Raw genomic sequence first — 144,179 nt, 5'->3', positions numbered from 1 at the left:
ATATCTCTACTAAGGGCTTGATCATGATTTGCCTTTAACTTTGACTCACAATGAAAATCATGTATTACTTTTGTTCTTCACAGTTTGGCAGATTCAAAAACCACAGAATTATATTTTTATTGGATAAGCAATACTTGCATTATCCAATAAAAGTTAAGGACAAATGTTGATTTGGGTCTGAATCCAGACTCAAGGATGGAAAGGAACCAAGCTATTTCTATTCAGACAGAAGAATTCCAACAACAAATAACCTGTGCAACTACCGTGACACTTTAAGTGTGACACGGAGTGTCAAGTAAGTGGGGCAGTGAACAGAGAGGCTTATACTCTTCCAGGAAATCACTTCAGGAAATGAAATTCTAGTCCACTTCCTGTGTACACGTAGTCACTTTGGACTCCACTGTGACCTCCCAATGCCTGCTACGTGGAAACAACATGGGAGGAGAGCAACTTGATGTGAAAATATAATTGCGTCACAAATATGATGTCATTCTGCCTACAAGTTCCCATCAAAAAAGTTTTATGTGTTAAAATATTAATAGTGTAACATGTTGTATGGATATTGTTCAGTGCCTCTTCATTTTATAGTGGCATCATGCTGTCACCTCATGGCCAAACAGCTCCATTGCATATTTGTTTGTTGTCCTCGAAACACTTCTTTCATGAGTTAATGTGCAGGGGTCTAAATTTATTCAGCATATTCTCTTTGTTATGAATGGATGTGGTACATAGATAAAGGTCAAATTTCAGAAAGTGTAACAAGATGCTTCTCCATGATGATTTTGGTACCACCCTTAGCCATACAAATGACCATTGATACTCACTAGCAATTAGCACAGCTACATATGAGTAAATATATGAATTCTTATGTGACTGCGATGAAAGTGTTTAAATTCTTATCCTGTCTAAATGTTCCTTTTTGTTCTGAGCAGACTCAACTGATTTCCCTGGAGAGATCTTTGAAGAACTCTTCATAAACACTGTCCATGTTTGTTTTACTTTAATGTCAGAGCAAAGAAGGGTGTAGCTATTGCGAACAACCACTGTCTCTGGTCTGCCACACACACTGTTTTAAACATTTATAAAGGGGAAAGAGAAGCTGTCACATTTTATTGTGTAAATTACAAGTCTGGTTCCTCACTAAAATGAATGTCATTTCTTTTTGTTTTTTGTTTTTTTTTATTCTGAATAACTCCCAGCAAAGTAAGATGCTTCTAAATTTGATTAGTGAGTCTGACCTGCCCAATTTTTAGAAAGTTTTTTAATGGTTTAAAGTCACGGTAATATGAAGGACAGGTTTATTGAAGTGATCACAGAAGTATTTATTATCACATGGAAGGCTCAATTGTTCAAATATAAAAGATAAGTCCATATCACAGAAGTAAAGATATGAATTAAAGATAATAATAACATTTCCTTTCTTAGGAAAAGCCAGTTTCTGAAGAGTGGGGGGACCGATCTTGTACTGACTGAAATTTTCATGCCTTTTCTTTCTTCCTCTGAATTGCAATAAATAGGAAATAATCCTTCAATGAAACAAATATTGTGCCATCTATACACTGTAAAAAGGCATCAGAACTGCTTACTAACTTATTTTCATGTATCTCCCATAACTTGTGCCAATCTGCACTTCTTTAGAGTATATGCATTACAAATATCGTTGTCCATGTTCTGTTTGTGTTACAAACATGCTTGGTGCATTATGTTATGTTACACGATTTGCTTATCTTATCTACGGTAGCTTATATAGCTTACATACATAGCTTAGCTTACATAGTTGGATTTCATGTATTGTCCATTTTATACAGTTGGGTTATACAGTTACTCAAGCAGTGCACCATTGGGGAATCAGCCACCTTTGAGTTACAGGCCCTGCTCCTTACCACTGTACCATACTGCTGCCCGTTGTGCCTATAGAATGCAAACACAACCTTTAGTTTACAAGCCTTGCTCTTTACCACTGTACCAGAGTGTGGCCCACTGTAGCTATAGAATGTGAATATAAAACATTCTCCATCACTGCTGGCTATATGCTTGGTACATACATTTCACTGTGATTCCCTAATTCTCAAACATTTAAGATGAGATTCAATCAAAACCACCAAGCCATCCAAAGGGAAAATGAATTCAATAAAACGTGTCAACAATAAAAAGTTGACCTGTGTTCAGTCAAATCAATCTTGTGGTTGGCTTTTTAGAAAACAGGAAAAGGCGTGGACTGAAAAAAGTGGACAGCTTTTTTACAAGGCAAGGACCATCCTCTCTCTCCACTTTGTCAATCTGCACAGTAACTCGTACAGTGTCAGTAACACATGTACATGTACATGTACAGTGTCATATATTCAAAAACACTGAAAGGGCAATGAATGAAATTCACTGAATAATGTCTTGCCATGACTTGCTGATGTAGTAATATAGGAATAAAGTGCTTCGCAAAAGAAGCTGTTTCCTTCTTTTGTCTTCAATATTTTGCAAGTATTTCATCAATAGTAACAAGAGTAATTTGTCAGTAGGAACAATAGTAGTTCCCATTAAACAGAATATTTAATGACACTGAAGACAGATGCATTTTAATTCATAGTCCAGGCATTTGGGGCAATTCTGTGTTATGTATTTGTTTGTTTCACTTTTTAGATTATTAAAATGTAGTTCAGCATGTGAATGAAAAGGTAATTTAATTTAAGGTTACATAATAATAATATTGCAGCAATAGAATATCAACAGAAGGGATAGAGATGTTTACCAGTGCTTTTCCAAAAGGACATAATCAATGGTGTCAATCACTCAGAGAAAAGTTGTTATCATTGGCTGCAAGACCTAGCTTCTTGCATCACAGTTCCCTACAGCTCATAAAAGTCACTCTAGTCTGCGGAAATGTGGTGCCAGATTAATCTAGGACAGTTTGTTTTTCTTTTGTTTTTGAATTGCACATTTTCTTAAGATAACATAGCAATTTTGATTGAGTCCTGGCCTTATTGTTTGACAGCGGTTTAAGATGCAACCCCATGGTATACTTTAAAGTCTTGCTCCAGTCCTCAAGGGAGAATTTTTTTAAATTATTTCTTAGGCCACCTCTGAAGTCAATTACATCAGAGACTTCTGCATAATGACTTTAAATAAGCTCTAAAATATGTCACTTCTTTAATGTAACATTTGAATGTAGGCTATCCTTAAGCATGACCATATTCTGCATGTTACTGTGATATCCTGCCCCCAAGTGGTCATTTGTATATCTACAGGGATTTTGCATGCAGCGATTCACAGCTACAGCAGCAGATGGCACTTTCATCATCATGTTGGAATAGAAGATCCAAACATTCATTTAACAAAAAGCATGTATTGATGAGTCTCCCACTGAGGTATGTATCATGTCAGGTATGTACTACTGGCAAAAATAATTGGGAATCTGAATGCACTTCAAGGGTGTGTCTAATCAAATAATTAGACCAAATAAGTGGGGTATTGGTAGGGATCAACTACATAGCAGCCCATCAGCACCTCTCTGATAATCTTGTAATGCCCCAGTTTCCTTGACAGAGTATAATAATGTTTCAGAAAATGGTGGGCCAAACAGCCTCACAATGCAAACCATACAAGAGGCCTACATCAGAAGTACATAATAATAGCAGGGTGCAGTGGCAGTAGTACAGGCCGCGCCATTTCCTTTTTGCTTTTTTATTGCTTGCATTATATTTTATTTATTGATTTATTATTGCATTGAGTCTCATCAGTTAATCATCCTGAACCACTAAAGGTTGCCACAGTGCTCTCAGATTGTAGCATTTCCCGCACTGGGTATGGGTGAGTGTGGCCAGAGACCTTCAGTAGAGCCATGACTAGCTAAACATCAGCAGTCTATGCCTGATAAGCATACCAAATGAGAGATTAATATATTGATTGTTGTCAAGATTTGTTAATCACCACTGTTCAGTGACATACTGGGCACTTGTTTGGACTTACCCTGCTGCAATAAAAAGCATTCCTCAAAGGTATAAATGTTAAAAAACAGGTGTGCTAGTTCTAGATGTCTAATATGCAGAGGTCTTGAGACCATACATGGTAAGTGTGCAAAACCTGAGATGCATAAGTGAATGCTGTCAAATGTATTTCCTAGTAATGATGGCTGTGTCATACAACAAAAAAATGCCTTCATCCCCACACCATAAAAAATAAAAGTGCTACATTTGAGCCCCATCAACCAATGCTGTGGAAAGTTATGTAAAAAATGGTTGTTCAAGACCACACTAGGTGTAGCTGGGCATGACCAGGAACCAAGCAAAACAAATGTACCAGAGTTGAGATGAAGGAAGGAATGCTGTGGAAAAAGTTGACATGTAAAATGGTAGATATACTGGGCACATACCTTGACCAAGGAAGAGTGGTTTACACATATCCATGGGCAGTGGCTAATATATGTCAAATCTGAGAGAAAGCAGGCAATGACTGTCAAGAGTTTTCAAGAGACAAAAAAGCAAAAAAAAGGGGACAGAAAGAAAAAGGAACTTCTAACCTGGAAGCCTAATTGATTTTTTTTTCCTTAAAGTTTGCTTTTCCCTTTGATCTTCTTGCCACCACTGGAGCAAATTATGTTCCCACACATAAGTGCTCTTTGTTTATAAATATATTATATGGTGATGCATTTACCTCCAGTCAAAAGGTCAGATATCCAACAGTGGGAAATTTGCAGTGAATCTAGGTCATTTTCAGCTTTCTATAGGGCTTCTGCAGCATTGCCTCTTTGGCAGGATTCACAGCCATTACAGACATTCAAACACACAAGGGATTAAAATAAAGCTACACATATAAGGCAAGAACAGTCTTAAAAATGATACAATCATTTTAAGATCATTTTAGATCAGATTTTAAGTAATGAGGCATGTGACAAGAAATAAATGCTACTTGTAACATTGTAGCCCTAACAATTGGTATTGATCACATTGTTAATTATTTCAATGATATCAATGACATATATTTTGCTGTATGCAAGAAATTAAATTGACCACAGATGTATTTTGGATATATTTTACACTTACCCTGTTCAGTACAGCTTACAGAGCTGGAAATTAGCAAGAGTAATGACAACTGCTTCAACATAAACGTGACCTCATTTAAAAATCATATTGAAAGGGGCATATGCAGTTGAAAAATAGCAGACATTTGGTGCAAATGTGCAACAATTCTGTGTTAAATAGAACATCCATATTACCTCAATGCACATAATCATACATGTGAACATTGTAGAAATGTGAACGTTAAAATTTTATCTTTCTTATTCTTATGAGATTTTGTAATGATTCATATTCTCTCGTTGAGATACATCTGATATGACAAACCTTCTGGTTTCACTGTTGCTTGAGAGTTGCTTGGTTCCTCTGTCAAGGCTGTATTGGTCTTGACATTTCTCTCCTAGTCCCCTAATATCTGAAACACACTTGACAGCACATTTCAAGTGATTTTTTATGATATATACTAAAGTCATTACAGAGAGAAATTTGTCTTTGAATTTGATAAAATGGCTCTGTGAAACCATTACGTATTTGTTTGCCAATGGTTGTGTTGAACTTGGTGATTTGTTATTTGTATGCTGCGTTGTGTTGCTCTGTAAGTTGTCCTGGACAAGGGCATCTTCCCTGTAAATACATATTAATAAGACAGCAAAGTACGGATCGATTATAAACTTTTTATCATCCTGTTGGTAATGTGTATTGTCTTTAAGTAGAAAATAGGAACATTGATTTGTCCTTATACCTCAGGCACCACTGAGGAAATATAGATTTTTCCATAAACGGAAATGCTTCATGAGAAGGAATCATCAACTTTGTTTTGTCTCTTTGCTTCAGATAGATTTATTTAACCAGTGAGCCAGGCCTACTGAAAGTGGATATCATCTGTGTTGTTTTGGTAGCCGGATAGCTACAAAACTAACATGGCTTTTACATTGGCGTTTCTGTATTGCAAATTTGCAATACTAGTATATGAACTTAGTTCTTGTTTTACACCACTATGTTAACATGAATTTATTAAGCCATTTACTGACCAGTTGGGTAAAACCGAGAAAACACTTAAATTGCTTGGATTGCAGAGCTTGAGGGTGACAGGTTTTATGACTGATATTATTATTATTACTGATATTAAAATCAAATTATTCACCCTTCTGTCATGGCTTATTATCACAGAGTAAAAGTCCACAATTTATATATGTTGTTGTTTATTCTGAAAAAAATAAATCTGTGTTGTAATCAGTTAGCCCACAAAGGAAGTGAATTATTATCTATACAGAGTATTGTTTCACACAGTTCATGAAAGGAACTAGGTCACCTGCATATTGCGTATATAGGTATCATTAAGTAAACTGGTTCAGTCATTACACCCTGAAGCCTGTTAAGACAAAATGTTATTGAATATATTTTATACAAAAAACTAATTTAGGTAGACTGTGCAATTTTTAAATGACAGAGGCCAATTAAAACTGAACTGGAGTCTGCACAAATCTGGGGAGATACAGTACTTGTAGCCTTTTTCGGAAGCTCCAATTAACAATCAAGCAGAGAGAGCTGGTCATGCCCTTGGGGAGAACTCAAACAGTCTTCAGATTTGGATTGCACATATTTATTTTAAGGATCAAAAACGAGAGTCTTAACATCAACACGTTCAACGATGCTTCTGAAAGCTGTCAAAGAGGATTCTCTGTGAGAGACCAAGTGGACCACACACTAAGATGATAATCCCTGGCTGCCAGCTGGCAGGGTTTTTTAGGTTGATTACAGCAAAACCTTGTATATAAATTGCAAATGATGTAAAGACCCACAGGAATCCAGACTTAACGGTTGTTTGTTTCCTGGTTTTCATGCTGAAACCATCTGGCTTTTTAGATATAGCCGATGAATATTTAATGGGATGTCAACAAGTGATTAATTAATAGGTAATACATAAATATATTTTGTTGAGTAACTTAAAATAAAACTTATGCATATTCTTTTAGTACGAGTAAGAGATTATTCACTTATTCAATTTGACTGTTTCAGACCCATCACTGGATGTTTAAAATTTTGATCATTTGATGTTAATTCATAATGTATTCATACCTAGCTGGATCACATTTACAGCAAATTAATTACTGCCTTAGATATATGTATTAACCAGGGTAGTACAGACACACTCTACATTTCAACAGATTATGTAATGCAGTTTGTAGGATGTGTCGATTATGTACGGGGCCCTGCAGTGAATTAAGCGCTGACTGGAGAATAAGTGCATCTTAACTGACATCCCAGTGACTCACAGCGACCTTCTGAGTCACACGGTGCCTGAGAGTGGAGAGATGAGAAAACCCTGCTGTGCACCCCACAAACCCTCAGAATGAAGACAGTTTTTTCTGCTGCTGGGGGCTCCTGGTCATTTTATCTTATGACAATGCTGGGATCAAACCCGCTCAGGAGGAGTGCCTTGCCATCTAAGCTACTTGGGAGTAAATCTGAACTCCGTTGACACAAAATGCAAAGGAACTATGTCTGCTTGTGTCGGTTGACTTCACTCAGCCTTGTCAATATTCAACAGCAGCGGGTCATGCGAGTCTCCTCCCTTTGATTATAGGCTTGATAGCTCATCAGGTAATTAAAGCTGTAAATGAATCATTCTTCGGCAAAGTACATCTGACATATAGAATAGCGTTCTCTGCGGTATCAAGACTGTTTCTTAGCCCAAGGGTCACTCAAATGCAAGACATTTTGCTGACGTCACAGGCTTACATATCTGAAGGTCAAAACCCCTGAACATGTGAGACAGAAGCTAGTGTGTCCTACAGAGTATCCATGCCACATTCAGGCGGTGTCATTGCGCTATTGACATGTAATATGCATATAGGTGCATTGACAATTTCTTAATCAGAGAGTCCTGCTGTTATGTTTCCCTCTAAAAGGGAAACTTTTCTTAAATCTCTGGAAAAGCATGTTTTTTTAACTTGCATTCATTATACCTGTTAATATTAAGATTATGAATCAAATGTAACACTTCTATATTGGTCATGACTAAAATACAATGCCAGTGACCTACCATTCTGTACTATTTGTTTATCTGGCAAACTGTCTTGTCCCAAATGACTCTCAAGGCCTATATTACATGATAGATTAAATACATTCAATAGACATGAAGGCGAACAACAGCGCTAAAATAAAAACACAACCACACAAGCATAGTGCTTCAAGATTATCCTCAAGAGAAACATCATTTCTGTGCATTATACTAAAATGAATGTACAAGCATGGGAGCAATATTAACATAAGGCATTGTGTTTTTATGGTACCAAGGAATGATTCTTAAAAGCAGTGTTGATGTGTACCCTACTATCCTACAGTACATGCTATGTGACCTTAGAGCTGAAGAGCTTATAAAAGAACTAACTATAAAAGAATTCATTCAAGTTAGGGCCGATGAGATTTGAGGTGTTATCTGTCAAACTGATCTAAATTTTCTGAATCAAGCTGGAGTCTGTACAGGTGTGTTTATTACAGTGTAATTTTTTTTCTTTGTAAACTTAAATGATCATCTTCCTCTAGGAAGGTGTACATGAAGGCTCAGAAGTGCATTTAAAATGTACAAAATCTGTCATTTTTTACTGTCCTGTTCCTTACTATGAGTCATTTATCGCTATAGATGACATCTGCATAGCTAGCTGTAAAATAAAAGAAGAAAAAATGTCGCAAATGTCTGAATGTTGAATGAACATGTAATGCTTTCCTCCTAATATAATTTTTCATTTGTTTTTTGCATCCCAACCAGCATGACACATCTCCTCTGAAAGTTTGACAACAGCCGACAGCACAGAGGTTTTATAACCACGGCAAATGCAGTGTGGCAGTGCAGCAGGGAAAAGAGTGTCGTAAGCACCGAGTGACTGACAAGAGACTGCACAAACAGCGGGGCCACCTGGACTCTGGATGCCTCTCAGTGACAACATAATCAATTATGAGGACAGGCACATGGCTTGGGAGAGCTGCAACCTCCTTCCGATGTCAGTTTGCCACACAAACTGTAGCAAAGAATTGCCTAGCTATCTTGTAATATCTCACTGTTTTGTTTCCTCCAGTATAAATTATCTCAGAATTATTAGCAGAAATGTATATGACCCAGTGTTCCTTGCGTTGTGGGTGGCAGTGTAGCATAGTGGTAAGGAGCAGGGCTTGTAAGCAAAAATTTGACAGTTTGATTCTGCTGCTGTAGGCCTACTCTTGGGCAAGGTATTTAACCCAGAGTTGCCTCGGTAAATATCCAGTCGATAACATGTAAAAAAAAAATGTAACCTGTGTAGGTTGCTCTGCCAAAATGTAATAATGTATTGTAATATAATGTTCTGTCTGGTATAAACAACACCATAGATGAGGTAAACCCAAAGAACCCTTAAAGAAGATGTTTTTGTTTTTTCTCCATCCCATAGTGACTACAGCTGATACCTGTTAATTTAGTGTTGAGTGGCTGGGCAAGAAGAAATCAACCTGTCATCAGATACGACCTGCACTGATGAATTACGCCTGCTGGAGGAGGAATGATAACGGGGCCACTTGCGTTCGTGGGAAGTGTAGCTATGCACAGCGTACGTTGAGTGCCGATTAAATGTAAAGATGCCGTTACAGTAAGACGCTGGTGACATTTTAGCCCGTTTGCCTCTCCTCAGAGATGTCCCTGATAGTTGTGAATTGTTAGACAGCGGGAGAACTGAGGACTTGTAAATTTGTGTAAGGCTACTGAAAGACAATACTGCAACACACCTTTTCAATGTTCTGAAACCGAACTGGTAACTGGAGAAATTTATGGCTATGTTTCAAAAAACTACTTTTGTATCAGTGAACTCAGTTTGCCATGTAATAAATTGGTAGTGGCAACTGCTTAGGTAATGCTATTGTCATTACATTACCAATGGAGCATCCTTTCAGTGCCATAATGAAAGTGGCAGATACTAATACACTAACATGTAACCTTATTCTATTGCCTTTATTTTCTGTTTGAACTTAAACTCAACGTTAACTTTAGTTAACATCGTAGTTGCAATGTCAAGAGATTATGAATAGGCTTACTGCTAACCCAGAATTGCACTGTTGCATATATCTGCTAGAATTATATGCAAAGTCATAGCCAAGCATGCTCTCCGGATGTGAAATCCAGGAAATCTGACTATGTAAACAAGTGCAAGCGTATAAGAATGCGTATGCTAATACTGACAAAAACTGATTATAGCTTTTTACGCAAAAGCTGACTTTCCAATACATTGTGATCGCTATTAATTAACCTCTTCAAAACAGGCGTTTCAGTTCCTTCCCTAAATTGTTGGAAGTTCAGTTGTTACAAACTGTATGGCTTCTCGGTACTTTTTTACTGTTTTAATTATTAATATTATAAGTTATTTCCCTTCAGATGTATCAGGCTACTAAATAAATTGTACGCATGCGAACATTCTTTGTTACAAAAAGGATTTCTGAAAGATTTAAATTGCAGCGCGGATTGTATAGCTGTATTATAGCTGTGTAGATTATTAGCTCATTTGCTAATTGAAGAGGGTCACTCGTGCAAACGGAACGGAAGCAATCGCTTACTGCCAACGCGGCGTGTGCCGGAGGATATCGAATTCGCGCAATCAGGCGTAAAGCTCAGTAGCGCTGCAAGTTGATCAACTGTATCACGCAATCTGCCCCCAGCACAAAAGTTGTCCTCGGTAAATGGATTTACTTAACACGATCGCTATAGCAACTGGTTGAACCGGTTGCTATAGGCGACGAGACACCGCTAGGTCCTCCTGTAACAGAGAAAAGAGACATGGGAGGCTAGAGACAAGAGTAAGGAGGATGGGGAGAGAGGGAGTATATATATGACATTAAGAGGATGAAGATCGACAAAAGTTGGACTAATTATTATAAAGCGTTTTTAGGCTGCATACGCCGATACTTTTCCTGAATTAATTTCCTCCATCCATTATCAGCATCATTCGGGCGTATTCTTCCGACTTCTCAACACTGACACAACAGGTAAGCGAATGGTGGTATGGGTGGGAAATGCGCAGGAAAAGATTTTATTTGCAGTGGAAACCATTGCATTTTGTTTGAAATTAGAAAACTTAATTGAATACAGCAAAACTAGCAGTACTCTTACACTGTGCTGGCATGTTGGGTAGCTCGACATATCACGTCTGTCCGTCCCTTTGAATGTGTTCCCCCATAAAGAAGAGACTTAATTTGAATTGACACTTATATGGAATACGATTTATGTGCGGAAAAGGACACTTGGGGAATCCATGCACATTACTTACGTGTTGCATGCACCTTAAAGACAAAAGTTATTTGCTTCTTTGTTGTTCATATTCTTGTCTTGATATTGTGAGTTAGTTGAAGGAATTAATAAAATATATCTGAGCAAAACATGAATTATTTCACAGTACACTGAGTCTAGATAGATCTGTATTACCTTTTCAAGCGCATATTCGTGTGCATGGAAGCTATACCTTTCCACGTGTAAGTCTAAGAATAAAGCTTGATATGACAAATGTAGGAAATATAATGTTTGTTAGCTTGAAGGGATAGAGCGTATTCCACCCGCATGGGTTTTGTACGCTTTCTTAAGATACGCTTGTTTTTCATTGCAAAAGGGCATTTCTCTTTAGAAGTACTTAACTGCATTCCTGTACGTCATATGATGGAATAGAGGTTGGTGGCTATGTTTGCGACCATATGCAGACATGCTGTTCATGTCTGCTTACACAGGACAATGCTCGACATTTCGTCGGCAAAGTAGATGTGGAGCAGGCTAGAATATGAAAACAACGACGCATACACTCCGTCTATCTCGGTCTGTCTCTGTCTCTGTCTCTGTCTCTCTCGCTCGCTCAGAAACACACACACACACACCAAATGAGCATGATATTCTGTTATTTAAAAACTTCTATTTCGCTGTGATTGGTATATGGTGTGGTTTTGGGCCATTAATGCACCACACAGCTGTTACACAAAACCTTGTAAGCAGGAATCTCTTTTCTTCGTTTGTTATGCAGTCACGGCTATGAATTCTGATGGTGTATTCTGATTCTATAGTGCGTCGTTGAAGGAGAAGATATTTAGTGTGTGCCAGATTGTAGCTGTAGATGCTCATATATGACCTGGTAGGGTAGGGGAAAAGTGCAGGGGAACCTGCAACATGTGCCTGTTGTGCTCACAGTATTTGTGTTGGCAAAAGAAGGTGGTGTTTGTGTATGTAAGCAGCCCAGTTGTTCAGCACAGATTTATTGACCATTATTGCAACTGCTGTTACATAAGACTGCACTAAAATAATTATAGGCCTTTTATTAAATAATTCCCACACTGATTGAATTTAATGAATTTAAATTCCTGAAGGTGAATAACTTTTACACCTCCCAAATCCACCAAGCAGAAATTAAATAGCTGCAAGACATTAGCTGTGACATTGCGGTGTGATGTTAGAGCTTTGCCAAAGTATTGCAGATGTGATGACAAAAGTGATTGCCACCTCAGTGCATCAACAATATTTCCCAGCAAAGACTGCATGCACCAGTGGCCAAGCCTATACAAGAGGTAGTCAGCAATGGCAACAGGGATGAACTTTTTAATGACACATACAGAAAAATACTTTTTATTAAACTGTGGTTGAATAATGCTGTAATTCAAGATATGTCCAACATAGGAATATTATGTAAGTTCAGGTGAAGTAGTGGTCTCTCCTTGTTCTATTTCTCTTTTATAAAGTGAAGTCTGAATGAATAAGATGATAAAATAAATGTGGGAACATCATTTACCTCAATGACTTTTGGTCTGTAAAATTCAATCCATGTCTGTTTTGATGAGACTGAAAAGGGGTGTGGTCATGGAATGGTCTCTGTCACTTGTATGTAACAACTCCAGGATTTGAGAACTGATTCTGCTGTTTCTCTGTGTGTGTGTCTTTCATGTTACCTCATATTTTCACTACATTTCTCCACAGGCAAATTTGTTTAAAAGGTCAACCTAATTTACCCACTTGGTTGCAATGGCCTTAAGCATAATAATAATAATAATCATAATAATAATAATATTAATGAAATACACAAAGATATAACCTTCTGCTCTGCCTATCTCAGACTAGGCACTGAATAACATGAACTGGTGGATTACGTATGGTATCACCTTTATTGACTGAATAAAGTGCAGCAGGAATTGAAAAAGTCAAGTGCAAGTATTATACAGGAAATGTAGAGAAAACATAGGGGTGTGAGTGGAGGGAGTGATAGAAGATATGCTTTCAGGTCTGAGCAAAGTACTAAGATGATGCATTTGGTTTAGTGATAAAGGGCAAAGGTTACCCGGAAGCATCACGTGAAAAGGGGGTGATATATAATTTATACCAGTATACAGGTACTATTTTAGGAACAATAAATACATAATGCATTTGGATGTCATCTCTTTTTGTGCCTTTACAAAAATGATTCAAGCTAGAGTGAAGTGAAAAAATAAAATCACTAAAAACTCTGCTGTACGCATACGTATGTTCACTAAGTGGACATCTAAAGCCATTCAGAGCACTGTCTGTATACAGTAAAGTTGGTCTACTTTTAGCACAAAACACACACTAGCCCAGACAAGTCACATGGGGCATCTGGACTAAACAGAAGCCAGTCCTCATTACATGCAAAGAAAAAAGCCAGGAAGTTTCGCTGTGAGACTAAGAAAAATATGGATCGCTGTAGAATAACCAGAATCTCCAGGAAAAAAAAACAGAAGCTGAGGCTCCTTGTCAAGTAAATGCTGAAAAATCTGAAATATTCCTTTTGTGTGTATTTATTAATTTAGAATTGAAACAGAAGGATTCCACTTAGGCATCAAAGACCCTTAGAGTGTGGCTGTGCTTTCCATATATTGACAAATTATAATGTAAATTCCCAGCTGCTCGATTAGCATTCATGTAGAATTGAGGTATTTGGTATTATGTTGAGAAAGCATGTGACAGTTTACTTGATGTTTAAACCTAATTCTAGAACCTCTGCATGTCCACTTTTGAGAAGGTGAAGGGTAGCTTCTGTTTTTCAGTTGGCTGATGAAGCTTGGTTAATGGAACCATAGTGTATGTTGTAGATTAAGGTTAATGCTGGGGCATAAGTGTTTTCTAGAAATAAGAGGTGGAATGTGAAAAGGTCTAGATCAATATAACAACGGAAGCCTTGGACTGATCCATATTCATAAGTGAAAATTTCAAAGATTCATTTTCATGTTAAAACTTTGCATGGCAAAAGGCAAAAAGGCATTCCAAGCAGATGAGGCTCACACAGCATTGAGGGACGCCATGATTTTTAAAAAATTTTATTGAGGAGGAGTTAATTGAAAGGGCAAATGGGTCCAAATCTAACAGTCTAAAAGACTAAAATCAGTTCAAATGGACACTGAACATCAGATACAGAATGTATACAGAGAAGGACATGAACAAGTTTCTCATTATATTATATTACTATATTATTATATTACTATTTTACTATATACTATTACTATACTATATTTATATTATATAAAATCCATTAATGAGATTTATATTATATAAATCTCATTAATGGATGTCTTGTTAACAGAATTACAACTGACAGTGCTTGGTTGTCAGTAATCAATCAAGTGGTCAATTAATGTGTGCTTAAATACCTTGTGTGATGGATACAAATGATGAAATATTCATATGGCAGTTCATGGGGCAGCAGTGTAGCATAGTGGTTAAGAAGCATGACTTGTAACCAAAAGGCTGCCGGTTTGATTCTCGGCGCTGCTGTTGTACCTTTGGGCATGGTACTTAACCCCCAACTGCCTCTGTAAATATCCAGCTGTATAAATGGATGACATTGTAACTGATGTAAATTGCTCTGGGCAAGAGCGTCTGCTAAATGCCAATAATGTGATGTAATGTAATTCATACAGCCAATGCTGCACAAGTGGTACAGAACATACCTATGCCAGTATGTTGTTTTTGACATGACTGTGATGTAACATTTGTAGGTTGTTAATTTTACTATTCTGTAATACATACTTATCATGCCATGTACATAAAAGGTATTTGCAATGCTTGAAATACCTTTTTGCTTCTAAATACTTTGGCACTGTAACTGTTAACAAACTAACATGGAATGCCACCACCAAGATACAGTACATCAAAGCAAAACAGAGGTTGTACTTCATGCACCAGTTGACGAGTTTTGAAATTGACATGGCAGCACCTTCAGAAAACCTTCAGACAGAGTTTATTGACCTTCAACGTTCAATGCTGAGGAGAGGCTCTCTCTGTTCAACGCAGAAACATGCTCAGTAGAAATGTTGGTTGCAAAATTTCAGGCCTTTTGTTGAATATTGCATCTTTATCTGCATAGCACATTCTGTGCTTTGCTTCTGTGCCCTTTATATCATGAGCCCTACCTTCTGATCACAACCAAAAAAGTGATCTCTTCTTTTGTCCCAAAATGTGTACAGTTCTTGAAAAAATACAAGTTATGCTTGTGTAGCTAACTTGCCTCTTGCCAACCCATTTTTAACTGTGACTAATATTGTATAGTGTTGTCAATGACAGTATCATTTTGCATTTGCGACTGCCACAAATACTATCACCCTCTGCCTGTCCTGTTTATTTTATTGTGCCAAGTGATGTGTCTTGTTTTCATGCCTATTTTTCCTTGTAGGAGCAAGACAAATTCCCTGTTAAGGGTGAATAACAGATCTTGTCTAGGTTTGGCCAAATGAAGTCTTAATGTAGCAACTGTTGATAACTGATGTTCTCTTTCCACAGAGGCTTCCAGCAGCTCAGTCCCTTGCCACACCCAAGATGGCTGCCTAACCCATACCCGAGTGCAGCAAAGGCAGTTGAGGTGAAATACCCAAGATGGTAGATGTGCTCCTGAGCAGCACAGTGTCAGCCTCAGGGGCAGCCCTGCCTGTGCCTTCCTCCCTAACTCTGGAGCAGAAGGCAGCTTTTGTCTTTGTCTTCCTGCTCTTTATCTTTCTCGGCCTGCTGATTGTACGTTGCTTTCGCATCCTGCTGGACCCCTACCGCAGTATGCCCTCCTCCACATGGGCTGACTACATGGAGAAGGACACCTTCTTCGACTACCGCATCGTTTGAGTATACTCAACTGCAGTGCCTCGACAACATTCACATTGCCTAAAGGGTAGACCTGGTTGGTTGGAAAGAAGAAAAGGATCTGATACAACCGTGCTTTCCCCTGCAGTTGGACCTATCCAAACTGCTTGCTATCTGTCTCACTTGTCCCTTGGTAATTTTTGGATGATAGTTGGATCTTCTGAAGAAGGATTGCTGTTTTAGAACCTTCAAAAATACATAGCATCCCCCCTACATGTATCCCCCCCAAAAGGGGGGATTCCTATTTCCCTGCACTTTGTACTAAATGGAAACCCAATGATCCTTGGGTTGAAATGGGTCTGGTCACATTTTAGAGATGTGATTACCTTCAGTTTGAAGAAAGGGTGAGCGAACTCATCTGCAAAACTCCCTTCTCCAGCAGCACAAAGAAGGACATCACCAATATGCAAAGTCTTATTGTTTTCCCCATTATCAAATGCAAGGGAAAAAACTTGAAAGAGAGGATTTGAGTCCCTTTTTCTGTACTGTCTTCAAAGATTTGTTATTTTATGACTCTCTGACTCTTGAGCAGTAGCAAGTTGAAGAAAAACTGCACACCAAATCATTGTATTGCTGGAACACATAGTACAGGGGATGTAGCATAAATGTCTGTATTCTGGATATGGTTGTCTCATGCTACATGCCTTTTCTGGGCAAGTCTGTTCAGTTATAGTCGTTATGAATCAACAGATACAGATGCAACACTGCTGGGACGGGCGCTTTTCTGTGATGAATGGTAACTGTGTTACTTGGAAGCCCAGGGAATTCAAATGGACAATCAAATATCTTCAGTTTTCCTTGAAAAAGAAACATATCTTAAAGATGAAGCCTGCAATGAATAAGCAGTAAGGTATTCCATGGCAAGTCCCATTTAGCGAAAATCTAAGTGGCCTTTCAATGATGGTACAAGCGACAGAGTCATGACATAGTTCACTACCTGTGGAGATTTGTATACAAGGTGATAGGAAACTCTATTCAAGAGTTTTAAGGTTTACACCTTTTTTATTACTTTCCTTAAAACAATCGTTATGCAGTGTTCTTGTAGTAGAGTTTGTGGGAGCTCTATCATTCATTTTTACACTTCTGAGGCTTTGAATTCTGTGTTTCAGATGCATAAGAGAAAAATACCTAACAAGTCAGTGGAGTTGTCTCCACAATGCAGTAATCTGATTCAAACAGTGTTGTCATGCAGAATGTCAAAATGACCCAGGCAGGAGTGATGATATCAATAAGATATAATCAATAAGAGTCAATCTGCACATTGTTGGGAATGCACTCCACCCAGTCAGGGGAGTGGAATTTCTCCACAGCCTTACAAAATCAGTTTATGAAATTCTGTTTATAAATTCAGTTGTAAGTAGATTTGAAGATCCCATCTTGATTGCACAACTGCAATAACCCTAGTAACAGACTGACACTGCCCAAACCATGTTACTTTTATTCCCAAAAGAAAATTGTTAAATAAATAAAAAAGGCTTTTATTAAATTTGTTCTTATGACATAATTGCATTTCTGGAACTGAACCTTAATAACTGAGCCCTTTGTCCATCAAGTTATGGCAGAATGTAGTTGGAAAGAGGTCAAAACTGAGACTCTGGGATTCATGTCAGCGTAAGAGGTTTTTCGCCAGGTAGGACTATACTAGGAAATCTCATTTGGGGTACTGTTGCAGACATGGCTACTTCTTTGTTCTCATGTTTCAGTGCTCACAGTTTTATGGGGTATTCAGTTTTATGGGGCTTATACATGCTGAGAGGTATGAATGGTGGATCAATAGCTGGGTCTCAATGTCTGGTACATGCCACACTGCCTTGGATAAACCAAATGCAGGTTGATAAGATTAGCACAGATGTTGATAAACAAATTTTTATGTACTTCTTTCCCTTTATTGACAAAGTCTGTAGCTCTTTGTTTGGGCTGCTACACACTGCTCCTTAGCTCTATGCCTTACCAAGTAGCTTGTTTACAGTCAGTAGCTGGCAAAGAAACAGCCAAGCTCAACCTCTCTGAGGGTTTTGAGATGTACATCCACTATGCTGGTGGTACACTTTGACCTGTGCTTTCTTCTATGGTACACTGTGGTTTTTAAGGTAGAAACTCAATCCACGCAAACCTTTTGTGCACTGTCTGTTTGCACGTTGTTGTTGCACTGTATCTCTGAAGCATGTCAGTGACACCAGGTGACAAGCAGGAGACTCTTGCTCACTGTACTTTCTGGTGTTTAAAGTAAACTTGTTTTTAGAATTTACTTTGCTATTGACTTACTATAATCCAGCCTACTTTTCAATCTGTAATATTTTTTTCAGGTGTTTTTTTTTTTCTCTTTTTGTAATAAAAGGCTATCAAATTAGGTTGAGTCGTCTTCTTTGTGATCATATCCATCAGGATACAATTCAGCAAGCATAACTGCAGAAATGCCAAGAGGTAAAAAAAAACAAAAAAAAAACTCAGATTATGCAATGTGCCCTTTTCAACTACTATCAAACATGAACTTCAGAAAAAAAAAATAAACTGACCTTTTCAGCATTTAGCTGCAGCAATTCCCGACATTCCAGTCAAACCCACCGTCTGGCTTTGCAAAACAATCATATGCTGACAAATCTGCCAGGGAGAAGGGAATATGGGTTAGTCATGTCCACACATTGCAGTCTGCCTGCCTGCAACTTCCCTGCAAATGCTCTCCCTTCCAAACAGCATTCTGCATTAGTACAGTTTGCACAGCAGCTGGTGTGGAGCAGCACATTTGTAAGATGAGCGTATCCAGACCCAGGGAGTTTTGATATGTGTTTAACTACACCTGTCAGAAAGCTGGCCAGGCTGCAGCAGAGAACCCAGCTGTGATTGCCTGTGCTTCACTGTTTCAAAAGAACTGTTAGATCTGTGATCACAAGCAGGGGAGTTTCCAGTTTCATTAGTTTGTATCTTTGCTATTTGTGCTAGTTTCACAGCCTTGAAACAACATCAGATCTGTTGCAAGATTAGTGTAAACAGTTGGTGTTGAACCTAGTGTTCCATGTTAAAAGAAAGTACGCAGCCACTAGTCATATGTTCACACTTGGTGATCCATCCAATTACCTTGAGTATCCTGGTTCTTTTAAATCTCACTGACTGTGTGGTTTTCATGGATGTCTGTAATTACACTAAGAGGCCCTTCATTAGTGGGGTAGTGGTGTAATTATACTGATACAATATTGCTTTCCCAGCACCTCCAGAGACAACTAAGCCTCAACGAAGATGTTTCAGCAACACACAGGTCATTAACTCCAGGTTTAATTTCATAATGGCAGGCCTCTTTTGTGAAAAGTAATCAGATGCTTCCCAAACTCACCAGCTAGTGAGTGGAACAATTAGCTGTCCCCAAATGCTCCCCAAATGGAAACAGGACACTGCAAACATGTAGGGCACAGGTCATTAAATTGATTGTGAGCTGTTGGTACAAGAAAAAAACCTTGCCATGATTGCTTAGTATGAAAGTTACCACTGTATACTTATTAATTATTTATAGCTGAAACTGAAAACGCAGTGTTTGTGATTTCTTTGCAGCTGTAGCCTTCCAAGCCAATGAGCATATCCCTCCCTACAAGGTGGCAGGGCATACATCGTATTTGTACAGCACTGAGAGGTAAGCCTGAAGTACCCACTACTGCCCTGAAATCTAATTTTGTACATTTACTTTTGTATCATCTAACCTCCCTTGAGCCCACAAAACTCCTATGGAATCTCCAACACCATGGGTATGATAGCAAGGCCACAATATTCAACCAATGATGTGCTAACCTCACCAATTAATCTCTTTGATCTGTTTTTGTTGTTTAAATTCACAGATTTTACATCTGATTCGACTGTTTTTGTCAGCTATGTGTTGTATATAATATCCTCCCTTTAATGTCAAATGATTAAAACAAAAAAAGATTAATAAAGAAGAGGGAAACAGCATACATTTTTGCAATAGTAGTTGATAATTGAAATGGTACACTCAGAAGTTAGCCATGACTGTGAGACGACAACCCTCCAAATCTTATATCTCACATGAATCATCATGGAAGGCCATGAAGTAAGTAACTTTCATTTCATAGATGTTTTTTTATTATTGTTATTATTATTATGCTAGATTTGTTTGAAATGAAAAGCCAAACAAAAAGAATGCACAGTGAACAATAAGAGGATACAAAAAACTTGAAATGGATAGAAAGACAGGAAGAGAGCCTGAAATGACACAAAAGAAAGATAATCCAGTGTCCCCTGCCTTGCCCTTATCAAGCTGTTGATAAAAGCAATATGAGTGGCTGCCAGCGCACATGCTAAGAGGGCATTTATGTCTTTGGCCCACTTATCGGGTGTTGCCACTCATGTGCGCTACCACTTTGTCTTGCTGCCAGAATGACAGCTGCACCTGCGTTTATCTGCGCAGACTTAAGGACAGAAGATTTTGCCCTTTGAAGGCAGAGAGGTTAAACACAATGGTGAACAATAGTGTCTCAGGAGTGTACGTTCTGAGCAGGAACAGCTTGTTGGCATTAAGAACATTGGCATGACCTAACTTCATGACCTAACAATCAGAAGTGGCCTGTGTTTTTGTTCATTGATTTAATGTATTAAAATCAACAGGAAATAAACTTTCACATTGATTGTACGTATTATGTATTATGTATTATGCATGTGCTACTGGCAATTCTTGTGTGGATGGGACTTTCTGGTTTGTGCTGATAAAATGTGCTAACTGAGCCATCACAGTCATTGGCTACTTCAAATGCAGCTGAAGTGGGGGTTACCAAGGCAACACACAATTCTTAAAATATCTTTCATTTAGGCATTGAGACCTGCTGCCTCTTATAGCTGTATAGTAGTAACAATACTATCCTTAGCCAGCTGTATTTAACTTCCATCTTAGCCTTATTTAATTCTGAGAGATATTTTCTTTGTCTCATTTGACTTGAAATGTTTGTACAGTGTGTTGCATGTCATGTATTGAGTGTGTTTTCTGTTGACATGCAGGGTAGAAAGGAACAGTGAGTACCTGTCTGATGATAGAACAGGTAAAAACAGCAGAGAAGAGAAAGTCATAGTTCACAGTGTATGTTCTGTAGTTGTAAAGGTATTCTGTTAATCACATGTTAAACACATGTCTGCATATGTTATCATGTTTTTATGTACATCACTGTATATTTTTTTATTATTTATATATTATTATATTATATTATATTATTTATACAACCAGCAAGCTTTTATTGGCTGGACGTTTGTGGTGACTCATTACGAAACTCATCTAGCCACCATTGGTCTGAAGTGAGGAATGTTTTAATTTAACACAGAGATTGTAACTATTTGCTCTTTTAGAGGACACCCCTATCAACAGTGACTGGTAAGGCAAGATACATAAGGAATATCAAGTAACTTTGCACTGATAAAGTATCAAGACAAAAACAAGGGCCAGAAAAGCATACAACCAATCCGGCACAAGCATGCACATAGTGCAAAAAACAATTGCTTAAATCAAAGCTATAGTCATGTACTCTTATAACATACATAGCTTCTACTTTCAATATAACTTGCTAACATAAGGATTAGCTTCCTTTATTTTCAACTTCTCCTTAAATAAGTCTGGCAGTTTTACAAATGCTTTCAAATTCCTTTTTCAATAATCCTGCCAGAAATGAACAAGGCATATTTCTGTGTTAAGAAAATTAACCTCATCAACACAATGTTCTGCTTTAAATTCTCCATCCCATTCATTTAAAAGCTAAGCCCTCCCCTCCAATTCTCCAGGAAGAACAAGTGTCCAGGAGCAGACCCTGGAGATTGCTCCTTATCAGCCTGTTGCTCCTGAGTTTCCATCCCGCTTCACAGGGGATGCTGAGGCTAATTATGTTGGCGCTCTCTCTGAATAAATGAGTTCTTGGCTTTGGTCAGTATGACCCATGCACTTTACCCACTGTCTTAAATGCATTTGCAATTTAAAAATTGTATTATTTATTATCATAATTTATTCATTAATTATAAAGTTAATTAACTAGTTCTGCAAATGCTTAACACCTTGAAACTGAAATTGCATCAGCAGCTTTCAGCAACAACCCCTGACACATATTTATAAGACAACCTGTCACTCTTCCCCCCACCTCTTTACAGCCCTAATTATGTATGCACTGCACTTTCTGGATATTTTATTAGCTCTGCATTGGAGATCTTCTTTGTATCAGTCACTCAGTTCTGTTTTTCACCTTTTTATCATTATTCGTCCATTTTATTTATTTTTTTCCACCAATTTGTCTTATTAACGAGGTTCTAGGGAGATTTTTTACTGAATTGTTTAGTTGACATTATTCACATAATTGGAAATAGCAATTAAATGTTAGTATCACAGCCTGGAGTGTAATGTAAATCTGAAATGCAGCCCCTCATTTGTATAAGTGATTGTGTTAGTGCGCGGTATTTCAAGGTGATGTAAACACGCAGAGGGGCAAGTGAAGGTGGGGATGGCTAGCTTAACGGACGGAATGCCTTGAATAAAAACTAAGCTCCGTTCATCCATCTTTATCACCTGTTGTCAGCATGCTAAAAACTGCCCTCGCTCTTACTAAGGTGGGTTGACAGCTCGATTTCCATTCCTTGGCGGTGCACCCTGGGGATTGTACGATGGCTCGAGGTAGCGGTGGCTCGTGAGCTGACGCAGATCAGAATCCATCATTGCAAGTGGATAAGGAGCCTCTGGGGAGAATCCTAATTAAATTATTTTCATTCAAGCACATGCAGTCCAGACACAATAGGGTCCCTATCAATTTTTTTTTAACTGTTGGATTCCACCTTCGTCTATTCTGTTCTTATCTGATCAGCGTGAAAGCAGCCAGACAGTGTTATAGGGATTTGATTTATTGCTCACCTAGAACAAGTTTAGCTGAAAATAAAAACAATGAAAAATAGAGTCCAGTAAAGAACTGTCAGATTGGTACAATGACGTTAAAGTTAAAGTCAGCCTTTCCAAAGCCATTGTATGCAGAATTCTGATTTCAAGCTGAGTATGATGTCACGGCATTATTCATTTTTCAGTCAAGTAAACAAACACTGAGATCTTTCATTCACAAAGGTTTGTGTTGTTTTCTCCATATCCTCGGTATTAACGTAACAATCAACATACATCATGACAACTGCCTGAATAAAAGTCATCCTCTCATATTTTTGTCTAACAAACTGTAATAAAAATTCTCTTTATAGGTAGTCCACAATGACTTACAATGCACAGGATATTTACAAGAAGTGGCTACATCATCAAGAGGAACGAAAACAGTCATAGTATAATCAAGAATATAATACATGTATGAAACTTGAATCATAATGTGTGATGTAAAACATAATGTGCAACTCTGCTGGCAATTTAATTAGTCTAGGTTAAAGCAAGGAAGTGAACAATATGTCCCAAAGGGGGAAATCACAGGTGGTTAGAAAATAATGGGTTATTAGACTGATAAAAGGGCACAGTAAATTTAAGGAATTAAATAGAGTGGGACTAGAAGGGAAAGCAAGATAGCATGGAAATGTTGAGGTAATGTTTCAGTGTCTTCAGGGATCCCTGAAGTTAATAAAGACTGCAGTGTTCTAAAGTGCTATGATAAATAGCTCACTAAGCAGATAAGTATTACATAAGTAACACATAAATGTAAGAAATGAAAGTGCGGAAGCTTGGAAATGAATGCAAATTCTAAGTCAGGCTTATCTTAGCTAAGCAGGGCTATAGATTTTATGAACCCAATGACGAATGTATTAATAACAACATACAATAATGGTTATGTAATAACAATAATAAGCTCAGCCATGTTGTTCAAAAAAACTAGACCACTGAGGTTTGGGTAAATTGGAGAGCAATAAGAGCACATTTTGCCTCTCTGTATTCCTTTCCTTTTTCATATATCTCACTTTTTCTCTTTCACTTCCTAACAGAAAGGTATGCTTCACTGTAATACAGTAGTGCCGTGTTTTAGGCAAGGGCCAGTGTGACACCAGGAGCCCTGCTTCCTCACAGCCTCCGGTAAGCTCACCACAGTGGAGCTGAAGGTAGGTGTGCCCTCTTACCAATCTACCAGCCTATGTCACACTGACGTCACTCCAGCTTCAGCTCCTTAGCACGTGTGATAACACAGCGTTACAAATGTGCTGTCCCTGGTTTGAAAACAAAACAATGCTCTATGGCTGTAAGGGGTAACCTAATGTTGTGTATGACAAAAACAAACAAACCCAAAACCTGGCACAAGGCAGACATGCTAATCCAAGATAGCAAAGGTGAACTCACCAGCTCTTGGGATGTCCTCTCCAGGAGATATTAGTGACATTATTTTTACCTGATCTTGGTTTTGCTGCTATCAGCTAGAAGGAGAACTGTGGGTATGTTCTTGGTTAAATTTTTATACATCCTTAACTGGCATAATATACACCAATGCCAATTCCATTTTGCATATCACCCATATATACTGGGTAATGGGTTTTACTGAAGCAGCTCCTATGCCTTACTCAGGTGGCAGTGCCTAGAGGGAACTCAAGACCATGTTACACAGGTTTAGTCTACTGTACGCTGCAAGATTCTGAGTTGAACGATATGGTAATTAGTGGCTAAATTATTAATTGGCTGGATACACATGCAAAAACATCTAAATCAAATGGATTAAATGCCTGAATTGGCAGGTCTGTGAACCATTCCCCTGTAGTGTCTTTCTTGTCCACAGATGGACTCTGTAAAAAAATAAGTGCTGCTTTCTTCTTGACATTATTACTCAATTAGCTCTTCCATCTGTTTTCTATTGTCTTTGCTGCTTCCTGGCAGCATAGCAATTCTCTCTGCTTCTGTTAGAGCAGATTGACATGAAGCTATGCGTGCCAGTGGGTTCCTGATCAAATTCCTCAATTTAAATTCCCATAATGACATTAATAATGTCATTACAATATAGCACAACCACCGAAATGTTATAACAATGTTCGGTGGTACACAAATTTGTGTATTTGTGTTATTATAGACATATAATGGATTTAGATTATAGACTTAGGGATGATATCTTTTACATTGATATAGACAAATAGCTAAACTCAGGATGTCACAAATTTAGCATAAGCAATACACGCAGAAATACAACTACTGTATTTTTAAACCTTCTCTTTTTTACATAAAGGATTATTCAGTGGTGTTACAGATAAAGGTAAGGTTATCGCGTCTTCCTTGGGGTTTAGATTGCAGGATAAATTATTTTAATAGGTGCAAAGCCACAGCCAGTTCTCTAATCAATTGCTTCAGAATTCATTGAAATAACAGCACACTGATCATATTAAACTTTAAAATCCATAATCATCCCTAACAATCTTTACTAATCAAATGGAAATAATTTCACATGGTGCGCAGTTTAGTATGACTCAATTTTTACTTCTATAAGCAAAATGTCATGTTAAAATGATTGAATCTAGCGGGGGGCAGGAGATGAAAGTTGGACGCACCACTCTTGAATTTGATCCCTTTCCAGATATGGTCTCTTATTATTCATGGACTGTTTCTCCCTCATCTTTCAGTCCTCCCATACTAAGGATATATGCATGCAGGCTACATAATCAAAAGCTAAATAATGATTTAAGTATATTATACAGCTATTTTTTGTTGGATATAATCACAAAATGATGATAATAATGCACTACATTGACTCCAGGCATTATTTCAACTAAGGGGAAATATATATGCATACTTTGTCACACAGAGAGCTTTAGACAACAATAAAAAACACGCATTGTGTAGTTACTGCTAATGGCACTCACTTCAGGACTGCAAAGGCAAAAACTGGTGCAAGCAATTTCAATGTCATACATTTCATATAATGCAAATTTACTCAAAACCAGTTGAGAAAGTCTCCTTTGACCTATTGTCCACATCAGCTGTTACTGATAAAAGCTGCCCCTTGCTGTCAGATATTGCAAGGTAATTTGAGGTTTGTGAAGGAGATTGCTGGGTAGGTATGATGAATGCTGCAGAGCTGTTGGCAAACCAAGGATACACTGCAACTTGGTCATTTTCTTTAGAACATTCAGCTGTGTGGCAACTCCCATCACTGCTACCACCTTGGAGGCCTGGATATCAAATAAAATAAATTCTCCTTCACCCTTCTTATATAAAACACACAACATAAATATGAGGTAGCAAGAAATAATTGGGAACTATACAAAGGTTTCAGCACAGTACACCATAACCTTCTAGAAAACATTCTAGAGGGACATTAGGCTAGTGTAAACATCAAAGCTTGATAGGAAGACAAACTGAGATGTACCAATACTAAACAAACTCACACCGCCTTTCTGATAGGTCAGTTTGACAAAAGAATTGAGCAGGTTCTGTTTGCCTTGTGAACACAAGTATTGGAATCTTTGGGAAATTATAGGAGCACAATGTGAAAATGAAAAATTAAATTCTAAATGCATTTTGGATACTTTACTTATTAAACAAATATTAGACACAAACAAATCGAATACATGCTATGCAATTAAAATGAACAGTGACCATTTAAAACTATTTAAAAGGCCCATAATGTGAGATCAAACTCAACGCTGTAACACTGCAGGAACAACAAGACTCAAACATGCATCTTTTTCTTGTGAATGAGTGCATATTTATTGGATTTAAAAAAAACACATTTCTCTTACAAAACTATTTAACATGTTTGTATGCATTTCTCCCAAAAATAACTTCATGTTGTAATGTGTTTGTTGCTTCTTGATTCATACAAATGTCTTGCAGACAAGCCCTGATAGTTTTTTTTCTCCATACAAAAGAGCACACCTCAGTCCCTTATTTATGATTTTGTTGTACTGAACAATAGTCCTAATATTCCTGAACACACACTGAAAATTAATGCTAAAATTTGATGCCTCTCCTCATTAAATGAGTTAGAGAAATAACTTCAAATGCGTTTTTGTTACCCTCCCAGAGTAAACTGTAATTTGACTACCCCTATAATCAAACTATTACCAAATTATTACCAGAGAGTACAGGTTTCAGCATGCATCAGACTGTGCTTTTCCTAACATGTGCTTCAGGTGTCTCCTAAGCCCGTTAGGGAACTCACCAAACCTCACAGATATTGCATTTAAAATTACGATGGGTAATATGATGGTAGTATGACTGAAAAATATGATTAAATGTGCTTTAAATGAACTTCAACAAGGTTATTGCACATTTGTTAAAAACTGTGCTGCCTTTTGGAGAAAAGACTGAGGACAGAGCTCAAAATGTCAGGTAAAGCAAATGAGTTTGTAATGTGTAAAGGACTGTTACAAGTTTGCTTGTCGAACTAAATGCCTCTCCTTACATGTAGTGCCACCTGCTGGTTCAGTTCATAAAGAACACCACACAGCATATGGAAACTGCATTTTGTGGTGACTATTACCATAATATTCTGTAACATGTGTAGGATGACATGTAATTTTCTCTACAGCCAGTTGTCAATGAACATGAAAAAACATGAAAAAAGCAGACAAATATGACAAAAACAAATATGGGGAAAAAACAAGTTTCTGAAAAAAATTAGTCTTGGTAACTCCTGCCCCAATAATACCTCTTAAACAAGTCTGACCATACTATACGTCCACCAGCACTTACTCTGTGATTCACAGACACCATTCAGTCATTGGAAGTATGCCACTTTTCTAGACAGCCAGTCCGATTCACAAATATACAAACTGTTAACAGTACATGGAAAAAAAATAAGGTCTGCAGTTTACACAAGAAACTGTCTTTGTGTACAACACTCAGTTGAAGACAGTGTTACAATGTCAACTGATACAAGCACTGATCCAATTACCTACTATACTGATTTATCAACGGCAGCCAATATGCCACCATGACTGGAGACTGAAGCAGCCAGCGCATAGACGACTAAGCAACTGTTGATTGATAAACGAAGCATCAGTATGCTTTGTTATCCACGGTGACCGCTAAAGAACACATGCCCAGTCACACCAGCTCCCTGAACTATGATCAGACTCAGTGTGATGTGCTCCAGTATTAATGTAGTTCATCAGTCACTCTCATGACTCCCCAGGCACAACCATGGCTCAGAGTGCACTAAATTGCAGCACAGGACTGACTTGCAAAAGTTTTACATAGTTTATGTGTAAGCACCAGCACCTCCTGAAAATATTGCGTCAAAGAAGAAAAGAAGGAAAACCACTGCAGGTGACAACTAGAAAGCGGAGCAAATGTGAGAAGGGCACTTATGGATGAGAAAAAACCTGATGATTACCATTTACCATTTCTGGTGTAACTGCTACAGTTTCAGGAAGACATTTTTAAGGTAACAGACACAGTAGCTGCAAGCACAGAAAGTTCACAGAGAGAAAGAAAGGTATTTTCATTCCAGAGGCAGCAGGTTACACAAAGGGTACCTGACTGTTTCTCCTTGCCAGCTTAGCAGAAAAACCTTATTATTTAAGGTTTGTGAATCTAGAAATTATCACTGTTCTTTTTGCACAGCAGGGTTGGTTAACGAAATGTGCTGCACCACAGAGTAAGTGCTGATGTTACTAAATGAAATACAACACAAACTGATTAGTGATTTACAGATTCTGTCAGCAGAATAAAGTGAGCATCAGAAGAACAGAAAATATTTTCCAGCAATATGAGGTGACACACAGCTCAAAGCAGAGCAATGAACGGTGGGATATTGTGTCTCACCTCTGAAACCCCGACAAAGCAACTCACTTCTAAGCAGACATATAATGTGTCCCTGAAAGCATTTTTCCACAATATCCCTGGCTGATTTTCGCAGATAACGGATTTTGTGTTATTTCACAAAGGAAAAAGGGAATACAAGTCATCTCCCCAAATCCCTACTGTAAAGCTCCTTTTTGAAAGTCCTGTTTGAAGCCATTGTTGAAAGACAAATCCAAACCCCCTTTTGAAAGGGAAAGATAGTAGACAAAAGGTTGTAACGGTTTTAGAAACCTTCATAAGGCATTTGGAAGGGTTGGAGGCAGGGGCAAAGAGCAGCAGGAAAGAATGAGACCTGAACAGCAATGACATCTCATAGCACAGTGCATCACTGATTCCTCCCAGGCAAAATCTGAATGTCCATTCTTGATGTCCTGCCCATGTCCTTCCTATAAACACATCCTGGGCTTTAGAGTCATGTGACCAGTCCATTTTCCTACATGGGGCCCCTGGCTGCTCTCCCATGGCTTCTCCAGATGTACATAAAAAATTGTAAAAATAATATTTATACAAAAACAAAGGTAAAAAAAAACAGAATGGAACACAATACTAGGGCAGCTGAAAATGGCTGCATGTCTTGTCACTTTGCATGTCTGTTATTACAAGATGACCTTGGTGTGAGTGGAAGTGGTCTCCACCGTCTCCACCAGCGTCACCTCCTCCTCCCCTGTCGGGTCCAGCTCGTCCGCCTTGATAATGATGGCACCTTCCGAAAGTACCACCTCCTCTCCTCCCAGCCCCTCCTGCTCAGCAGTTTCCTCCTCCTGCACCACCTCCTCCTCCTGGCTCTCCTCCCCGGCGCTGGTGCCGTTGGTCTGGCCGTGAGCGATGGCTTCCAGCCTGAGCCGGTACTGCTCGGCCTCCTGCTCCTTTTTCAGCAGCTGCTGCCTGTACTCCTGAGCCTTGCGGTTGGCCTCCTGGAGCTGCTTCTGCAGCAGCTCGCGGCAGTCCTTCTCCACCGGCTCCTGGAAGAGAAATGCACAAGGCATAGGAGTTACACTACAGAGCAAGCTCAGAATGAAGTGTCACACAGGCATACTTCTGAACTCTTACTGCAAGCTGCAATGACCATATTCCGTGATTTTCCCATAGACTAATGGTTAGATTATACAGAATCCTGAGTTCAGACTGAGTGACATGTTTCAGTGATTGCGCCCGCTTAACAGGTGGCAGCTGCAGGTATGCACTCCTGCTAAGGCAATACATGTACCATATGAACCCCTCAAGCTACACTTGCCTTGTCTTTGGGATCTTTGTGGTTGACTGCAGACTCCAGTCTCCTCTTGCGGGCTGGTGGAGGCTGGAGCTCTTCTTCCACCACCTCCTCTGTGATCTGGCTGGCTGGCACTGCCACCACTGCAGACAAAGCACAGCACACAAGGGCTCACTACATACCCTGACAACTCATCCTTGTCCGCTTTCCCCTGAATGTGCAGTCAGCTGATATAAATGACAGCCATTTTGCAACTGTCTGACACTCACTTTGCTGCCCATGCTGCATAGTGACAAAGAACTGCTGTCCAAGCCCGGCTGGCTGCAGGTTGCCATGTTGGTCTGTCACTATGGTGATGACCCTCTGACCTCCTTCAGCAACCATGTGCTGGATGGCCGAGTCCACCGAATCAGAGGCAGTAATGTCCTCAGAGTCCCCTGGAAGAGAAAGCCAGCACTGTCACTCACAGAAGCCTCCATCCATAATGAACTGACCTACACACAGAGGAAATAATCCCTTTATACAATGTAGCATTACATTAGTGCCACCTGCTCATTTCACTGATGACATCTGAATGAGAGCAGCAGTGGTCATTATGAACATATACACATTCAGTGGATGTGGACGACTGGATGACTGATCAACTGACCCTTGGTTGCTTTCCAAGCTTGGAGAGACTCAGCTGTTCCTCAGCCTGTCTCTCTCGGCTCAATACTATAACGCAGTTACTCTGAGCTGATACAGCAGGCCCTACAACCTTGCAAGGTAATGCCACTCTGCTCCTTTACCATGAGCGTTCTCTGTTGCCTAATCAGTGTGTAAAGTAACAAAATTCAAAGCTCAATGAAGTTAAAGACATTCACACAGGTTTAATGCTCTCAGGTGACCAGCTACATGAATGTTATCCTATATTATGTTTGAAGGATATTATGAATGTTGAATATGAAAGATGTTAAATTTTATTTTGGCTGTCTTTACGTGTATGAGGCTAAAAGGTAGTCAAAAGTCTATCACACCTGGAGCAGGGGAGTGAACAGCAGAGGTGGGTATTTAGGAGAATACTGCAGGTGGATGACCAGACATGAGAATAAGAAGTAAGAATTTTTCCCCCATGAAATTAAGACAGTTCCTATTTATTCCCTCAGCGTCAGATTATGAGGAGGAGGGACTTTTCCAGATGCCGTTCACACCAAGCAATGCACTCACAAGAAGGAAAAGAGCACTAGGGAAAGTATATCTCAGTAAACAGTATATGTTAACCATGCAAACGATGTTTTGGAATATACACTTTCATGATGCACAATAGATCCCGGTAACTTTATTAAAACTTTTTGTGGCAACCCAAATTTCTTTTCAGGCAACTAAAGCTAGTGCTAAAACCCTGAAATTTATGCACGAAAGACAGCATTAATTCATTTTAGCTGATGTAAGTAAAAATACACATTATTATATCTCAATCACTGGAAGAAACAAGCTGATCCCTTTGATCCCTTTGAAGCTGATTGCTAGTGGATAGTGGTACATGCAATGAATAATAAAAATTCAAGGTATCCAATAAAGATTATTATCAATTTCTTTACCTGCCCTATTTGAATTGGCCATGGGGCCTGAGGCTTCCGCCAGTGCTGCTAGAGTTGCCAGTACAGAAGTGGTGGAGACAGATTCCCCTAGAAGAGTCAGAATGTAAGAGGGAAGAGTGACTAATTGCTCAAGATGGATTCAGTCAGTTAATGACACTCCTTCCTTCTTTGAGATTGCATTCATTCTCTTGTGGATTGCAGAAACAACAGTTTGGAAGCAAGACTCAAGTAGCCTGTACCTGAGGTAGTTTTGGCTGTGGTGGAGACGAGGTCAGAAAGGTTGACCACCCCGGCAGTGGAGAAAATGAACTGGGGGGAGGTGATGGCTGCCACAGCGTTGCCCGGCAGGTTGGTGTCCGGGTTCACATTCACCTGGTTTTGCATCCCTTCCTAAGGAAAATTACACACACTAACATCAGATTGGTGGTCCCACCAACTACCACCATTAAAAACATCTTCCTGACCAAGGTGTACAGATGCTCATTACATCATCACCTTCCACATTTTATTCTCATACACTCTTCCATAAGCGTAGTGGCAAGTGCACTGGAGTGTCACTGTGAATGGGTTCATCTTTACTAAGTGGCACTTGCAACATTTGTAAATACCTGTATTTTATGACTAATCATATTATGGAAAACGGCAGTGATAGGGACCCTGCTTATAGTTGTCACATCCACCCCACCTGTAGCAAGACCATGAGGTCAGCGTGGTGCCTGTCCATGGCAATGTCAAAAGGCGTCTTGTCGAACTTGCTGAGGGCGTGGACGTCGGCACCATACTTGACCAGCAGCTCCGCCACCTCACGGTGGCCATGCTCCGCTGCCCAATGCAATGCAGTCATCTTCAGCATGTCTTTGGCGTTGATGTCGGCTCCACTCTGCTAGGGGGCATGCCCACAAATAAGGGAGGGGAGCAGCAGCTGAGCAGATCGAAACTGACAGTGTTTAAACTTTGATTTTTGGAAATTCACTTCCAAGAGTTACAGTAATTTTTTTGTCTGTAAACCCGCAAGAACAGGAAGAGACACTGCATTTAAGGCTTCTGGCAAGAGGTCGCCACGCTGTGGCATTTCTATGGGTGCCGCTAATTCAAGGGGGAGGACCTACCCTGATCAACAGCTCCACAATGGAGGAGTGTCCCTCGGATGCGGCCATGTGCAGGGGAGTCCTGTCCACCTTGGTGCGGGCGTCCCGGCTGACGCCTGCCCTGAGCAGCACCTCGGCGGTGGAATACCGCCCGTGCTGAGCTGCGAGGTGCAAGGGTGACGTCCCCAGCTGCGAGGGAGCGCCACAGGAGAAGGGGTGTAATAAACAGCAGCACCTAACCGCTGCTATTGAAATGTGCTGAGGTGTGGACCTATACTCTTCTGATCTTAATTCATAATTCCATACACAGTTTTGTTTTTTGTTTTTTGTTTTTTTACTGTTCAGCACTTCAGAACCCCAGTGAAACTACACAACTGTTCTGGCTGAATGCATGGAGAAACCTAGCATCTTTAAGCTGGCAATATGGCCTCTCTACATTTCCTCAGTGCTAAAATAGAATGTTTGTTTTTATATAATGAGTTCAAGATGGCTACAAAGCATGACAAACTGCTAGCTTTGATGACATCCAAATGCTTGATGAGCAGACTATATATAATTGCTGGTTAGTCATTAGAGGCCTATCAACTTGTTTAACCAAGGTGATAAACTGTGTATCAAAAGTTAGGTGATTCAGCTAGTGATACTTCCTTCCCTTAGCAACAGATCCTGGATCTAGTTAAAAATAGCAGGACCAAGGATTGCAGCTGGGGAAGTTGATCCTAGATCTGTTCTCAAGGGCAGAAAGTGTAAGAGCAGCAGTAACGGTGGGGTGACTGATTACCCAGTCTGTGGTGAAGGGAGCTCCATTGGCCATGAGCGATCTGACGTCATCATCCTGCCCTTTTCGTGCAGCTTCCAGCAAACGCTTCCCAAGATCCACTAATGACATCTGAATTGATACAGTAAAGTAAAACAAGACATGTGAAGATGCTGTCGGGATGCAAAGGTACCGTTACCCTCCTGTCATGCGAAAGCAGCTTAGGTGAAGTTACACCATCCTCATTCAACGTACGTCAGATGCCCTCAATGAAATCAGTAATAATTCTTAACGTATTATTAATTATTATAACATCTGTATTCTCATTTGGATGACATAACTTATGAAGGCTACAGTACTCGTTAGCATGAAACAAATAAGTGACAATGCTGTAGTTAACGCTACAGTAGGAGTTACCGTTTTCATACGGACAAATCGATTTTAGCTAGAACAATATTGTGTTCTAGGCGGACTGGGTTTTTACACATACCACTGGCTCGCGTTTGCTGGCTTATGATCATAAGGCTTAAACTGACCAGCTAGCCAGCGTTACCTGTCATTGTGGCACTGCATTTAACACATTTCAAACTGCTGTCCAACACTTTATCTAACGGTCAAATTTAACAGAACGTAATACATCTAAAGACGATGTTATTTATTCTCGTCTCTCCTTAACATTCAAAGCACTGTCTTAAATAGGTTATGCTGAATGGCAACATATTGCATGGCATATGTCATATAACTAGATAAAAGCTGCATGTGTGGGGAAAGACACTGAATGAGAGACGAAATTATTTTCAGACTCTATTGTGTCAGAACACTTTAAACACACTTCGTCGAGTGCATTACCAGGATCGGTAGGTTGCAAGTCTTGCTAGCCGAGCCCTCATCTGAGCGTTTAACGTTATTTTAGCCAATTTTGTTGCTAATTTAGCTGCCAGACTTTTACAATGCATTTAACCACGCGCTTCGCTAACTATGTGATTAAGCCTAGGGCAGGGAATCCGCCTTTAAGTCGGCTACCTTTAGCTAGGTAAGTTAATGTAGCTGACTACTTAACAGATGGATGTTGATGTTCCGGGTGAAAATGCATCTGTAATTTGGAGTCGGCTAGCTAGTTTGCTGGCCAACTCAGGTTACCTAACGTTACCTTTATTAGCCGAAAAAAATACACGCCAACTTCCCTATCCGGTCTACAGCAAGCTAGCTAGCGAGCACTTCAACTACACACCTCGCGTTGCAACGCTTTTGTCTAGTTAACGTCAGGCTACACACATGTTTTGGTGGCTAGGTTAGCTCTAACGTAGCATTTTGAGGCTGTCTATCCAAAGACGCTAACTACCGAACAACAAAAAAAACCTTTAAAGACAATCTTGACATTTCATCAGCGTGACACTGCGTGACGGTTTGAATTATCTAATGAATACGAATAGCTGTAATTGTTAGGGAAGTAGTTTCAAAAGTGTATTTTCAGACCGCTAACGTTAGTTAGCTACCACTTGTTGGTAACGGTAGCTATCCAGCAAAAAACTACTTGTGTTGAATGAGAACATTGTTGTACGTTTACGATGATTGATAAGTTACCTAGCTTGCTATTCGATGAATACGATAACTTCAGGTAACAGTAGCTAACTAGCCAACAAATACAAATTACGTTGGTTAATGGTTTAGTTTGCTAGCTCGTTGCCTTATTGGTGAAGAAACTTTCTAAATGCTTGTGATAGTTTTTGCTGTCTTTAGTTCGTTAGCTAGCTAGCCAGCCAGCAAGATACGTTGCTTCTGTGGTGGCTGGCAAGTACTTACCTTGGCGCCAGTGGAGAAAAGCCCGTTAAACTTTCAACATATATGGGAACAACAGTTTGCTTTTAACCCCCCCACCGCAACTTTTGAAAAAAGTACATTTATTTATTTCATTTTTCTTTAGCCGTACAAAGATGGCGGTCGTGCGACACCGGAAGTGGAAACGGAGACGGGTGTCGTTGCTGTCAGGCGTAGGGATACTGCATCTGTAATTTAACATGTTTGTCTTGTCATTTGGAATGACAAATGCGTTTTACTTACTGTATTAAAGCACGGTTTACCCAACTACGCTATCCCTATCTGTTCAACTATGACTCCTACTATACGACTGCCTGGATTCAAGTAGTTACTAAAGCACTATATAATGTGTCGGTTTAAAATAGGCGGGTCTTCCGTGATGCTTGAAGGAGTGCAGGCATGTTTTTGTTTTGTTTTGGCGGCTAGAAAGGTGGTAGCGTCGGCACGTGTATGCATGGTAACAGTATCACTGTGCAGCCATGTTATTGACAAACTTGATATTTTTAATAATGAATGAACGAACCTGAAGACGCTCGCTTTTGCATTATTATATGCTGTTTTCTTAGAACGTTTTCAAAACAGCTTAGTGTGAAGAATCGCAGCATAGATGGCACTCACATCCCCATTGGCTCCTGCTAATACGTAAGGACTCTGGGAATGTTATGGTCCCCTAATGTATCCCCCAGAAGGATACTGGATGAGCAATGCTAGTAATGTTCCCATTGTAAAAAAATGCCTCAGTTAAGATCCCTTGAAAATATATGTGTATGAATAAATATCTTTTACTGTTAATGGCTGCTACTGCACCTCTTGTTGTAGGTCCACTTGTATACTTTGCTTTTACCGTCATTGAAGCAAGCTTAGCTTTAACTGTAGGCGATGGTTCCTAAGTGCAGCTGTGTTTTTGTTTCTTTAAGCTATTTTTTTTTGTAGTTGGCATGTTCAGTACTCAAAACATCTGCAAGTGAACTCATTGTTGCCAACATATAGATATTCTGTTAATAAAGTGTGCTTTCATGACAAAACCATTTTATTGAAGGAGAACGCTGCTTAAACAGTCTTTTGATTTGAAGTTTGACATGAATTGCACTGCTTCTATATGAAATGAATTTTATTCAGATTTCCTACTGCTCTGAGTCTGCTCATAATATAATGCTGGCGTTCCTGGAAATCACCTCCATTGCTCTCTGTAAAGCGCAAAATCTTAAAACCTTAATCAAAATCAAAGTCTTTGTAAATGGGTGTGTAAGGTTTAATCAGAACCGGTTAGTACAACAGCCCAAGTACTTGAAGAGCCTTAAAAGTAGCCTATGCATCAATATAAAGTGTTGTGTATTTACATTTAACATCAACGCAAAACACATCAACAGAAAGTAATAGGCTATTATATCTATGTACGTGATTGAACTTAAGGTCACTGACCAGCTCATATAGGAACAAATATTGTATATAATAATATTGTAAATAATGAGAATTTCACTTAAGCTGAGTTTAACTATGCCCATCAAGAAAAAATATATGGAAGTTTCGAAATTTGGAATCAAAACCGAAATCAGCTTTATTCAATAGGTACGTTCATCAGTTGGCTACAATGAAATATTTATTCCTAGTAAATCATTATTATATAATATTATATAATATTTTTATTATAATTATTATTCTTAAGGTATTCTCTGTAAAGAAGCTATTTGATACTTTATCTTAGGTTTCGAATGCTGATAATTAGGCCTAAATGCCCTCTATACGGTTATCCAAATATATATATATAACAATGCTGCGTTCATTAAACCTACATTTGATCACTTTGTGAATTGCCTATGCATTAATCTTAAGGTAAGGCTATCTATACCTGTTTCATGGAAATATCTATCCATGCATAGATTGAGGAATACCCAAATAACGAAACTCACACAAGGCTCTTTAAAAGACCGCAGCGAAGAGAACAGCTCTCTTTTTGTGGTGATACTTGGCACTTCTGTGAAAAGACGCCTTTGTTACGCTGCCGATTAGCCTTGCCAGTGTCACAGTACGTCCTGCGAGAGCACAGCAATAAACCAAGCTGAAAAGCAGCACGGCCACATCTACCACAAGTCATACATATTTGTTGCATTTCTGTTTTAACAGTTATAACAACTATATGGTGTATTGGGTTCGAATATCAAGATTACGTAGGTAGAATAGCCTAATTTTCATATTTTATTACTGTATTTGTCTCATTTTTTTCAGGTCCCACTATAAACTGGATGTTTGGTACTGAACTGTTGAATTTTGCATAAACAGGCCTAACAGGTGACTTGGATAACTTCTCCACTAATATTACCATAGCAATTCCCTATGTACTAAATTTATATTTAGACTACTGACCAAGGGAAGAGCTCATCAGAAGCATGAGCTTTGCACAAGCAACCTCGCTCATTAAATGGACCTCTGGTCAGTGGCGAGAAATATCTTCATTGCGTTGGAATGGTCTGAAATTAAACTATATTCAGAGCTGAGGTACTATGTTTTACGGTAAAAATGTCTAAGACAAGTGAACGGCTTTGACTGATTGCCGCAACAATTCCACATCAAAGCACTTTGAATCATTTATGAGGCCCCATTCCATTTTCATCCATTGGAGGCGCTACTTAGCTATAGCAGAGAAAATTGAGCTGGGAAAAAAAACCGGACCAGTTTCAAAACGGAGAATTTCCTGATAGAGAACTTGGAACCACACCTCAGCTTGTTAGTAACTTTGAACAAGAGTGTAGCGAGCGAGGGACACATAGCGCTGGAGACGCCGCTCTATCGAGGATATGCTTCTTGACCTGTGCCGGCCGGTTTGACACAAGCACCCAAGGTAAGTTAACGACACAATTTGTTTCATTCTTATGCAAACATTCTACTGCATATGAAAGGGTTCTAACCAATCTTGTAGGTTTCACTCTTTTTTTTTTTTTACATTTTAAGAAGGAGCCCTCTAACGTCTGGCTCAACTACGCGAACTTTTTACTGGTTAAATATTTACTAGGGGTCTTTTAAATAATATCGATAACGAATTATCCGCTGTAGCATGTTGAATGTTTGTCATAGAAGTTTAGTGTTGGTCAGCCATAAGTAGCAGTGGGAGATACAGTTCTTGCTAACTCTAAACTCCCAACCCATCCGCTCTGTCCGTTTAAAATTCAAATTTATTTGCATTGAAAAAGATATTGGATAAACACCCTTTTTGACCATTCTTCCGAGCAGAACTACAGATTAGGTCCCAAAATAAAGTAATTGGAAATGAGTCTAAACCTCTTAATTAACTCATTGAAATAGATGAGAACTTTTTGCTGTAAGTATATCAAGTTCTGTGTGATTTTATTACCTATTTGTGTTAAATTCAGAAATGTTTTGTTCTTCCTCTGTAAGTCTTAAACCATTTTGACTTGGTTGCATTTTCAGTTAAATCAGCCGCCGTTTTCCTATATTTCGCCTTTAAGAAAGGAATATATGTTGAAAACAAACGCAGTTTGTCGGTGTATCATTCAGTTGCAGTAGCGAGGTATTGCTTTTTACAGCAAGTAAATAAGCTGTCTTGTAATCGCCAAGGTAAGTGCTCGCTTACTGAGCATTTTAGCCGACATTTCAGCGTTTCAAGTGATATGCAATGTGACAATGCCCATATTAGGCAATTCCATTAACAGAAATATCTCAATATAATGATTTCTTCACGACGACTCGCACGAAACACGCGAACTCAAGACTCATTACTTCATTGTGCCTAGGCAGGCTAAAGGTGTGTTTTCGCTTTTTGGCAAACGCTCAAAACAGAAATACAAGATAAATATAGGAAGCAGCCCTTTCTAAATTTGCGTCAGTTGCACGAGGAGAGTTTTCCTGGCCCTTTTTTAACCGAGGTGCAGGAGGAGAGGGTGGGACTGGCCACGAAGTAGTTTCACAAAGTGAAATCCAAGCATTGATTTGTATCAGGATTTACATCTGCTGTCCCAGGATGTAAACACTCCACAATTTAGCTACACTGAAAAGCCGGGAGGCCAGAGCTGTGCTTTTCTGTCGTTGCACATTTTGTTTATTTCTACACCATAGCTTAATGTGCCATGCGCTCCCTCGACTTCTGCCTGCCAGACAGTCCTTTGGCTAATAGTATTTTCCTCTCACACATATTTCAATCTATATGCAGTCAATCTCATTTTTCATAAACAGTTCAGTCTTTCTGCTTATTTGAATGTATGTGTGCTAGCAGCCGGTTTTTTTATTTGATAAGATCTGATTTTTATCTAATACTTTTCACTTAAGTAAACGTAGCATACTCTCACTCAGCCCTTGTCCTTTGCTCTTTCTCCTGTGCTTTTCAGTTATGTCATGGGGATTGGTGTTTATATGGTCTTGGCAAAATCCATTATGACATCTGACATATCAAATTTGTGATATGTAGCTGCATAATCTAATGTTCCATAGCAGTTATGTTTTACTATAAATATTATACCTTTGTTAGACACCCTGATGATGCTGAAATAAGCTTATTTTTAATGCATACCATTGTAACTGTTGAATAAATGGTATGCATCTGCACCAGTCCCCCTATCCCACATACAAAGAAGTTAAGGAAGTTTACTGTGTGGCAAGCCTCAGTCCTTATGTAATGTATGGAACTGCTGTCTTACTTTGCTTAGCTGATACTGGATATGTTTCAGTGCTCACATGCTTCAGCAGTCAGGTCTGGGTGCTGTCATGAGAATATGAGTGTGTGCGCCTTAAACCTGATGAAAATTATTGCCACTTCTGCTTAACACTCAGCTTCCACCCATGGGCTCCTTTAAAACAAAATGTGTGAATTAGTGAGAGGACAAGGTCCAGCTTATGTCTTTACACTGTATTCACAGCACTGGAATGAAGAGCTTCTCTTTGTAGAACCAAGGAATGAAATATGCTTTATCCCTTCTCCCTTGTATATAGTGTGTGATTACGTAATGTTAGAAATGAACAGGGAGGAATTGGTTTGACTTGGGGAGCCATGTACCTAACTCAGGGAATGTTACTTGCAATATTACAACAATAATATTACTCCTGCCTGTGCTGAGAAATCCTGTTCCACCAGGAGAATTCAAACATTGAGTGAAAGAGCTGGTCTGTGTTCAGACTGTTACATTGCATGCAGCCTTAAAGCACAGTTAAACAGTTGGATAGGGATGAAGCCTATTGAAAAGCCCTTATTGCAGTTCCTTCCTCAGTCACCCCCTGACCCCCGCTGCTCTTTGCCTTGAATCACCAGTCCAATGCTGAGCACACTTTGTGTAGGAACAGGTTATATGTAGTCTCATTTTATACCTTAGGCTAGAGTTACATTAATGTCACCCCATAATGACAAGGCAGGTTGTAGCATATTGGTCTATACTAGACTGCAGTTTTGGAATTGATTTGAGAATCCAAATTAGCCAGGGAGATCAGTTCAGAACTCTGCTGTGTTTATAATCCAGCATAACTGCTACAAGTTCACTTATTACACAATGTGGTCCTATTGAGTAATTAATGACTTTGATTGTTCAAAATCCAGCTGCAGTTATCCAGGAAAGAGGGTTCATGTCACATTTTGTAGTTTCAGCTACATTTATATTATATTTGACCATAAAGCATCTCAAGACACATATTGCAAGATTTCATCACAAGATGCACAGAGCAGGAGCTGCATTACAGTAGAATCAGCAAATTTAGCATTTTATAAGTTCTCCCAAAGATGCCCACAATTACACAATAATTCAGCTATGTCCGTTGCAACAAGGTCTGTGATTCCCAGGAGTCGAGTATGCATGTGGAGCTGTCAAGTGGACCTCTCTTATATTTACACTACAGACTTCACTGTCTCATTTATGCATATTTTTATATAGCCACTCATGTAGAAATGAATGTATTTAAAATTAATATAGTTCAGTAGCTAACATTTGCTATTCTGCAAGACTGTTGAATTTTTTTCTACCAACTGTTGTCAAGCTAAACAACAGAGGTGAAAGAGCAGTAACACATAATTTGCTTTATGATTACATCACAATGAGTGTCTTTTATTCCATACAATTGAAATATATACACATATACGCTTAACACTTTAAAGTTATAATTGGCTACACAAGTTTCATTTTTTGCCTATGCCAGTCATACAATTTGAGCCATACATGTAGCTTCGCTTTTGGAGTTACATAGTAGAAGCCATTTTGAAAGATTTTCACGTTCTTAAAGTTCTATAACCTGGTCAGAATCCCAGCAAACCTGTAAAATTGCTGGGGCGATTGCATTTTTGCATGCGTTTGCTTTCAGAAATACCAACGCTTCCCTTTTATTACAGGTCAGTGAATTTTCCAGTTTGGTGGCCCAGTGGGATAGCACAAAACCTTCCTTGTTGTTTACCCATACATTGTCTGTTCAAATTGTGAATATGAATATTAGAAATCTATAGAAGTAGACACATTGCGTCATTTGCCACCCTTTGTGTTAGTACATGCAATTGGAAGCAGTTGTCTATAGCTTGAATATCTCAGTCTCATGAGAACTACATTTATTGATTTTCTGCTTCTTCAGGTGTGCAGATTATACTTGAGCCTGTTGTCAAATGTACTTTGGATGCCGTGAAATCATGCAGAACATGCGGCTTTTCAGTTGGAATTTCAGACTGGAATGTCAATCCAGAAGGAAAATTCAGATGTCTGTGTAAGGATGGTGTTGAATTCTTATGCTAGTTTAATCCATCTGAGTGATGTACTTCTGCTATACAGAGTAACCAAAACAAAAATGAAAAATATTGTGTTTTTATATTATAAAAAAAAAGTGCTTGAACTCAATCGTTTTCATGGGTTAGAACCGAACTGTACTGTTTCAGAACATATCAATATGAATATAGGATATTACAAATGAAGAAACATCTTACCAAACAGATTCTTGATTTTCCTTAAAGGACATTAGAATACCAAAGAATCTGATGTTCTTATGTGCAGGCCATTCTTGTTTAGTGGGAAAGCAACTTCACAATGCTTCCAGGAAGCTGAGAGATAAGACACGTTGTACAAACCATCATTGAAGATACACAGCAAAAGTTCTACTTTGTTTCGCTAGGAGATCTTTCAGTATGGTGGTGGCTTAAAAAGAAATTCTGCTGGGCTGTGATGCATTCTGTAGAATGAGATTATGGTCATTATTCTAAGTTATTTGTGGAAATTAAATTAAGCAATACCTTTTCTGTGTGTTTCCTAGACTGATCATGAGGGGGTTCAGACTGAAGACTGAAGTTCAGGGGGGAATATTGATACACAGTGCAGGGGTATACAGATGCCAGAAAAAGGACTTGATACTAGACCAGTATTATCCCCTACTTATATTTCTGTTTACTGCATCCTTGTTATAGATTCAAAGTTGTTCAGATGAACATGGATTATTATTTAAAAGCAGAGGTGGACACCCCGGCTTCAGAAAATAAGTCCTACCATGTATTTGTTCTAGCCATTCACTAAACTAGTTGATTTCACTAATTAGCTCCTCTACCTGGCTGAAGAGCTGTGCTAATTAAATTCAGCTGGTGTAGCACATGGGTGGAAGAAATACATGGCAGGACTTTTACTTTCTGAAGCCGGGCTGTCCACCTCTGTTTAAAAGTGACAGCTTATAAAGCTTGTAGTATCTAATTCATAATAAATCATGTCAGTTTTCAAACTTATTTAACCTTTTTTGCATGCCTTTAGGCAAATCAAAAAGTAATTTGGAAGGACAGCATCAATGACAAGCAGCTATATAATTGGAAATGACATTTTTTGATGTAGGCACCTTTGAGACCAGTGAGTATATTAGAATTGGCAATGTGTGCAACATATAATTAGGGCTACAACAGTCAAATATGTCACTCTTTAAGTATTCTTTTGAATATTAACTTCAATAAGTAGCTATATAGAACAGTCATCAAAAATTTAACTGAATAAAACTGGTAAATGTTAAAATACCTTCCATAGTATAGTGGTATTTTCTGTTCTTTAACACAGCGGACAAGTGTCTTTAAAACTGAAAAGCTTCAAATTGGCCCATTCCTTTTTAGTGATAGGACCCTTTGTCATGATGGAACTCTCCTGTAAATTCTGACCACAGTGTATCCTAAAGTTCACCCTGAAAAATGGAATCTGTTCAGTATGTACCACACCCTGGCTTTACTCTGACAGCTTTTGGTGTATCATTCTCACCATAACTTACATAATTCTCAACCACCTTTTCTGCCTGATCGCGCCTCGGCAGTGGAGCACAGGCATGCCTTGAAAGTTGGCGATGGCAAAGAAGATCTGTGTAGAAGAAAGACATTTCAGAACAGGGAGGGTTCAATCCTCAGCTGGCAGTACAAACTGGTTGAGAGGCTTGCTCAGCAAATGGTTGCTTTTGCTAAAAATGGAGATCCCTTGAGGCTTTGGTAGTTTCTGAATAGTCCCATTTTTGAGAAAAAATGGAATATGTGAGAAGTGGCATTTAAAGGAAGGGAAGAGGAAAATGGAGCTTATCAGTTTAGTCCTTCCTGTTCTTACCAGTTAGCCTACTAGTTAATGTGTCAAAAAGTTTTCTTTATAGGTGTGTTTTCCCCAAGATAATCGTCATAATTGATTTTTAGTCCATACAACTATTAATGTTAAAATCTGGTAATGATCTTGCATGCAGTATATTGATACAAGAAAGGGTGTTAGGTCAGGAGAAGTTATGTCTCACTGTTTTCTCTGGTGCAGAAATGAAGAGACTCTTGGTGGTATGTGCTCTCTGCACACACTCCTTTGGGGACATTATGGGGACTGTAGGGGCCCATATGGGGCTAACAGTGATATAATTGCCATGGCACTTCCCATTTCTTCTGCCGGCTCTCAGTCTTTCTGCATTAACAACACAAAGTAAATATCCTGATCTGTTCACAGCAAAGGGAGCAGGTGAACCCTCTTTGTTCACCTTACTGCAATGTAAACTGCTGTAGTCCAGGTTTTTAGCATATAGAATGTAGGTTTAGCATTATTTTATATTGTTGTCATGCTCACATAAATATGCAACTTCACTTTAAAACAGATAGGCATTTGTCATATTTATTTTTTGTACTATTTTCCTGTTGTCCTGTTTATACAATTGTGTGTTTAGTGTATACATGTACAAACATCTTTAACATTTGGAGTACTACCAATTATTGGAGCATGAGGTTATTAAAAAGCTCACTGATACAATGGTAGCACTTTATTAGTGAGACCATGTTAATGCAGTTTCATTGAAATGTTGGAAATATCCCGTAACAGTGGATATGAGGAAATGATCTTTAAAATTCTCTCAAAGGGAAGTGGTGTATCCAGCACCTTGGGAAACTCCCCCAGGGGCCCAGTGCCTCTGTAAACTCTGTATCTGGTGCCTTGAGAGAAGTCCTCCAGGGACCCAGAGCTTCTGTTAACTGTGTATCCAGCACTTTGAGGGAAATCCTCCACTCGCTTAGAGCCTGTGTAAATCTGGGTTTTTCCTGTGACTCTTCCTACCATGGAGCACAGTAACAATTTAATGGAGGAGCTTTCAGTTAAAAAAAAGCTAAATCAAGTGATCATTTCTTTGCTGAAAATAAACTGCAGGATGTGCCAAGTGCTGAGAAGTTGCCCTGTAGGAGTTTGACTGTCTGGATAAAGGACAAAGCAAGTCTTTATACAAGGGGAGACAAAGATCTGTTGACTCTGTATCACATTCAAACTGTGAAACTGAAAGTAGTGACCTGTGGGGAAAGTTGAAGGAAATCCCGAAAGCCATTTTTTCCATAATGGATGTGTAAAATTTATAATATATAAAGGGAATGTTTAGGTAATGTTTAGACTTTTCTATAAAGTTAAACCGCAACATCATTAACAGTAGAGCTGCAACTAGCCCTGTTTTGATAGTCAAATAATCTATCAGTTCTATCTATCTATCAATCGACTATTTGGATTATGAATCACACAATTACTCAATGGCTCTTATTTATCTATTGGATCTTAAATTTAACTTGAGGTTGTTTTAGGCATATACTAACTAACAATGAAGACAATAAAGATGAGAACTTCATTCAAGATGAGAATTTGCTGAGGAGTACAAGTCTGCTTCCTTTGAAGAAAGCCATCCTTGGTAGAATTACGAGATCCAACAAACCCATAACTCATTCAAATTAATTCGAATGCAGCCCACATTGGGCACGCACGCATAGACACGAGTTGTAGAAATCTTTCGCGATTTAGAAAGTATCAAATTCTTTGGTGTTCTCTAAACTTGTGCACTTGGCAGCAACACTATCTCTAGCCATAAACGTCCCCATGACAATGATGCAACGTTTAAGCAGAGAATTGTAAAGCAGAGAACATTGTAAAGTTAGGGCACATTTGGAATGTGAACAGGATCGTTGTGAATAATAGGTTATTATTTGCTACACTGTATGTTCAACGTCATTAACCCTTTCACACGTAATTTATTTTTATACTATGTAGCGCACATGTTATGTTACAGGGTTTGTTATGTTTTCATTAGCATTATTAAGCTTCTCATAGTTTTCAGTTAGCATTTGCTATATTTTTTAACATTAAATTGCTGTTTCCTCAAAGCTAAAATTAGCTAGAATTTTTACAATCTAGTGTTCTAATCGCACTGGTTTTAGCATACACGCTAAACGGCAAATCACACCGGTGTGACCATCCGCGCGAAAGGGGTAATGATTTATTGATCAAGAGAAAGTGTATTTCAAAATAGAAAATGTTACATCTCAAAACGTGAAGTAACATGGCTTTTAACATTAGCTATGCTAGCTAGCTAACTAACTTAAGGATACCAGTCTTCATCATCCAGAGAGCCAATGTGCCACCTCTTCAGATGCTGGAGCATAACTGATGCCAGGCAAGGTCAGGTTTTCAAATGTTTCAGTTCATAACCACCTTGGCAGAGTTAAGAGTGAAATGCTGCCACACTTTTGAGGTCTTTGGTCGTGAAGGTGTTGCCATCTCTGTTGATCACTCCAGTAAAGCAATGTGGCTTAGGCTACATGTCTGAGCACTCCGGTACTGTATGATATACTGTGTGTAACATGTTGCATTTAATAGTGTTAATTCTGCATACAGTACTTTGCTCACTCCCACAGCTGCTGAATATGATGTCAGAAAACATGTGCTGTGGTCAGTATAGTTAATGCAGGTGAATACAACAGAAATACTGTTCTTTTTTTACCACTACCTCAGCCTCATAATACAGCTAGTACATGAGTTGCTTGCATATCACTGTTTATTATGATATACATTTAAATTCATTAAAGTCCTTTTTTTTATTATCACAATTATGAATGTCGTACCAACATTCATACCGTACCAAGTGTCATAATATCCAGTGCTATCAGTTATCTGTCCAAATTTATCCAATACTGACGGGGACCAAAAAAAAATTTGTTAGCAGTACTTAATGAAGGTTTTTGTGACAAAGATGAGTCTAGGAAATGCTGAAAGGTCATGATGCTTTCAAGTGTACATAATTTTCTTCAAAAGGTGCTGGAATGTGAAGGCAGAGCAGGATCCTGTACACGATTCCTCTTTCCCCTTAAGCCTTCAGCCCGACAAAGTCTGTCTGTGTTCTGACAGGTCCAAACAGAGGCGGCGAAACTCCAGACCAGACAGAGCAGCATCAGCGGGGAATTCAGCCGGAGGGAAGAGAGCAGGGAGCCATCTCAACAGTGCAAGGAGGATTAGTCGGGTTTTGGGGGGGACGGAACATTTTCTGCCCAGGCCTGGAGGTTTTAGGACTTCAAGCGATTGAAGGCCACAGAGCAGGTCCACTTTCCACCGTGTCTTCAGCTGCCTGCAGGGCGGCGCGAGAGAGCCAAGGGATCGTTTGGAGGACGCCAGGGATGAGCGAGTTCTGGCACAAGATGAGCTGCTGCGTTGTGGCCAAACCCCCGCCGGTGAGTTTGCTTTCATAGTCATCATATTGACTTCCTCTAAACCTCTGAAGCTTAATTTGGAAATGCTCACCTTACAAGATTCAGGTGAAATTTTGGATTGTCCTTATGGCTATCTCCACTTCTCCAACTTTGTTGATTAAAAATTGGATTATAATGTGGTATTTTATTTGAAATATTCAAGTGATTTGGGATTCTTACACATTCTAGTCTTTGCTAGCTGTACACCCTCTATCTCAGCCTGCACCAGATGCTGAATATGTCAAGCTAGTAAGCTCCCTTCCCTGTGATTTTAAGAGACTTTCTCTGAGTTGCATACAGTCTAAAGTAGGTTAAACTGCCACAAATGAGTAGCTGGATGAGTAGGATCGTTTTTAATAATCCACTAATGTGAAGTCACAAGAGTCTCTGGCAAGTGTATGCACGTGCATGTGAGAGGAGTGCTAAACTCAAAACTCAAAAAGACAAAGACTTCTCTGTCATAGTAGGCTAATGCATCTGCTGAGGGATGCATAGTATAGAAACATGAAGTGAAAATAGTGCTTTGGGCACAAACTGTATTCAAATGTATGTAATGTAGTTTCCTTAAATACATTTGATCAAAGTGTTTTTTTCTGATTTGCTTGTGTGAAATGTATTTCCTGTGTACATCCCACAGTGGTTATCTGTTCAAGAAGCCTTTGAGCTTAGCCAGAAATGCCAAAGGACAGCAGTACTGTACTGTTTTTTTGTTCGAGATTTTTCATTTGCTGTTTCATTGTTAAAGACTTAATTTGATTAGAGTAGCCTTGTCCACACTGCTCATTTAGTTTACATAAGTTAATTTACTTAACCCAGTTGGTTAATATTTTTGTATGACTCACATTTCCATTTGTTCATGGTGCACAGCACAGTAAGTGTAAACCTGCCACATTACAGCTCTCTAGGAACAGCGTTATCCAACATGGGTTGGATTGCATCAGGAGTGCTGCGTGTATGCTGTGTTTGTCCAGCTCCATGTAGAGACTTCCTCTGCCATCCGGTGCCAGGGACTGATGTGGATAACAGGGAAAGAACTGCCCTCCTCTGACCCCTACACTCCCATGCTGGCAGGCAGACTAGCAGGCTCTACATTCTGCCTCTAGCTCTCTTTTTCCCTGGCCCATAGTAGCCTGGTGCCTGATTGACAGGTGACCTTTGACCCTGGCCTGATTGGCGCGAGGGGTTGTGTAACGGTGTCTGTTCCCCTTTGGTGGAACTGCCTTCAACAATGAGCAAGGGCTCAGGAGAGAGGAAGTTGGCTGGTCCGGTCTGCTGGGAGCAAGCTGCCTTCCTCCCCCCTCCTTCCTCCTTTTTTTTTTTTTATTTTTAGGCTGGTGTTTGTTCTATTGTTGGGAAGAAAGCGGGCTTAGACTGGAGCAGGCGCTTTTATTAAACATACACATATATGTCATTTCCCAGCAGACAGGGCTTGTTTCAGGCTGTTGTTTTCGAAGGTGGAGATGGTTTTCCCTCCTGGGCTCCTTTATGAGAAGTTTAAATTTTAGGACGTGACTATTGTTGTATCACAGCCTATTCAGAGAACACATAAATACCAGTAAGAACCTCTTCTCAAAGCGCCCTGATTGCATAGCTGCTGCTAATTGCCTACACAAAAATCTTTATTGTATGGTAGCTTTTTTAGTACAGTTAGAAAAAGGCTAAGAAGCAAGCAACGGCCAATACAGTTCCTGGGATGCATTATTTAGAGGACCTCAGTGATTTTTCTGCATTACAGATGTCTGAAAATGTAATAATGGATACCACAAGCTAGGTGTAATAGGACTGTAGTGTAGCAGGTGTTGTTGACGGAGGGAACAGTAGTTTGTGCAATCGGTTTGGCCTGTGTTGCATGTAGCAGCAGGTGGGAGCTGCTTTGAGTCTCTGTGCTGACAGACGAGTGACAACAAGTCTTCGTAAGAACAGAACATGGTCCAATGGGGGGAAAAAACGCTACGTGGGGAAGATGATGTGACTTTCCATGAGGTCTGAGAAATTGAGCAAGAGAGGTTACAAAGAATAGACTTTATAGAGACCACAGAAATGTAACACTAAAGGGAGATGATACAAACACTAAGACTTAATTAAATGGTGTATTGCAGAAGTACTGTGGGGATTCCCAGTCTTGGCACCATTAGTTGGTGAAGTAAACAGTAATAATTGACTGTAGCCTTGAATGGCTAGGGTTGGGGAATCAATTTAAAGGATCACTTAATTTAAAATGTGTTTTTCTTACTTGAACATCTGCAGTGAATGGTTGGGAGATATGCGCCTTATAGCCAGTAGTCCTAGAAGTTACGAAGTGAACTTTGCGGTATAAATTGTGATGTATGGATATAGCACTTCAAGTGTATGTGTATTCTTTGATTTTAAGCAGTGATTATGCCCCATGCAGGGCAAGACAAATAAGAAGGTTGCTCTTACTATAATCAATGGAAACTCTTGCTTTGGGAAAAAATGTGATCCCTAATGAAGGGTTTCTCATAATCATTACATTACATTGTTGCTGTTGGTATTTTAGTCAGGTCTCAGTGCTTTGCATCAGGGGTAGTCTACCAGTTTGCAATGAGTAGATTGAAAAATAACATGGCACCCACTAAAGGTATCATTGTCGAGTGATCCTATTCATTATGCTTTTAGGTACTGTAACCTGCAGTTTGACCCTCAGCTAAAAACTGAACATGCTTTAGTATGTTACTGCTGCTGAATGTATCAAAGCATTGTTTTTTTTTTTTTTTTCAAATGTCCTGATGCAGTGTGTGTCCCATAAGGAGAGTTTTTTTTCCACCATTAATTTGGATGATGTACATTTGCCCTCTTGAGTTACAAGAGAGACTTGATTTGTTTTTGTTTCAGAAGAAGAAGAGGAGGAAGATTGACCGTAGCATGATCGGGGAGCCCATGAACTTTGTTCACCTGACACACATTGGCTCTGGAGAGATGACAGAAGGTCTACCTCCGGTAAGACATGGAGACCAATGAATATGGTGACACTCATATGGCAGGGAGGGAGGTTTTCAAGTTAGCATATGTCAGAATTTCTCAGACACATTCAATACCCCAAGCATCAAGATTTTCATTGTTATTTATAGCTATAATATCCCAGATATGTGTGATCAAAACATTAATATTAAGTGAATAAAATGTGTTACACACATTTGCTTCCTTATTTTATGATAATCTATGCATTACCTTGAGCAAGGGTGAGCCATAATCTTATGTCTGACCATTTTACTGCAAGCGTCCTGACAGTGCTGTCTCTATCACTGCCAAAATCAGAGCATCGAAACACCTACAGTCCAGATGGGCACCATCTGGCACTTTATTTGGTTGAAATGAACCTCATCTCCTAACCCATGCAAAATGGCCTTAGCCTCAACAAACCAAGTGCCACATTATCTAATTGCTGTGTCACAGACAGGGGCCCTGTAGGCCTCTGATTTGAAACCTGAGTTAATGGAGGAGATTGGGTGGTAATTGCCTCACACTGTAGGGCCACAGACAGTAACTCAGGAAGGCAGTTAGTGGAGCATCTGGTTTTGGCAGCTACATTCCTTCCATGCGGAGAAAGAGGAAGGGGAGAACATTAGGGAGGGTGAGAGATGGGGCCCTGTTCTGCTAGGCTGTCAGCAGAAGGGATTTAAAAGGTAGTCATGATCAGGACTGGATCACTTTGTGCTCCAGAATGCAGTCAGAGAAAAGGTCTGCAAAGGTCTGCTTGGACCTGAAACTGAAAGCTGAGCCTCACTTGACCTGCACACTTTAATACTCAAACCGAACCCAGCCCAAAGATGATAATGTTATGTGTTATTAAATCAAATCGAATCAAATTCACCTTCAGCGTCTTACATATCAAAATTAACCAGAATCATCCTACCAAAGCTTCTTTTCAGTAAAATGCATTGCATTCAGTTACTAAACATCCATACAAAAGAATGGATAAATCCCTCAGTATGCAACATTCAGCCTCTTAACAAATTAGCACAACAGTCAGTCCTTCTTGTCTAAGTAAGTAAACAAATTAATCTTTCATTCAAGCTCAATATGTTCAGTAGCCTTAAAAAGTTAATTCCTTTTAGTGTAAATGTCACTCATTCAAAATGTTCTTATATCCCAGATTTTAGACAGCGGTGCATTCAAAATATGACGTCCAGAAATACTGAGCCTGAACTGACCCAAAACTCAGCATGTTTCATTGGGTAGTGTGAGGCTTGAGTCAGGTTGCATGGCTTTAGCCTTCTTAAATTGACAAGGGTCTTATTAATCCAGTTTGGCAAGTGATTTTCATAGTTTGTCTTCACTGCACTCTTCTTAGGGTGTTGGTCACAGAATGACTACAATTATCTGATGAACCCCCTACTTTTCTCACCATTGGGTGTTGTTTTTTCTAAATGATCTATTTTCACAACTCCTGCTGTCAGACTGTTCTCCTGCTCAATTGCATGCCTAACACCTCTAATCTCATCTGTAGCTGATGTCTACTTGTGTGAAAAAAACACTGGGCTGCTCAGAACACTTCCTTTATCTGATTCATCTGTGCAGTCATTGTCAGGTCTGATTAAAAAATTGTGAAATGCCATTAGCTGTTGCTGCATAGATGGACTCTCTGTGATCCCCAGTGTTGCGTAATATGTAAAGAGAATGCAGGTAGGCTGGGGGTTTTGGAGGAGGGGGAGTGGCAGCGGAGTTTCTCTCAGGATTCTTGGCGTCGGCCCAGCTTGTTGTCATGGCGTAGTTATTTAATCCTACCCCTTCTCCACTGAGTGCACTCAGTACCTGGGCAGTGCTGTGTGACTGGAAACTTTTGAAGAGGGATATTAGCCAGGAATCTCAAAGAAAAGAGGCATGGGGAGGGAAATGTTTTATAATGTATCATTGGATCCAGTGAGGGTAGCTGCCAGGACTAATGGCCTTGCATAAATGTGAATATATGTAGGCTGGAGATCCATCCACTTTTATCTTTTATATATATATATATGTATGTATATATATATATGTATATGTGTATATATATATATATGTGTGTGTGTATGTGTATGTGTATGTGTATGTGTATGTGTATGTGTATGTGTATGTGTGTGTGTGTGTGTGTGTGTGTGTGTGTGTGTGTGTGTGTGTGTGTGTGTGTGTGTGTGTGTGTGTGTGTGTGTGTGTATGTGTGTGTATGTGTGTATGTACATACACACACACACACTTTAAGTGGTCTTTTTTCCCCTTACTGTTTAACTTAAATGTACTATCTAAACTATGTGTCTAAATTCAAAGGTGGAAACTTTGAATCCCTGTCATCGCCACTGCCTCTTCTCTCTCTTTCTGTTTCTCTTTTTTTACACTAGCTTCTTTCTTTTAATTGGCTTGCCTTTTTCAGACATTCCGTTACCTGGCAGCAGTGTGTGTATTGTGCTGTGCAGCGTTGTGCAATGCCACAGGAGTGAGGTTGCCATGTTAGAAATGGATGGGATAGTTCAGTGCTGGAATACACCTGCTTCCTGACAAACTCTCCACAGAACAGCCTTCTGTCTGCATAGAGGATAGAAACTAACCAGATACAGCAGTTGGAAATGCAAAATTCAGGCTGTGTCGTAACCCGCACTGCTTTAGAGTTCAGCACATTATCTTTAATCTTCTGTATTGGCCTTGGTACGAGGTGTCTACTGTTTGTGTGGGTGGGTGTGTGTGTGTGTGTGTGTGTGTGTGTGTGTGTGGGTGTGTGTGTGTGGGGGGGGGGGGGGGGGGGTAGGTCTGGATGTGAATATGTGACGTTCTCACAGGATGGTGCTTGTTCTCATAGCCTCTTTTTAAACAGGACGCGTGACATCAGTTAAGAGACAATGCATGCAAAGCTCCCCCCATCCCCCCGTCCCCCTGTCTTAGCATGAATAGGGATCTGTTTAACCCACTGAGAAATAGGACCTGTGTCACTGTCCCTAAACACCCCCTGCCACTCCACCCCAACCTGAACCCTGCTTTAGAAAAGCTAATGAGGGGACAGGGGAGGGAAGTGTGCCTGTGAATAAACCTTTAAATAGACCGACTTCCTGAAAGCTGGGTCAGGATGTGGGTAGACAGAGAGCGAGGGGCAACAAATGGATGGTGAAGGTATCTGAAATGAAAGATCACTGTGGCCTTCATTATAAGGACAGTTTTCCATCAATAGGCTTCTGCCCAAATCCTCTTGATACACCCAAACTCCTCCTTGGGGTCCTTTATGTACTATGCAGGTTCATAGACTGGTAGATTGTTTTGCTATGTAAACACATAAACTTCAAGGACTTCAATGTGAATTTTTGTTGTGAGGAGGCAACACTGACTGAGACCTCTGCTCTACAAGAGCTTTTTTGAGTGAACCATGTTGTTTTGTCTATGTTCCTGAAACAGTGTACAGAATACAGTGCATTTTCCCCTAATTAGTATTAATTGATTAACTTGATTTAATTTTATTTGCTGCAGTGTCAGCTAGGTACTTACTGCAATATGTATCTTTTCTGTTAGAAGTGGGCTGTTGTTTTGCTGTTATTTATAGTCATTTTCACATCTCTGATAAAGTCAGTTGTGCCCAGAGCAGGCTATTACAATGTGTCAATTTCAAATAAGTGTTTGGATGTAACTATATTTTCACCTTTGTTGATATCTTAATACTAAACTGAAGCCTGCTGGTGATATTGACTAACACAAAATAATCCCTTCACTGTTCCTAAAACTACACTAGTTGGCACATTGGCTTACCTTTCCACTCCGTCTATTATATACTCTAATTACAAACAGTAAATCTGTTACTACAACAGTATTGCATAATCTAGGTCCATTCATTCAGTTTCTCATTACAGACCCTCACTTTTTAATTGCAATGACAGTGATATTCCGATAAAGGTTGTGTGTGTGTGCGCGTGCGTGTGTGTATGTGCGCGTGTGTGTGTGTGTGGTCTTCTAAGTAGAGGATGTGCAATGCCTGGCATTCATGTGGCATTGTCTGGCTGCCAGCAGCCGAGGGCTCCGGCAGTTTTGAGTATGTGTAGGTTGGCCTCTTCCCATGCAGTCAGTCCCTGTAAATGCAGACTCTCCCATTCTCCCATTGTGTCTCAGTCTCACAGGCCAATTTCAGATCAGGCCCATCTACTCTTTGTAAACTCGCCGTTGTAGAGCAAACCAAGAGCCTCATCAATCGAGGGCCTCATCACCTCTAATTAATTTGGAAATAAGGAAAAGCAAATTATTTTAAATCTAGCTGGGTACCGGATGAATCTTTGGTGAGTTGTTGTAGAAGTGGTCTGATCGGCGTAGATATGGGAGGTGAGAATAGTATCCTGAATAAAATGTCTTGCCCTGGCCTTCTTAATTCAATATGAAAAGTTTTGGAAGATTATTCATCCTAAATACCTCTGTTGAGGGGAAACTCAGTCAGTCCTTTATCCTATAATGACATGAGAACTGCTTTTGCAAAACAAACAGAATCACCTCAAGTTATCTGTTCTTTTGTTTCCTGCTCTGTGACTCCACTGAAGTGCTCTATCCATTTCTGTCAGTGACATCTGACACATTGTTTCCTTCAGGCCATATGCCACAGTGAGCGTTGTCTAGAGATGTATGCGCTTGGAGCTTTGCGTCGAGATACATGCTTTTTCAAGACTTTTTATTTTTGTTACATAAAATTGTGTAAGAGTTTTGTGTACCTGAAGATATTTACCACTGTTTACTTTTTTATGCCAGTTCATTTTTCTTGTATTACTCTCAAGGTTAATGCATGGTCCTTAAACATAGAATACCTGTGATGTAATAGCAGGTGTCAGATAAGGGTGTGTCGCTGCGCTGTGTATGTGCAAGGCAAGCCTGTGCACGATCACGTCAGTGGCAGGTTCTACAGCATGAGCCTGAATGCCTGTTCTTGAGTGCCATGGTCTTATTGCAGAATATCTTAAGCACCATGTGGGTATGAACTTGTTTAAATAAGTGGCTGACAGAAAGCAGAGGACATTGTGGTAGGTCAGTTCTAGTCTTCCTCCGGTGCCTCTGTCCAGGTGGTGCTGCATTCTACACATTAAGGGACACAACCATTACCTGAAGCTGCCCTTCAAACAAACCGAACAGAACCAGACACCATCTGTCTCAGCTCTGCCACAGTTGTAAACAAACAGTGTTGCCCACAGGCTGACAATCTGTAAAAGAGAGGGCTGTGGCCTGTTTTGCTCAGGGTTGCAGATAAATAGCTCAGAAATTGCATCCCGCTGCAGAACCAGCTGCAAATGATATGACATGAAAAGTTGGAGATGACTCAGACTGGGGAAGTGAGTTGACTGATCTTTATCGAATCAGAAAGAGAAAGTGGCAGGCGGGCAGCATGTTTACTTCACAGAGCAGTAGTACTTTTCGAATTCTCCAGTACTGTAATGCTGTATTCAACAAATGTCTATATAAATGCACAACTACAAAGTGTGTGAATTGTGTGAAACCTCCTAGAACTGATACACCATTAAAAAATATCCTAATATACACTAGTGTTTGAGAGTTGTTCGTTTCAATGTCAGTATGATCCTTTCCAAATGGTTATAATGTTCACAGTGACACAGGGGTTTTGTGTAAGCGAACTCTTGTCATGTAAATCAACTGTGGCCTCACTGTTGTTGTAGATTGTGTTGTACCTTAAATCATTTATTTTATTAAATACCATTTTAAGTATCTGGTATATGTAAAGGTGGCGGTGCTCCAAACTTCTCTTGCATAGCCTAAGGCCACATCTAAGTCCAAGGTCAACAGACTAGCAGGAAGGAAATGTACGGTGCCAGGAAATTACCATAGATGTGTAATGTGTGTATCTTTCTTCTGCAGTCAGGGCAGGTCCAGGAACAGATGCGGTCAAAAGGACCCAGCGCTAATGGCCGAAACAGCTTGTTATAGCTGTCAAGTGGGTGAGTGCCCTAGCAGTGTCTGGTAGTGCTTCAAAATGGCGTAGACCTGCAAATCACAGTTCTTTTACAAATGTTACACCTTGGCTGTCTCCAGCACCTCACACTTTCTTAATTGTAATTATCAGTACTACAATGGCACTGACGGTTTAAATCTTCTTTTATATGATATAGCAAAGCTTGTTCTGGAAGATGCAAATGGAGGCTCCAAATGAGGGGAGGATTAGAAATCTTGCAACAGTCTGAATTTTATTCAGACGAGTATAACCTAACATTGAGAATGTCACATAGGCCAGGTGCCTCCGTTGTGTTGACCTTGGAGTTTACACTCCATAGCTGAGCACAGTATTTGTAGAATTGGTGAAGCATAGCAGTTGTGACTGTCATGGTTAACAGAGGGAGTTAACTCATGTGCTGTCCCACAATGACATCACTGACAGTGAGCAGCTGATGCATTGGAAATTTAATTCAGTAGTCTCAAAAAACCCCATTATATTAGTGAATTTGTGTTAATCTGCACTCAGTATCCTCTTGGTTCTGCTTTTCATATAATATATGTATTGTATATACTACATTTAACTCATTTCTATTTATATATTAAGTCCTTTTTTAAGTATTTCATGTTGAGTTTTTGCCTCTGTTTCAGAATAAAGGACCAGTCTGGGGATCCTCTCTGACTCTTCTACCATCTCTGCCAAAGCAGCAATCACAGTGGGACCTGACCCCCACATAGCACTTAGCAACCCTGGAAAATTCATGATAATCCCAGACATGCATTGTAGCCCTGTTCTGGCTCCCGCAACACTTGCTGCAAAGCCGTTTGCTATACATCCCAACCAGGAATGTATCACTTTCTTGAAACGTACTCAACCTCTTTGGTTCAATTTCTATTTCCAATGGAAAAAATTTCTTTTTTTTAAATGGAAAGTATTCAGTTGTTTGCCGAACCATAGACTGTTGAATTGCATTTTATTCATACCTGGATTGTATGGGAGGTTTGATGAGGAAGAGAGCAAAATGCGGGAGAGTGGAGTGCGTGACACATCCATACACTGGACATTCTCTCTTGAAAAACCAGCGGTGGAGAGTTCTGGATCTCTGTCCTCATCTCAGGGCCCAGAAACACTCGTCATGGCAAGGCATAATTTGAATGCTCCAAAGCCCACCTACTACTGCCATCCAGCCTGGATATTGTTCACGCTCTGCAACCTGCCAAACAAACAAGGATGCTCCCTTGCTTTGTGATTCTGAGAGGTGTCAGCACCCAAGGTGCTAGACAAGTGATGTGTGATTGTGTGAGTGTTTTACGACTTATAAGTTCTACAGAATGAGCAATATTTCTTTTTAAAGACTATTAGCAGATATCCTTTTAAAGCTTGCACAAATGATCCGCCTATCAGATCATTTTACCAATGTCTATTACTGTTGCCTTCATTATTAGTATTGTGGCTGTCATGATGAGGGTGTGTCTTTATTCATACTGGTTCTGCAAACTGGAGGTTAATCCAAGCAGCAGACATCTAATCTTTTTTTCCCTACTCTTATGCATCAGCAGTCCTCTGATCAAGTGTAATCATAGATTCATTTAAATGCCCACAAATTGCAGTGGATTCATTCCTATTCACCCATGTATTAAATCCTGAAATAAGTGTGATGTAACTATGGTATCATCACTTTTTCAGATGTCCTCCAAAGAGTTGTTCTTTTCTGTTTAGTGAAATTCATTTATATTGATGTTATTTCATTCACCTTAGCTTTACAGCACAGATCATCAATATGAGCACTGGATATCACTGCTTCTTAGCCATTTCCTGACATTATCTTTCCATCTGAGGTTCCAACACAACTGCCCCACAGCTATTTCCCTTAAATCCTCTTACCTCAGAATTGCCAAAGGTAGTGGCTTTGCCTGTTTGTGTCAAAATCACAGGGTGTGAATCATCACTTTTTCACTGATTTCTTTAAGCCCCATCCACTCCCCAAATGTTCAGTTTGTGCACCAAGCTTGAAGTCTGCACCTACTTCATCCCTTCAGCTATTGGTGAGCAAATGGCACCGATTTCCCTGTTAAGTCAAAACCAGATATGACCTGTTTTCCCAGCGCAGATAAGTTCATAAAATTGATTTTAAAAAACATAAGATTTATGAACATTTTTATTAGCTTTAATCAAGTTTGCTGTGACCCTACTTGAAGCCAAGCCAGAGCAGATGTTTGCAGTTAGGAATCTGGCAACCCACAAGGATGGTCCCAAAATCTAAGTGTATTTCCTGTCATTGGTTCCAAATCCAATGTGAATACAAATTTAATTAGAATCTCATTTTTAGATGTATGCATAATTTAAGATCTTGGGGGCTTACGTTTTAATCAAAGTCTGATAGGCAGTAGCTTTTTCCAGAACCTGAAAATCAGGAACAAATTGTGAAATGACTTGTTTCATTAAAGAGTCATGAAACAGGGGCCTTATTTGGAAGAATAATGTCTTGAGGAATAGATCTCCAGAGTGTGTGCCAAGGACTTTAGTTTTAAAGTTGTCTTTGGAAGAATTCCTTTTATTAAGTTATAGCTACTCATCTACTGTATCTGAGGATCATTCCATGAAAACCTTGTGCATATGGGGAGTCCATGTCCTTTGCTGTAATCAAGTACCCAAACCCATCCCTGAGGTCAGAGCACAAGGTAGGATTGTTGGAATGGACATGGATCTGGAACACTGTGACTCTTTGTTCTGTTGTAACCTTTTTGCTCCTTTTTAGGATGCCTTAAAAACTGTAGAAAAAGTGCCTCGAGTCTGCTCTTCCTAGAGGGAGGGGTTTTTGTTTTGCTCAAGTTGTGATGTGCACTCAAGTCATTTGGAGTAAAGTAGTCTGGTGTAAAATTGCAGAGGGAAGGTGCAAACTCAAGTTGTTCAGTGACTGATTTTGCATGCAGTTACCTATAGCTGTTCTGGCTTTCCCAAATATTGTCACAATTTATCAGCAGGTGTGTCAGTGATTAGCCTGCAGTCCAGTGGGTTTTTGATTGGCTTCTAATGTAATTGTATAGTTTAAATCCACAACACATGAACCTTCCACTCAGCGGTAATGGATATAACATTAATAAAGGAATGGCGTATCCACTGGATAATCAATGATTTGAATTACTGTAGAACCATTTTTTAAGGATTTTAAAACTTTTTTTTCTTGATAGTATTTATGCCTGCAGACTGGTTAGTTTAGAATTGTTTCAACTGTGCCTTGTGCCTTGCTTTTTTTTTTTTTTTTTTTTTGAATGGGGGGATAGGGGTCTCTCTGTTCCTGTCAAAGGGACAAGCAGACCTTTGCTTCCTTTGTACTTAATATGACTGAATCAGTGACAATCCAATTTGCAAAATGCATAGAGATTCTGTAAATTGTATGATGTATAGATTATCTATATATTTTGCTCTTGCTTCACCACCATGCATGGTGTGCCAGCATGGTTCACTTCTCTTTAAGAGATGTGCATTGTCACATATTCCAAAGTAACGCTGCAGATTTCCTGGTAAACCAAACAGACACGTTTTATTTGCCTGTAGCTGTGTACCCTCCAGGTTTTTTAATGACAAATACAACCAATATTTTAAGTACCATTTGTGTGTTCTGTGTGTTTTTTAAAAAAGGTTAGTATGGTGATTCTTTGCCTAAAATACTTGAAATTGACTTTGACGACAGTCCGCTTGTGGAGTCTAATACATACTTCACACACACATACCCCACCATCCATCCATAGTTGGTGACTCCCAGTTTTCTTCATCAATCATTCTGTATGGCCTTTGTTAATATGTCACTGTGGTGTACACTTGGATGTAAAATAAAGTTTTTAGATCAAAATTATACAAAAGAGAGACATAGCATTCTCTTATTGAAATTTACAGAACTGCATGAGCAACTCACTTCAATTTATTCTGATTGTGTGTTCAAATATCTAGTGTCAACAGTTTTCGCCCTCCACATGTAAATGGTCACTTTTATTGCACCAGCATGACCATAGCTTGCATACCAGATCTGCTGTGGGTCTCTCTGCCAGCATCAGCCCTGCCAGCAAGTCTCCCCAGCAGACAGGTGCTGAGGCCTGGTTCCAGAGCTCTCAGTCTAGGCTAGGCCCAGTCTACACCATGCAAATGAAGTAATTCATGTGTTGCATGATGTGATATGAACTCTCGAGGACAACAGTAAAAGGATATTTCAGGCTTTTCCAGTCCTGATCTTGGTTGCATTCCATGCGTTTTTGTACCCTTCCTCATGCAGCTGGCTGTGGCCTGCAATAGGACCAGCTATACATCTCATTTCCATGACTTACTGGGTAAACTAGTAGGAAGAACTGGAATCAAGACCACTCTTTTAAACTTACATGACATGATGTGCTGTGCTGTCTGGTACTTTCAGACAAAATTACAATTTAACAATCATTAAAGAAAAAATTTGTTTATACTACAGAATTTGTTATAATGTAGGAATTTACAATTATTTATTCTGAAGCACAAGATACATTTTTCAATGTCAGTGTCTGTAAATCATTTTTCAGCCACACTGTCAGTTGCAGTTCAAAATTTGCTTCTGTTGCTTATATATAACCATTTTTCATTTGAGAGCAGCCCTCAGTGACCACAGAAATCTCAACCCATAATGTTTTATTTACATGAACAACTGAAAACCAAACCATACAAAAGAAACATTGATGGTACTTCCCAAACATTCCAGCAGTTTACATAAAGAAGTACAATGTGATGTCCCAGTGTACAATGTCCCAGTGATGAGTTCATTTTAGTAGGGAATGGGACACCGACCACGTTCTGTTTCCTTTCTCCAATAATGTACTTTACTACTGTGAGTCCACAGCTCAGGACCCACTCACAGGGCATACACCCACACTGGGAAAAGCATAAAGTACAGTACAGTGCTTGAGCAAAATCTACGGCCTATTGTGCTCATTGATTGCATTTAAGTGATGCAATTATGTCTGGAATGAGATAAGAATGCATTTCCTTCTTCCAAATGGGAGAAGTGAGAGGGCTGTGCTTAATGCATGGATAATTTCAATTATTAGGCACCCTATACTTCCCAGCAGAGATTTGCAAGTAATAACTCAAGCGTGTGCTTGGTATTAAATAAAAAATAAGAGCATCATATATTTTCCAAATTTCCTGATTGAATGGAGTGCTTGGTTGTTTATATTAATGGGACTCCAGAAAGACATTCAATTGGATGTGTCAAACACACATCAAGTCAGTGGCCCTCAAAAGGATCATTTATAACAGCTTGGTACTGTACTGTATGTCCACCAAAATGCTTTACTTGAAATGTATTTACTCATAGAATCCCCAAGGTGCCGTTTAAGCCATCCTGGAAAGCACAACACTATCGGTGACACCATCTGTCCCACTTCACAGAGGAACAAAAACAAATGCAAGTTTGCATAAATCAGTAGCTTTTCCTCCACAAACTCAACTCCCAGCACAGCCAAACCACAAGTCTTGTGGATTGCTGTCTGCCTTGGGCGCTTCTCAGTCAAACCCATTAAAATTAAATAGATTTTATCAGCTCTAAAACCAAAAAGCCAACTCTAGCAGCAATGATGAGATTTGCTGTATGTCAGGCATATTGAAAAATGATTAGCCATTCCATGGATGCACATTCGATCTGAATGACTAGATTATTTCAAAGTGCGTCCCTGAGACTCAAGATTTGTGAGTGTGACTCTCCAAAATCAACTTCATTTAACTAGCCCCGGACTGTCAACAAAAAAAGAAATCACCCCTAAATTAACAAATGGGTACGTGTTAAGATTGAAAACATAGGTATGGGCAGTGCAATGTGGAATTACAATAAACACTATGTAGGACTAGTAAGAAAAGGATGTGGGTTGTAATGCTCATTCCTGGGAACTGGAGGGATGAATGAACACAACCTGTCAATCTTTATAGACTGTACTTGATGCATGTTTAAACCAAACCTTGAAAGTTTTATGGTACAGTAACATTATAATTTATGAAACTACACTTGAGTGAGTTCCTAGATAATAACAGACAATTAAGGTTTTACCTCATGAAATGTGTGATTAGAATAAATTCTGAAAATACAGAAACACAGTAAAGTGTTCATACACAAAAATGTCATTTTCCCATCATGTGCTGTTTCCTGTATGAATCTTAAAGCTATGAAAAGGTTAAAAGGTAGCGAAAAAATTGCATAAGCTCCTTGATAAACATTTCTCCTTTCCTGTTTATGGGTAAAAGCCAAACAGTAATAACTCTTCCCCGTTTCCCCAATAATGCAACCTCATTTCCCTTCCCTGTCAAAGTCCATTTCCTGAGAGTTCACTGGGTTTACACTGCAAGTTTTGGAGACCAAAAACCTGCCTCCCCAATATGTACAATCAGCGAAGTTGAAACAGGTATGTGCTAAATACTGTAATCTTTGTACCAACAGTGCTCTTCGAAACAAAACAATACCACACATAGTTCGAAAAAATGCCCCAAGGTTTTTATGTCCATTATAGCTCTGAATGAACAGGTTGTCCAACTGTTAACCTTATGTAAATATTTGCACTGAGAAGGAGCAATGAAATGGCGTGTGCTTACAGAACTAAAAAGAACAGAACATGGGGAGATTTTTCTGCATTAGTTGCTAAGTTTACATTGGCATTTCACAGTACAAGTTTCTCTAAACAGTTCCCTAAAAGAGCACATAGATTAACAGCATATTAATAAGCACTAACAAATTGCAATGCAGTAGGTGTTCTTGTTTTAAGTTCTTAATGGCATGGTAGAGTCAAAACATGGCACCAAGCAAATTCTGGGTAATAAAATACAATTTAAATAAATTCATTCAGTCTAAACTGCATCCTCATTTCACATTAATAATTTATTGTTTAAACATAAGACATCAGAATTGTTGTGACTTGCTTAATTCAAAGAAAAGTGGCCAAGATAATTGCCATTTGGCAATGGAATAAAGTTTTCATAGTAAAAGAGAGTGCCTTGGTTATCATTTGCCCAAAGATAGCTCACAATGCTCAACCAGAAGTTACATATCTGCATTGACAAAGGTATTATGCCTATTAACCTTACTGTTATGCGACAGTGCTGATGTCACATACTTCCTGCGCAAAGAGAGGGAGGGGGGTCTGTTGTGTTTGCAAAGCGTTCAATATGAGAGATGAGAGGTGTTCTGTAAGAATGAGCTCACTCTGAGACATCAGTCAAGTCACCGTGACAGACTGGATAGAAGCGGTGTTATTACTGCCTGTTCTGACAATGCTTCACTTTCCCAACATTTTAAACTTTCCACTCAGACAAACCTAGGCTCCATTCCGGTCTGCTTAGATTTCAGAGGATTAAGAGGAACATTGTCCATTGCTTTACACAGGGGGGTAAAAGACATCTTAAAGTCGTCAAGTGCTGTGCTTAGTTTTATCCCATGAGGCATTTCTACAAGGAGATCCTTGAGCGACATAGTCATACAGATTGATAACCATGATCATCACCAATGAACAGGGCTTGGAAAGTTTACCTTTTTTACCATGTGGTACTTAGCATCATTGAGCATTAAGCAAGATGCCCAAACAGTCCTCCCTTCCACCAAATAATTGGGATATATTGTATGTGTAATCACACACTCTCCAGTGCACCACTGTTCCTATTTAACAACCCTTTACTGTACACATAAAGCCTTCTCTATTTTGGTGCTGTGGCACTGTGTGACCACCTGACCTTTGCCCTCACACTGTCAGTCCAGGTGCTTGTGCTTGATTGTCCAGCCTTGTCAAATCTTCCACCCAACAGTTCAGTCCTTATGTACAAAATATTACAGGGTGACAATGTGGGCAATTCACCTGTTCATCGTCTTGTCAAACCTGCAAACCAAAACAAAAGCAATGCATTCACTCCAAATCACTCTCCTAAGAGGCAAATGCTTTCCTGACATAGAAGTGTAGAACATAGAGGACATTGCAAAAGGAACAAGGACCTGGGGTTTTTTCTCTGAAAAAGGGAAAACCACGGAAATGACAGGTTGAGCATGCCAAATCTGAAAGGCAACCTACTGTGTGCATTTCTACTCACTCTCGTATGCATTCAGGGATCTGCACATGTTCCATGGGGATGTACTCCTGGAGCTCCTGCAGGCTATGGATGAATCGCAACTTCCGACTGAACTTCACACTGTAGGACATGGGAGAGGTTACTGTTACCAGTCAGAGGAGTACAGAACAATTTCCACAGAAAACAAGAGCTGCATGGAACCATGCCTGGGTACCCTGACAGGAAAGGGTCATTGGGTCTAATCCCTCATTGGACTCTGCTGAAGCAAAAAGCCTAATAATTTTGAATGGAAAACCGTGTTTGCCTTGGTTATGACATCTACAGTTTGCACATTTTCATTGCATTTGGTTCCATTTTTTGTTGCAGATTTTTTTTGTAACATAATGATTTAAAATCCTATTGTGACTTGTAAATTCTGTTTGTTTTGACATTAATGATAATGCATATTTAAACTTCACTAAAACATTAAATGTCAGTAAAGTAAGTGTAATCCATAATAATTTAACATTACAGGCAACTATGACTTTGTGCAATGAGTCCAGGACAATTCATTACAGGCAATAACCTGGAAAACATTGACTTCACATGCATGCGTTTATTAATCAATGGCTGTCTTCTTGATCTTCTAAAAACCCAAATTCCAATTCCAAGTAAATACGGCTTGTTTGTATATTTACCAAAGGCAACAGCAAAGCATGCTTCTAACTGGCCCAGATGCATGGTACCGGAGTGCTGTACATGCTGGGTGGAAGATGTCACAAGCTGCGGCTTGCAGCTTTTGTGCCAACCATGTAATTTAGAAGTCCTTTACACGCAGGATTTAGTTACCCATAACCACATCTCAAAGATGTCTCTTATTGGTTAAATGTTCTCCTCACATTTCCTTAATCCACGCCATTGGTTGACATGTCACATTTGAGTTCTGTCACCGGACAACAAGGGTCCTCACCTGATGAAAGGCTTGACAATGGTGACCAGTGCTTTGATGTACCAGGTCGGGTGAACAATGAACAGGCCTTTCAGATCTTTCCTCAACCTGGACAGAGAGACAGATGGAGAACACAATCACCACATTCCTCATGAATGGAAATATACGACCACTCTCCCACACCATCTCAGCAAAAACCCCAGCTGAATGAGTTCCAAATGTGTAAGTCACTTTCCGCAAAGACAGATGATTAATGAATTGCACTAATGAAACCACTCTGGGTGGTAGTAACATTAATCGGAAGCATTTTTACTGGATTACATGGTGCCCCTTGGGGCATGTCAAAGATTAAGTCCCCAGGAATAGGCCGAATAAATTTTTGCTTGAGAAAGCAATACTATGCAGACACAATGAGTGCTGGAGACCAAATCAAGAGAGAGGAGAGTGTGGATTATGTTAATTACACAAAGGAGGCGCCTGTCTCCGCTGAGGTCCTTGGTGGAGGTAGTGCGCTGAGCATACCTCTCTGTGGGAGAACACAGCAACCAGAGCGAGTGATTCAACTCTGTGGGGAATGACACATCACAGGCATCACTGTCTGGCCTTCACCCACGCCCTGAACTGCACCATGGGAGTGGTGTGACGAGGCATTACCGCTGGTCCCCCGTCATTATTTACACAAACAGTCCCTGGGGCCTGGGACAGGCAAAACCTGGGGATGAGTCTGGCTTGAGCTTCCCCCACATCAAAGGCAAACATCTTGCAGGGGCTTGAGAGGTAATGACGTGAGCCCCACCTGGTGCCTCTTCCACAACACCAAGTTAGCTGATCCTATGCCAGCTCTTTTCACCTGAAGTGACCCATCTCACGACACCTTTGTCTATTGAGCTGGGGTTTATATCTTCAGTATGGCGCTGAGGTCATCTCAAAGTCAAAATGACCCCACCATTGTGTTTTTATGCCACTCCCTGTCACATCCTACAAACACGGAGACTAGCATATAATTCATCTCTCAAAGCCTATAGTTCACCTGTCAGTGTCATTTACGCAGGTATTTTGAGGGGCTTGGATTTCTAACAGTTGCTGAGTGTCACACCCGCTTTACATTTTATTTCCAGGCCAAACTGACTCCAGCTCTTCTCTAAGCTCATGAGGTAATGTCTGAGGATGGTGTTGTCACTGTCACTCTAAACAACAAATACCTCCAGTGTGTCATGTGAATTTTTTTTGTTAAAACCAAAAGAGTGGACAATTCACTGACACATTCATACATCATACTGATGCTTGCTCTTAACCACTGAGAATACTTTGCATGTCATGACTATTTGGATCTAGTTGTATCTGCACTGTGTAGTAATATCACTAACTTAATATTGCAAATATTCATTGTGTGAGCAGATATTTCTCTCCTTTAGTACGACAAAATTATGTGCAAAAGCGGCAGGACACAGAAAAAGCTACTTTGTCAGTTTTTATTAATGTTGGATCAGGTGCTAAATGTCCAGTCAAGTACATAAAGGGCTGTAGTGTTTTAACAGGGAAATGTGATATGGTGGGTAAGCACTGGAAAGCATGTACAGTAAGCTGGGACTGAACTGCCTTTATAAGGAATATGCAAACACCCAGTGAGATAGATAAGAGATGCTGACGGCACTGCGTTAGCATTACAGTGCTAAAGCCCACAGACTACTTTTTTTCAACCTTGGTTTGACCATCAGTTATCCACGGAAGCTATTATGCCTGGAGTATTACCTGCAATGAAGCCTGTTCAGAGTTGGCACCCTTTTTCATGCAAGTTATGGCTGGTCCTTATGATAAAACAGAGCTCTGCATAGGTCTAAATATGTATAGAGTAAGCACATACACCATGACTACAGCACTGGAGTCTACAATCCTGGGTCAGGGGGTTATCTGAGGAATGCTGAAAGGGAACAGTTCCTCTCCAATATCAGGACTAACAACTTTGAATCATTGCAGCATTCCTGCCATATTTGATACAGGGGGCTGAGAGGGAGAAACTGTTGAGCACAGGTCACTCATTTTCAGTGCCTCTCCCACTCAAACCAAACACCCATCAAAGCAGAATGGGGAAAGTGGCAGTATGTTGTCAGATGCTCCCTCTTCTGGTCTATTGTGCAAACTGCATCTGTCAAGCACTATGAAAGACAAGTCATCAAACATTTCAAATTAAATATGTGGTTCTATGCCTGTTTCACAGTGGTACAGTTATTTTCTTATAAATGAATACCACACTCTCACATCAACATGTGACACCCCCCTTTTTTCATCCATGAGTCTTGAATTGACCCTAGATTACATTTGAAGTGATTCAAAGGCCAAAAAAGCATAAGCGCACTGCCACTCACCTCCTGTCGATGGTCATGTAGCACTGACGCAGCCACTTTATGGCGGGCATCTTGTTTCGAGGGGCCATCCCACACAGATACACCATGATATAGTTCTCAGACACCATCAGGTCCAGTGTCCCCACGATATACCTGTAACAACCACCCCCAAAGTAAATGCTCACACCACACTTGTGAGGACATCGTACATACCATAAATGTTATATATAGAATAGAATGTGTTATGTACACTCTGCACATTAGTAAGCCAATGGAAACAGCACAAACAGATGTAAAATATAAAGCAATATATATTATGATCATATTAAAGGATCAGAGTTAGATGCCATTGTAATTGATATGGCATAAGGTAACTTTTGATGATTTAACATTTGATGATTAAAACTCCCAATTCTTTCTAAAACACTGTTTAGACATGGCTTGATCATAATGATTATGTTGCTGCTTTACCAGCTTCCGTCAGTATTTATTTTGTGGTTGGGACTGAATGCCGATGGCGCATGCACTACCTGAAGAGGTTGTCCATGACATACTCGTAGTTATCAATTGTGTTCTCTGGGAGATAACAGGAGGAGAAGACGATGATGGCATTCATTCCGTCACCATAGTAACCTGAAACACAGAAGATGCCATGGTGTAAATCCTCCACTGTCTCAGTAAACCATACCCTGAACTAAAACTCCTAACAAAAACTATGGAGATATCCTCGACTGACCACTCAATTGATGCATTTGTCTCCAAGGCACTTGCATTTCCTTCTGTATTATTACATTATAGGTAACTTTCCTTACTTTTTATGTACATTATTCATTTACAGAGCTGTACCTTTTGCTTAATATTCATTACTTGGGGCAACATTCAAGTAAATTTGTTCAGGGCTCCACAGCATCCCTCATATCCCTCATCCCTCACCTCATCCCTCAAGATGGTGCCCATCTTAAACTCACCCCCGTGGGAGAGAACCTGGAGGTAGGGCTCCAGCACGCTCATGTTGACCTTGGAGTCCTGCCCGGCGATGCGGAACCGGCGCCACCTGCGGCCCTTGCTGTCCACCTGGTCCATCTCCATCTCTGTCTGCTCCACAGGTGTGCTGACCGCCCCACCCTCCTCCCTGCCCATCCGCGGCAGGTCATCTGCCAAAGGAAGGCACCATTACTGGTGTCATAATCACAGCCCTGGGCACACAGTAAGTGCCTATCCAGTATTTAAACTGATGAGTATCTACAATAATCATATCACACAGAATAAAAAACACTGGGCAGAGGCATACACTGTAGCAAGTCATAGTGGGGAAAAAAGGAATGAAATAAGAATGAAAATGCACAAGAATGAGAGAGGTGAAAATAATAAATCAATACAATACGAATGGGAGATTAAAATTCAGGTTTTCTCCTGATCCTTTATTACCCTCCCACTCCAGGTCGTGCATACTGTCGGGAAAGTTGCAGGACTCGCTGTCGGATGGCGTCTCGAGGGCCTCGAGGTTGATGTCCAGCTCGGTGTCATCGTCAGGGGAAGGGGAGAGGGCGGCACCGGCAAAATCATCAGAGATTACCGAGTCACTTTGGTCGAGCGTCAAGCTGAGGGTGGGTGCCACCAGGCGTTTCTTTGTGGGCTGGCCTCCAGACAGTGCAAGGCTGCTGGGTGGCACTGCCAAGACAACACATCAGACTGCTGTTACAAACCCTCTCCTTACAACTGATTTGCGGAACTGAACTCCCTTTCAATTGATATGTGGTTTTCCTTTGAATAACTCCAGTAATAAACTTCACTTCAGTCAGTATATCATTTTTAAAAATACATCTTTCACTCCATTGCAACTGAAGGAAAAAGTGATTTGAGTACCTGGTCTGTCACCATTTGTAACAGGACTCTCCAGCTCATCTTCTGGATCCTGTGTTTCTTCTGGAAGTGGCCTAAAATGACATTTACAAGTAATTTACTATGACTCCTCACAGATTTTTTTCCACTGTGTAACATTAAAATCAGATTAAAAAATCATTTGGCTTTTAAAGGTGTGCAGTTTTCAATATGCGGGTTCAAAAGTGTTCCATCTTTAGCAAAGTAAAAAAAGTCAAAAAGTGCATCTAGAATTCTGGGATGCAACCACTGGCATGTGTTGGCCTCTGTCCTTATGAAATGAAATTATGCCAATATGCACTTAATATGTAGATTATCAGATGGGTACACAATTTGTTATGGGGCTGTAAACTGGAGGAGCACATTTATGCAAGTGGTAATAAACAATGAGAAAAACATTGTTTCCTCCCAGTAAATTTGTTAAATTTGTTATTACGGGTTACAGCTTGAAATATACTCTCTGTAAATTTAATGTATGCCATTGACTGATGAACAAATATTTAAAAAGATTTGTTCTTGGCATGGTTTGCTGGCTGGTTTTGAGAGACACAAGACACCATAATTCATCCACCTGTTCACAAAGCTCTAAGTGGGTGAGTAAATGCTTACAAAATCAAGGGAAGAGACTCCAAATCATTTAATTTTTGTTTTGTTTTGGTTTTTTTGTTTTTATTTTTTTTTGGGGGGGGGGGGGGTATTTTTCTATTGATAATTTTCATCATACTGATGATAACCCTCGATCACTTGCATTGAAGTTCTGCTGTGGTGTTACACACTAACTGGAAAACAGGCTGACGGCCTACTCTGAAGGATCCATTTATAAGTGACTTCTGACCTGGGAAACTCTTCATCCTGCCACTCCTCCCTCAGTTCCATGTCCTGGAAGTTGGGCAGCGTCTTTCCGCCCTCTAGACTCCTGGGAAAAACATGACATTGTTACTTCAGACCTCACAAGGGGGAAAGTACCCTGCTAGGATCTGAGAAAATTAGAATATCATCTGAATATAGACATGGCTGTGGTCCAGCCAGACCATTACATGACCCAGTCACTTTTTCCACAGCATGGGAAACATTGTTTAGAAATCACCGCGGCTACTATGCCAACAAAGTAAGATACTGTAACAAGGGTTACTCAGTCATGGGGGTGGAGTAACACACTCATTAGTCACGACAGAATGCCATCATACAAACAGTGTATAAACAATACTCCAGCAATTTACACATTGAACACTACAATCTTGTTGGTCATTGACACAGCTTTGAGCTGTGAAACAAGAGCTACTTGTTTACAGTGAACAAAATAAACATATCACACCTGTACCTGTATGTTACACTTAGTTGGCTCAGCAGAAAATGTTTCACTGTGGTTCCCCCACCAGCCTCTTTAAGGTCCCTTTATTTCAAGTCCCATATTTAATACAGCCCTCTGTGAAAGTTTGTGCGTCCTCTATCACTGCTTAGTTGCGCTGTTTCTGCAGAGCGCATACACTCAGAACAGAGCAGAGGGAGCAACCGAGGGTGAGCTGTTCCTGCGCCGAGTCTGTCCTCTGTCTGTCATTGCTTTCCCTAATGTTTCTGCGAGTTGGTCAGACCCAACGGTCTTTGGACAATGAGGAGAGGTATGTGGCCATTGTGTTTACAAAGAGCCATACTGCATCAACGAGGGAAGGTGAAGCAGAACACCCGAATAGATCCAGCTGTGACTCAGCTGTGAGGACATGAAATGCGCACCAAAGCCCCTTCTAGTAGGCACTGATAACACCTGAAGCAGTCATGCAGCATGCAAAGCTTGGGTGACCACTGAACAGATATGCTGTTGAAAGGTGTCCCTGTTGACTACAGTTGGGTTCAGAAAGCCAGGATTCAAACCACAGGCTGATATGTAGGGAAGTCACAGTTCTTTTTTGATTTTAATTTTTTTCCCTTAGACTGTGATTAAAAACAGGTAATTTTGGTGAAACACTTTCAGTGTCTGTGTAGTGCACAATCAGAATGAGAGAAATTTTTGCCAAATGAACTCCTTTTAAATAATGCAATTGATGCTTACAAGTGTTACCTGATCAAGAGTGTATACTCATAAAAATCTTCTGTAAAGGCTGGCTAACCGAACGAATCGTTCAAAATAGCTTTTTACACTAGACACTTAGAACCCCATCAATACTTTAAGAAGATTTTACAGGGGTTACCTTCTTAGTTTAACATCTGCGCTCTTAATGAGTAGTAATTTCAGACAATCGGTGCAGTATCAGTTGCAATTGTCCTGAAGACCACGAAACCACTTTCCGATGACAGACACCTGATACATCTGAGCTCTTAGTGAAATCCCGATGTTCTTCAGCATGTAAATTACGTTTCCGTTTGTATGCAACCTTATGGATTCATTGTTTGTTATATGCACTGAAGAACAAACAAAGCACCATATCGTGTCTTTCCGTTAAAGTTGAAAACGACTATGCACAGAAAAAAATGATTTGGTTACATTACCTCTGTAGTTTTTGGTGCAATATTTTAGGACAGAATTGCGCTTGTTCCCTTTTGTTTTAAGTTTTAAAGTTAAATCGGCTCCACAGACGTAAGCCCTCCTGGGAGAGGGAGAGCTGTGGAGTCAGGCACTGAAGGTGCGTAGCCAATGGGAGGGCTCCATCCCCTGTGACATATTCAGTACACCTGAGAGGTGAGGTGGACTTTCTGCAACGCCCAAATGTCCCCAGCGAAACCGCGGAAACGGGCTGCACGGACTCGCCTGTATTTATACAACTTGGTGAGAGTAACCTGCGTATGCATCCGTATTATAGGCCTACGATGCAACATCGCAGTAATATGCAGACATACCATTCGCGTCGGTAGCGAATAAGGCGAATCATGAATGTGTAACGTTTGTCTCACAGTCTATGAAACATACGAAGTGAAAGAACTGAAAACGTAACAATCTAGGCTTCATTTTGAAGTTTTATTTCAAGATTTAAACGTCCCCAGATACAATACCATCAATTTATACCAACTGAAGTGAGCATTAAAATGAAAGTATGGTTGAAGTGCAAACGTAGAAATTACATACATGACTCTTGGACAAAAATGTCAATCACATCTTTTGTGTTTTATTACATATTGTGAAATAGTGTTTTTTGTTTTACACATCCCTAATGTATACAAAAGCAAATATGCCCTGTTCAAGCGTAAAAGTGCAGAGAAAAAAAGTTCCTCTTGAAAGGGGGTCCGTCTGTACAGCCGAGTGATTCTCAGTTTGTGTTGTGTAATGAAGCGGGTGTGTTGCACATAGCCCCGAGACAGGGTTTATACCAGCTCATGCATTAACCGCACGGTGAGGAAACAACCGGAGCTCTTTTATTTCAACAACCTGAAGTCGTAACAGATTGTGCCAAACACAGAGAAAAGCCATAGCCACGCAGGGGACGCCAAACTATTAAATTCAGACAATATCCTAAAGTAGCGCAGTTCACTTAGGAAAAAATAAATCCCCCTGAAAGTCAAAACAATTCCCGTAAAATGACGAGGTCATTGGCAAAACATTTAGAAATACACCTACTTAATTACGTCATTCCACAGAGAAGTTTTTGGTTGACCTCCTCCTTTGCTTTACCAGTTAAGTACTGGAATGGCTGCATTGCATCTAAATAAAAGGATAAGTTCAACTTCTGTACAGTACCCAGAACGAATGACGCAAAGGAGTTTCTTTTTGTGGCAATTTGTTTTGTCAGTCCACTGTTCTGGCTTCACAAACTCCAGCTAAAATTTGCTGCTAGTAATAAGCAGTAGTAATGTTTAGTAAGGGTATTTCTTATTACAGTTTATCATGGCAACTGTTAATCAGAACACATATTTAGCACATTATACTCTGTCCTCTAAGAGAAAAACAGCAGTCTTCCTCAGACAGGATGGCTTGTAAGTCAGAAACACAAGACGTAACACAAGGGAATCTCTTGAGCGCATTGTGGGAGCAGTGTTCTTTACACAATGTGACTGGGTGTGGAAGCCAGGTGGACAGAGAGCAGCAGGAAGTTCCATGTGATGATCGAGTGAGGAGATTCTTTTCACTGTCCTATTTTCTCTTGAAAACCTCACACCTTTTGGGCTCTGTTTGTTTCTTGCTGTCTGCTTACGTGGGTACTACACTCATTTCACAGTATCATTTTCTTGCTTTCGTTTGGGCTTGTTACATTCCAAGGATGTGAAGAAAAATGTCTTTGTCATCCTCAAAATCATTACATCGTTATCTGTGAACTGTACGTGGCAGTCAACACCTGAAAATCTAGTTTGGTTTTGTTCGACAAGTCATTTCCCTGACACTCCCATATGTATGATGCTGACACACTGTTCTCGTATTAGTATTACATCTAAAAACAGGTCTGAAGTCAGGTCACAGAAGTATGTATAGAGTACCTTTACTGGACCATGTCAGAACACACCCAGTCTATTAGTCTGAAAATATCTTCCCCTAAATGGAAAGCTTTGCCAGCTTCTGCACTTTACAGTGTTCCTGATGAAATTTCAGGCATATTATTCTGCCCAATATTGTTTATAAAAAGGGAAAAGGACCTGTCCAAACAATTATATTTTCTGCATTCGTTTAGACAATATTACATTTACATTTATTCATTTTTTCATTTGGCAGATGCTTTTATCCAAAGCGACTTACAAGTGAGGCAGAGTACAACACTAGCAAAATCCATACAAGGAGTCACAATAATATAAGTGCTGAATGACCAAGTTTCAATAGTTGGCCAGACAAGGTACTATACATCTTCTACAAGGTACAATATCTTCACATACAGTGCTAAAAATTTCCTGGACAAAGAACAGGCCGGGTTAAATATCTCTTTGCTAACTCTTAGAACAGAACAATATGTGAGAGAGTAGTGAGTATAACATTTCAAGGAATCCTTGACTGAGTCACACCCTGTTCTAGAGATGAAATCAAAGGCCTAACCAGAGGCACAAGAGCACATACCACAATACAGACAAAAATCTCACTGACCTTATACAGTTTGGGCTTACCTTGCTGTATTTAGCAGACAGAGCAAATGCATGCATTCACTTTAAACCAAAGACCCAATAAAATACACCTGTTATGGGCTATTGTGGCACACGAGACCCTGTGCAGATGCTCCTCTGAAAAGCTGACATTTGCTCTAGTGGGAAAAGGGACAATACCTCTATTGTTGTGATGCTTTTCATTCAGCTCTACAAGGAATGTATACTGTACGTTGTCCTCTACCCAGCTGTAACAAGATCTTGCAATAGCAGCTGTCTGCTGAAAAGTCTTTCACTGCCCCCACCTATGTCATACATTGGCAAAGGGGGGGGGTGCGGTGTGCATAGAGGCTGGCTAATAAGCATCCAGTCAGACAGCCCATTAGTCAGACAGCACTGGTCATGGGTGCCTGTGGAATGTTAAGTGAAAACCCCATCTTGTTGAGACAAGACCTGGGACCAAGATGAGCACAAAGGCTGTGTTTGCAGTAGGAGAAAGGAGTCGAGGACATAAAAAACATAGTGACTCAAGGAGAACTGACAGGTACCAGTCATAAAGAACATATTGTGCGATGGGCTTGACTATGGTGGTGGAGTGCCACTGTTGTGATGTTTTGTGACCCAATATGGAGATGCTTTGCTTAGTTGGGAACCGGTTTTGTGTACAATAATTACATCTAGATCAAAATGAGCAAAATTTTAGTTTAGTAGATTTATTGCCTTATGAAACAATCTTGTTGCCCACACTATGACAGAACACACTGAAACAGATTCTTTGTATCACAGCAAACAGAAAGATAGGCAATGACCGAGCTTTCCCTGTTCCTTGATGCTGATCACCATAAGAAATTTTGGTATAATGCTTATTTTTGGTTACAGCATTCAGGAGATAGCCATGACTGTAATAGTAACTAGCTTACTGTTCCATTTTACTGGGCTGAAATGTTGAAGATGTCACTGTCTTTAATACATTGTCACTGACAAAGAAATACTATTGATATCATTTGATCCAAATTAGAATATTAGTGTTGCATGGTGGGCAATGAGCTCATCATTAGCAACATTCTGTTCATTTTCCAGTATAAGACTGGGTACTAATGCAGAAATAACAAATGAAAACAGTAGTTGACTTGATCGATTCTGACTTCGAGTGTTTGTGACGTTCTAATGAAATCCAGGAAGCCTGTTGAGCTGACACTTCCTGTAATGATCAAATCCCCCCTCTGTGCTGATCCAGTTACACAACAGCAGGTTGTGATTTCTCACTTCTCCATTCAGCAGCCTCTCAAGAAAAAAAGCGTGTGACTTGGCCACAGGAGGCAACATAGTTTGTAATGACACCTAAGTTCTAAGATGTCTAAGGACAGAACAAAATTGATGGTTGTATTACATTAGCATTTTTGATCCATGTTCTCCCAATACCAGAGCAGTGACTGGATTGCTTACGATGTCACTTCCTCTTTTTAAACCAATAGCTAAATCCACACACTGCTACAAGTAATGTGGAAACAATGGCTCAATAGAGAAAATTGTCTAAAAAAAACTTTGAAACTTTCACCATAGCTCAACAACAGACACTTGCCATATCATTGTTTGATGGACTTACCCATTGAGCATATACTGGTCCCTCTGGTCTGCGTATGTTCCCATTGCCTTGACCCTGTGATTAAGTCTGAACGTGTCCCAGAATAAGGAAACACATAAAGGAACTTTTTCTTGTTTTCCTTCACAGTGGACGCACTGTTGCTGTAGTGGCCACTCAGTGACTCTGTGAATACGTGTGTGTATCTATATCTGTCAGTATGCTTGTCCTCTCTCCCTACAGGTTTTTCTGCATTTCACAGAGACCTGCCGGTGCTGTTCCCCATTGGCTGGGTTCACCTGGGCAGCCCTGTTCTCCCACAGCCACAACAACACACTCAGCAGGGAGGAAGGAGGCAGACACCACACCAGTAGATGCCCCCAGGGTCCTAAAGTGTGAGTGAGGATGTTAATAGTGTTGGAATTAGATGTATACTCTTCAGAACTACCTGACTACAGAACCATATTCAGATCTTTAGAACACACTGTAGAACTACTGTATATTACTTCTGCATTTTTTGCAGATAACATAAATACTGTAACAAGTATTATACATTTATACATCTTTACTACTTTCATCACAGCACTTATCTTTACACTGTGTAACTCCTGAATCTGAATCGTGTTTATTCTCATATTAGACTTTAACTTGAATAAATTCACCAAGAGTAGCAGGATGACAGAAAGTCACTGTTAATGGTTTGTTCAATAATTGTCTTTTAAGATGGCAGTTTATGGCAAAAATGGAGTAACCTGATTATGGGTGTTGGATATACTTATACTATGATTCTGTTTCCTTAGCTGGATTCATTTCCTACATAAATGAATTAATGCTGTTCCATGTCAATCCCAATACTCAGAATGAATGGATCCATTCCAAGTAAGAGAACACAAGACCTTTATAGAATCTGTATTGGATGACACTATATACGCATACAGGACAGGCACTAAAATTTGTCAGTGACTTAGTCACATACTGCAGAATTTTCTTTTGGGGAGACCCCACTTTATTGAGTCAACCGGCTTTTGTAGTTTCTTTTGAAGAGACCCCTCTCTTTATTCAGCCTGCTTGCCTAGGCTGCCACCCAGTGGAACTGTTAACGATCAGCACAGGGAATGAAGTTTTATCTCTTTGTTTAGTACAACATGTCTGCTTCGATTTATTCTATACTTGGTCCCCAAACTTAACCTACCCAAGAGCCTGCCCTCTTCCTAGAATGGCTCAAATAATTTCTCTACACCATTTGTTAAAATCATAAAATGTCCAACAGTATAGCCATCTCAATTATATCATGCCATACAGCAATTACAGTAAGGTGTATGTATATTTTGGCAAATAAATTGTTTTATTTTTGTTATGTAAAACTACTACACATTCAGCATGCAAATAATGTGCTTAACACTAGATATATGCAACAGTATGTGCTTGCTATATGCAAATGAATGAAAGGCCCTTTGAGTAACAACTTGTGAATGGTCTACTCTTGGGAAGAATGACTCCAACCGTTTAGGATAGGAGGGTAATTCCCACATCACTCTCAGCTGGCAAAGTATAGGAACTGCATGATATAACATACCAACATGAAGCAGGGTCACCCCATTATCTCCCAACAGACTGCATACATTTTGTGTGTACAATCATCTGTCTGAGGGTTCATAGAACTCGTAAAATAATAAATTTTTCTGCTTCTGCTCAGAAATAGGTTTTTATTTATGAGTATTATTGTGCAAAATGCTGAGACTGGAAATCATACTGCCACATGCTAAGCAATGTTACAGTAGCTTCACAGTAGCTTCTAATAGAGCATCACCCTTTATAGGAGTTTCTGATACAAAATAAGAAAGAATTTCCTATTTACAATTTATAGGGAAAGCACAATGACCATTGCAAGATACCGTTTACCTAGGGGTGACTCCATATTGAGGCTGAACAACCTTTTCCCATGGGTTCTTTGCATACTCAGAGACAGATCAGTATAAGGTACTGCACTGGTTGTTTGAATGCAATGGGGATACTCCTGAAGAGAGCCACACCTAGATAAGAGATCAGCTTTCTTATGTCTTCAGAAAGACAAACAGTATAAATCTAGGGTATTCCAACTGCTATGCAAATCTTGAGGGTAACACTTTCAGGGTACTGGTTAATTACCTCTAGGGTCATCGTCTACTGTATAATATTAGTATAGTTTATTAATTATTAATTTTCATTTGAAGTCGATATAAGGTTCACAAAAACAAGGTCTTAAAAACTAACCCCTTTGTGCACAGAAGTGCTCATTCTCAATGGGAATTTGTTCTTTTTAATTATCATGCCATGAGTAAGGGGTAGTCTAGAGTTAGGGGGTAAAAGATAATATTTGCTGCGTTTACACTTATTTTTTGGTAATACAACAAGAAGCATACCAAATACTTAGGTGACATATAAAACACAAGTTAATCAGGGTGTTAATAATTTTGCATCAATATAATTTTGGTTGGCAAAATTATATAGTAACTTACAAAGGAGGACAGACCTTTTCTCAAAACAAGCAGGACATTCCCCATTAAACTCCCAAAAAAAGCAAGGTAATTCATATTATATTGAAGCATTGTTTAATATAATATACACAGTGATTAAAACAACTCAGAATTACAAACTTGAAAAAAATAAATACTTTGATGCATCTTGGAAAATAATTACAATTTATCAAGAGGTTTCATTGTTTTTATAAACGCCGTTTTCACAAATTCACAGAATATCAATGTTCCTGTGAAAACACACAAATAATTAGTGCCTGAGAATTATTACAGATTAAATGTTAGTAAACTGTGATGAACAGAACAGGGTCTTACAAATCCTGCTGAGATTTCAAGCCTCCTGCTGGGGGCTCTATCCATTATTCATCTCTCAACATCCACTAAACTCCTAAAGGCACCTACACATACATCTAATGTACCACTGACAGCTCCTAGTGACTACACTAAGTTCTGAAATACATATTATCAGATATTAAGATCACTATTAGTCATACAGTTACTGATGCCATGAAGTCTTCCTACTTGTAAAGCTGTGAACAAACGGAAAGTAAGTGAGTTGAGCTTCACATCAGTCAGCTACTGCATTGTAGAGTGGCTCAACATGTGGCAGCACGGACTGTTTGTGATATGGACAGAAAGTTTTATTGCCGTACACATGTGAGTTCTAAGTGTTTGCACTACAGCTTGTGAATCTAACTACTCTGCAACTGGACTCATATTGGGGTTTCTGCTGTTTTATCGGAGACTGGGCTGTTTTAGTGTGAGGGAGTAACAAGGGGGGAACTGCCATCACTATCCCAAAACTACATTGTGGAAAGATTTCTCCCAAAGCCTGTCACCAAGTCCTCAGACATGGTTCTGTGGCATCTTCAGTTTATGGGAAAGCCTCACATGGTAGCTTTGAGTTGTGATGCTGCACTGTATCCCTTTCCTATCCCTTGCAGGCTTCTGCATTACTACAACACAGATGATGGCTGCTGGTAGCCATGCTAGTTCCAAGTTGTGGCAGTCACCCTCTTGCCCTCAGTAAATATTTCGAAGTCAAAGTCCCTGTGGTAACAACAGACTGAATGTTAACAAGGGAAAGAAATACCTTCAGGACGAATGCAATTCATGGGCCTGGAACCAAAATTATTGCCTGAACTTACACTCCATTTTTTTTTATACTATAATAATCTATTTTGGAATACTGGCCCTTTGAAATCAGCTTGTAGAACAGCCCTATTTAAATGCTCTTAACTCCAACAGATATAGGGGACATTTGGAGTTTTGGTAGGAGATGCAATGGGGGTAGTAAAGAGTGTGAGAGGTTACCACCCCATCATTTCCCCCCTGGCACCTTGTTTTCTGTCATATCCTTGTCAGATACTTCTCTGAACCTCTCCAGGACAGCCTCTGCGCTGACCCTGGGCAGGCCACTGTCTAGAGGGCAGCCCTCCACTAGGCTGTTCATTGGAGTAGGAGGAACATTGGAGTCTTCCTCCATCCCAGGACCCCCTGCTAGAGGCCGGCGGTGACGGTGCTGGGGCCCAGCATCATCATCTGTGACAGGACCACAGGATGGATTGAACTGGTCCTCCAGCACTAACAGGTCCTCCAGGTTACCACAATGCACTGCCCTCCTCTCCCGATCTTTCAGGAAATCCTTGATGATGGGAATAACTTTCTTACGGGAGGCCAGCGTGTTTCCCTGAAGGTAGGCCTTGATTTTGTCATATGGGCTGCTCATTGGAGACAGGTTCAAGCAGGGGTTGTGGGCATTTTCCAAGGCTTGACTCAACTACAGGACCCAGAAAAAAGCCAAACATGGTCACTCGAGTGTGTCTCTTTAAAAACCACTTAGGTCATGGGTTTTAAAGATTCACAGTAATCATCTTTCCATTGCTTTAAATTGACATCAACAGATGTATAATTAAACCCAATTGACAATGAATTTCTACAACTTCAGAATGAACGATCAATAGAAAATAGTACTCTCTGAACTGGCAAGATCTACTTTAACAATATATCAAATTAATGACAATAAATGAGTATACCAATATATTTTATCAGTTCTACAATATCTCCAGAGCAACCTCATTTACAATACACCACAGGATACATCTCCCCTACAGTAAAGAGTCATTCTTATCTAGTGTGCCAATTATGAAAATAAGATAAGCGAGCAATGGTGACATGTGTTCTGTGATATCATACTATAAATGACCCATACAGATTACAAGGGACTGTAATTGTGTTTTGAATTACACAGGAACTACTGAGGCAGTTGATTTGTGCACCCAACCCAAAGTCTGCAGTATTTACCTCCTCCCTGTAGAGGGTGCTAGAGCTGTAGACGGCCATTTGGCGGAATGCTTCTTTTTTATCTTTGAAGGAGATTGTCATGATGACCACTAGGCTGTAATGGTGTTTGTGACAAAACTCACAGAGCTCCTGCTGTAAGCACTGCCGCTGGAGAAAGGCCTGTGCAACAGTATTAAGCATGTAAGTCACTATACAGTCACGTTTACAGAACTGAGAAGTCTGAGGACTATTGTGTGAAATATCTGTAGAACTGCAGTTTGAAATAAACCTATATCTAATTAATATAATTTATTGGAAAATATCATACAAACCAATCCATACAATCTGACATTCTGATAGTCTGAAACCACAGCTATGTGAGTTAGGAGTTAGAATTAGAATACACACACCATTTGACTGCAAAGGACTTACTATGTAAGTATTATCAACATACTGATCAAGCTTCAGAGACAGCTTGAATTATTTCATAAGCTCAAATACAGAGTGAAATCAAATAATTCTAAAAACATAAATATTTACAGCTGAACTGTAAACTCACCTCAAGTGTCATGTATATAACACTGACTGCCAACTTCAAATCCGCCCCTGACACCACCTTCAAGTCTTTCAGTAGCATCTGTTCTGTAGTGAGACCTGAGACACAGAGATTGGAAATAAAGCAAAGTCCATGTGGTCCTTCTTCAGGTTAGACTTGTCTTAGCTGGAATACCCTATCAGTTTCTGCAATCTTCTTATCAACACCTCCATGAACTACGGAACATAACAAGTTCATTCAAAGAGCTATGCCAAAAACCCTTTCCACAGTTCTTTCAACTCTTACCTGACATATCAAACTTGGCACTCTGTAGAGACTGGAAAAGGGCACTCCTTGGTGGCAGATCTGGAAAGCGCTGTTCTAGCAAGACTGCGTACTTGCTGTCCTTAGGTGTGACCCTCCCTGCCTCCGGTGCCATGTTCACACAGTCCAATACAATGGTGCCTGTGATCACACAAAAGCCACTAAGAAGTGAAAAAACCAGCAGTAAACAGATTCTAGACTACAGCTGATTGGTAAGTTTTCTATCGACTCAATGTAAAACCAACTGTTGTGTTCTGAATACAAGAGTAGAAGACCAACTTAACACTCAATTAAAGTGATTATAAAAGTACTCACGATATCTGTATGTGCACTATTGCATTGGTTATTACCATATAAGAGCTGTGCCACCTGTCGGTCTAGCACTTCAGGGCTCTTCTGTACAATGCGCTCAGTCACCAAGGTAGCACATGATCCCACAGTCTCCACGGTCACTGAGCAGGAGGGAGAAGGCACCCTTTCCAGCAGGTGATGGTCGATCACCTCCACCACTGACCTCTCTAGCTCACTATCAGCACTGTGGAGAAAAAAAATCACAGCGTAATGAGCATTTAGAATTATTGTTTACTGTAATATTACTGGTCTTTACTCCTCTATGTAAAGTGGTAAGCTACTTTCACTAACATCAAAATGAAGTGCTAACTCAAAGTAAAAGTGGAATTCTCAATTTAATGCCATGAACATTCAAATTGATGATGCTCCCTGAATGAACAAGCATATTCCATTGACACATAAGCACAGGAGGTGACGATTAATTGCTAATTAATTTAATTTTTCAATAAAGGGAACAGTGACCAAGATCAAAAAAATATAAGCAACGTTCTTGCAGACAGCATGATGAAAAAACAGAGAGATGTTGGCATGACCTCTAACCTGGGCAGCACATTATGATCCACTAGTGTGAGGGCCAGCTTTCCAGCATGTTGAAGCCCAAGTAGGTTGACCTCATCACGGAACACCAGGACATCTTGGGGAAGACCACTCTCTCGCAAAAGGAAGGCACTGTCTGTGCGCAAAGGGAATTCAGCCCTTGGGATGTTCATAACTGGGACTGGAGTCCTCTCAGAGCCTGATGTCTGGAGTATGAGCGGGGAGGGTGAGAACAATGTCAGTATGGAGATCCAAAAGCTACTGCTATCCTTCAGGGAGAGGTGCCTAATTGGAGAGACTCTCAGTGAGCAAATTCCATAACTCTGTGAAAACTGACCTGATTGGTTGGATAGTTACCTGTTAATGAATGTACAGGTAAGGTCAATGTTTGTATCCTAATATCTAGTCTTTAATTCTATTCCATTGTAATGGGTTGAAGAGCAAAGTACTGGCCAAACTTCATGAAGCCTTTCCCTGTTTATCCTAGGCACCCTGGTCTGCTTTGAGTAAAGGCTCTAAGCCATTACACTGGACAAACATGAAGAGCAAATGAATATGCTTTGCGAGCTATGGGCTGATGCACATTTACATTCAGGTGTTGTAAAAGGTCAATCATTCAAATGAATTTATTTCAATGGTAAGGAATGAACAGCAAAAAAATCACCTTTGACAGGAAGTAGGCAAAGGTGAGGGCAGACACCATGGAGTCCAGATCACAGGCCTCATTCCCCAGGACAACGTGAACCCCAGGACTCTCTTCTGCGGTACCCTGAAAAAGAGGGATAGTGTAGTGGTGGTGAGGTGCAGCAAATCATGGCGAAAGTATGTGTATACAAGAATTACTGTGTAATTGTGACATTGCAAGAAAATGCTCAGTTAAAGATCAAACAAATATGGAACACTGGTGATGTCAATGCCAGTGCTGTATGGGCAAACTAACCCATTTATAGTTATACAATAACCTTGTAAATATGAATACACAGTAATAAAATTTTGTAGAAAACATATTCAAAAGAGCTGGATCCTGGAATCTGCAATAAGAGTTCATACTTTACACACTTTACCCATTACAGCTGGCTGAATATGACCAGTCAGCCGTAAATTAATTTGGCAGAAATGGACAATCATGAATATTTTAAGTAAGACAAATGAGACTCTTTAGAAACTTTAGTCTTAGGTTATTTCCAAATTGGGCAAATTGAAAATCTCTTTCAGATTATTCAATTGCTCTGATGAGTCAAGAAATTAGGTGCTTATACTGTTTTACTGAGTACAGACCTCAATGTCATGGATTACATGACAATAGAAAAAGGTGGGTCACTAAAACCTAGAGGAATGTAGATGAAGGGGGATGGGGCTGTGAGATCTCTGTTCAATAAGGCAGGTCTACTGAACACCACCGAAGATCCTAGCGGTCAGCAGTACTGTATGTGAAGACACTGTGACAGGAGATGCTAATGGGCAACAATGAGACAATCATGATCCTCCACCCCCTCAAAGATCCCAGTCAGTTAAGATCAGCAGTGGGTGCTAACAGGGCCTGGCAGCCTGGAACACCAACTAGGGAAACCACTGCTATATTTTCACTTCCCACATTCTAACTGTATACTTGACCATGTATACAATACCATGTTGAAGCCATTCAAAATTGTTTTTGTATTTTTATGGAATTTCCACAAGTAGCTCTGACCCTGGATCCCTTCTATCTGTGAAAAATGTCAACTGGCCCTCAGTCCTCCCCTATCTGTATTAGTCTGTGTAAATGGTGGCTTGAAAGTGAATGAAACATGGAGACCTAAACAGACTAGATGATGTTATCCATTTATACAGCTGGGTATTTACTGAAGCAATTGTGGGTTAAGTACCTTGCCCAAGGGTACAATGGCAGTGCCCCAGTGTGGAATAGAGTCAGCAACCTTTCGATTACAGGCCCTGCTCCTTACCACTATGCTACACTGCCACCCCCCGCCCTACAGATTTTTTTTTGCTCACATGGACTCTACTGAGTTAAACTGGCATTGATGAAATCACATATAATTGCCATTCAAATGTAGATCGCCAACAATGAGATCATTTTAACAACAGGGTGGCTGTACTGGCACAACATCCCCAGTCATATTAGAAATCCATGTCAACTGATGGTGTCACATAAGGAATAAATACACCCTTATAGAGCTTCAATATGTGTTGGAGTCAGTCTGAAAATATACAGGTTTATTAGCTATTAGTAGTGTGATGGAATGAAGGTATGAAAATTGTAAGATGATTAGCTGTGGTTTGCTAATTTAATAATTAATCATTGACACACTTATCAAATGGTACTCCCTGACACTGTAGATTGACTCTACATTTTTATTACTCTGTAATACTCCATAACATATCTCAGTAACTACCACAACTGAATTTCATGGGAAAACACAAACACACTTCAGTGGCTCTAATGTGATATGTCAATAATTAGTCTGCTCTTCTGTATGTATCCAGTCAAAAGCTGCTACCTTTCATAAATATATTGTAAAGGTTTTGGTGGGTTTTTGCTCAATAACTGTTTCATTGCCAATTGCTATTATTATCAGTGCCAAGCACTGTTTATTGGTACAGTTTATGAACTAAGAGTTGACATAAAAATGAACTATTTCACAGAAATGTTCAGATAGGGCATTTAAATTACTGGTAATAATGTTCCAGACAATGACTACATGATACTATCAATCAGTAAATTAGAAAGCAGCTCACTGAGCACATATGCACAAAGGAACACCCCATATTGCTTTTAAATAGGCAGTGGTCTAAATCATCCTAGGACTGTGTTTGTAGACCTCTGTGGAAAGAGGATCCTGATTGTAGACCCAGTCCTATTTCAGTGCCTTGTTCTATTGTCTCAGACTTGGGCTAGCAATAAGTGATTCCAGTGTGAGCCACTGTAGAGAAGCTGATTTCATCCTTCTGAATGAAAGCTTGGACCATTGTTCACAGACTCATTGCGTGTTCCATCCCTACACTGGGGCTCTCAGTCACTTATGACTAAAATTATTTAGGCCGGAGAATAGGATAGTAATATTCACTTAATCTGTGTGTGTTTTAGACTGGTGGTGCAAGACATTATTCTTCATATTTGTAACAGCTTTTTTTTAACAGAGATTGCTTGCATTTTTAACAGAGATTGCTTGCATTCTCACTGGAAATGCCAGACACTAAATAAACAGTCAAATGGACTTTGATACCATGAGTGGCAGCAGCTGGGTTAAATAAAGCCCATGAGATAAATGTCACATTAAGCAAAGTAGAGACAGGGGAGATGCTCTTATTTTACCCATCCCTACAGAACCTATTTTATCGCTGCTTAGCGTAGTTCGGAAGTGAGCCACACTTGATCTGGAGTACGAAAAAGGAAAAGGGTAAACAGAGGAAGAATCAGAAGCCCTGTGCAGAAAAGTGGCCTAATAGCAACTGCACTCAGCCTCTCTCCATGGAGACGATGGAGGTTTTAAGTAGCCTTAAAAGCCGAGGGTACTGATGCATTGATTACAGCTCTCTTTGCTCTGTCTCACTGCTGGTCACCTCACCCTCGCTAACCAGCCGTGTAGCAAACCTGTCTTGTTCAGCCAGCCTGACACACAGCCGGTAAGCAAGGCTGCGCATAACCTAGTGTTGCCGACTCCCACTACGAAAGGAGAGGAGTAACCAAGTTGTCCTGCTATGCATACAGCTGTGAGCCTGGTAAATCTAGAGCACATACAATAAACACTTAAGGCCCAGTGCTTTCAGTATTTATTCTTATAAACATCTGGGCATCTATCTGTGTTTATATTAATTTTTTAAAAAAAAGAAGAAAATTGATTTATTTTAACCATGCAACAATCCAGGTGAAAAATCTGAGTTTTCTTTAATGTAATGTTAAACGTTGTATGAAAACAGCATGCACAAAACTCAAAAGGATCAACTCAAGACTGTGTCCAATACATCTAAATTTAACTGCTGTGTAACAATAACAGAAAAAAGCATATTTTAATTACAAAAACAAATCGAATTAAATTGACAAGGCTAATGTTAACTTCAAAGCATATTGTTTTAATAAATAAAACAAGTTTATCTGTGATGAAGAAATGCATTCAAAGGGCTATAAAGCTAAAAGACTCGTGTCAACACATGTGGTAATGTATCCTACCTTTTTAGGTTTGCTACTTAACTGTAAATGCCAAAAATGTGACCCAGAAATGCAAAAAAGGCATTTTCCAGTGAAAACTGACTTAAGATGTAACTTGTAGTTTTAGTGACAAGCTAGAACAGTACAGGGACTAGCTAAATAACTCACAACTTCATTACCCACCATTCATTCATTCACTCACAAAAAGGGTCATACCGTGAAAAGAAAAAACATTTCATGTCAAGTACATTCCTTGTACAAGAATTACTTTTTTGCTTACAACAAAAAGCAGTGTAGACCTAAAATGTAAGTGTAAAAATGTGAAGTTGGACAAAGATCGTCATCCCATGATAAACAAAGAACTCTTGCATGTCCACCATTAACAACCTAACATGAGCACATACTCTTCTGTTTTTTGTTGACGTGTGTGCTATTTAGTGGTCATATACCTAAGGTATACAGTTGGTAGCTGTCAAGCTAATGTTATGGGACTTGCAAACGACCTCAACCAATGCTGTCTTCATCGTGTGTGGATCAAAGGTTGCAAATTCGCCTAGGCAGGCAAAAATGGCAAAACACATGTGAATAAACAACGTCAAAACTTTAACTGAGTTTCTAGCTACTTTCAGATAAATGCCCCGAGCGGAACATACGCAACTACTCAGTCTCCGATCGCTGAAATTAAGACCTGTAAATTCATATAATCAAATCATGCCGATCCTAAGGCACACTATGTGCAATTAGCCAGCTAGCTATCATGGTAACCAATTATCTAGTTAGCTATATTTTAATTTTGTCTTCTAGACATGCACTAGCAAGCTGATTCCTGGCGTGGACAGCGTGTGGAAGTTATGAAAGACGAACCATTAATAGAAAGCATGATAACTAGCCAGATGAAATCTTGCATCCAATCATGATTCTCATGAAGATGCAATCCTTTAATGTTACCTTAAGCACAGCCCGACAGCTCCTGATAAAACACTCCATATTCACCAAAGCACGGTAATTCCTCTGAGCCAGAATGACAACAAATTACTGGCTTCTTCCGCTGACCTGAAGCAACCGAAGATATAATGATGACATGTCTTTCCAGTTTGCTTTTACTATCGCTTCTGTCAAAATGTATGCTGGTGACAAACCACGCGTCGACTCTGGCTGACGAGACACGGGTCTATGGGTACTGTAGGCCTACGTCAGAGGTAACACAGTGCCAGCGCGCAGTGCAGTTTTAGGAAGCCTAGTCTCATTATTCAGAAATGCTATTCCCCTAGTTCTCTTGAAAACATGTACTCATATTGAATTATTAATTTACAAAAACACTGCCGATGTTGGAAAATACATTTTGAGAAACATTTCATTTTACAGTTTCAGAGATGCTCCATTGTTATGATGTTCTGCAAAGATAAATTCACAAGTCCATAATGGTGCATTAAAGCCTGGTTACAAGGTGAAACAGGTAGAAGTGACTACTTTCACTTGATAATCACCCACAGCCTTGGTAGGCCATTTTCTTTTGCCAAGTATGTCCTTCAGAGCCTGTGTTGATCTATATTCTGCCACTAAATTAAAGTGCAGTAGTGAATTTGGTATGAAATGCACTGCTGGAACACTGAATTAACACTAAATAACCCCTGCTATTGCTCATGTTCCTGGGATGAGATTACTATCTTACAATAGCATTCTAAATAGCACTTCTTTGCAATGAGGGTTACACACTCCATCAAGCTAACGCTTATCCAGCCATATCTGCCAAACCAGTGTTAGTCTAAGCAATTCAATCTTCAGTTTGGAACAGCACATATGACTAATTAGAAACTAGTATGTTGTGTATTTTATGTAGATCTTGTAGACTACACCAGAAGTAAGGCCCTAATACAAATCTTGAATTTATATTACACCATGAATGCTGTTAACCAAACATGCAGTCAATTTATATAGCTAGATTACCCAGTCAATATAGCTTTGGTACCTCACCCCATTAATTATTGAATTGGTAATTACTGTTCATTTAATCTCAGTAAATAAGAAAGGAAAGAATATTGTTGTAAAAGTCTTTATTTCATGTTTACTTTGATCACAATATTAAACCATGGTAAAATGTTACAGGCATCTGTAGAACCTGGATTTTGAATTAGCTGTAGACTTTATCAATCTTGAAACTTTGCAGGATAGTCAGTTTGCAGATCTCCTAGCGTGGTCCATTTGTATAAATACTGTATATTATATAAAATTCTACAGGTGAGTGTAATCTGCTTTACCTGGGATGTGTTGAGCCTATATTTTATTAGTTACTAAAAGGGGTTTGTCATCCTAGAACTAGTAAAGTCAGTCCTATGAAACAAGTTCATGATTAAGGGCTGGTCTGTGTTTTAATAACCATCTCTTCCTGATATTTTTTACTGCACAACATACAGTAATATGTTCATGTATTCATAACTATATCTGCCTTATACCTCTTTGGTTTTCAAAATGAATGCTGCAAAGTCCTTAGTTTAGGAGATATGCATGTCAAGGCAGAGAGAGAGAGATTTGATTAAGATTCCCTACCAATATTCATATGAGCTAGGCTTATATCTTGTCTCATGTGTGATGGTGGAGCTAGGGGGAAATTATACAGTCTCAATGCCAAGAATGAGTACTATAGAACAGGTTGCCCTGGGACGCTAACTTAAACATAGGAATCTGAATGGTGTTAAGTGTTTTTAAAATTGATTTAGCTGTCAGCTATGTTTCAGGCTTCGGGGAGCAGCTTCTTGATCTGAAAAAGCATCCTTTTTCTCTAATACCTGAAAGGTGGCCTATCTACAGGTAAATAATACATTTCTTTCTTTGTTCATTTGATACAGCAAGAATTATATAAAAGATTGAAAATTCATATAGCTATTTAAAATACTTTTTAAAAAATCGTTGGAGAAAAAAAATCCTCTTAAAATCCCTGCAATTCTTCACTTTTCTGCTCATCAGTCTCTATCAGAAATCTTTCTGTAGTTTGTTTCCCTCAAATTGTCATGTAAAACTGGCAATCAATCTAACTACTTTACACATGTGTAGAAGCAGCTGTACTTGTTCAACCTATATTATACTATAACAATATTAATACATGTCAAAGTCATTGGGAGGAGTATGGGATGAGTACTGTCTAATGCTGTGCTCATTGCTGAAGTCGTCACTGTAGGACAGCAGAATGTTTTTAGACTCCATTTCTCTCAGAACTCTGGCAGTGGTGTGTCAGGTCTACATCTTTTCCACATAGTTCCCAGGAAACATGCCTTCTCTCCCCCTTAGACGGCCATACCACCAGCCAGACGCATCTGGAAGGGACACACAGATAAATCAAAATGTTGATGAAGTACATTATAAATATTGTAACTGCATGCACAGGACACACATATCTGCAACACTGGGGTGTTAGTATTGGCTGTGTACAGCAACAATTTAGTAGGTATCATGGAATACCTGTATATTACTGCCTTTGCCCTGTCAGACCAATGACATCCCTTGAGATCAGATGGGTTCATTTACAACCGAAGTTCACAAACACATTCTCACTTTGCAACCACTGTGAGATCTCACAAAGTTCTACAAATATAGCTTGCTTTTCTGCCAGACTAAAATTTTCTCATATCCATTGTCACTGTTGAATTGGCTACCTTCAGTCAGTATATCGATGATGTCGTCTGCGTTGAAGCTAAGCTCATCGGTGTCCTGAGCATCATAAGCATACAGCGCTCGGCACTGAGGGGAGCGAGGTTTCGGTTTGGGGGCAGGCTTTGGTCGGCCTGCTCCTGGGGGGGGCTTGTATTCTTTGGAGCGCCTGCGGTGGAGCCTATGAAACAGAGAAAAGGGTCAGGGAAGCAGAACAGTGAGGAGAGAGGGAGGAGCAGTGAGGGGAAAAAAAACAGAAAGAAATCCAGTGGATTACAATCTAACTCTGATGCAAACAATAACAACTGATACTGCTTTCAAACTTTCAACACAAAGTTGCTTACTATCCAGTGTGTGTGAAATCATGCATCTGACTGTATTTAATTAATTGGCATCAAATGACAATTTTGATTTGTGAGACTGGTCATGCCACTAGTTAGTTGTTCAGCAGCATCACTTTTAGAACAGGGTTACTTGAACAGGGAGTGCACATGTGTTTGGTAAACAGGGGGAGAATAAAGGTAATATAGCAAAAAAAAGTCAAAGTTAGCTACCTCTATGCTAATCATATGATTGTTCTGTGGTGAGTAATGGCACTGGCAAGTTAACAGGAACAGAAGTTTCTAGATAGGGAAATTTAAATGCTTAACCAAGCAAAAAAGCTACATTTCTGTTCTCTTCCATATTTTCATTCCTCTGGTAAGCATGCAATACAACACTATTTTTATTTTCGTGCTGCTGATAAAAATGAACTATGGCTATTATTTGCAATGACTAGATGGGATGACATGTTTTAAGAGAACTAGGTTTGATGTTGTGAGTTCAACTTTAACCTGTTACTGAGAAACTGAAAACTCACTAACATTGTTGAAACTATATTATTGAAATGGATTAAATGAATACTTCACTAACCATTATTTACAGCTGCTATTTTTTTTTGCACAAGTGAACAGAAGGTGTGCACGATGGTTATTTATTAGATATCTGAACAAGTGAGTGCAAGCATAATTTTTCCTTGCATGAAAAAAGTAGATTTCAGTTAGACTTAGGTTTTCAAAACCTCAAATAATTTGCTGTACTGTTTCTATCCATCTTTCTGCTCTTTCCGAATTGATTCTCTGTGGAATGGACAACAATGGAAGTCTGGAATTGTAAAGCATAATCAAAGCCAGTGAGGATGAAACTTATCAGAGCAAGAAAGAAACACACAGCCAGTCTGACTGGAAAGAAGTTAGTGTATGACAGCACACTGCAGAGCCCATTCATAATCTCTGTTTACTACCACAAAGCTGTCATTTGCATTGCTACTTCGGATATGTTGATCCTGTGGATTACATTTTAAGACTTCCCTTGCAGAATTCGTAAGAAAAACCCAAGTATATCTGTGGCATACCATGAAATCATTTAATAGTCTTTTCGCAGTTATTTTCAAGTTTGGTCATTTCCAAGAAATTATGAGTTGTCAATGGGAAGATCTGTTTGCCATGGAAACAAATGTTGCAAACACTATAAATGGAAGACTGGAAAACAGTGACATTCACTCTGTCTGCCTAACAGTCCCATGCAGTGGAGGGAATTGATAGAACAGATAATGCTTATGTCTTTTTTACTGTACCCTTTTTTAATGTGAATCTGTAACATCAGCCATTCCTCTGTCCTCATTCCCATCACACTTTACTCTTCTCACACTCACTCTACCCTATCTATTTGCTTCTTCCTCCTCTTCCTTTTGCTAAATTCCACACTATTCTCTCTATACTATCAATGTCTTTCCTCCCTTCTCTCCCTATCCTTCACTCACAGTCTTTGAACTGCTGGAAAAAAGATCGCATTGCAGCATTTTTCACACTTGGTTCCTACAGGCTTCTTCATGGTCTCAAAGGTAGCAATACCATTTATTCATCCTTGACCTCAAAACTGACAGGAGCTAATCAGACATGAACAAGCCCCGGGCAAAATGTCCAGTCACATGACAAGGTGCTTTTGTGCATACGCATAAGTGAGCGTCCAATATACAAACAGGCCCCGCTTTAAAACCTCAAACTTCATCTGATCCATGCACCATTTTATTGTTGTGGTTAGAAACGTGTAATATAGGATGGAGTGGTGCAGTTACGCCCCTGCCCACAACCCAGTTAAAGGGTTAGTACAGCGGCCGTAGTCCCACCAAAGCCGTTAAGCCTCAGCACTGTCTTCTGTGGGATTAACAACGCTACTGCCCTTCTCCCACACTGTCTGTCTATGATCCAGCTCCTTCATATTTTTCTTCCCTTCAGATTTCAACAACACATTCCTTACCTCCTCACACCTTATCCATCCGCAAGACCCATTCATGGAGCCCAGCTCACAGACTCACCCAGCGACGCCCTGATCAGGCACATTCATGAAGCCCATATCCATCTGGGGCTGGTTCCGGTTCTGAACTGGCCGAGGCCCATGGTGCCGGGGAAGGCTGGGCTGCTCCATGCTGCTCTGCTGACGGAGCAGGGATGCCCTGGATGAGGGCTGACTCCCGCGCTGACGGTCACCTCCTCCTCGGCCACCACCCCTGGGATTTCCTGAAAATATGTGTGTGTGTTTGGGGGAGGGGGTACGGGGGGAGGGAGTCAGGTTAAGACCAGAAGCACTAAAGTTTGTATACTTATTCAATCTCAATTGTAAAGAACCTTTGAGTGAGTATGCTCATAAATTAATCATTCTCATTTTGAAGCATCTCTCTGAAAGCGCTTTGGTTCATATTATGTGTTTGCACTCAGTTACCACATTATTTAATAATTTCTGCATTATTTTTGCATGAAATACTATCACAATGGATTCTTCTCCACAGAACACCTCACCACTAGTATTTACCATAGAGCTGCAAAGGAGCAGAAGGTGTTTCATTTTCATGTCACACATAATGAGCTCACTGCACCCAGTACTTGAGTTATACCCCTATCCTTGCTCTTCAGAGTTACAACTGCTGGCTTTGGGCTTTCAAAGGCCCCAGTGAGATGCATGTTCCTGCCTGTCCAGTGTCTTCTCTTTGAGGAGGTCCAGGCCTCACAGAACAAGGCAAACTGAGCCTTATATGAATTTTCTATTTCATTCTGACTTTTCTGGATCATGTTGAATTGCATGATCATATGGAACTCTCCTGTGTGATGCGTCTTCTTACCTTGAGAATGGTATCCTGAGTTGGGTGTCTGGTTCCCAAAGTACTTGCTCTTTCGGTTGTCACGGCGGGTAGGTCCTGCAGATTACAGCATGGGTGAGTTGATAGAGAATGCATTACGGGTAAGCAGGTACAGCAGTCACACATTTAAAGGACAACTGTTCAACAAAACATCCATACAGCTGCCTCAATAGGCATGTCAAAGGGCATGCTTCAAATGTTGGTTACAGATATGTGACACCAAAATCTCCAACCATAATGTTCATTTCCTGTGAACATGAGGGAATTCTGGCTGCAATGCATAACGCTAAGGGTGAGGAGTTGGTGTAAGAGAACCTGAAACTCACTGGAGTTCTTTGGGAGTCCTGGTCCAATGCTGACTATCAGGACTTTGCCACTGGGTTTCAGAAGCACCTCATCCCCTTGGCCAGCCTGGAACTGGATTTGCCTAGAGCCAGCTGCCCCAAAAGGACCCCAGCCCCCCTTCTTCACCTTGAACTCCAGCCTGGGGGTGAGAGAGCACACAAGGATTCAGAAAGGTTCTCTCTACTCAAAGCCGGCAGTGATGTCATTATCACTGATGTCATCAGGTATTTGTCTGCAGTGTGACAAGTTGTCTAAATGTGTTAAAGTGGGAAATAACAGAATTCAGACTATGAATGACTATGAATGAATACTACATTAGAATAATGAAAAAAGAAAACTTTCCTTTAACACTTTGCTTTTATACTTTGCTTTTTCCATCGCTGCTGAAGTAGCTTATGAATACCGTGTTAAAGAAGATCAAAATGTCACCATCAACTAAAATGGGATTGTACTGGTAAGTAAAGTTTCCTGTCTCTCTCACATGCCTCTTCACAGAACAAGAACAGCATGTTGTTATATCAATGATCTGTAATAAATACGGAGGAAGCAGATATATGCATCCATTGTCTCTCATCCTTGCAAAACATGTCAGACAGTGTGCCCAAAAATGGCAGTGTGTACAGAAAATAGAAACAGCTGGAATGGGGATACTTGTGCACCACAGTTACTTAGTTATGAAGGCTTAAACAGAGAGGCTGGATGTAAGAGACAGAGGTGGGAGAAAGAAAGCATGATGAGGCTTTTACTTAGAGCTGGACAACAAGGCGAAGGAGACAAAGACAAGAAGTTTCACTGCCGGGCATCAATAACAGAATGCAATACTACAGGACACAAGAAAGACAGACAGAGGGAGACAGACGGAGAGGGTGCTTTTCCTCACAGGTTGTTGAACTTGAGTGGCAGCTTCTTCTGAGTTTTCTCTTCGTAACGCTTGTATAGCAGGCTGAGAAACTCAGTTTTGAAAATGCACTGCAGCACACTGTCATAATGCTCCTCGTGTATGATGAAGAAATCATCCTGGAGAGTGCTGGAGAGAGAGGAAAAATTCTACAAATGACCCAAACAAAATCTCTTAATAGTTTAGTACATCACTTTTAAAGCAACACAAAATATATCTGTGACATCCAGCTTTTGATGGACAATGAAATAAATGTATCAGCTCAGATAAAACATTTGTGACAGTACTCATGTAACACTGTTCATTAGACATTCAATTTCAATATACCATCACAGTGGGCACTGCTACTGCACAGTACCTCAGAGAGACAGACTGGACCTTCTCCAGCTGAATCTGCCTCTTCAGAACCTCCTGGATCTGACCCTTGTCTGGGCCCTGCTTAACCTTTTCACGCCCAATCAGATACAGGAACTTGGGAGTAAGTATAAGGTCACGCTTCACTGACTGTAGTTGAGGGGAAAGTAGACAAGAGGTCACATACATGTCCCAAACTACATCAACACAGAAATACTACTCATATGCACCATGGAGGCTCTATGTACCTTCCTACAGCTCTTCAGCAGTTTCCCTGATTCAAATATCATCACCATGTATGTATATGATTGCACGTGTGAGAAGTCAAAATAAATATGTAATGAAACATATAAATAAATACTACTCCTAAAATCAGTACACAAGTAGCTGCTGAAGCAACCTGCTAGTATGGAATATGCTGCCAGTCCCTCACCTTGAACCTGCGGTCATATTTGACCACCACATCAGCAAAGTCAATCCTCTCCCTTCGACCCACAAATTGCCGGATCTCCGGGTGGTTGTCGGTGCCAATGTAGTCGCCCACGAAGTTGCGGTTGATACTGTTCTTTCTCCGCTCTTTCTTGTTCAGCAGGATATCTGAGGCTGCAGGATAAGAGACCACCATAATGAGGCCCTGGACTAAAAAACTATTCTCCCACCCATGGGTACCAGCAGGGCCACTCACTGTAGGTATACTACTGTAAAATACACTGGGAACACAGCAATTATTACACTATTTTTAAAAGAATAATAACAGTAACAGACCATTTTACCTCTCACCTGGGTAACAGTCACCCTGTCATTAAATTTTCATTTACATTCTTTGAATGGATTCCAACCCCCCCCCCCCCCCCCCCTCCCCTTAAGACAAAATTCCAGCAAGGACCATATAAGCAAAAGAGGCAAGGACCTGAAAGCTTTTATTAAATAGGAACAATTCTTTCACAAATTGATAATTTACCTTCCTCCCTCATGCGGACATACTTTCGGACAGCAATGTGCTTGCGCCAGGCCTTCTGAATGACTCGGGCATAGCCATTGAACTTCCTCTCTCTCATCTCCTCCAGAAGAAACAACTGTGAAAGCATATTGAGACATATTGAGACTGCACATTTGTAAGCAGGCTAGGGAAATATGTTTATGTCAGAGGACGAGAAGTTTTAAATTAAAGTTAGCACCCATTACTCCTCAACTGGAAATGATCTTAGCCTAAGACATTCTAGGTGTTTAAGTAGGAGTGTTTGCAATAGCATGATACTAAGATATGACAGTTCAAACAGACCAATTCAGTGTGATTCCATTCTGAATGTATTAAACAGTAGAATAACAGAATGGTCCATCCACTCCACAAATTAAAATGGAACCTGTGCACACATCCCTGCATATGATACACACACTATCAAATAGCTTCCATGATGCCACTACAGCCAGGACTACAGCCCTGGCCCTGGCAAAATAATGAGAGGAAGGGAAGAAGAGGAAGGGAAGGAACAGGACTCACAGACTCTGGGGCCTTGATGAAGATCTTGCACTTGCCCAGCTGGTACTGATCTTGGTCCATGTTGACAGAGCGCAGCAGGTGCAGCACCCCCTGCCTCTCATCCCCACGCCACTGTGGCCAGGTCTCCTTTGTCAAGATGGCGTACCTACACACAACCACAATATGCAAAAATGATGGGTCTCAATTACACACACTGGTTACTGGCTGCATTCCAAAAGAAAGAAATAATCCATATTCTCCCCTTTCATTTAATGTTGATCTCCAGGTTAAGCTTATTACATTCTGGGCTCTTGTATCACTCACAAGGACAAGCTGTACCAAATCCTTTGATCTTCTCTCATGCAGTACAAAGTCAACATTAGATCCCAGTACCTCACAATGATCTGACTGGTGTTTTCAGAAAAGCCAACAACAGATAGTGCATTGGGTTCCAAAAGGCACCACTTTCCAATCACACAACATGAAGAAATTAAACCAGTGGAGGTAATTTGATGTTTCCATGGCTACTTTATTCAAATGGTCACAGTGCAGTAGTCCCCACCCTGATTTTTTTTCCAGGACAGGTGAAGGATCTACACCATGAAGAGACAAAGCCATGGAACAGTGCTTCTCCTCCCATATCACAATGAGGACACTGTACTGTGCCACTACTATGGCTCCCTGTGCTGTACCTACTAATTTGAATGTATTATTTGAATCTGCAAAAGATGAGTCAGCCATTGCATCATGACAAATAAATGCAACAAGAGCAATATAGATATTCTGAATATGGTCTTCTTGAAAAGGAACTTGTATTTGGATAGTGTGGGTTAGAGGTTAAACCTTATGTTGCTCCCCTCATTGGCCACGGCAATCTAACATTCTAGTCTTGTTTGGAGTACCTATGCAGGAACTTGCTGAAGACTCGGCGGAAGGCATAACCAGCGCGGCGGACCCGGATGTTCTCTCGCAGGCCCAGGTACTCCACCTGGTGCTTGACACGGCTCTCCTCCCAGTCACGGGGCTTCTTGGTCTCATTGGGCTTGATGCAGCGGATATAATGAGGGGTGCATTTCATAAGCGTCTGGACCAGGTTGTTGGCCTGTTTCTGCAGGGTAGAACGCCCACAGTGGCGACGTCAATGAGGATGATGATTGTAATGATAATGACAACGGCATGGCATTAATGAAAAGCATGATTCTGAAGACTGTCCTTTCCCCCACGGGAAAACAAGCCAGCACAAACATTCCCACTGTCACCATCCCTGTCATGCACACTCAGCCTATGGTGATCTGCTTGTTATAGCAGTCTCCCATAGAGCATGATGGCATCATACTGTTGTCAGCTTTTCACAGAGGAGCTTCAATCATCTGTGCTCTTACCTTGATTTTGCTGCTTGCAGTGGTGGGGCGACCCCTTTTCTCAGCCTCCAGATTTTCTGGGAAAAGGTCTTTGATAAAATTGCTGAGCACAAAGACAGAGACAAGTAACTCAATGGGCAAAATGTTACAAAGAAAAGCAGACATTCATCCACACTGTTAAATTCAGCCCTTGACTGTTCGCACTCACAATTCACTGCTCTGCATTAGCTCTATGATGTCATTAAAGAGTACGTCTCTGTTCCTCTCACAGAAGCCAGTCACGTCATATGACACCTGGGGGGTGGAGAAAGAGAAAGAGAGAGAGGGGCATCTTATTTTACTGCTTGACTGGATAATGCATCCATAAACCTCACTAAGCAAAATATAGTACCACTGGTTTTCTGATTTTGAGGACGACAATTAACTATGTGGCTAGAAGTGGCCCCAGGGGATCTCATACTACTACCCCATAATGCCACATTCTAACCTCATTTTCCCTTGTAATGAACATCAATTGCATGTCTAACTCAAATCAAACTTTGGCTAAAAACACACCCACAAGCTGAGTGGATATTATGAGGCCACCCTTGTGGCATTCATATATACATAACATGAAACATATCCCTTGTTTTGCTGTGGTGTTTCCCTAACGTGTCATTCCAGTGCTGCAACCCAAAATGAAGAAAAATATATCCATCGAGCTCTCGTGTCTAAAATTCAACAAGCGTCACTATAATGTCAAAAAGCAGGATTCAGTCTCATGATTCAGTCTAGCATGTAGTTTTACATTTAAAGAAGAAAGACATTCCAAATGTCTAACTTAATTAACATTTACACATATTGGTACAAAATTCTACTCTAAAAGCATTCAGCCAGCACAACATTAACAACATTAAGGTCATGGTTCATTAGGATGACAAAGCTATCTGTCTTTGTCTCAAAGCAGAATCATTCAAAACAAGTATTTCAAAGCTTGTGATGAGCAGAACATGGATGACCACCAATGATGTACTGAATAGACACTCAGGCCCTTTGTATAGGGGAGTAAAAGGAGCGTCCCCTGCCTTTCCAGCATAGTGGTGCACCACAAAGCCCTTGTTCCAGCTGTTGAAGTGTTCATGGGTGCCAATCTGCATCTGCAGTTTCTGGATCAGCGTCTGGTCTGCACCCTCGCCCTTGGCATGCATGGTGGCACACACGTCATCCAGGATGCTCATGATTCCTGGTGGATTCTGGGTTTAAAAAAAAAAAATCAATATCAGGTGTGATTTGTTGTAATAGCTGCACAGTTATACAATCACATACACAATTCATGCAACTGTAATGAAACCTGAGTGTCACTCAGTGTTACTCAAGATTGATACTCCTCCACCACACAGTCCTGGCCCATAATGCCATTTTACCATGAGGCATTACACATAACCATTCATTTTCAACATACAGAATCATTTCACAGACTGCCGTTCTGAGGGGTCATAGTTAAATGTGACATTAGTGAATCATTCACACAGAGTTATGCATTCTCTTTCTGTTTTTTTTTTTTTGTCAATGCAAAAAAGGCTGAAGTCAGTAAATCCAACATGGATTTCCTGGAGTACAAGGGTCACTACTCACCAATTTAGACTCAATGAGGTCACACACTACTTTGTTGTTGAAATACTCAATAGGTGTCCATTTGATCCCTTCCTGAACATACTCCTCCTGTAATACAGAGAGAAAGTAGAGAGTAGATACAGCAGAGAGGAAGCTCTGTACAGTCTGTTGACAGCCAACATCAATCTTTAAGAGAATCACTGGGTGTGAATGCCAGGAGACTCCAGCAAGGGTCTTCACTGCCCCACAGATTGCCAAAGTGCCCCACCCATCTGCTGCTTACTGTGCCCATTTACCTGCTCTGCCTTCAGCGTCAGCTCAATGAAAATCTGCTGTAGTTTCTCATTCACAAAGTTGATGCAGAACTGCTCAAAACCATTTTTCTATTAGGGAAAAGAGAGAACAAAAGGACTTCAAAGGTACTGGAAACTCAAATCAATGTGGATTACTGTTTCACTTTGTAATGTTTTGTGAGTAGACAAAACCGTCTTTCACCCATACATTAACCCAAGACAAGTTATAAACCTTAACAGGTTTGAAGTCAGTAGTTAGTATAGTTAATGGTTGGGTATTTTTTTTACACAGTTCTAGTTCACATCTTAACAAAGTGGATAAACTCCCCCTAAATGAAATGGAACAAACCACTACTAATTGTATGATGTACTATAGAGCACAGAATCACCTACCTGGAAGATCTCAAAGCCATAGATGTCCAACACTCCAATATTAAACTCTTCATGGTCTTTCTGCATGGCTTTGTTAATGGCCTAAAAGGTGGTGTGATACAGAATGACAGCTGTTCAATTTAGCCAAAATAATTCAACTGGATTCCTTGCACATGAGCAGTTGCCTGTAGGCTTACATTCAGTGTGTCAAAACATCCACTCATTCCTTATATTTGACTTGCAGTTTCCTCTACCAAATAGCATCAGCAGCTACGAAGGGAGACAAATTATACATGAAGCAGGACCCTACACGCATAAATCCTGAGCATTCTACATTTGACGTGCGATTGTGAAACATGCTTCAACTTGAGTGCAACACAAAAGCAGCTGCAGTTGAACAACTTCCATAGTACGGCGCAGTAAGTGCACACCAATTTAAGTAGAGTATGTAAATTCTGTATGCATGGATATTCATCACTGTACCGATATATTTTCATTTGGACAGTGAAATGAGTTGAGCCTGTAGTCACATCCACAATAATATAAGTGCAACTGAAGTAGCAAAACTAACTGCAATGTAATATTAAGCACATCAGGTAAAACAACTGGCCAAGGCCTACCAGACAACACTTTTACAAATTTTTATAGAAAGGACGCAGCTGGTATATGTGGGGACATTTACCCCTATCATGCTCTAACACTAAGAGCTAAGCTGGAACACTTGCAACACAAGCACTCAATTTTTCTGTATCACAGCTGAGATGATGAAGCAAAGATATGTTAGACAATGAAAAAGCTGTAGTAAAATAGTCATTGTCGAACTCACATCCACAAGGTAGTCGAAGAGGCGGGAGTAGAGGGCTTTGGAGAGGGCGTCCCGGGAGAACGAGGCCTGCTCTGTGTTGAGAGTGACGGAGATGCTCTCAGACTTCCCCCCCCACTTGCTGTCCATGATGCGGCTGGTAAGTTTCTCCTTCAGCCCGTTCTGGGAGATGCCCAGGAGGTAAGCTGGGAATGCCAGGACTGAGGGGGGTAGAGGGGGTGCGTGACAGAGAAACAGAGAATCAGAGAGAGAGAGTTGCATACACAGTCCAAAGAAATAAAACTAATTGATGTCATGTCATGGTACACAAATATAACTGAGACAAAACTGTCATAACAGATTATTCTTGTTGTGTAAGTGTGAAATTCAGTTTTGCCACCAAGCTGCGTAAATGTGTTCAAAACTAGATGCCTTAATGCATTGTAATATGCATGTAATTTGCGCTTGCTACATATGTGGCAGTAGGGCGGCAGTGTAGCATAGTGGTAAGGAGCAGGACTCATAACCAAAAGGTTGCTGGTTCAGTTCCCTGCTGGGGCAATGCTGCTGTACCCTCGGGCAAGGTACTTAACCTAGAACTGCCTCAGTAAATATCTAGCTGCATAAATGGATAAAACTGTAAGCTGTGTAAGTCGCTCTGGATAAGAGCGTCTGCTAAATGACAATATAACTCATTTATACAGCTGGACAGTTATCGGAGCAGTTTGAGTTTAGCACCTATGTCAATGTTATAACTGCCACCCCCTGGACACCAAACGAGCAATCTACGGGTTAAAGGCCCACACCTTAACTAGTGATGTTACAGATATAAGAGGCCATTGTCTAAGATCTCATTTTTTGCTGTAGAGTATAAGGACATAAAGCAGAAGTCAATCACATTCCCATGTAACTGGCAGTGTTTCATGTTTCGAGCTTGTTTGACTCACAGTCCTCACTCTCCACGACGGCGTAGTTGCCCTCCTCTCTGAATGCGATGTTGCCCAGGTGAAGAATACCTGCCACTATCTGCAGCACTGTGGCCTGCTCATCTGCAGTGAGGCCCACTACTGACATGGCATCCTAAGGACAACACGCCACAACATGCCAACATGCAGTAATACCACAAAACACCATGCCATCCTGATGTACTGCAAAACAATGCATAACGCATTGCAATAATGGAAAAATCCACAGGGAAATACACACAGCAATACACAAACACAAAGTAGTTCTGCAAAAACACAAAACAGCATGTCAATATATAAGACAGATCTTGAAACTCACAGTACATGCACAGTAGCATGTCAACACACACACAAATACTACAAATTACAACTGCAATGGCATCCTGAAGAGTACACACAGACCAACACACTCTCTCACCACAAAACTGTTGCAACATTCTGAACAACACACCTAGCAACATGTCAACAAAAAACAGTCATCAACAGGTACAGATACAATCCTAGATAAAATACAGTCCTATAGCCATCTAAGGGGACCAGACACACACTAAACAAGACAGCATCTCAGCTACATCATGTCTCCAGAGAAACTCACTCACTCTAAACAGACCAATTCCTCTGAGGGATTGTGCTGCTGACAGGCTTCAACTCACCATGGTGTCAGAGAACTCCTTCTTGTCATTGACGTCCTCCACAGTGTAGGTCCCAGACTGGTTGAGGTAGAAGTAGTAGTCGGGGGTGGTGACGCCAAGGTTCTCTCTCTGTTCTTTGGTAGCGCCCTCAAGGAGCTGGAGGACAAGTGTCATAGATCAGTAAGGTAGGTACCTGTGAAGGTCACGGGGGGGCTCAACGTAACGACAAAGACTGATGGTACAGTAGATGAGATCTGAAATCTGCTACACCAGGTCGATAGAATAGATTTATAACAAAGCATTTTCTAGAGAGGATCATCTTTCTAAAGCATAAAACATCCCCTGACAACCAACACTGAAAGTTTGCAGCCAATTTTAATCTCTGTGAAGACATACTGTGTTAATTCACACTGCTGATGCCACAAAATATTAATTATTGAATGAGATACACTGTTGCAAGAGGATGCCAGTTTCTTGACTTGAGTATGGGAATGTATTGGTAAGTGCACACTACAATAGCTTGCCTGGTAGTAGATGTGAAAGTTCCTCTCTCCTTGGTTCTGGGATACCACTCTGGACTTTTCCAGAAGGAAGTTGGATATTTTCCCTCCATCGGGCTCACCTCCACGGCTGAACTGAATCTCAAAGTACTTACCCTGTTGCAGACAGACAGACATACAATAGATACTGGCTTAGGTATTAGGGCCTAGGTTCAATCAGTTAAATCACCCACAAACACAAGTGACACATATACTTCAAGCAAGTCCAGCAAATCTATTTTCATTTTGTTTCTTACTTTATACCTTATTTGGCATGCAAATAAAATGTACTGCCATCATCTAAAGAGTAGAGAGCTCCTCCATTGGTTTCTCCATGTGTACTTGCAAACCATCAGCACTCTTTATTTCTCTGTCCCAGCAAGTGAGAACTGAGTGCATACTCAAGTTCTCACTCCCTCTAACAAGAAAGTTCTTTTAAGGGTCATTTTTGAGACCGTAAAAACATGTTTAAGCGGCTGTCTTGAACCAATGAAACCATTTATATTTTAATGGGGAAGTTACAATTTTTAGCTGGAATTGAGAGTAATGGCATTTATTGAATATTCATATTCAAACTTTTACTGTCAGCTTAAAAGGGGTTTAATCTCTTGGCGGGCATCATACACCTTAAGAACAAATGTTTTGGATCATGATACGGAGATGAGGGCTCATCTGCCTGCCTGCATGTCTACACCTGCTAAGCTCTCCTGTGGGCTCAGGTTTAGGAGTGACTTTAAATGATTTACTTTAAATTATGCCGTTGAATTAATGGACCAGTTAACTGGGTTAACTGGGTTTTCACAGTTCTGCATCTTTTCACTCAGGTGTAACTCACAAAGCGACTGGAGTTGTTGTTACGGACAGTCTTGGCGTTCCCAAAGGCCTCCAGCAAAGGATTGGATTGAAGGATGATTTCTTTCACATGCTGTGAATAAAAGAGAGAGAGTGAATGTGAGAGGAGAGTAACAGAAGAGCAGATTTACTGTATGGTGACACACAGGAGAGGTTCGGACACGGTTCTGCACTTCCTCTTGTATTGTACAAACCACAAAATTCAGGCAGTACATATTTTCAAAAATATGAAACCCAAATTCCCCAGCTGATCCTCCTCCCTGAATATCTGAAAATCTCCCTCCTACAGAGAGGGCAGCAGTGGACTGCAAACCTTGTGCCCAGATATGTATCAGTCTGCCACAGCCTGAGGGACAGTGGGTGACCTGTCTCACTGTGGGTGAGGAAAGGAGGGGAATGAAAAAGGGTACTTGTACTATTCAAATAGAAATGGAATTCTACCTTTTACTTAGAGTTACTTGAAGAACAAAACAAGAGGTCCCTAAGGGAGGGTTTACTGAACTTTACTAGACACTATCAGTCTCCCTTTTTCTGTATTTGACTGTGCTGCAATACTTTGGAAACAATTTTCTTATTCAATCCAGCTGATTTGAACACACACATTGGTTACACTGGGAAAAAGAGGAAGACCATAACTGAATACAAAAAGGAAGGACAAAGGGAGAGGCTGAAGAAGGCTGAGGGGGGGTCTAACCTGAACTTTGGGCCCACCACCTGATACTTTGGAGATGTAGCTCATGATGTACTTGGCTGCTACGGTCTTCCCAGCTCCACTCTCCCCGCTGAAAAGGTAAAGGTGCAGTCATTGCACCCATTACAGTTACCAGAAATATTAGTATCAACTGTTCTTCTTCAGCCTGCGCATACATAGAGACATGATTCTTTTTTTCATGGCTTGACTTTAAGGTTCAGACCTGATTATGACACACTGGTTCTCCTGGTCGATCATCATGTTACGGTACATGTTGTCTGCCAGGGCATAAATGTGTGGTGGGTTCTCATACTGGGCCTGTGGACAAGTACGTCATCGTCATTGTCATCATCATCATAAGCAGTGAGGATGGGAGAGGGTGAAATTTTTATGGAATGATGCCAACAAATAAACCTGTTTTCACATTCTGTCCCTTAGACATGGCAAAAGCTAGAACCTACAGTAGATGGCACTAAACTTCAACTAGTTCTCTCTTTTTCTCTCTCATTCCAGAGATAAAGTCAAATCAATTCATAATTAATAAAGGCTGTAGGAGGCAGAATGAATAGACAGAAAATCCCACTGCAGCACAGAAGGAAGTTCAGGGGAGTGAGAAAAGCCAGAGACCCTGCAGACATTCAGGTTATTCACTGACTACTTGGCATGAAAGAGGGACTCTGATTGGCTGAGGCTTCCAGGAATTAAATCACACTAAGAAGACAGGAATTGAGAAGCAGGAAGTATATTGCCTGAATGTAAAAAACATACAAAGTTCTATTTGTACACAAATGGACAGGTGGGCACAGATGCTCTGTAGACACTAAGACAGTTGAACAGGTTAATGAATAAATGTCTTTACAGAGGTATGTGTACGCCTACACTTACATACACACAAACTTATCTTAGTCCTAGCATGTCTGCACCTGCTGAGGCCCTGCCCAGTACAAATCAACTCTCCCGAGGGCTCAGGTTTAGCAATGACTCATCAAGCAATTCTAAGCACTCTGGCTCTCTTAAACACCTGCTGACTGAGTTGGAGATTACAGTACAGAACCCTGTATGGACCTATCAAGTATCCCGTATTAATACCAAGAGGTCAATAAGTGGCTAGCGGAAGTAAGCACCTTTCATTTTTGCACTACATACTAAACATTATAAAACACACTAAGTTTGAGCCGTGATGCAACAGAAGACAAACAGACACTGATGACACATTCAGCGGTATGAAGTCGTACAGATCTTATCAAAGAAACACACAAGATTAAAGAAAAACTGTTTCCTTACATTACCGCATGGTTTTTCCGTGATGCACACATTAGTAGACGATGATCCCCTAAAAATCACTGACTACACCGGAGTAACCAGTTGCGCATATCTCCGCTACCTGTGTAGTTTCTATTGTGCATGTTATCCTATGGAGAAAAACACATAATTTCCACTCACTGCCCCCTGGTACAACTCCACCTCTCGGTCTGTGAAGTATGGCAGCTGTTTGAAGGGATTGACAGAGATCAGCACAGGGCCAATGTAGGTCTGAGTGGACAGGGTTAAGCAGTAACCGTCATCCATTTGTGTACTAGTCCCCTGTATCCATCATGAAATCAACAGGGTTATTTTATACTGACATTCCTATCATACATAAAAGTAAAATCATATTCATACACAAATGTAACAGGGTATGTATGTTAAGCAGCTGGACAGGGTTACTGGACATTCAGCTGTAAACTTGTTGCATGCTTAACCATGTTACAAATGATTTCAAAAAACAAACTACATGAGTCAGCACCAGAACTCTCACTGTCATCTCTTCTGAGCTCAAATGTGGTGTTTAAAATGCATTATTGTTGTAATTCATAATGTACAGAATGACAAATAGACAGAATTAACATGCACACTTAGCAGTGTGGGTCAAAAGTATACATATACTTCTTACATCGTAAGCTTTTCGACTCTCATCATTTTCTATGCAATAATCATCACTGCTTAACAGGCTAATCTAGAGCAAAAAACAGGATGTCTGTTCCAGCTCAGGGATGTAAAGAGACCACACAGTAAGTTACACTTAGTAAATATAGTTGCACAGTCACTACAGGTGGTTCACAGGACAGCCACCCTATCACTGCTACTGTATGTGAGCGTGGTTGTGCATGACAAAGAAAGGATACAAAGATGTAATCGTCCATGTATCTCTTCTTGAGGTTGTCCGTGATGGCGTCCTCATTAATCTTGGACAGCAGTACCATGTCGTCCACGCCGCTCACCTTCACATTCTGGGTCTGCCAGTGATAGCGCTCCTTACTCCCCTAGGAGACAGAGTGACACACAGAGCCCGAGGCAGAGAGGGAAAGGTGAAAGACAGAAGAGAGGAAAAAGACACGAGAGCCAGGGAGAAATCAGAAGTTGTCAAAAGCAATTTGTTAAAAAAAAAAAAAAAAAACAGCAGATCATTTTGGTCTATCCACAAGAGCGCAGACCAATTAGAATATGCTGCAGTACGACCAGTAATGCAGCATTGACAGCTGCAACATTGGCAAATGTCATAAAAATATTTACACACACACACACACACACACACACAACTTCTAATATTCAAAGAACAATGAAGTGGTCCACGATCCAGAGTCTACCTCACACAAGGCAAACCGCAGATAGAGGAAGGCAAACAGTTTTGACAGCCAAACTCCAAGCTCACACTAGCACTCTCATTCACTGTGGGAGTTTCACCACCGACATTTTCTTGCTCAGCAGTAAAGATGACAACTGGACCAGTTGCCCAGTGACAGCGGTTTATTACGGGTTTTTACAAGCTACTATCAAAAGAAGTGGCCAACCAATATTTTGAGGTATTTAGATGCAATAAATTCCTATTGATATTCAATATTTTATTCTTTACATTTCACTTATTATATTTATGCTTAACATACAGAACTGAAAAGGACTGGGTATGTTGTGTGTCTGTGACTTTGCTTTATAGCAATAATAGATAAGATGCTTGCAGGCCATTATTTGAGTATGCATTTATTTGTGGTAGGGGCATTCACTGCTGCACATGCCTTTGAAAATAGTTCACTAACACTAACTGTGGACCTCATCTCCAACAGTGATTAGGACAGTGCAGGTTCACAACAGATAATCTTTCTCCTGTATGCTCCAAATGGTCTGCCTACCATATAAGCCTAGAATGACTGGTACCAGACAATGAATAAAAGGTATCTATGAGGATTCTATATGAAAATAAAACACAGGGAAAGTGTCTGGTCACACATGGCATGTGTTTATGTGTATGTATCACAATTATTGGTGTATTTGATAGATGATTATGTATTTGATAGCTGTGTCCTTCTAAATGCTTTCCCTGAGGTTCATGACTCAATGACAATTTCTGGAAAACTAACAGTTCCCATCAAATGCATGCTTAATTATATTAACGACTCTTTCCGGAGAATAGCCTTTACATGCCCTAGGCTTTCAACCAACAAAAGTTCTTTCGCTTGAGGCAAAAAGGTGTCTAGCTGTAAGATCCCTGAACTCTTTTTGGGTTTAAATCCCAGGTGTGACACTGCCTGCTGTGCCCTTCAGGAAGGCATTTTACCTAAACAGCTCCAGTAAAATCCAAGCTGTACAAATGGAACAGACACTGTAACACGTTATACTTAGCAAAGTTGCCCAAAGCAAGTGTGTTTATAAATAAAAGTAGCATTGTCATTTTTTTCCATTGATACACCTCCAAAAGGTATGAAAAAAGGGAAGAAAGCGAAACATTAAGTTTGTCTGCACAACAACTGTTTGAGCGTTACTGTTTCACCAAGCAAAATGAAACTCTCCAATCTGGTCCTTCCAGTATCCAAATCTCTGGAGTATTATAAATCCCCGCCCCTTTCAGGGCAGTGTATATTCCAGGGAGAAAGGAGATGAGGATATGTTCAATATTTTCTGTGCCAAACACCAGCTCCTGCAATGCCAAAATATCTAAGATGCCATGTCATTACTTCAAAATAAAGGACTGTGCGCTTGCTCTCAACTCTGAGTGACGTGATGGCCTCACTTTAGTATGGCTGTCGTAGTCACATTCTGGGGGTTTGTCAACTTCCTGTTGTTCAAGCTCCTGCAATGACTAAAATGTATTATCAGAAAGGGTATGAGTGTATTCACAGCTCCCAGACAAACACCCCACAGGGGTAAGAAATGACAGGACAGTCCACTGCATATTGTGTCTGAAGATGGTAATGATAACAGGGAAAGAAGAACCTCTTTGCTAAACTATCCATGTTGAAACCAGACAAAGGCAGATTTTCGGTGGCTGAATCCAAGCACACTGAATTCCCCCACCCAGAAACCAAGCAGTTCTGCCTTGCATCTCTGAGTGCTCAAAACTGTCAGCCCAGCTCAAGTTACAGTAGGCAAGAATGCTTAGGGCAAATACCTTTTACTGCCATAAACAAACACTCAACAACCTTATCAATTACAATAACAGTGCAAAGGCCTAACAGTGCACTTCCTGTATTTACTATGTATGTTTAGCTACACAGAAAAAAAAAATGGACACGTAATGACCATACACTTACACTTCTTATGTAAAGACAGCGGACTTGGCCTTGTGGGTGGACACTGAAAATAGCACCTGAAGTTGGGAGTTCAAACACCTCTCAGGTAAGTGCTACGGTATCCTTGGGCAAAATAATCATTCAGATACCTCCAGATCTTATCAAGTGGCACCCTAATAATGGGCTTTGCCCAAAATGGACCTGTTAAAAAAGTATTTAGGGTAGATCAAGAGACACCAAAAATAAAAATATGGGACATGTGCACCCAATATCTCCTAGACCACACTGAAGCTTTGGCTTTGCATAAAATATGGTGCATAGAATGCTGTCTGAAGAAAAATACAGTAGAAATGAATTGCACGCACCTGAGTGCAGGTACATGCCATCTCACCATGTTCTGTGCATTCTTTTTTGGTGAACATTCCATAAACAATCATTGACATTTTCATGAGCAAATTTAAAGTCGATTAATCTTAGCTCTTTGCTCCTTTGCAAAAGGTTGCTCCTTTATTTTTTGAAAATTATTTTGCCTTTTTTTACCACTACCCTGCACATTCTGATACTGTTTGCAAAAATGACAGGAAGTGATAACATTGCTTCAGCCACATGCCTCTAGGGACAAATGTCAAAATGCCTTCACTGCTCCAAAAGAGGAACGACCCTAATGCCAAAGCAGACTACAAGCAAAGCTGCTGACCAACAGAGAACAATGACCTGTCTGAAGTGAACAGAGGACAAAAAAGAACTTATGCCATCTTAATGCTCTGATGTCTTGCAGAAGCAGCTCTGAGCTCAGAACCAATCACATTTAGGATGGGTCAATTGAGACAGGGCCTTTTCTATTGACCCGATGCCCTAAACATCAGTGTAGAAAGTTTTTTTTACTTGGTAAGTTTTTCTAACATGGCAAAAAAAAACTTATTTTATAATTAAATAATGTTGATAAAAATCTAATACTAAAGATAACACCGCAAAACATCAACACAGATGTTGTGTGATGACCAAGCTGGCCTGCATAGACATGCAGTTTGTAGAATAGCATGATCCAAGACCTGTGCATGCTAGTTTTCTTTCAAATTAAATTGCATTTTCCTAGGTGTAATAAGGTATTAAGTGACCTTCAGTCCCAGTGGCATCAGGTATTTAACACTGGGATTGAAAATGAAGGATTAAACAAATTTAGACCATGTTCCAACCCAAATCTAATTTAACCATTAATTCACTAAACTTGCTAAAAGGATTGCAGACAGTAGCCAGTATTTCTTCAGCCTGATTTCTGACATATTTCTGTGTTTTGAGGTGTACGTTATAATTACACCACAAGGAAGTGGTTAAGCAACATCACAGAATCACATGCTGAGCCGTAATGTACCACTTTGAAACAAGTCCATTTCAGCTCAGTTTGAGCTTTCGAAATCCAGATGGCTTTGATTCTCTGCTTAGGTGAATTTCAACATGTTCACAGACAGAAGAGCTTCTTTGAGATGATGACTGCAACTATACCTGTCCACCATGCATCTTATTATAAAGAGTTTAAGAGCACTTTAAATCTTGTCTAATCTTGTTTGGGCCCAACGATCAACAAGCATGGCTCAAACATTTCTCAACAGTTTGTTTCACCAGATTTTAGAGGAGATGTCCTATATATCCTAAACTAATACTGAATAACAACGTTAAATTAATTTGCAGATAATATGTCACATCTCGCCATTTAAGTTTCTGCTCCATTTCCCCTCTACCTTCCCCTCTCGCTCTTCCATCAGAAAATGTAAATTCTCCACATACTTCCCTTCTCATCCGGGAGCTTGTTTGAGGTGTTCGGCCCTGTCCAGACACGTTGGCCCTTTTTGGCGTGAACCAAATGAAAGAACTTAACAGTTTATTCACGACTGACACGACAGTCCGACTCGACCATGGACTGCAATACATATTTTCATTTAAGTCGTTACAGGGCACTGCTGCAGCACTCTGTACTTAAATGTGACTATGAAGGATACTAGTTTAAATCTTGAGGAATTTATGCATGTAGAAGACATTTGGATAATCTTACAGGAACGAACGTTGGTTCCTTTGGAAAATAAAGGGACAACAACCAATGTCGATGAAAAGTCTTGACAAACAATAAGCAACAGGTTGTTTTGCACTCAATCGACTATTAGTTTGTGGCTACATAATGTGTGTTTGTGCATGAATGCCACCTGTCTGAACCTCCCCATTGAGCGTAGTTTAAACAAAGTAGTGTACGCTCAATGGGGAGGTTGAATCCTTCATTTTCATATATATATTTTAGAGGAAACTAGACCGCACCATTACATTGATAAGTCTTGCATCGAAGAGCTTCCGCGAACTGCTCAGCCACAGGTGAGACTTCAGCTCACCTCAGCTCCACCCTAGACGTTATCAGGTGTTTAAGTTGTTCATGAATAAAATGGAGGAAATGTAAAACGTATTTTTAAAGATTACTTTTTTTGCAATAGAAGCACGGCAATAACACACTTTATAGCGGAATTTATTTTAATGTTATGAACAACTTTGAAGACTTTGAAGTTCGGGATAAAGTTAGTATCAACACCCCTGAGTATTTGTGACAAGTCTCAAAACATGTAACACTTACATCCTGTTGTCTGCATAAACTTGCAGTGTAACAAGATAAACTGTTACGATTTATCAAAAATACACATTGCATACCATCTGAACTTACCATTGTGTTTTTACAAACTACTTCCTGTTACGGTCCACAAAAAGGTAAATGTTTTCACCTTCCAGAGTGCAAAAAGCGCAGTGTCCCGCAAACCCGAAGCAAAACTCGTTGGTCATAGCATATCCATACAATATAAAGTTCAGTTTTTCAGCCGTATCATTTGTATAAAGCAACTGCCAGTCATGTGTCCCCTTGTTCGGTGCCGAGAATTCCACGCTTGTATTTTCCCTCTGTGAGAGTGGTTATGGGGAGCGGCCGGCTGTACAGACACAAGCGATTTGTTGTACGGGTGCAAGTGCAGGCAGGTAGGGCAGTAATTCCAAGGGCTAGTTGAATTGTGGGTATTGGGAAAACTTTGAGAAATTTTGAGAAACAGGTGAGATATTGGCGCCCCCTAACGGCAAACTGCACCATGTAGATGACGGTTAGATTTGGCGAAGTCATCTTTGAACGTATTACGTCCTAAAAATCCAGGAGTTAGAGTAATCATACATATTTTTTTTCTTGGCAAATTCATTCCAAACGGCCAAGTAACATTTCTAAATACCTTTAAAATGTAGCAAGTACTAGGGGGTGTTGAAATAACAGTATTTATGGGAACATGCATATGAACTGGGTTCCTTATGCCACATTTGTATTGTGTTAATATTTTGCACAGCTATACTGAGACAAGAAAATTTAATTTATTATACAAAGAGACATTCACAAGTTAAGGGAGGTCATTCACGTGATCGTAAGACCTGGTCCATTAAAAGACAGTTAATCAGGGAGATGGGAACTGACAAAGAAACAAAGAAAACAAGTAAAAATAGAGCAACTGAGGAAGTTACAAACAGGAAAGCAGTGATGTCAGCAGGCTCATCCCCCACTGATTCATTGTAAAGGAAAGTGGAGAAGACTCTGAGCCTCTGCTAAGATTTGTGGAGTGGTGAAGGAGAAACCAATACAGGTGACCAGACAGGGACAGGTGGTACAATTTTGTTCCAGGAACAAATAAAACAATCAAGCAGACAAAGATCATTCAGTTCTGAAGAGAACAGAAACATGTTCATCGCCTCCCACCGCAAACACTGAGCTAATCTTTAGAGAAAATACCTCAATCTCGACCGAAGTCACAATAAAAAAAAACTGGTGGAGAGAAGGGACAGCCATATAATATAGAATTCTCAGTTGTTTGACTCTGCATTCAGAGTACAGATGACCTTCCGCAAGCATCAGGCGCTTCTGTCTTTGATCATCTTTTTTAGTGGTTTAAGTATTAAAGTGAATCTTGCTTTTCCAGATGTGCCATTGCATTTCCAAAAGGCTTCTTAAATACATTTGCCTCTATTGTGTTAGTGAATTTCTGTAAAACGTGTAGAGAATTTCAACCCAACAGATTCTTGAAACTCTTCTTACACTGCCTTCCCACCCAGCAGTTCATCTTGAAATGCATTTCTTCACTTGTTTTAATACCTCTTGCCACTTTAGGAAATATGCCAATTTAGGGATTATGTGCACGAAATGTTGGGGAGGATTTGTTGTTACCCTTCCACACTGCTATTTCAAGAAAGACAAATTACCTGGCCCTGCTTATTGGCCAGGAATGAATTATGTGGCTCAGTGTGTGACTGGGCAGCCAGGTTCCTTTTCTTCTTCAAGGCACCTGACATCCAATATCTGACTTTATACATCAGTGTGTTCAGGAAAAACAACCACACCTCTCCCCTCTTCCAGCATTGACTTTGAAGCATAAAATCAGACTGCAAGTCACAGCCCAGGGTAGATGTGCATACCAGGCCACCACGGCTACACATTCCATATAACACCAACAGAGGGAGAGTTCTGAACTTTGACTGCAACATTTTAGAACTGTCCAAAATCTCATTTACACTTCCTGAACAGGTACTGACTATGATTAATGCATACACATGGGCAAAATTAGCATGAGTGAGGGATGTTACGTACCTGAAATGCGCAAAAATGTCTGTGGTATACTATGTGCAGTATTATAAAATTAGTCCACTAAAACATCTATGCTTAAGGACTGTAGGGATTTTTCTTTGTGCTTCTAATATCTTAAAAACACATTCTCATTTTAAAAACTCTACAACAAACTAGAAATGTTACTTACATTTGCATCATGCCTATTACGCAATAGGATGTCTGCAAGTGTTCTAATTATTTTGTAAAGCTTTGTACGGGGGCAATAAATAATGTCTACTTATTTGGCCCCATATCACATTATACTCCCAAAACCCCTAGTCCAGTTCTATGAGATCAACACAGGACCACTGTCATTAGACCCTGCAGTCTGCCCCAATTAATGTAGCACTGACACACTACTGTTGAAGCAGGCTTTAACAATACTGTAGAACATTCAAAGCAAAGACTTGCACTGAACTGGATGGGACCTGTCAAGCCAGTGCTGATGTCATTGAACCCCTCAGACCATATTTGTTGTGAATACTGGACCCTGAATAAGGGGAAGCCAGTGAAATTCTGCAGTCTTGCTGTGTTTTAAGTCTGCCCATGGTCTTCTCACGTCACAATGAGTCTCAGTCCAGATCCATGGCATCGCAGCAAGACTTTGATTTACAGTTGTAAACCTTCCTGGGATCAGTGTGGAACGATCCTTCACACCTGCAGGGATGATGCATAGTATGTACACAATGGAGGAATTCCATTAGAGACACACGCCCTCAAAGGCAGGGGGTCGGACAGGAAAGGAAACACGGCTAGCAGGTGAATGGGGTAGGAAAAATCAGACAGGTGTCGTACATGAGAGTGGAAGGGTGTCCCCAAAGCCCCCGGCATCTGGACAAATTAAAAACTGGGGGTGAGAATAAATGAAGACAAAGGAAAAAATGCAGGTGGGGGGAAGCATGTAAAGGGATGTGGCCAAGAGTCAACACGGAGGAAGGAGACACATGAGAACTACAAAGCTGGGGCTTCATCCGTCAAGGTATAAAAAAAAAAAAAAAAAAAATCCAGGAGCAAGCCCAGCGATATCAGTCCACAGGTAGGGACAACACACACAAGGTCGTGACAGCAGAGGCGCGGACATTACAAGACGTGTGCTCCTCAGTCTGCTTCAGTCTCGGTCTCTACGCGAGTCCCGTTCTGTGCGCCTGTGTGTGTGTATGTGTGTGTTCGTTCACATGATGCCGTTGGTGAGGTACTGGAAGCCGTCGTACAGCTTGGTGGTGATGGAGCGCATGGACCCGTCCACCATCTGCTCCACCAGGACTTGCAGCTGCTCCTCTGTGAGGTTCATGTGGAAGCGCTCCTTCAGGTTACGTATGGTGCTGGAGCCGTGGAAGCAGGGCAGCTGTGAGCCTGAGAGGGGACAGGAGGAGCGAAATGACAGATACCTACTTAGCTCCCATAACATAATCATCTGATGGCCTCCATCTGTACAGGAACATGTGAGAGTGCAACGTAATTCTGAAGCGGGGAAAACACAATATTACCAATCTGATTAAGGAGGGGGGAAAAGAAAAGTAGAGGGAAGGCCAGAAGTGGAAGGAAGTGGAAAAGGAAATAATTGGTGTGCTGTCAATTAAAGTGAGAGGAGACAAGCCTGACTGCAGCGAGACCATGTTGCCCTCTCCTTGGTCGGGCATTCAATTAAACGTGTTAAACCACGATGGTAACTGATCATGCTGGCTGTAAGCCGAAGCTCTGCATTAATCTTTGAGCGATGCAGGAAGGCTGCAGGTTGGACTACCTTGCTGCATGATCTCCACAATCTGGACCACTTTCTCCATGTGCTTCCGTGCAGCAATCAGACCCTGCAGCATCAGCATCTTGTAGTAGTTAAACATGTCCCCATCCAGGCCACCCATAACCTGACACACACAAAAAGCACAAAACACACAAGACACAACCATATTATTTCATATAATAAGTTAATAACCATACTTATAAGTAATAACCATATTAATATTCTCAGCTCTATAAAAACTATCTCATTGCATGCTGTCATTCTGTATCACACAACTCAATAAGCAATTGTTTTTTTTTTTTTTTTTATTGGCGATGGAAGACTTAAATTGATTTAAGTCCAGTACAAATTCCCATCAACAACGCTGCATCAAACAATGCCGTAACATTCCAACATATGACAGTATTGAAAAAACAATTACAACCCAATGAAAAATACACAGACATATTGCACAGAAGTTTTAAGTATACTACAGAGAACAACCTAAATGTTGGATTTATCATTAAATGTAAAGAGATTCAATTTGTAGATAAATAAATGCCAGCCCTACGATGCATCTCTAGGGAGCTGGTGTCATGGTGCTGCATTGGTTTTTGCTTACATCCACAAACTCGCTAGTGAGTTTGAAGGCTGACGTCTCAAAGCCCAGGTTGCGGGGAGAGCTGGAGAGGATGAAGCCAAAGTCAATGTGGATGATGTGGCCTTCCGAGTCCAGCAAGATGTTCCCATTGTGCCTGGAGACAGAGACGTGACGTGAGAAACGGAAATTGGCAAAAAAACAGAGAGAGAGAGAGAGAGAAGGGGGGGAGGTGGGAGAGTAAAAGTCAGAGATGTCAGTTAGGGTAACAGAGTCAAAGAGGGAGAGATCTGGGGGGGGGGGGGTCATAAACAAGGACAGCGGAAGCAAAAAATGCTGAAACAGAAATCGGATGGAATTGAGGAAGCCACGCATGGGATGGAGGATGATGCGCAGAAAGGGAAGGTGGTAAAAATAGCATGGAAAATTCACTCTAACCTGTGAGTAATGAAGAAAGCCTAGCATTTAACGGATTCCTACGCATTCCTACGTTAATTTCAGCAACCGCCACACGCATGCAGCGCAGTGCTAAGATGCCTGCCTGTGAGACAAATTACCAGGGAGAGGAAGAGTGTAAAAGAGGCAGGGAGGGTACAAGTAACACACTAAGAGAAATGAAGGCCAGGCACTGGAAGCAATGACGGAGGAGGATGTTTAGAGAGTGAGTGATGGGTCAAACCCCACAGTGCGCCCTCCTCCCTCACCTGTCCTTGACCTGCAGCAGGTAACAGACGAGGCAGTAGCCGGCGCAGCTCTGCACAAAGTTGCGCTGGGCGGTGAGGAAGGCCTCGGTGGTGTAGTTGCCGTGGTCCTGCAGGAAGTAGTCCAGCAACGACAGCTGGCTCTGCTTCTTCACCTGATGGATGGACACGGCGTTGACCACCGGCTCGATCATGCCGCTGTCCGAGGAGATCACCAGTATCTTGTAGGGCTTGATCCAGAGGGGAACCCGCTCCTGCTCCCAGATCGACTGCACAGGGAGAGGGAGAAAATGAGATCATATGTTCAGCTTGTAGTCTCGGGTAATCACATCATCCACTATTCAAGTCATTAGCCTGATCCTTCTGCTTAATTTATGCCTCCACTGCCCTTTTATGCAGCTGGGATTTTACTGGTAAAAGACAAGCTGTATGGCTCAAGGTTACAAACAGGGAATCTTGAAGTGTTTTTCAGATGAACAGCGAGAAAAAGACAACAGGGATAGTATGTTAGCTCAGGTCAAGAACAGATACAGAACATAAGACTGCTAGTGATTCTACACACCCATGACTGTCAATCATTAGAATTTATTGACTGAACTATCAGAGTATACCAGAGTACCATAATTTGTAAAATACAGACACCTTATGCAAACAATGTTCAGTAAACATGAAAAACATGAAAAACATGTTATGAACAGATCTTGTTTTAGGAGAAGGTTGAATGAGGAGGCCACTAGATGTGGCCTGGGAGATGGCAGACTGCCAGCGTCATTACCTGTAGCTGTTTCAGGACTTGGTAGGCCAGCAACTCTTGTCGAAGGTCATCCCCACACTTCACAATGACTGACAGCAGACGCCAGTTAGGCAGATGGCCGTAGGGAGAGCCTTCTCTTATCCGCCTAAGTCACAGAGGGAAGTGTCTTTTTCACAAAAACACTTTTTAAAGAGGAAGTGAAGTTCATTTCAAGCTAAAAGTGAATGCACACGTTCAATCATAACGGTTCTGGTGTATGACACTTTGCTCTGCTGACACTTACCGGACCTTCTCCTGCCAGGGCTCCTTGAGGGCCACAGCTGAGGGGTCCTCTGGGTCCCTCTTAAACGTGGTGGGGGTGTGAGCCAGCTGCTCCGACAGACGCCGCCTGGATACACACACACACACACACACACACACACACACACACACACACACACACACACACACACACACACACACAGTGCATGTTCATACTGCACGACAAACATCGACTAAACTACAATGCAAAAATACACAGCTAAAAATTGAATCACTTAAAATGTACTACTTGACCAAACTGTAAATTAATACACATTCATCCAAAACGAAACACCCATCTGCATGATGTAGTTTTTCAAGGCAGCACAGGCACAATTTGCTTTCATTTACATAAAGACAATTACTTAGTCTGTGCTTGATTCCAGTTGTCACACTTAAATACCAAAATGCACTGCCCTAAACAATCAAATTTTCCCATAATCCTTTGCTGCTGTAACACTGCACTGGGCTGTTCGGACATGTCAGCTTCACTCCTAAAGCAGCACAGACTGCTCTGAGTGTGGTGCAGTACCTGATGTCTCCTGCGGCGATGAACACAGGCTCCTTGCTCTCCTGGCTGGTGATGCTGTCCACAGAGAACTGGGAGATGTTGTCACAGCTGTTGGTGTGGATCTCTGGGAGCTGAAACCACAGTGAGAACACCTCCGGAGATCAGTGCTCAGCCTCCACAGGGGCCTCATCACACAAAATCAATTAAGCCCTCTGTGCACTGGGGGATACCAGGAAACTGAAGCAGAAATCACTGCACTGCAGGAGCAGAGAAGCTCTAAGCCAAGCTGTTTACATGCATTTCTCACAAAGAAAGAGGTTTCAACCTTTTACAATATACAATAAAACATGCTGGAATGGATTTAAATGATAATGTTAAGAACTAGAATGCCTTGAAAATTAAAATGTCCTGCAGTCCCTATGAGTTGTACTTTCCCCTCCCCCTACAATGATGTACAATGGGGAAGTGAAAAGACAGATTGGGATGAACCATTTGGCAGGCAGAAGGAGGGGAAGACACAGATAGATTCTGAGAGTTGTGGTTTGCTGTGGTTCACTGGTCATCTAATCTTATGAGGGTATTTGGTCTAAATGCAAAGACGACCTGTCCTGAACTCTGAATAAATTTTTAGTGAGTATATTTTTTGGACAGACAGATTAGCACAAGCCTGACAGTCACATAAATTATGGCAAATATTAAGGAAGAAAACGCAGACTGGGAGCTGTTTGTTCTCATGTGAAAGCTGGAAAGTTTTCCTCTCTCACCTCCACCTGCAGCTCGCCTATGTCGTCGACAGACCAGGCCTCGTCATCGTTGTCGTAGTTGGGCACGGTGGAGAAGCTGCTGGCACGCTGCTCGGCCGTGATGCCGCAGTCCGGAAGGTTCTCCACCGAGCGCGTGCTGCGGATACGCGTCTCCGGGATTCGCACCGGCACGCTGGACGTCTCAAAGTTCTCGCACTCTAGCACCTCCACATAGATCAAGTACGGTGCCTGGGAAGGGACACCACAGTATCAAGACAGGGGTGAGTGAAGGATTGCATGAACTGGTATTTTAAATGAGATAACTGTGTGTTAATGAATTCAGCAGATATTTTTTCCCTGCTAATACAGTACTCTCCCATTTGATTTCTTAATTTAAAATGAACATTCAATAAAACAGTCATTAACTATTATTTGTTTACTGTTCAGCAAATTAAAAAAGAAAATGTAAGTCAGCACTGCTGGCTAATGCGATCTAAAATATTACATCCAGGCACACGTCGCTATAGCAGGGGAAATACTTGGCAAACAAAACAACTGCAACACCTCCAAATGCAGATTCCAGTCAAATGAAATTTTAATGCCTTATTTTATTCTTCTGTTCAGACTCTTGCTGCAAGCCTTACCTTGTCCTTGGAGTTGAGCACCACTGCCTGAGTGTGGGGCACGCGCACCACGTGGTGGTCGAACGCGGCCGTAGGCAGCCAGACACGGGCAGGCAGCTTGTGGTTCAGCAGGGAGAGCTCGGAAATGAGCCGCTGGGTCTTCTGCTCCTTGGTAGGCAAGGTGGCCAGACGCTTCCCGATGCCCATCAGGGACTTGATGAACTCTCGTTGGGGGGTCAAGCGCACCGGCTAAAGTGGGGGGCAGGGGGAAACAGTATGGGCAGCAGCCAAGGAGGGGGAGGGGAGAGAGAAAGGAGGAGGGAGGCAAGAGTGTGGAGACAAGAGATGGAGGGACAAGGAGGGGAGACAGAAAAAGGAAATTACCTCCAATAATAAGAATTCATGAAAAAAACTAGTGTGCTTCCCCAAGTAAAGTTTTTGGTACTCTCCACATTTTCACCTTTCTTTTGTGAAACTGCTTTGTAGGAAAAGGAAAAGTGTTATTAAGCACTGCAATTGTAGCAACATAGGACAGGACAGAGACCAGGGAAATGCATGAACCAAACCAATCAGGCCGCTGTAGCCACCACTTGACCGCATTAGTCTTCCTAAATCCTCCTCCTTTCAGACCCTTTAAGGAGAATTTAATGGTAACATCCTTGTTACCGACTAAACAGAAATGAAACAGTGGTTAACTACATCAGATTTCCCCAAAGAAGCCTTTCAAGTCACAGCTGTATTGGTATTTCCAGATGAAGGTATATAAAAAAAAAGCTATTTATGTCTGGAAGTGAATACAGAACATAGAAGCATGAATGTCTGCAATACTACGCAGCCACCATCAGGTGGCAGTACTGAAACACTCTAGCAATAAAAAGTGTACATCACATTTTCCAGGAACAAAAACCCAAACATTAAATCTGCGGCCAGCCTTTAAACAAGCCAACAGATCCTCCCTTATCATTTCCCAAGAAACAACTGGTAGGTAATCACTAAAATGCTCCACAACATGAGAGCAAATTAGCATAATTAGTCCATTTCCAGCACATGACCTCAATGCAGTAAAGTAGTTACTTGGAGCAATAAGCCCAAGAGAACTGAAAAAAATAATCTGATATAGACACAATAGTGGTGTTGCTTGCCACTGTTTAAAATGGTTTTGTTCTAAAATTTACATGTACACTGAATTGTAATAACTATCTAATACTGAAGTCATCGTGACACATTTAACTTGTCTTAGGGGATTACAAATTACACAGATATTATGCAGATATAACTGACCCAATTAATACATCAGTTTTCTAGGAAGATGTGAATTCTCTGAATAGAATTCTCTCAACTATCTGTAGAAAAGAAATTTCTCCTGTCTTCAATGTCAGTCCACCAATCACTAATTTTCAGGTACTTCCTCAGACAATTTTGACCACAATCTACCAAGAATGCAAAAATAAGATTACTTGCTTGACAAGAAATGGATTTTTCCCCCCATTTTCAGATGTAGTCCACAATACAATTCAGGTTAATGATATTATATTTTTGGATTTTGAAAAAGCACTGATAAAGTACAAACAACGTATTTTGAAACAAATTGGTAGGAATTGGAGTAGTCGTCTCAAAGTGGACTCATAGATCCAAAGATTCAAAAAGTTGACTCACGATTAGAACATAAAGAAATAACCATAAGAAGATTCAAATCTGAGCATCATGTTGTGGGAAGAGGAGTCCTCCAGGGATCAGTGTTGGGACCTCTTATTTATATACATGGTGTTTAAAAAAAAAAAATAAACAGTAAAACAGTTCAATCTGCCAAGGACTTAAAAACTCAGGGGTGAAGCAAAGAGATTGGAACTTATTGAAGTAATTGAGATGACTGAACCAGAACCAAAAATTGTGAAATTCCGTTTAATTGATCAATGATGCAACTTAACGTGTTGGCTAACATTCTTGTGATATCCTCAGCCATGTCAGGACACGTTGTCATTGTGAGTAAATCACGGTGCACATTTCCTTGTATCTTAGGAAAGGATGAGAGTTTGGCAAAGATAACAGTAGAAAGTCCTGTGTTCACGAATACACACCACCCTGAGGAAAAACACAGATCAAACGGCCAGGCCGCTTAAAATTCTTCCAAAATATCCCTCCACGGTCATCATTTGGAAGCAAATCACTCCTCATAAGACATTTCTTCATTTCATTTCAGCCATGGGGCTGGACAGAAGCAAAAGGCCCAGAAACCAAACCTTCTCATGCCAAATTATCACAAACCCACTTCCACTGCAGGAGGTCAGCCTGCAGCGCTTTTCTCCCATTCACACCCAGTTTGAAGCAAGGATCTGACAACACTCAATATATAAGGCTGCTGAATCCAATTTATCTGAAGTTTACATGAACAGATTGTAAAATTCTGGTCTGCTTCAAACCTGAAGTGAATGCCATACAAAAACCATAGAAGCTGAAAGAGATTTAGTATGTCTTGACTCAGTCAAATCTTTGACTCATCTGCTCATCACAACTTTCAGTAAATTAGCAAACAACAGAGGCATAGGTTTCATTTTGATGATTGTCTCAAAGTATACCCAAAGACTGAACACTATGATAAGTCTATGAGTCACAGACATGCATAAACAAGTGTATGATCGGAGACAGATACAGTATTGAGTGATGTTCATGGAAAAATGAAATGACCACAGACTGAAAATGATATATCTCCACCCAAAAATGTAAACCCCACTCTGAATCTGAAAAAGTGAACTGTGCCGTAAAAATATATTTTGTGCATAAACGATCCTTTTTACACAAAGCATTCCCTGATTGCTCTAGATCCTACCTCAAATACTGGAAGTTCCATCAGCATACCAATTTTAGGAACTATCCAATCAAGACAGCATCACGATAGCACAATGTGCAACTCTTTCTACTTGACTACAGGGTTTTATATTGTCAGGTATGATATACCCTTTCACTTTCACTCCGTGGTCACACTATTTTGCCGTTAAATGGAGGATACCACTACACAACAGGCCAATGAAGTCAGCCAGCACCCCACAGAGCACAGCACCAGGACATTAATGAGACAGTGGACTTACTGTACCAGTCTCTGAGTCAAGGCTCTCAGTGCTGGAGCTCAAACCCTGGGAAAGTGGAGGGTTACAAGTACAAGAGTAGGGAAGAGGGAAGGCAAGACAAAAACAAGACAATGATGAATGTGTGTGTCCAGTGTGCCAATGGGTGATGACCATAACACATACTAGTATGTGCACACGGACTGCACAAGACCCAGAATGAACTAAAAATGAACATGAAAAGGCTGTGATAATGTCTTGGGGCTGACACTTTTATAGTACAGTACAGAAAAAAAACTAACTTCCATGGATGACTAATAGCCAATATTAGCAGTCTCCTAGGGACTATTCAAGGCCATATTAACATTTACACCAAACATACAGAACCTCACCCACAAGCAATGTGCCTAGCAGAATACAGGTCATCAAGTCAGAATAACCTTTTTTATCACCAAATGATTAAATTAGACTATTATTGGTAGCTAGCAAAGTGAAGTAGCTAGCAGATAAACTGCTAATATAACTAGCAAGCGAAATTAGCCAAACTAGATAACAAAGACTAGATAACAAAAACTGTTGCTAAACTAACATGTTTAGTTACACGTCTACACTAACATACCCAATTAAAAACAACAAATAGTAACAAAAGTGCAACAAAAGTGTCCAGAGTGAGATCCTTATACTGCATGCACTTACTTTAGAGGGAGGGACCTCATTAATAAAAAGTAAAGTACAGACAACCCAATCACAGAGCGTCAGTATGGTCAGTATGTTCCTTTATCCATAACCATTATGTGACTACTGAGTGCAGATGCATACCACTACCTCAGCAAACATTTATATACCTTTTGAGGATGTAAATTTCCTCAATCCATCATGAGAAAACCCCTCTAAGCCAGATCTACTTGCAAAGAAGTAAAGGGTGTACACTGAGTTGGGGGAAATACAGGGTAGGTGGGTGCTCCTCCTCACTTATCCCTGTGTAGAGCCTCTGGGTTAATCCCAGGAACAGGAGCATGGCCAGCCTCTAACCTCACAGCCTGGATTTCCGTGATTGCTAAGCTAGGGGGACTTGGGCCAATAGAGGAGTACAGTGCTGTGACTGCTCCGTTGTAGTCATCAGGTACAGCCCAGTGACATGCTGTGGTGGTTCTGTTGCTGTGCTGCACTGTGGACCGATGTGATCTATGGATGTTTTCCAGACAGGACCCAGGCAGCTTGTCCTGTAATGAAGGGTCCTATTAAAGCCACAGAGCTTTCTCTCCCAGAAATGCCAGCAGTATGTCTACAAACATGAAGGTAAATGGCCAGTAATGAACATACTGTAAGTGGTTGTACCAATTGTCTGGTAAACTGAGTACAAGTGGGGCACAAATCTATTCTAACAGAGATACAAGTAATTCCCAATAGTAACAGACAGGAAAACTTAGGAGCAGGTGGGGGCACTGGAATATCTGAGTACTGCATTAGCATGGATAACATCAATGCGGAGGTCCACAGAGAATATGACAGCCAAAATCATCTTTGGAGCTGGCCTCCCATCTTTGTTAAATGGCACTGACTGAGCAATTAGAACAAACGACACTGATTTGGGACAGTTACATCAGCACATTCCATTAAGTAATTAACGGATTTGGCCTTTTCCCAAAACCTTGCTGGGTCCTTGGAGGTCAAATCAAAAGAACAATTCCATTCTAAAAATATTTTTCAGGGACAAAAGTGAAAAGGGGTTGTAACCAAATGCCTTTTTCCCTGTCCCATCATGTGATTTAATAGAAAAATTACATCAAAGAAATTTGCTGCATTATGGTCCCTTGCAATCCAAGGCCTTTCACCTACATTACTACTGTTTGAGGTCATTCAAGCTGTGGTAAATAAAGCCTCAGGTTGTTAATTAGAAAGCCAATGATTCTTATGAATGCAGAGGCACCGGTTGTCTTATGATCAAGGTCTTTGTTATTTGAAGCTTTTCAGTCTGACAGTGTTATTAAAATATACTTATTCCAATGAAACTGCGTATGGTTCTAAATTTTCAGGAACTGAGAATGCTCCATGAGAAGCAAGCTGCGACCATCTACAGAGGCCATCGCAGATCAGTTTGGTTAAGAAAATGAATGCAGCTGTCTGTTTTCAGAGCAATGTTTTGCGAACAATTTTAAGCAGTGTCTAAAACAGAGAAAGCTATTCAGTTTTGGCTGCTTGGCACCGCTCCGAATTCAAATGCAGTTTTCATACTCCAAATATAAGAATTAAATTGGATTTCTCAAAAGAAAAAGAACCATTGCTTAAAACAAAAAACCCTCAAGCTTAAGATTCTTTGCCACTCCTTTGCTTTTAAGAACCATGTATTGTTAAAAATACTGCATATATTTCTTTACCACCACCACCCCCACCTTTCCTCAAATAAAGACTTGCAAGCCAAGTTACAATCCAAGAAGGTCAAATGCTTAACTAATCTGAAACACAGATGTAATTCCAAAAGGCTAAACAATGCCACTGACACAAAGTACTTCAATTAAGTCATGAGAAATAAATGTGCTTGATGTTATTCATTCTGACGTGAATTAGTCAGAAAATGTTTACAGACTAAACAGATTATTACAATTACACTTTGAAACTTTCAAATTGAAAAAAAATCAAATACAGCATACATTTCCCAGCACTGTAGTCAAGCTAATAAGATAGTATTCTACACTGATTATGGCTCCAAACAAAATTACATTATTTGCTGTAATCCTCTTAATATTTGATGTATTTATTAACATTTCAAACATTTCTGTCAGCAATATTCATTTTCTGAATGAGACTGACGTTTAATTTGTACAAAAATGTAAAAATGTTCATATGCACTGCGACTGTTCCAGACTGGGAAAAGACACAGAAGGGGGGCAGGTAGGGGGCAGAGAAATGGGAGCGGGACAAGAAAGGGCCAGAGACACAGGGGTGGGGTAGGTAGGGGGCGAAGAACCAGGAACAAGGCAGGTAGGGGGCAGAAACACAGGGGCAGGGCGGGTAGGGGACAGAGAAATGGGAGCGGGAGGGGAGGGGGCAGAGAACCAGGAGCGGGGCAGATAGGGGGCAGAGGACCGGGAACGCACAAGAAAGCATGGGACCCAGCTCCTGCTGCTCGGACTGAGGTAACCCATGATCAACAGCAGCACATGACCCGGGTCACACGCTGCCTTGAGGGACACCCAAATCGGGGGGAGAAAGGAAAGACAGGAGAAAACGGAGATGGGCGGAAGGATCTACACATCCGCATCATCATCATCATCATCTTGCATCATCTTATGTGTAAAAAGCTCATTAGCATTACAGTAAAGTGTTAGAGCAGGCGTCACTGTCACACCAGACAAACTTGCCATCAGTTGGGGAAGTAAGTTCAAATTCCTTCCACTTCCAAACACACAATATCCTGGATGTTCACAGTAATGTAATGCTCACAGTCCCCTACAGAAGGTCCCAGCCTGCTCATTTTCAGTTATAAACGTGATAAAGCGACCTCTATCAACACTGCTGATGGGAGTTCACCAAGCATAAAGAGCAGAGAAACAACACGTCCCCTTTGATCCCTCCTGGTTTAACATACCCTGAGGATACATCAGAGCGTGGGTGACTTTTTCTGTCTGCTCTAAAGACAGGCTTTTAAAGGCTTTAAAAGCCCAGCTGGTGTGTTTATGTGTGTTAACTGTACAAGATCTATGTTTTGACCTGCAGGGAGGCCAGGGTCATTTAGTTACACTTATCACACACAGAGCATATCCCAGCCATTTCCAGATAAATTCACTTAGCAAATCACAGTTAAGAAATCAAGCTAATGTTGATTTATCTTCAGCAATGTCTGAACAGAAACCATGTCTTTATAAATAAAGGACCACCAAGATGGCATCAAGCTTTGCTGAAAGACATCACCTTAGCCACTATAGACGGTAAATTCCGCCCCCTGCTGTGCACTGATAAGAGTCTCTGGGTGGCAGGCAGTAAAAGAAGGAGTAGTGGATGACATAGCCCACTCCTTAAACAAACACCAAGCCTCCATGACCCAAGTGAACCCTGGGCAGCTGTAACTATGGTGATGGGGCCAGCGCAAAGGGTGATGTAATGGGAGAGGGGGGTTACTGTCCTGAAAAATAGGGAGGGAAAGTAAGAGGGGAAGAGTAAATAGATGAACAGATGGGCTAATATCTGTCAGCAGAGGAATAAGTGCAGGGGATTACTGAAAATACAGCACTCTGATATAATAGACCCAGCCCACACTCAAACAACCTCTAATCTTCCCCTGTTATGTCACATATCAGTGCTGCACATCTCTGAGAGGCCAAGGCTCCATATATCCCTTTATGTAATTCCTCAGAGTATGAGGAACATTTGGCATTTGGGGAACTGTTGTTCTGCTGCAATTGTGCCATTGCATCCAAAGGTGTTGGAATGAACTTGGGGTCAATATGCTTCTTTACATTGGGCACGGCCGCTGGCACAACAAATCATAGCTCAAGGGTCAGTGGCTTCAAGAGGAGTTAAAACTGAGTGATTCTCCATGATGTTTTTGTCATCTCATTAGGAGCTAACACGCTGTTGTATTTCAAGAGATTTTCACGATGACCACAACAGTAGTGCAACTAAATTAACAGAATTAATAGAATCTTCATTTCTAGAGAAAAACAAAGAAAGAAAATCATAGACCAACCCAAACTGAGAATCTTGACTGCTGATGTCATCATCTTCAGGGAGTTCAGGGTTAGCTACATTAACCCTGTCGTCATGGAGCCAGCAAGTGCATTCTTGACTTTAATACTTGCACAGAGCTGCAAGTGAAATGTGATTCCAGTATTTAACTAGTAATAGGTTCTCCATGTCTGTCATTGACAGGGGGGTACGGACGACAACAGGGGTCATGTTACATCCACTACCCTGGGTGCTGTGCTGTTCTGGCTGCTGCAAGGACGTGGCAGGTATTGCTTACTGTACTGTCACTGAGCTGTGGTCAGCCCTTTGAAAATTAGAGCCCCGTAATGCAATGTCTCCAGCGATCACATGTCTCAGAACTGCTTCCTGCAAAGTTTCACACCAATAGAGAGAGACATTGAGAGGGGGGGGGGGTGGCGTGGAGAACAGGCAGGGGGAAGGGTGGGGTGCAGAGAGGAAAAAAAGCGATGGTGGTTGGAAACTGAGAGAAAAGGTGACAAGGATGCAGGGATTAAAAGAAAGAAAAGCAGAGGTGTGAGAGCACGGGAGACGGTCAGATGTGAGGCACAGCAGGGTCAGTCAGATCCCTTCAGGGCCACACAGCAACGAGCTGAGAGATGAAAGGTGGGGAGGGAGGGGATGCTGGGGCCATATACGAGGGAAAAGGAATGATAACCAGAGAGGTGGGGAGATGGAGAGAAGGAGAAACAGATGTTCCCGCACAGATGGGAAAGCCAGAGGGCCTGCGCGTTACAGAGCGAGAGAGGGGAAAGGGTGTGTCCTGATGAGCACGGCCACAAATTTCTGTTTCTGTGTGACATGCACCATTTCCAGATTTCATTTAAGCCATTAGGGAGAGGTGAAAAGAAGGATGACCCTCTGCAGGAAAGTAGCGTGAAAAGAGCCAGCTCTGGTTTGGTAATCACACAGAAGCAAACACACCCTACACCCACCCATAGCCACACCCACACCCACACACACCCACCCACAGAACCCCCCTATAACGCCCCTGGTCCCAGAACACATTGCTTCAAATTTGCCTCAAGACATCTGCATTCAATGCACTGTACTGTACTACCTGCTCACCACAGCCTGTTTTCACTGTGGCACCCAGAAGTGTGTGACTAACAGCTGGTTATGTTCAACACTGAAGTGCCCCACTGGCACCAGCTGTTGTGAAAATATTCATGTCAAACCGTTTGTCTAAAACAGCACACGTTAAAACAACAAAAACATGACAATATTATTGGAAAGTGATCGGTAAGAGCTCTGACTTCAGCAGACTACAGGAGGTATAACACGATGGTTATGGTCGGTGTTGGATGTTTAGCCACACTCGTGACAGAGGAGAGCACTTGGCGCCGCAGCACTTGAGCGGAGCACCTCTGAGCAGTAACAACCTCTTGCCTCGTGACCCTGCAAACCACAATGCTGCAACTGTTGCACGTGGTTTTGTGCTTGCCCTGTGATTCCTGCAGATTCGACACACATTCAGAATGTATCTAACAGGGTGACTAATCTCCTGTGTCCACCAGACTCCTTTTTAATCATGAGACAGTGAGGAAGTACAGCAAACATGTCTGATTCACAGCACACACTCAGACATTTACACACACATTTACACACACACACACACACATTTACACACACACACACACACATTTACACACACACACACACACACACACACACACACACACACACACACACACACACACACACACACACACACACACACACTGCTAGAGGTCAGCAAAACACACTCCAAACCCCTCCTGCACTGACAGGTAATGACATCACCCACCCCTACCCTGCCTTGTGACTCCATGAGAACCAAATGGAAGGCAGACACTCTTTCCACTGATCCTTGACCCTTGACCCTTGCTTCAGAGCTGTCTAGCAAAGGCACCCCCTGATCAATCCAACACAAAAAGGTGAGAAATTTAAACTCTGATGTGTTAAAGGCCTGAGACAGACACAGACAATGAGGACCAGAAGGAACCAAAACTGATGCCAGAAACCCCGCCTCCACCATTTAGACCTGCAATGAGTTGATAGAAATTCAAAAGCCAGGGACTGGTAAGCACGCTGCTTCAGAGACGGGCGGCTGGTCTCCCGCTCTCACTTGACTGTACGCAGGCATGCTGGTATTTATCACCTGCCCCCACACACTCCTTGTTTGCCAGGGCAGAAGTCTCTGCCACATGTGAGTGACCCACTTAGTTGAGCAATCAGTGGATCCACCACAGGAGCAGTACAGCACTACGGTAGTTCCTGATTCCTCAAATACAGAAGTGCTCTGGAGGTGGTGTCAATCAGAACACAAGACAGCATCTCGTCCCTACCCTTTACACACACAACAAAAGCAGAAGCACCTTGTGCAGAGAGTAGATTTGGCAATTTAAGTGATACCTGATACTAAATACATTCCTTAAGATATCATGATACTTTTGATTGATCAATCTGCTATTTTACAGTGATATATTAGAATTGGGGGCAGGCATTACAATTATGGCTTACTTCAGAAGGTACTGTAATAATTAAACATTCTGAGTGCCAATGTTTCCACTCATATGAACTGGAAAAAATGACATGCAGATAGTTCCCACTATTACGCCATGTATTGCTGGAAACGTGCTGTCAACCACATTGTTAGAAGTTAAATATAATTCTCCCATAGATACAACGTTGTTAGTGGTGGCTACATTCTAGAACACGGTATAGAAACTGCTTTTTTCCCCCCACAGAAATGGCTAGATCCCTGGACATATTGAGCTCTCCAGCACAAGCTCACTGAAGGAAAACATCAAACTAAAACAAGAAAGACAAGCCAAACACAAACACACAAAAGATGGGGGGGAAAAAAAAAAACACAGATCACTGTGGCGAAACAGGGACTGTCTGTACCCTGCATTTCAATGACGTTCCAACAGTGAGAGAAAAGTCGACAGTACCTGACAACACTGTCACAAGCGCTTGCCTAAAATACACTGTTAGCGTGAAACTGTGAAGCAGAGCAGTTTTGAAGTATGACCGCAGCCAGTAAACCCAGGAATGACAAAACGCAGTCTCCCATCCATCCTTACAGACGTGACCCGTCCGTATGCAGGGAAGAACACCTGAAAGAGATCTGGGAATTGTTCAGCAGGGCTTGAAAAACAACACAGCACATGATGGTAACTAAATCCTACGTTGTTGTGCATCACTCTGGCCTGCCTGCAGCCATCTCCTTGCAAGCACAACCTGGGAAGGGGGAGGGGTGTTACGGTCATGCTTACCTCATCCTGACTGCTCTCCACCTTGGGGTTGCTGGCCGTCCTCTTCAGGTTGCTGCTGAGGCTGATGCTGACGGTGGCGTCCGATTTGGAGCGCTGGTGCGTGCGCTTGGAAGGGGAGAGGCCGTGCTCGGCGTGGGCGTGGCTGAGGACGGGGGGCGGGCAGGGGGGCGGGGGCAGCTCCCGGCGCAGGCGCTGGCTGGCGGGCTTCAGCTCGTCCGAGAGGATGAGCTTGCGCAGTTTGGTGCCCCGCGAGTGGCGCTGGGTGGAGATGTGCATGTCGGAGGAGTAGGCGCCCAGCAGCCAGGCGCACTGCAGGGAGAAGCTGATGCTCTGCCGGCAGCGGTGCACCACGTAGGGCTTGATGGCGTCGCCCACGTCCTCATCCATGTGGATGTACATGTTGAGGAGCTGGGGCAGGTAGAAGTCCACGTCCTCGTAGCGGAAGCTGAAGAGGCGGTTGCCGATGTAGGCCTGCACGCCAGGCTCCTTGGAGTTGTAGAGGTAGGAGATGGCCATGGAGATGTCGAAGAGCTTGGACTCGAAGAGCCGCAGGAGCCAGGACTGCTTGGAGGAGTTGTTCTTCTGCCGGCGGCGGGCGCTCTTCACCGTGCCCGGGAGGGGCTCCTCCTCTTCCTCCCGGATTTTGGGAGGTTTGCTCCCTCCACCCTCTTTGGCCTCTGGGTGGGCGCTGCCATTGACCAGACCCTTCTCTGTGCCTCCCCCCACGCCCTCGCCCTCGACCTTGAGGAGCTTGACCTTCTGCAGGACCTCCTGGCAGGCCTTCTTGGCCACCTCGGGGTCGATGACCACGCTGAGCTCGCTCACTCCTTCAGAAATGACGCCCAGGGGCGGGCTGCCACCCCGTGGGCTTCCCCCGCTGCTACCAGGGCTGACAGGCTGAAGGAGGTGATTGCAGGAGGGAGAGGAGGGCAAGGAGGAGGAGGAGGTAGATGAGGCGGAGGGGCTTTGCTGAAGTTCCTCTGCCTGAGCCGGGGAGAGCTCCACATCCGTATCACCCATGGCCACTGTGAGGGAGACAGGGAGAGCAGCCAATGAAAAGTCACCATTGTGTACCCAACATGCATTGCTTTCAATGATTTTCACAACATTCAGGAGGACCACCAAAACACTGTACACACAGATTGTAAATGTAACATGGCAAACATTTATCCAATCCCTGTATTTGGTCCAGAAATCTCAATCACTCATCTACAGCTGTACACAGCTGCAAACAGCATGTCATGAACATCTGAAAAGCGAGTGAAAAACTATCCCATCCCTATCCAACAGTGCATAACATTACGTAACCAATGAATGGGCCTTGTCATGTGTGACCACAGTTTGGCTGTGGCTGAATGTTTGCTGGCTACCACACACAAAACACAGAACAGCTGTTGTTATTTTGAAAAACAGTGTAGATTGCATTTTATTCATGAAAAGTCCATATTCCATTCAAACGTCCTTATTTTCTACAATCCATTCCATATATGCTTAGATTTGCAGAGAAGTGTGTTTTCCGGTGCATTCATCAATCACAAGACGCAACTAAAGACAATTGCTACGTTAGTGATAATACTCCTTCTCTGTCCTAAAACAGATACATGTTTAGTCTTCATACTGAATTTCAGAAAGCTGTAGTTATTCCATCTACCATCAGATTTATCCTTCTGTATTAAAAAAATACTGCTTTGGGATAAAGACATTGGAAAACAATCCCACAAAGGTATTTTGCTGAAATGAAATTCTATTCAAAAACGTCAAGCATGTCAGGGGAGACTGCAGAAACCTAAGGCACCATTTCTCAAGGCACGGCGCAGTCCGAGGGTAGGCGTTGCCGTACAGACAGCTGAAGTGCGATTTGAACTGACCATCCCCTTCGCACTTTGGCCACGGGTCACATGTGCTGTGGGGGGAGCAGCAGCGCTCTGGGTGAGAAGTATGTGCCTGCGGCCTGTTCCCGGGTCACCATGCCCTACTGATCCCCTGCTGCGGAATGCATGCGGTTGTAATCTCCCTGAGCAGATTAGCAGAACGCCACACGTGCGGCATGCCATCCAAGTGGAAGGTACGGGTACGGTCACGACTGCTCCAGTCTGGTCTTCAACACTCACGGTTCCCCTCTGCCGTTTCACCTGAAACTTTACTCAGACGAACCGTTGGCTCACTTGAACAGAGGACCTGAAACACGGCATTGCTCTGACGGTTCTCACCGACTAAAACAGAATCCTATTTAAACACGTGTACTGACATATTGACAGACCCTAAGCCTCCTTAGAGACTATCCTGGCTTTCCGAGCACACAATTACCACTCTGATGTCACAGGAGTGTTATGAGAAGCACAGGGGGGTCAAAGTTTTCACTTGTATTTCACTTTTTTGTGTCTGAGCAAAAGTATCCCACTCTCAGTTCATGTCATTTTTAGCCCACTCATTTTTACACCTTTGCATAGATTGAGCAGCTTGCTACAAAACAATGATTAACACAGTGAAAACCATACAGGTTTACCCACTACAGATGCAAACAGTGTAGGCTAAATATGTAAGACAATTACCTATCTTCATTCCAGTCTATACCACAGGTATCAATATCAAAACAATCTATTACAAATCAAAACATTTTATGACGGCAAGTTAAATCATGTAGTGTAGTTGTAAAACATTGCATAACCATCTTCAATAGTTCACCGGGGCCTGACTGAAGCAATCTACCATTTCTGCTGTCTGTTAAAGCCAAAATACCAATCACAGTAGTATTTCTCAATTCTTCTATAAAATGGTGTATTTTGGATTTTGGACAAAACATGTATAATGCAAGTCCTGTGTATCAGCCATTTGTTTGAGGACAGCATTAGGCATCCACCTGCAGAAACAGCTTTCGATGGGATGTAAATATTTATGAATTCATCCAGCACCTAGCCTGAACTGTCAGAAAGCCTACAGCTTGCTTTCAACGACGGTGATGCCTATCTGAGGCAGTACCACAGCGCAGCGTCCGCACTGCTCCTTTGAAGTGCTCAGGTATGCAGCACGTTCCCTCTTATCAATCGCGTGTCTTTCACACAGGGAATGAAAGCCTTTATGCACTGAGAACTCAAAGCAAAGGAGTGGCACTTGACTCAGGACAAAAAGGTACGCAAGAGGCTGCTTGAATCGCAGAGGCCACTGCGGACTGTGGCAGGTAAGAAACTCAGCTTTTCGCTGGAACACTCCTTGCCTGTGGCATTTCTCAGCCACGTTGTCCAAAGGTTATTACAGTTCCATGTCTACTATTCAATATCTCAGATGTGTAAGCTTTCTGCATGGGTGGACTTGATGGATACACACTGCATGTGGTAAAAAATCACAATTAATGGAGGGCACCAAAATTCACAAAGGTGAAACCAATGCAACCTAGCGTTATAGTGATAAATAGAAGAAGCTTATTAAAATATCAGAAATATGCTGTTTTATTTCTTATTTGTGTCCCCCTTTGGAATTGCCTGTTGCACTAAGCTGACTTCACAGTGGCATCCTCTATACGCACTGGAGCACTGAAGCAAGGTGAATGAAATCCTCTAATACGCCTGCAAGCAGCCAGTGCATAGTTTACACACTAAAAGTGTCAGAGTGCGCCACTGGTGAGCAAACGCTATAGCTGAAGAGTAAGCGCATCTCTCACAGACAACAGCACAGTGAATTACATATGCCTGACGACTTGTGATGAGCAGAGTGACAATGGACCCTGGCCACCGTAAACCCACCTGATGACACTGTCCAGACTCGAACAAACTGTAAAACTTAGTCTGTACGATTTCCATTAACTGACAATCACTCATTTACCGCATTTCAGAAGCTCTGAGAGACCAAAAAACCCTAACCGTGATTTATAGGCCAAGCTATTTCTGTTGCTTTGACTCTTAAAAGGTTTCCTAATGTATATTACATACTGCATGTAGTAAAAATCACTCACTACTAGAGATGGCTCTATCTGAAATCAAAGACTACATATCTCCAACAATGCCTGTCATCATTATGGATGAACAGTTTGCAACTCAGTAAGGTTGGGTATCGTTTGAATTTTATCAATTCCGATTCCAATCCTGCTTATTCTTATTCTTTAATCAAAGCACAGGGCAATTGATTTTGTGAGTTAAAGAGCTAAACCCAAATGAATAGTTTCAAATTAATTTATTGTTTCTGAATTATTGTTTTATGCATTTCAGAGTCACAGTCCATGCTATCACTCAAGGAACTCATTGTAAAATTCAGTGAGTGTTATGGCCATGGCCTAACTGCAATATTCATTGTAGAGCATGTCATTTTAGTGGAATTAGCAGGGATTTGTCAAATAAATCTGTACCATGCTTTGTTTCCAGTGATAATTTTTTTAATGCTAATGAAGCGCTCAATTTCGCACCTGTGAAAATGATGACGGAAAATTTTCAACCCTGTCATTGTGACGGATGAAAATTTATCCAAGAGGAACCTCTGAGAGTGTTCTTGCAGCTTGCACCTTTAATGACTGAAACACTCGGGAGTCCCCTTTGATATAAATACTGAAAATCTGCTCTGCGTTACATCATGTGATGAGGCCAAATGCCCTACTTTATACTGTGCAATAACATCCCTCTCCACCGACATCTGCTCTTGCCTTCTCTCCCTGCTGTGCAAATTCAACACGTGGAAACAAGAAACCAGACAGAACGTGTCTGGTCACAAACTGTTAGCCTTTCAAAGATTTTCTTTTGCTAGTGTCTGAGTGGAAACACCATCTCAGCTCGTACACTCCGTTTCTGTCAGGTGGGGCTGTTCAATGACGCAAAGACCTACAAACGCCACCAGAAATAGTCTCCAATAGCATGGGGTGTCTCTCTCTCTGGTGGGCCCCATCAAGGTATGAAGTTGTGCGACAGGTTCTGTAACAGAAGCAGACGCCTGCATGTACAGTGCTCCCCTGTGGAGACCGTAGCTTCAGATCTAAGGGAACAGGTGCTCCTGTGTTGAACATGGAAACACAAGACTTCCGTGATCATCAGGTATCCCTCCGGGTGCCCCTCTCTGTTATTACGCAAGCCCAGTGGTGATGAGCGATGGCAGTTTGTATAATCAGCATTTTACTTCTATCATTCTATCAAGCTAACCTGCTGTTGTGCTTGGTCTCTTGAAAGGAGACTGTTTTTGTCTTTCAGGTTCACTAATGCATCACTCCCTCTATTCTGGTGTAACATGCAGAGCTTGTTGATGTAAAACTGTGTTTCTCACCCTGTAGGCTCCAGTCCCATAGCTATCCTGTAAAAACGCTTTGTCTCACTGTATGTGCTGCTGTTTCTATGCACTGCAGAAAATCTGACATTTTATCACACCTATTTCTCGCATCAAGGCTTAAAGTGGATTCTCTTAACGTTGGAAGTGCTAATGCAGTTCCCTGTATTGGATAATAACAAAGCAGTGGTTTATATTAGCGCACAGAGTCTGGAAATGTCAGGAGAAGAGTCTACAAAGCTTTCCACATCACTCCTGATAGCACCACCAGATATGTTTATTTTACCATCTGTATAATTGTACACATCTTGCTCCTGCTCCCTGTTTAATCTTTGGACTTGTGCTACATTACGGATGCAGAATTTCTAGGTACACTTAAGTATTTCATTTCGTATGTGCAACTTGACATTCTAAGCGGCTCTAGCCTTCACAGCCAAACAGTGACCAGACTTTCTAAAATCAAAGCAGCGTCTGCGTTTTGTACACTTGAACTAGACTATAGATAAATACAGAAATACATCTGAAAATGAAAAAAGATCCTGATTACATCTTGTCAAATATGGCCACTCTGCTCTTGCATACATTACATTAACTGTGCCATTTACACTACCTGTACATGAAGGCATGCAAATGTTCATGAATTCAGCTTGTCAACTCCCTTACCGTGAGTACAATTACGGAAATCTATGCTCTCGGACTTAAATGGAACCTACACCTGTTTCCATTACGCTTGTCCCCCACCGCATCCAATTATTGAATGTCGACTCTATCACCTCTAATGGAAACAGTGATGACAAACTGACACACAGGAATATTGATCTCTTCTAAGAATCAACTCCCAAAGGAATGCATGACTTCAGGCCTCAGGCAGTCCAGTTCATTTACTCACCAAGGCCCAACTGTCACATTTTCTCTGCCCACTGGGTCCTACAAGCCTGACAGAAAGAGCTGGAGGAAACAAAGTTGTTGGCCGCAGTTTTCTCCCATTCTAACCATTCTCCCAGGGTATCAGTGAGCAGTGAGGTCCGTGCTATCTGTGGTGTGTTGCGTCTGAGTTGTTCTGCTGTATCACTAGGTATATCCTGGGTGAACTCACTGCCTCTGTTATCATGTTGTAATCAGTGTATTTCCACATTACTTCAGGTTACACTGAATCAATGAGTTACATGCTAGCAAAAATCAACCAGGGTACTATTTAACAGAAAGAACAGCACACTATGAACAAGCCAGAACAGTAAGAAAGGATTCCATCTTACACTTCAGGCAAAATACAGTGTCCACAGACAGCTAAAATAACAGCGACATGCCATCAGTTGCACTTCCGTTCCCTTCTTTCAGCGCTTCTGCAGGTACAATAAACCAAAGCTAGCCCAACAAGATACTCCACACTGGGACCTGTGGGGCTGTTCAGAGCAAGCTTCATTACATTTGCAAGTTGATACAGGTCAGACATTTCGCTCTGTCTGTTTGAAATTAAAGCGAATGAGCATTTGTGATTCTTCTGGAGGGAGGTAGGTCCTGATCAGAAGCACACTGACATTGATACAGTGCTTCTTCCTTCTCAGGAGCACACAAAGGCTGACAGGCAGCTTCACTGAGGGCAGCAACTGAGATCACATCCCTCCTTATGCATTTCACAGTGTTTTCATTTGTCTGTTTTTATCCTCCAATTATAAGGCAGGTCACACCTTCAAAACTGACACCAAAATGTTCCTGACAATCCTTTGGCAATGACTCTCATTTGTCGCAAAACTGGGCAGTAGCTGCCACCTTAACTGTAGGTGACCACGCTTTCGTGAGGCCACATCCCAGGGGACACACTGTATCCGATACTGAAAGAGAATCGCACCTGTCTGACAAAGGCTCCTACAATTCCACTGCAAAAAAAAAATGGGCTGGGGCAATGTTACACATTAGCGGATCAGGTTTGTTTTCCATCCGCTGATGGTGGAATAACCCCACAGTCACGATGCAATAAAATCGGTCTTGAAGCCGAATTGTTTAAATTATATGGAAGTTGCTAACTACAAATCAAAAAAGATCAGGGCAAACAGACAGTTTCCTTTGATAAGACCAGGGTGCCATTTGTTGTATGTCACTACCATTTTGACAGACATTGCAAATCTGATCATTTCTGCAGAGTATAAATTACAACCACCATTTAATATTGGTGGGTTTAAATAATGAACATTAAAAACGGCAGTCGATAAATTATCTAATATAATCGCATAATAATGGCAATGTGTACTATCAGCTACCTAGTGTGCATCTACCATCTACTGAATCTCCGTTTGGCGAAGAGATCATTCTTGAGCACTATCAACATGACGACAAATCCTTGCATATAACTCCACTAGTCAATAAAGCTTCGACAATTCTCCATTGAAACCTCGATAAATACCTCGCTAGCTACAGCAGCTAACAAGTGTTCCCGAGCCGCGCCTTGAACTCCCGTTAAACTAGGTCAAAATGCGGGGTATCTGACTTCCAATTACCCCAGTTTAACGCAGTCTATTTCTCTAGCAGCTAGACTACATAGCATGTTGTATCGGATTATAAAATTTCTTGCATTACTTTTATTACAGTTCAAAGTGTCCTGTTCTGCCTCTCAAGTGAGCTCTCAGTTTCTTTAACTTACAATTTGTTCACTGCTGAAAACAAGTAGCAGCTAATATTAGCTAGCCGTGATAGTTATGGGATTTAGCTAGCTATGGTAGCTCGCTAAATGTTGGCGAGACTAATATTGGCCGAGGCTGTATTACGAATTCTCGCAAAAAAATGTATTACCTAGCTAACTGTAGTTAAACAATTATCAAAATTATAGCAAACCAGGCAACTAAGATTACACAGTAGAACCAGGATACGTAAGATAACGATTGCTTCCGAAAACAAGAACTAATATTTTATGTGCTGTTTGACGAACAACCAGGGATCTTAGGTTATCCTGAAAACGTACTTAGCTCTAGCTAACTAACTTTTGAATACATGGGACTCTCCTCTTGCTTAGCTGTACTAACTTATTAGCCAACAAAGAAAAACTAACAATGAGCTAGCCTGTTATCTTATGTTAGCTACCGGTCCAAAAGCCCTGGATGAATGCAGGGCGATGATGGCGATAGCACAGTAGTAGCTAGCTAGTCTGATCGTGACTGATGCCAAGGATTACCCCAGGAATTTAAGACATGGGCTAACACACCCTACCCCACTGAACAGCTAGCTACGGACACAAGCTGTGCCATCAATCTGGATGTCCGGCTATTGTTAGCTAGATAAATGGTACATGGTCGTGATTGCTTCGACCGCAAGAACTAACTTAGCTTGCTTGAGTAACATTAACTACCAACATAACTTGTTAGGAAGCTAACATTTGTTCACGCTAGCAGGCTAGCTCTGAGGCGGATTTTAAAACGACCTGTCTAGCTATCACTAATTACCTTGTAAGACAGCGAACATTAGCTATCCTGCCTTATAAGTTAACTAGCTAGTCTAGCTAAAGCTGCAAAACTCAGTACGAATGATCTGAATCGAACATTTACCTCTTGAAAAATGACACTTTGATCGGCTCAAATAAATGACTGACAAAATGAATAAATCTGCCATGATTTCCAAGACTACCTAGACTGCTGCCTAGTTAGTTGTTCCCCCAGCTAACGTTACCGTTGGCTCTTCATCCTGTCTGGCTTTGGTTGACGGATTGACAGGCAGTTTAATCATTTTAATTAAACCCTCCTTGTATACTGCAGTAACAGGTCAACAACAACAAACATAGCTACGACTCTTACCTCTTCGATAGTCGAGTGAAGTTTGAATATTTTATCTATCTCCACTTTTCCTGCTCCATTTGGAGAAGCATCCAGTTACCCCACTCGGCTCCGGAGTTTCTCTCCGCAACTTAAAGAACTGACAGGCCTGGGATGTCCGTATCTACTGCCTGTAGGTCTTGAAAACCAATACAGATCACGAAACTAATGGGTTTTGGTTGCCATTTTGGCTCAGATGTTGCAAAAAATTAGCGCAGAGTCTGCACTGTTTGGATCCAAGATGGGGTATGTTTTGCAACTGCAACTAAACGTATTTAGCCCTGGTCTGCCATAGCTGAATGCTGCATGGCTGGAAGTTCAGAGCTGTGCACATCAATGTAAATCAACTCAATTTATAATTAGCATCCATATTGCCAAACATCCGAAGCAACACTGTGCACCGTGTTCACTTGCTAGCTACGGAGGATTGAAGTTTTTTGTTGTTTGCGAAGGACCCTTACTTCGTCTTGGGAATTGTTGCCATAGCTGTCCTATTTGTGCCTGTGTAAATAGTTTACTACGAGCGAGAACAACCAAATATGCGTACTTTCTAGTCACGAGGATACACAGGTTGCTTAGAAGGGTTACACAGAACGCAGCTACGTCGATGTATTTGCCAAGTATGTGAAATACATTGCCGTGTTTGGAACTCCCCTAGCACCCCCAAGACATGAAAATGAACACAATTCAAATGTACGTAGAAACTATTCGAATAGACTGGTGGGTGCGTTGAAGACAGTTGTATGTCGTTCAAGTGATTTATAAGGTTCTCTCCTGTTTTGATCTCAGAACTGATGGGGTTCTGTGTTTTCACTCAACTCGCTGGCACCTAGAACTCTCCATTTTGTCAAAAATAGAAAAGAATTTTTAGTTAGGCCTAATCTTAAAACTGATGGTGTTCAAAGTTTTTAATTTTTTTTTTTTCTGAAAAAAAAGGCTATTTTGTAGCTGTATGAGGACTGCTGAATATACATTGCTGAGCGAGTATTGATTGTCACTAAACAGGAATAGGAAACGATTACAAATAATAGCTAGACCAGATTACAGGCCTACTAAAACAATCACAGAACAAGTGGGAAAAGGTTCCTTTTCATTCTGGATTGCATAATACACATGAAGAAAGGAATTTGTTTCATGGGGTGGCATTTGAGTCAGTGTGGTACAGAATATATGGCAGAAATGACAATGAACAAATTTCAAAGCATAGTCTGTCCTTAAAAGTGGCACCCACATTTTTTGAAAAGTAACCCAGTAAATGTCCTAAACCAAAGGTGTAAAATAAATTAAATAAAATACTCCCTTTTCGTGGTTTTTGCAAAAACAAATTATTCGTGTTTGTGCTGGCAATCTTGGCCCTTAATCTGCAGTTCCCCAAAAGCATAGAAGTCAGTACATTGACAGACTGTAACACAAGAATGTGCTATCCCGTATAGTGTCGATTCCATGTGTTCGTACTAAAACATCCATGAGCAAAAAGTTCATCAAACGTTAAAAGCGCGACTTTCCCCACAAAGTGGCTTCCTGGACAGCTACAACTGTAATGCGCAAGTGTACGGTCGGCTACTTTGTAATTTTAACTGAAGACATGACGATAATGAGGACATGGAGCTTGCTTGTTTTCTTTTGCTTTTCCCGTAAACGTCCCAAGCGTGCTGCTTCGTATTCCAGCGAATTTTGCTCAACGGTGTCTCCTGTTGCAGTGTTGTGTTCCGTGAGGAGGAAGCGGACAGGGCAGTTAACACTGGATTCTCACTTTTCAATTGAAACTTCTACCAATGCCTTGACTCTCAACGGAATATACTTTCCTTACAACCTATTAATACTAGGGTGACCAGGTGTCCCGCTTTGCGTTTTTCTGCATAGCATTTTGACCCTTTGTCCCACATCCCGCATATCGAGATAATGCCCCGCATTTCATTGGTCATTTGGTTTTTAATTGTCAGAAATAAGAACAAATGGATGCGTTCTTTTACGCGCCTGGCACATGAGACGCTTATGCCGTTGCGGCATAGTTCCTACTCTGTTTAGGCTAATAGCGCTACGTCAAAAGCAGCAACCTGGCTCATACAAATGCAACATAGCCAAGGATACTGTTTATGAAAACAGTACAACAAAAAATCCCTCATAAATCTCCCATTGGTGATGTGATGTTTGTACATTAAAGTATTCATTTTAGTCTCGGTTTGATTCGCGTTCTCATTATTAGGAGCTCATACCCCTCACACTAAACAAGGTGCTCTGGTGGCGTGCTGGCCCAAGGTTACCAGGGCTGGTTGCGGTTGCGTAGAGAAAGGGTTCTACCTAGTGGTGCATATGTAACCCTACACAACTCGTATGTTCAGCCTTTATTCCCGCCTGCAATGTCAATCAGCTGGAAAGCGGCGGCTTCATTTTAGTTCCTTTGCTATTAAGGCAATTATTATTGCAATTAAGGCAATTAAATTTGCTATAAGTGACTTATATGACGGAGGGTGTCATGATGGTAATGACTTACAGCTCTGTAAATACAAATGTACCCATTAAGTAAAATAAACAACCTGAATTCAAGCCGTTTTTGCATTTTATTTCTGAACTGGAGAGTTTCACAGCCAACATCATCATATGATTATGATTTCGACCTCTTTTCGTCTCACCGTGACAACATCAATCATCAAACTTAGAATTACTGTCAGTCTATATAGAACACAAGGATGTACAAATAGGGAAGAACACTTACTGATATAAGATGAGTCAAGAGGTAGCCAAAAAACGATTTTTCACACTGCATTAAAAAGAGTAAAAAATTTGTTTTAAAATAATTATTTTTTGACAGCTCTTGACTTAATTGTTGATTGTCACACTATATGGAAGAGAATGTGAAAACGTACAAAGACAGTATCACTCAAACCCAACATTTATTACAGACATCTGCTGAGAACATATTCACGTTAGTTGTCATTTTAAAACGTAGTTTTGTATTTAAGTGGAGTCCCAATCACAGGAGCGCAATGAGTCAAACAATTTAAATAACTAACATATAAGGTGCTATATTCTTTCAAATTTTAACGTGTATGCCATATAAAACATTTTTGGTACACGTTTTAGTAACATAATATAATACAATAAAAAGTGCAAATTAAAGTGGAGAAAGGAAAAATTTAATTTATGCTTAAACGTATACATTCATACAAACTTGAAAGTTCTCAAGGCTAAGTAAATCTTTTATCCATATTGATGGAAATTTTACTAAAGGATTACCTTTAAATTGTAAGGTATTGATGAAAAAGAATTGCACTTATGTCAGCACACCTGAATTATCAATTATAACCTACGCAAGCCCAGTCTATAAATAATAAAATTGCTTCTGATATGGCTCTTGTCTTCATATGGCTTTCACAAATTGCAGAACAAGGCCTATACAGCTCTTGAAGGTGACTGGTCACTATTTAGGTATATAGCCAATCAGGCCCAAAAACCATTTCTCAAGGGTTCTCCACATTTTTGCTATTCTGATTTGACAAAAATTCTCAGAGGAAGTTGTGCACTTTTTGGGACTGTGCACAAAAACTGTTAAGTTTTCTTTTTTTGTGTGTGGAAATTGACCTCATATACGAAGTAGTTGTTTGAGGAGTACACTGTGGCTACACTGTAATTTGGCTACTTTGTGGACTCAGAGACAAAGCTCTGCAAAGACACCAAAGCAGGGGCTGGGGTTTTGGAGAGGCTTTCTCAATCTACACATTGAGATCACTATAAATAAATCTCAGCAGATGGATAACTGAAGGGACATGACCAGCTAGATGGTGCACTTCTGGGGACTGGATGCAGACAGGAAACGAACCAGAAGACTTGCACTCACTTTCACCAACAATGTAAAGAATTACTAACATGTCAATAAAAAGTCAATGGCTTATGCGGTTCAGGTCAACATGCTTTGAAGGCTCATATTGGAAGAAGATGGGAAGGCTGGAAAAAAAAGGACTTGCTGCAGAGCATTCAAAATCAGGTGTCCATGTATCAGAGAGGGGAATGTCTCACACCACATTCATAAGGACACAAATGGACACTTCTCTATTGTTCTCTACTGGCTTCTTGCTTTGAAATGTGCATAGCCTACCTTCCGAATGGTAAGGTAAGGAAAAATGTATTCCATTCTTGATTTTTGGTGAAGTTTCCCTTTTAAGACACCTCAACTGAGAGTATACAGAAGACATAAACAGGAAGCACAGGGAGTCCTTTGATCCAAGTCTGGGTTCCTATGTGTTGCAGGTGTGTCTTATGCACGTCTAAGTGTTTACTAAGCTGAGGTCAAAGCAATTCAAAATAGG

The 144,179-nt window shown here is 40.8% G+C and overlaps 7 protein-coding genes across 10 annotated transcripts; 2 read left to right on the top strand and 5 right to left on the bottom strand.

Moving 5' to 3' along the window:
* Positions 1–15,876: 15,876 nt before the first annotated feature.
* Positions 15,877–16,122, top strand: LOC118783924 (cortexin-3). The gene has a single exon (XM_036537851.1). The coding sequence runs from the start codon at positions 15,883–15,885 to the stop codon at positions 16,120–16,122; it is 240 nt and encodes a 79-aa protein (XP_036393744.1). The 5' UTR covers positions 15,877–15,882.
* A 13,013-nt stretch (positions 16,123–29,135) lies between these two features.
* Positions 29,136–35,439, bottom strand: gabpb2b (GA binding protein transcription factor subunit beta 2b). Its single transcript, XM_036539342.1, has 9 exons — positions 35,309–35,439; positions 33,530–33,637; positions 32,770–32,937; positions 32,346–32,540; positions 31,900–32,050; positions 31,661–31,747; positions 30,350–30,517; positions 30,099–30,223; positions 29,136–29,817 (listed from the first exon to the last, which is right to left on the bottom strand). Exons 2-9 carry the CDS (start codon positions 33,635–33,637, stop codon positions 29,467–29,469), a joined length of 1,353 nt encoding a protein of 450 aa, XP_036395235.1. The 5' UTR covers positions 35,309–35,439; the 3' UTR covers positions 29,136–29,466.
* Positions 35,440–38,014: 2,575 nt separating this feature from the next.
* Positions 38,015–56,995, top strand: cdc42se1 (CDC42 small effector 1). Of its 2 annotated transcripts, XM_036539673.1 has the most exons (5): positions 38,015–38,162; positions 46,933–47,252; positions 50,124–50,228; positions 56,091–56,170; positions 56,814–56,995. In XM_036539673.1, the coding sequence occupies exons 2-4, from the start codon at positions 47,199–47,201 to the stop codon at positions 56,157–56,159; spliced, it is 228 nt and encodes a 75-aa protein (XP_036395566.1). In that variant the 5' UTR covers positions 38,015–38,162; positions 46,933–47,198; the 3' UTR covers positions 56,160–56,170; positions 56,814–56,995. The 2 variants fall into 2 exon arrangements, with proteins under 2 accessions (XP_036395566.1, XP_036395565.1); XM_036539672.1 differs by lacking the exon at positions 38,015–38,162 and having other exon boundaries at positions 47,118–47,252; positions 50,127–50,228.
* Positions 56,996–63,172: 6,177 nt separating this feature from the next.
* Positions 63,173–76,174, bottom strand: bnipl (BCL2 interacting protein like). Its single transcript, XM_036538892.1, has 10 exons — positions 75,980–76,174; positions 70,217–70,297; positions 69,367–69,437; positions 68,929–69,171; positions 68,469–68,654; positions 68,031–68,133; positions 67,522–67,653; positions 65,177–65,263; positions 64,249–64,347; positions 63,173–64,040 (listed from the first exon to the last, which is right to left on the bottom strand). Exons 1-10 carry the CDS (start codon positions 76,021–76,023, stop codon positions 64,016–64,018), a joined length of 1,071 nt encoding a protein of 356 aa, XP_036394785.1. The 5' UTR covers positions 76,024–76,174; the 3' UTR covers positions 63,173–64,015.
* Positions 76,175–78,737: 2,563 nt separating this feature from the next.
* prune (prune exopolyphosphatase) lies at positions 78,738–87,635 on the bottom strand. The gene is made up of 9 exons (XM_036539518.1): positions 87,597–87,635; positions 83,166–83,270; positions 82,505–82,707; positions 81,964–82,148; positions 81,596–81,754; positions 81,314–81,408; positions 80,776–80,934; positions 80,026–80,251; positions 78,738–79,971 (listed from the first exon to the last, which is right to left on the bottom strand). Exons 1-9 carry the CDS (start codon positions 87,633–87,635, stop codon positions 79,793–79,795), a joined length of 1,350 nt encoding a protein of 449 aa, XP_036395411.1. The 3' UTR covers positions 78,738–79,792.
* Positions 87,636–89,622: 1,987 nt separating this feature from the next.
* myo1eb (myosin IEb) lies at positions 89,623–112,351 on the bottom strand. The gene is made up of 27 exons (XM_036538330.1): positions 111,891–112,351; positions 106,811–106,948; positions 106,089–106,178; positions 104,869–104,963; positions 104,649–104,736; positions 103,938–104,027; positions 103,088–103,219; positions 102,585–102,719; positions 101,914–102,046; positions 100,991–101,187; positions 100,186–100,266; positions 99,796–99,882; positions 99,521–99,607; positions 98,971–99,138; positions 98,115–98,200; positions 97,928–98,009; positions 97,448–97,653; positions 96,567–96,711; positions 96,027–96,141; positions 95,499–95,668; positions 95,070–95,215; positions 94,694–94,840; positions 93,795–93,952; positions 93,451–93,525; positions 92,650–92,851; positions 90,299–90,474; positions 89,623–89,959 (listed from the first exon to the last, which is right to left on the bottom strand). Exons 1-27 carry the CDS (start codon positions 111,891–111,893, stop codon positions 89,883–89,885), a joined length of 3,309 nt encoding a protein of 1,102 aa, XP_036394223.1. The 5' UTR covers positions 111,894–112,351; the 3' UTR covers positions 89,623–89,882.
* Positions 112,352–112,489: 138 nt separating this feature from the next.
* pi4kb (phosphatidylinositol 4-kinase, catalytic, beta) lies at positions 112,490–140,009 on the bottom strand. Of its 3 annotated transcripts, none has more exons than XM_036538333.1 (12): positions 139,855–140,009; positions 130,832–131,856; positions 122,892–122,936; positions 119,827–120,054; positions 119,204–119,431; positions 118,461–118,570; positions 117,912–118,016; positions 117,650–117,773; positions 116,878–117,143; positions 116,198–116,330; positions 115,600–115,720; positions 112,490–115,208 (listed from the first exon to the last, which is right to left on the bottom strand). In XM_036538333.1, the coding sequence occupies exons 2-12, from the start codon at positions 131,849–131,851 to the stop codon at positions 115,027–115,029; spliced, it is 2,562 nt and encodes an 853-aa protein (XP_036394226.1). In that variant the 5' UTR covers positions 131,852–131,856; positions 139,855–140,009; the 3' UTR covers positions 112,490–115,026. The 3 variants fall into 3 exon arrangements, with proteins under 3 accessions (XP_036394226.1, XP_036394224.1, XP_036394225.1); XM_036538331.1 differs by lacking the exon at positions 139,855–140,009 and adding an exon at positions 139,609–139,674; XM_036538332.1 differs by lacking the exons at positions 122,892–122,936; positions 139,855–140,009 and adding an exon at positions 139,609–139,674.
* Between the last annotated feature and the right edge of the window lie 4,170 nt (positions 140,010–144,179).

This window comes from Megalops cyprinoides, chromosome 10 (assembly GCF_013368585.1).
Source record: "Megalops cyprinoides isolate fMegCyp1 chromosome 10, fMegCyp1.pri, whole genome shotgun sequence".
Classification (NCBI taxonomy): domain Eukaryota; kingdom Metazoa; phylum Chordata; class Actinopteri; order Elopiformes; family Megalopidae; genus Megalops; species Megalops cyprinoides.
The sequence above is the reverse complement of the archived record's forward strand: the minus strand, read 5'-3'. Positions and strand labels throughout refer to the sequence as shown.

Excerpts from the sequence above, each read along its gene's own strand:
- LOC118783924 (XM_036537851.1), top strand. The coding sequence starts at position 15,883 with ATGGTAGATGTGCTCCTGAGCAGCACAGTGTCAGCCTCAGGGGCAGCC.
- gabpb2b (XM_036539342.1), bottom strand. The coding sequence starts at position 33,637 with ATGTCATTAGTGGATCTTGGGAAGCGTTTGCTGGAAGCTGCACGAAAA. Across the intron at positions 32,541-32,769 it reads TTGTGGAGCTGTTGATCAGG|AGTGGAGCCGACATCAACGC; the intron begins GTAGGTCCTCCC and ends GCCCCCTAGCAG. Across the intron at positions 30,518-31,660 it reads GGCCAATTCAAATAGGGCAG|GGGACTCTGAGGACATTACT; the intron begins GTAAAGAAATTG and ends TTTCTCTTCCAG.
- cdc42se1 (XM_036539673.1), top strand. The coding sequence starts at position 47,199 with ATGAGCGAGTTCTGGCACAAGATGAGCTGCTGCGTTGTGGCCAAACCC. Across the intron at positions 47,253-50,123 it reads TTGTGGCCAAACCCCCGCCG|AAGAAGAAGAGGAGGAAGAT; the intron begins GTGAGTTTGCTT and ends TTTTTGTTTCAG. Across the intron at positions 50,229-56,090 it reads TGACAGAAGGTCTACCTCCG|TCAGGGCAGGTCCAGGAACA; the intron begins GTAAGACATGGA and ends TTTCTTCTGCAG.
- bnipl (XM_036538892.1), bottom strand. The coding sequence starts at position 76,023 with ATGGGAACATACGCAGACCAGAGGGACCAGTATATGCTCAATGG. Across the intron at positions 70,298-75,979 it reads GACCAGTATATGCTCAATGG|GAGTCTAGAGGGCGGAAAGA; the intron begins GTAAGTCCATCA and ends TGTTTTTCCCAG. Across the intron at positions 65,264-67,521 it reads TACATGACCATCGACAGGAG|GTTGAGGAAAGATCTGAAAG; the intron begins GTGAGTGGCAGT and ends CTCTCTGTCCAG.
- prune (XM_036539518.1), bottom strand. The coding sequence starts at position 87,635 with ATGGAGTGTTTTATCAGGAGCTGTCGGGCTGTGCTTAAG. Across the intron at positions 80,252-80,775 it reads GCACCCTCTACAGGGAGGAG|TTGAGTCAAGCCTTGGAAAA; the intron begins GTAAATACTGCA and ends TGGGTCCTGTAG. Across the intron at positions 79,972-80,025 it reads CCAGTTCAATCCATCCTGTG|CAGGGGGTCCTGGGATGGAG; the intron begins GTCCTGTCACAG and ends GCCGGCCTCTAG.
- myo1eb (XM_036538330.1), bottom strand. Across the intron at positions 97,654-97,927 it reads CTGCAAGCAGCAAAATCAAG|AAACAGGCCAACAACCTGGT; the intron begins GTAAGAGCACAG and ends TCTACCCTGCAG. Across the intron at positions 93,953-94,693 it reads CCACTCAAGTTCAACAACCT|GCTGGAGTTCAAGGTGAAGA; the intron begins GTGAGGAAAAGC and ends TCTCACCCCCAG.
- pi4kb (XM_036538331.1), bottom strand. The coding sequence starts at position 139,672 with ATGGCAGATTTATTCATTTTGTCAGTCATTTATTTGAGCCGATCAAAG. Across the intron at positions 131,857-139,608 it reads AAAGTGTCATTTTTCAAGAG|TGGCCATGGGTGATACGGAT; the intron begins GTAAATGTTCGA and ends TCTCCCTCACAG. Across the intron at positions 118,571-119,203 it reads TAGGCGAGCTGCAGGTGGAG|CTCCCAGAGATCCACACCAA; the intron begins GTGAGAGAGGAA and ends CTGTGGTTTCAG.